Genomic DNA, 144131 nt, shown 5'->3' with positions numbered 1-144131 from the left:
ATAGTTGTAGAAATATTTTTCTAAGCGTGGGATGGTCTAAAAGTAAAAGTGGAAATCGTACTGACTGTTTGTCCATTTTCGAAAATCCTGCTGATATCGTCTGTACGATTTCCCACCGTCAACTGGATTTAAGTTCAATTCAGTTCATTTAAGTTCATTCGTTCATGTCTCCGATACTGTACTGCAGCCATGAATTTCAGTTGCACGATTAACTCAACAGTCAACATATGATAGACTTCTCTCGGTGCGATTAGTCATCCCTTTCGGCTTACTGTGAGCACGTTTCCCCCTTCAATGCTACAATTCAGTATGATTAATACCACTTGTGCCTTCATTTTGAGAAATTTGTTTCAAATGTGTGCTGTATTGTAAAAATCGAGGTTTATTAAATCATCGTTTAACTCTAAGCCTAAAATACAATTGTAATTCTATTTCGGTAAAGTATGTTCTGTCTCGATGAGAGGGCCTTTCACTCTTTGAATCGCCGATTTCGCGATACAACCAACCTTAAACGCGGGTCCGATCTGGAGGGCAGATAAGAAGTAGATACAATTTGTCACCTATTACAGTAAGGCTCGCCAGCTTCCCTCCTACCAATTGTCATTTGTAACGATCACATTAAAACCTTGTAGCGAATTGAATTGTTGACGTGACATTTGCGTTGTAGTAGTCTCACGTGGCTGGATTGTTTGTTGACATAGACCTGTTCTCTCTTTGACTGAACGCCCTGGACGGGCTCGCTCGTCAAAGTGACATATTGGTACGAGTCGTTCTTGCCAGCTGCTTCAACTGTCATGACAAAATCGGTCTGGAGTGGGGAAAAGCGGCTCAGGATAAGCAGCGTTCTCAGCAAGTAAAATATAGTTTCGAGGCGTACGCTTCAAATCACTGACCCTTGAATACGGTGCTCCTTTTACCGTTCAATATGGTGCTTCATGTGTTAAAGTTCCGTCTGTTAAACGTTTTCCCAGGAATCTCCTGGCCACCAAAATTACAGGCATTCTCACCGCGGGATGTATTGTTCCGTCAAATTGTCAAGTTTTTAAGAGCTTGCCTGCCCACCAAAGACTCGAATGGTGTGAGCCCTGATCCGTGTTTCCTTTTTGATTACAAGTAGCTGTCATTATGCAGTTTCGCCCTCGGTTCCTAAGCATGTCTTGAATCACGTAGGGCTGTTAAGGTGGCCGGAGTTCGTGCTGATCGTTGTATCTGTATGCGGATATTGACGGGTAATCGCGGACTTTACTGCCTCTTGTGATTTTTACCACGTGGGCAGAGTGGCGCGTTTTGCTCGTGTCCCGAACTTCCCCGATACCCTCACTCGACACCTACATCCTAAACCGGGCTTTGTTTATTTTAACGCTCCCTGTGGTTGATTTTTCTTGGTTTCGTTAGTTTTCCGGCGAAAAAAGGGACAGAAACCCGGGTGGGCTTTGAAGAGAGAAAAGCATTTCACACGTCGTAACACTGATGAATTTCACCCAGAGCCGCGAAAATAGCATAGATGCTACTTCTTCCATTCCAAGCGTCTATATTTATTTTGCACCCTGCCACCCTAAGATTTAGTTTGGGATAAAGTCAAGCTTGAAACCGTTTGATTTTTCGCTCTCTTGACTCTTGTTTAAATCACTTAGAATTTAGGTGAATTTTGTCATGGCTTTCAAATCTTAAATGGGAATCATCAACAGTTTGGAACTCCCCTCTGCAATCCAGACCAATCTTTTTTTATTTACTAAGGCCTAGCCCATGGGCCATAGACCTTCCAGCCGGTTTTGGGCGGTGAATTTGGCCCTCCCGTCCGCCTGAATCGTCACACTGTCACAATTTTGGCTTTCAGGGCAATTTTCCTGACTGTCTTGTCAGATGTTACTTTGCCTAAAGGTCCGCCATAATCTAAAGTAATTGTTAATTAGAGGCTGTTAATCGTCTTTGCCAAATTAGCTCATCATATTCAATAATTTAATCAAAGTTCAGGCTGGCAAGGTACTTTGATACTTATTCCTCCACAGTCTGAAACAAAGTGTGAGGGGTTGCTTTGAGCCGTACCGGGAGACTGTACCCACCCAATCACCAGCCTTGCCCCTGTCACGTGGGATGTAACGCTGGATGCGCGTTGCGTCCCCTCTAATTCTAACCTCCCAACTAGCTAAACATTTCTCCTGGCCTTACTCTCTACTTCGCCCCCGCTCTTTCTGATTTCTGAACAGTCCTCCCGAGCTTCTCCTTTTGTGAACAATTCTCCTGGCAACGCTTCACCATCTTAAGCATTTTTTAACTATCCAGCAGTCGGCACGTCGCATGGTTCATTTTATAGTACCATATACTAAATATACTTATAGCTGTTAATGTTAAAATCCAATATTACTTCCTAAACCACCATCTTGAAACAACCCGTCTTTGATTGTTGATGATCTTTCCCGCTTTTTTAAACTCCATCAACACCCCTCTTCATAATTCGCTTAACTCGTGATGTAAAAAGAAGCTTCTGCTATTTTTTGGGTGACGTTGGGGATCGTTATTTCGATTCATCAAATACTTTTTATTAAATGTTTGTGTATTTGTACTAACACAGTAATTATTCTAGCTATCCGGCTAACCCCAACTGCTTTACGAACTACTGCTACCCTCTGAAATCAATTTATTCTCATCATGGCAAAGGTAAGCTATTGTGTGATTTAGATACTTGGTGTTAGATCTTACGTCTCGAATTTTACTATGCATATATTGCTACTTTGAATAATCAAAATTGAATACCATCTTGAACGTTCGAGGGTGTACGTAGTACTATTAATTGATTTGCTTGACAACCATTAAATATTTGATTCTCGAACGATTATTCTTTGATTTTATCATGTCGTACGGGTAGCTGATCATTAATCAATAATTTATAATTTTAGCTAGAAGATTTCTAGTTTCATTTTAGCTGAAAACTCAATCGGCGAAAAGATTTATAATAATCATTATTTTGCTGAAATCTTGCTGCTAACACATCCAAATCTCATATAACCAGCACTGAATGATCAAGAGTGCTCTTCCACCCTTAAAATCTCTTCTAAATTTCAGCATCCCCAGGTGTTCCAACCTAAGATAATCGTTCACCAATCGGGAATGAGTGCAGGTCTCTACACCCCTTCTTCGCCCTACAGCGCCTTCTCGCCAACCAAGGCCAAATCGTCCTATTCATCCTCACCCCGTTCAACATGTACGTTCAGACACGTGACCTTGTTTCTGTGTCACGTGACCCACTCAGCTCACACTCTCTTGGTTATATAGTGTGGTTGAGCGGGAATTCAAGTAACCGTGACCTGTGTGTTGCTGCTGCTGACCACCGGCCCCGCGCTGTCGTGTTTAGTTGTAGACATGTGATGTTTCTTGCACACTCTTGTAACATTCCATCTCTCTGCAACTGTTTACCTCAGCGGTGTCGTGTTCATGTTTATTGTGATCTGGTGCTGTAGTATGTGTGTGTGTGTGTCACTGCTAACTTCTTTTGTTCTTTGACTTTTCATGCTGATCACTCAACTTGTTTCGTGATCTTAAAATCGTAAGCACTTGGTATTTAGCTGACAGCTTGGTAAATTCCATCACAAGCTACAACAACATATTTTACAAGCATCATGTAATTTTCTCGAGCATAGATTACATAGTGCCTTGTGGTTTTACATAATTACTGTGCAATTTATTCTAAAAATCTGGCTCTAAGGTCATCTTTTGAGAACACATCTAGGAACATTTTTATCCAAAAAAAGCAAAGTAAGGTAACCCCAACGTTTGCAGACTCGTCCCTGTGCCGCGGAACAACTGGAATCAGCAGTTACACCTCCTCCATATCCAACACTCAATCCAACGTCCAAGCTTCCAACACTCTACTCCACGAGTACTACTATCAGGTCAGTTCTTTTCTTTTATTTTGTGTATTGTCGGCGTGGTCAATTTAAACGGATTGGTTTTGAACCCTCAATAAATCAGCGTTCAGAAACCTCTTACATTAATGATGGCTGCAAGATTAAACGGGGTCATTCGCAATTTTGCGAGTTCGTTAAATTCTCGAATCGAAAATTTGCGATCTCTCTTTTGAACCATTAATTTCTACCCCCTTCGTCTCGTGACTCTAAGATGTCATGTTTTGTACTGTAGCGGTATTAGAAATCATTCAAGTAAGATACAAAATTGCGTCCTCAACGTCTAATCGAAATTATCTCAAAACAAGTATAACTACCAGAGATATAAGATCTGGTTAGAGATTATCTTTAATTTCTACTATCTAGTTAGGCCACCTTACTTGCAATAAACGTTGTCAAAGTTAAAAACCATGAAACGAACAAACTACTTTAAGATGACAGGTAGTACTAGTAGACCTTGGCAACCTCCTCGATTCTTTAATCTGGTGTTTCAAGTGGTAAGAGAGCGGCTCAATGTAGACGGAACAGCAGTGTTATCATATCGGCTTCTTTGGGGTATTAATTAATTAATAAATTGGACTTCATCACCATTACCTAGAAATCAGCGCATGCATTGCCTTAAATCGGCAAATTGATAAATACACAACGCTTGCCAATGCTTGATTGCAATTCTTCTAGTTGTCGACATGGTATAAAAGCCTAGGAATCAAGCAATCTCAGTACTCGTGCTACAAGGTCGACAAATAAATTTGTCACAGATTGGTGCATTTGTCATGTTAGATCACCGTGGAGAAGTTCCTGATTCTATAACGAGATTATTATTATGTGTGTCAAATCTCTTATTAGTTTAAGACGCGGCACCCTCCCCTCCACGAAATATGGGCACAGCAGCTGGCAGAATAAGGTCACCTCGGGATAAAAATTACTCTAACTAATTGTTCTAAGTGTCGATTAGATATTTCGTTTTTCAAAGCATACCGAAGATTTTATCAAGTTAGACCCGTACTGTGCAATCGCCCTTTTTTCGGCAACAGCTTAAGGCTTAATTAGCAGAGATACTAAGGTCAATTCATCGGACATCATCAGACATACTCAAACAGTCAACCCCTGAACGTAAATTGTTGCCCTCATAGCCCAAAATTTAGCACAGTTTATTGCTCAAAGGAAAATGGCGAACAGCGGACGCTTCTTTTAATGGCCGTCTTCATGCTTTTGCTCTTAACTGACTTATCAATCATGATTAAAAAGTATCGACATATTTCGTTCTTTTTAAGATTTTAGACAAACTGGGCTCTGATTGGTTGAGCGGAGGGTTCCCCTCAGATCTTATTGGTGGAGGGGCAGAGCTTGCTTCACGAGGCTAGGGAGTCTAATGATGATTAACGCGTCAGAGCCCCTAATCTCAGTCGATTGTGTCTGTGCGGGCGCCCTGTTACCCAAGATATCCGGGCTAAGTCACCTGCCCCTCTGCAATTCACGGATCAACGTGTGAAATACCGATCACGTGCTCCAATTGTAGGCAATTGTGATTGATTTTGAGAATGGGTTTGAAAAATGTGAGATTTCTGGGTGGGTCCAGTAAGCTGGGAATTTACCGGATAATTTGTTTCAGGCGTTCAGGACCGGATTCCCGTCTTTGTTGGACCAATGTCACCCATTTAGTGAGAGAAAGAGCAGCACTAAGAGATTCGTCTGCAACTATCACGGATGTGGAAAAATGTTCGGAAGAAATGAGGAAAAGGTAAGATCTACATATAATACTGTAGCTTTATCAATTACATTTTGTGGGGGGGTTACTAGGTATCATGTTATAGTTGGAGATTGAATTTTTCGACTTTCCCACCAGAAATTCATTGTTCAAAATTCTTAGTTCTTCTTAAATAGCTTCTGGTGTTTTGGCATAGAATTTGTGAAACTAAGTAACTTTTACTTCAGACTCGACATGAGAAGATACACAGTGGAGTTAAACCTTACGCCTGTGAACTCTGTAGTAAACGGTAAGAACTGACTTCAATTTGCCACCGCAGTTCTCTTTATGTTCCAAATATTTTATGAATCTTCTGTTTTTCTTCGAAACTTTCATTTTACCCTAAAGGTAATGATATAGAAGATATTGTTATGCTCTTTGCTGTAGCGAATATTCCTTTCTTAATATGTTCCCCGCCAGGTTTGGAAGGAAGGATCACCTGACCCAGCACATGAGGACCCACAACAGAGGTCGAAGGGAAGAAGGAAGACGGGACGAGAATGACAAGAACAGCAGAAACCAGCAGAACAACAAGAACAACAAGAACGCCCGGATCTGAAGAAACATAGCGCCGCTAAGACTGTGCCTGCTTTAGCTCCAACTCTAGTGTACTGATACGTGTGTGCAATATAACTCGCCCTTTCAGGGACGTATGTGTGCCAGACAACAGATTTATAACTGCAAGTGACTATTTATGCGTTAATACCGATATGCATCTGTGTGTAATAGCAATAAGTACCGCATTTGTGTGCGATTAAGCATTTGTGTCGCACAATATGGCGTGTGCTGCTCACATCTGAGCGATAAGACTGAAATGAGATCGCTTAGAATATAGGATTGCGAGTAATTTATGATTAAAGTTAACTTAAAGTGCGTAAGGACACTGTTTTAATTATTTAAATGTATCTTATTAATATTAATAGCTAAATATTTAACGATTAATAGTAAATAGGTATACAGATTTTCAAAATTTAGCTTCGAGTTTAAAAATTTTCGCTCATTTTCGCTGTAAAATAAATTTAGAGCTAGTAAAATATATTTAGAGCTAGAGTAGGAGCAAATGTTACGCCCTTTCTCAAACTTATAGTTTTCTATCTTAATTTTTTATCTTTCCTTTCAAAAGATGAAGAGTCTAACAGGATTTGAGTTTCTATTTTATCGAGTTCTTTACGGCTTAATATTAGTGGTCCAGCGTACAACTCCTTTTTTTAATATGGAGAGGTTAATTGTTAAAAGTTGATTGAGTGGTGATTGGCAGTAAGAATTATAGTTCAACCTTAGTTTAATGCTTAACAACACTATAATCTTCATCATGCTTTGTTCATGTCGACCTATAAAGTATCTCGTTTGATTTTGTAAAATCACATTCCTCCTGATCAATGATGCATGTCAATTTTGAGGACTATGTCGGGCAAAGGTATTTCTCCAACGGCAAATACTGAGTAATTTTGACAAATTTCCATTGATACGGATAGTTGCAAATTCAAACTATAACTTCTCCCAACTGTCAAATCGTCACTTCCCCACTTGAGTTACTGTTAATTAAATAATGAATTGGTACACCTCCGTCAATTATGCGGAATTTTGAATAAAATCACGCGTAACTTTGACCAATTATTAATGCGACATAACAGTGGGAAATATGAGGGTGGTAGCAAGGTAATAGTTAGTTCCGGAAGTGTGTTTGAAAGGTTGGGGTTCTAGACAATGGACTGCTCTGGAAACATTGTCGCAGTCTCCCAACAAAGGAGCCAGGAGACGACTTGTCACAAGTTCCGGAGCAGCTAGACATTCCCCCTCCTCTAATTTCCCTGCTGTCCAATCAGCGAGGAGAGGAGGGTGCACGTGTTATCTGCTGCCCAATCAGGGAGGAGGGGAGGGAACACGTGACCTGGCTGTTAGTAGCGTTATTGCTACGTGATAGTTCCCGAGGTGCTAACTTGAGAATCCGTGACAATAGGAATACTTGCAAATTGGACCGTTGAGGAAGTAATAGTGAACTTTGTTACCAGCCCTTATCTGCCCTTATTTGTTTTTCAACTAGCTAACTAGCCACTCGATTGTTAAGAAAGTCTGCCACATTGTGAAAGTTTACGTAACCATGGTAATACTAATATAACAATCTACCTATTACTGAATTACTTGTAAACAGTAAAGTATGGTGTCATAAAAGTAGGACTTCTAGCTATTCCTTCATCAACCACTGTAATTATCTAGATCTAGATCCGCTGTTGTTAAACGGTTTGGACTATAATTAATACTAAAAGTATGGGTTTACAAGTTCCAATAACATCATATGCATTATACATGTTATAGATATGTTAATTATGAGTTGTTCATTGTTCATGTTTGAAATTTCTTGAATGAGGTACAAAATGGTGTCAAAGTAATTCAAATTGTACGCGAACGTGGCACTTCATTATCAATTATTAATATTATTTAAAAGCCATTTTGAAATTTACCCAGATGCATTCTCGCCTGGTTTTTAAATTGGTCGTGAGTCGCGGTAGTAAAAAAAAGCTGATGCACTGATGCAGTTAGCAAAAGCAATTGTATTTGTTTGTTCGTTCAGATTTAAACACAACGCAATTTTAAAGTTAATTCGACTGAACTTTTTAATGAAAATTACGTATGAATCCGGTTAACAGTTAAACCGATTTGCAATCAATTGCAAACGAGTGAATTCAAGTTTGAAGTAAAATCCACTACACAATTTTCACAATTTTCAATGTTCAAGGAATCTAGAATTCTCAAATTCAATTCGTGAGTATATCCCAAATATAAATTTACCAGTCCCAGGCTCAAATCATGAATCCACTATTAGTAGTACTAGTAGTACGACTACTAGTAGTAACTTAGTACTACTACTAGTAGTAGTACTACTACTTGTCCTTGGCTAGCCGTGTATGATAACATGCACTTCGGATACTCCTTGTTCTTTATACATCAAAGGCCTTATATTATGTTACATTATGTTATCGACCATATTACCCTTTTGTTTAACTTGATTTATTAAATGTGAAGCTGAAAACTATTACCTTATCGGACCTTATTTGAACGGACATTACTTGAACGCTGGAGGCCCTAGCGTTCACCTTAATGTCCGTTCAAATAAAGTCCGTTCAATTAATGTCCGTCCAAGTTAAAGTCCGTTGAATTTTTTTCAAACATTTTTCCATTTCGAACTTTTTGTCCAGAATATGACAACTTTTAATTTCAGTCAATTTCAATAGCTATCATTAAACTAAACTATATCGTTGAATCAATGAAAACAAGTTATTATCAAATTTTAACGATCTAAATTGTAAATATCACATTATGGCATGATCACTATCTTGATCTATTTTTTTTGCCCATGCAGTTGATCTACGAGGGAAAAACAAAGCAATCACTTTTTATTCCTAAATAATAATATACATTTCCGAAAGACTTTGAGTTTATTTTTAACGACAAACATTGGGTAAATGAATCTACAACAATAAGTTTTATCGATAACATCATAGTGTCGTATGTTAACGACGAAAAGGTTCTCCTTGGTCTGCCGGAGGCACAGATAACATTTCTAGTGTATATTATGATGTTTTCAAGGGTCACTTGACGGAAAAAGTCAACGAAATTATGGCTCTCAACAAAATAGTTCATGAGCTAGTCCACGCCAACATGACATACTTGTTTCACATTTCATCCACTAGAAATTACGGTAAATCGTGTTACCAAGGACATTGTCCGACGTTGTTATAGCTCATATTACTCAGGGGAGGTAATTAAACAGATAAGTGCTGGGAAAGCTCCACGTGATGTTAAGGTTAACCTAAAGTAAAACCACTTCACGCCGAATGGGTGGTAAAAGTTTACACTGAAATGCAGGACCGAGGTAGTTTGATAAAAAAAGGTTTCCAAAATGCGGGTATTACTGATGCTTTAAGCATGGAATATTTATTGCCCGAAAACCCATTTGATGAAGATGATATGTGATATTAGACAATAATCATGTACACATATTTTAACTATGTTTACTGATCAAAGACTGCTTTTCTTGCTTACTGTATGAAAAATGGATTTAAAAATGATTTGCTAAAATTTTAAAAACGTTTTAAAAAATTCGGATTTTTGATGGTTTTGATTGCCTTCTAGCGTTCATATTAATGTCCGTTCATAATTATGTCCGTTCAAGTAATGTCCGTCCAAATAAGGTCCGATAAGGTACTTTATAATTAAAGCACCAAGGGTACAATTAGCGCTCCTACTGAATCGCTCGCCCAAATTTTAAGAAAATTCTTGTGAAAAGGCCCTTTGGGCATGAAAGTGATCTAGATCGGTGTATTGTTGGACGCTGATTCCGAATCAGCCCCCCCCCCCCCCCCCCCCCCCCCCCCCCCCCCCATGACGTAGGGTTAAAATGTTTCCCTGGAGAGTTATGGGCAAAAAACCGTTTTGGTCACGTGACAGGCTAGTAAAATACGAATTCGATTGTTTAGGGCCCGGGTTAGGGTTAGGGTTGTGGTAAGGGTTATGGTTAGCTTCGGGGTTATGGTTAGGGCTAGGGTTGGGATTAGGGTTTATGTAAAACCGTTTTGTACGGCTGCAAAACCATAAAAAACCAAAGTCACGTGAAATTTTTGGGCGAGCGAATTTGTAAAAGCCTACAATTAGAGTTGGTACAAATTTTTCTCTCCGTCCGATTTTAATTTGTTTTTTGTCTCACGTCGCGATATTTGATTTTTGTGGCTATTTACCACAGCAGGGGGGCAACTTTGGTACCAAACTGCAAACGTTGTTAAAAAATGTGAATAAAATAATTTCAGCGTAAAACCTGATTATACTTAGTATAGAGATCATGGCAGGGATTAATTAACGGAAATTGAAACTCTAACAGTGAACAGTAACTACTATTTTGTTTTTAACAGATCAGGAAACTGCAAAATCCACGCATACAAATTAGATAAAGCAATTTTAGATAAAGCAAATTAGATAAAGCAATTTTAGATAAAGCAATTTAGATAAAGCAATTTTTTATTTCAGCCATACCAGCCCTTAAATACAGAATCACGGACAACATCCAGATTCCAGATCACCACAGTTGACAGTTTTGGATCGGAAATAGCTCCCTAGCTTACTTACAATACAAGGCAAAGTCAAACAACTTCACATTTTGTGAACACTGTCCAGAAGAGGAAGAAATCTCAAAGCACTAATTTATCATTTATGTGCCACTGTGCCACTGTGCCACTGTGTATGGTGTAGGATACATGACCCTTAGATTAAGAATCTTCGATAACATATTTCTAACCTGGGAAGGCGGGAAGCGGAAAACATAATCTCAGCAAGAATCAGTACGGTTAATGGTTATTAATTATATCGAGGCAACTAACCGCCTACTAAAAGAGGACCTGTTTAACGATCCCGTTAACCAGATGCAGCAGTAACACTCAACATTATATACTCATACAAGTTGCGCCAGTGACCAGGGGCACCACCCGGCGGGATGGTGATATGTGATAACATGACAAAGCTTCAAGACTACAGGACACAGGAGTATGTTTTGGAGGACTTCGCCGCTTCGACGTGCCGCGCAAACTAGCATTCTTGCTTCGCATCTGGCACGATCTGGAACATGGAAGGGTTGACATCTTCAATCAAGAGTATGTTATTATTATGATTGTGATATTTATTATTAATATGAATGTAGCATATAACTTGAGAGTCTCTCTCCAGCAGCAGAAGTTGGAACGCGTTTATGTGAATTAAATACTAGAAAGCCTTGAATAGAATTAGCCACAGCGTACAACTACAGTGAGGCTTACATGTTACATTTACAGTGAACAGTCGTCTCCAGTCTCCGACCAATCATGTCTGATGTCAGATTGTCAGAAGAAGAAAAAGAAGAAACACTTGATTCAGATTGACGATTATATCAGCATAAAGTTCCCAGTAAGGTTGATGCGTGCGATTTTTCGCCAAAAATGTTTCTAATTTTTGGCCCGTAACTAAAACTTCAAACTTGTAGGTTTATACTTTTATAACCTAGCAAGACGTGCGCCAAGTTGAACTCGTCGACGGTCTAATATTTGGAACAAATATCACCCGTTAACTTTAAACTTTAAAATTGCAATTGCATTGTTAATTATTTTAAAATAACTTTTATGGGGCCGGGGTTATTATTATATGTGGTTATTATCAATTATGGCATGGGGTTATTATTAAATGTTGCTATCATGCATGTATGAGAAACAAAACTTTAGTTTTTTGTATTAATATTGCAAACTTTTTTAAATTTTACAATTATAAAATATTGCTCTAACCAGAGCCCTCTCGCTTGCAATAGCGGCTTCGCGCGCGAAAAGTGGCATGCAACGTATCTCAAGCGTAGACAATGTAAAATAAAATACGCAGTATTTTTATTAAATTGTTTGTCCCAAGTTAACAAGTGACAATCGTGCAATATTTGTTAATGGAAATATTAAATATTAAGCTATCGTTGATGAATTACTTTATAGCACTTGCCTTTTTCTCAACGCTGTCAGCTGTGGCCCCTATCGCACACAAGCACAAGCATGTAAAATGTAAAAGTGCGTGCGCGGCCATTTTGCGACAAATACAAAATAGCCACGATTCGATCACGATTAAACTTGACCATTGTTAATGGTCTGGCCCGGCGCGCGCTACTTCGTAGCACGTGCCATCGAGAAGAAAGCGGCGCGCGCTACTTCGAAGAAATTTAGACAAGTAACAAGATTAAACAAAACATACAAATTTATAAAACTCTCACGTTGCAACACGATGCGTACATTTAAATATTTTTGTTTAATATTGTAGCTAGTATTTGCTACGAATTTTACCTGGTCTAGGGATCCTTAATTGACAATTTCACATAGCCATGTGTATACCATATACGTGTACAGCGTGACGCGCTTGTTTGTCGCGCGCTACTGCAAGCGAGAGGGCTCTGGTTAGAGCAAATTGACAATGTCAAATGTCAATCCTTCGCATGGCTCGGCGTGGCCCATACCTTACTCATACTCTATCCAGAGCCCTTGCGCTTGCAGTGGCGCGCATTACTCGTAAAACAAGCGCGCCCGCAGTGGCGCGAAAGCACATGGTTAGGTGAAGCCCATACCAGTGGTGCATTGCACCAATTATTAAAATCTTCAAATATCCATGAGTCTACGCGTACTGCGTGATGCGCTTGTTTCACAAATAAGATGCTGCGCTACTGCAGGCAAAAGGGCCGGCTCTGGTTAGAGCAAATTAAAATCATTTAAAAAATTCTGTGCCAACTCATGTCGCCGCGCGGCGCGCTTATTACACTGACTATGTTGTTTCCTCCCTGCTTCTTCATATCGGTCGCGCTAAATCACTCTACAGTCGATTCTCTTATTTTCATCACTTTAGTTTCGCATTGGATAGAGCACATGTTATACGCGCGCGTTACGTGTCATCATATTGTATCCTGATTTCCCAATTACGTTTCTACTACATGCAGCTTACTTTGGATTTCAAACTTCGAGTTTTCGTCAACAGTCAATAATTATCCATGATTCATCTGCATCAGTGCCACTTGTGTTATACCTTATATGTAGTTATAATCCTATAAGTTTAATGAATAGCTGTTAAAAATATTTATCCTCATTTGCTGCATTTTTGCTCGCAGGTGTACTGACATATGCTAGGTACAGATAGAATTGTTTGCTGGATCAAAATGCTGAGATTTTAATATAAAGCATCATTAGTTTAGGTTAAGCCTGATTGCTTGAGTCCTATTTAAACATATGTTAATGGACACGATATCGTGTCCATTTGATATCGTGTCCATTTGTCAATGATCGATCAGATGTTATATGTTATAACATTACGAACTTATAATATCCAGTATCCACGTTTGCGCTTATTGTAATGGTGTTTCTTTTATATACGAAGAGCATCTATTGTTGTTCCTTAAGCCAGCTGACCCAGCTATTGTAAACGTTTACGGTCTAAAATGCTGCTCACTTTAGAATCACTGAGCTTCGTATTTAAATCATTAATTTCTGACATTATAATTCCTAAATCTAGGCTGCAAAAACATATAGGTTTTCGGATTGTGACCTGAGCAGCCGAAACTGACATTATTGTTATCTTTATAATATACTATTACCGTGTAGTTTATAGAGTATAAATTTATTGTCTAACTTGATTTTATTTCTATAGAAGTGTTTCGACCAGTTAATTTAGTAAACTAACAAAATGTACGTCTGCAGTTCCGACTGCAATTCGAAATATTCTGTAGGAATCCATATATTTGTTGATCAATATATTAATATGATGTTTGGTTCATTTGAACTTTGCCTTCTAGAATCTAGTGTGAATATTATATTATAGATATTTACAGCAAATATTTTAATTAACAGGTTCAGCAGCATTATGTAAAATATGGGAAAAGTTGATCAACCGCCGAATATTAGGTACGCGTACTACATGTGTTCAGCTGTGATTCAATAAAATAATTAAACAACAAGTTAACTTAAGAGTTGCAATTTGATTGATATACAATATCATGCGATAGATTATTACAAAACTTCGAAGGCTTTTAACTTGAATAACAATATCATTTTTAAAGCAAGGTTTTTAATTGAAGGCAAGCATATCGGTTTTTACTGATGTAAGAGGATTTTTGTTCTTAGTTTCTATGATATTGTACTGTACATATTTTTACCTCCTTCACCCTCCTAGCTGCATCAAGACTGATTCTTCATCCTCACACTTACACACCCTCAATTATTGTCACCACCTGGCACTTTATCATATATAATCACGTCTTCGCCCCATCATCCCCAATTAAAGACGATTACATATACATATTGTATAGATGTGGATACTGGCGGGGAGGTGATCATTGTTTGTTTACATTAATAGTGAGCACATTAAAAACACTTTCCAATTACAAAACTTAACCACAAAACCAGCTCTGACCACTATTTCTAGGTTCTGAAACGTCTAAATGATGCGAATTATAAATCCTCAGAGCTGATCCCACTCTACATTAAAAACACTTTCCAACTACAAAACTTAACCACAAAACCGACTCTGAGCATTATTTCTAGGTTCTGAAACGACTAAATGATGCGAATTATAAATCCTCAGAGCTGATCCCACTCTACATTAAAAACACTTTCCAACTACAAAACTTAACCACAAAACCGACTCTGAGCATTATTTCTAGGTTCTGAAACGACTAAATGATGCGAATTATAAATCCTCAGAGCTGATCCCACTCTACATTAAAAACACTTTCCAACTACAAAACTTAACCACAAAACCAGCTCTGACCACTATTTCTAGGTTCTGAAACGACTAAATGATGCGAATTATAAATCCTCAGAGCTGATCCCACTCTACATTAAAAACACTTTCCAACTACAAAACTTAACCACAAAACCAGCTCTGACCACTATTTCTAGGTTCTGAAACGACTAAATGATGCGAATTATAAATCCTCAGAGCTGATCCCACTCTACATTAAAAACACTTTCCAACTACAAAACTTAACCACAAAACCGACTCTGAGCACTATTTCTAGGTTCTGAAACGTCTAAATGATGCGAATTATAAATCCTCAGAGCTGATCCCACTCTACATTAAACACACTTTCCAACTATAAAACTTAACCACAAAACCGACTCTGAGCATTATTTCTAGGTTCTGAAACGACTAAATGATGCGAATTATAAATCCTCAGAGCTGATCCCACTCTACATTAAAAACACTTTCCAACTACAAAACTTAACCACAAAACCGACTCTGAGCATTATTTCTAGGTTCTGAAACGACTAAATGATGCGAATTATAAATCCTCAGAGCTGATCCCACTCTACATTAAAAACACTTTCCAACTACAAAACTTAACCACAAAACCGACTCTGAGCACTATTTCTAGGTTCTGAAACGTCTAAATGATGCGAATTATAAATCCTCAGAGCTGATCCCACTCTACATTAAACACACTTTCCAACTATAAAACTTAACCACAAAACCGACTCTGAGCACTATTTCTAGGTTCTCAAACGACTAAATGATGCGAATTATAAATCCTCAGAGCTGATCCCACTCTACATTAAAAACACTTTCCAACTACAAAACTTAACCACAAAACCGACTCTGACCACTATTTCTAGGTTCTGAAACGTCTAAATGATGCGAATTATAAATCCTCAGAGCTGATCCCACTCTACATTAAAAACACTTTCCAACTACAAAACTTAACCACAAAACCGACTCTGAGCACTATTTCTAAGTTCTGAAACGACTAAATGATGCGAATTATAAATCCTCAGAGCTGATCCCACTCTACATTAAAAACACTTTCCAACTACAAAACTTAACCACAAAACCAGCTCTGAACATTATTTCTAGGTTCTGAAACGTCTAAATGATGCGAATTATAAATCCTCAGAGCTGATCCCACTCTACATTAAAAACACTTTCCAACTACAAAACTTAACCACAAAACCGACTCTGACCACTATTTCTAGGTTCTGAAACGTCTAAATGATGCGAATTATAAATCCTCAGAGCTGATCCCACTCTACATTAAAAACACTTTCCAACTACAAAACTTAACCACAAAACCGACTCTGAGCACTATTTCTAGGTTCTGAAACGACTAAATGATGCGAATTATAAATCCTCAGAGCTGATCCCACTCTACATTAAAAACACTTTCCAACTACAAAACTTAACCACAAAACCAGCTCTGAGCATTATTTCTAGGTTCTGAAACGTCTAAATGATGCGAATTATAAATCCTCAGAGCTGATCCCACTCTACATTAAAAACACTTTCCAACTACAAAACTTAACCACAAAACCAGCTCTGACTACTATTTCTAGGTTCTGAAACGACTAAATGATGCAAATTATAAATCCTCAGAGCTGATCCCACTCTACATTAAAAACACTTTCCAACTACAAAACTTAACCACAAAACCAGCTCTGACCACTATTTCTAGGTTCTGAAACGACTCGGAGCAGTTCTTCAAGCCCTGCATTCATCCGTCGCAACACTATTATCTGATAGAGTTTTGATGCCGTGGAGCGTAGGGTAATGCCCCTGTTGTTCGAGCAGTATGATGTATCACCCTTTTTCGGGACAATAACAATGATACCCTTAACCCAATCCTCTGGCACATTCTCTGTCTCCCATACACGTGCAAACAGTTTCTCAAGCCTGTCTAAAAGACCAGAAGCCCCATACTTCAGCTGTTCGTTGGAAATTTCATCAATTCCAGGGCTCTTGTGATTCTTCAGACTCTTTAAAGCCTCAGAGATCTATGCTAGGGGGTATATCACTATCACTCAGATACGGAAAATATGGTGCGACCTCTAGACTGTCCAGGTCTGAAAGGTCCACGTCTCCTATCTGCGGATTTAGTAGTTCAAGTGCTCACCCCATCGTTTTCGTTGAGCAGCGGGGTCAGAAATCAACTTCTCGGTTTTATCTCTGACAGCAGTTGACTTCCGACTCTTCTTGCCTGACAAGGACTTGATCATCTGCCAGACCTCCCTCTGCTGACCGTGTGAAGAAGCTGTTTCCAGATCGGCTGCAACCTGTAAAGCCCAGTTCTCATCGTCCTTCTTGCAGCTCTTCTTAACACGCTTATTAGCGAGAGAATACTCAGATCTATTGAATCCATCACTTGGGCATTTCTGCTTGACCTTACTCCGCTCCGTGATGAGATCCTTTGTCTCTTGTGACAAGTGCTGCTTCTTCCTCCGGCGCGGGCGTTGACCCAAAACCTCCAAAGAAACTTCCCTGATGCCCTCCTTGACCAACTCCCACTCTCCATCCAGACTCTCTTCCACCGGCAGACCACTGAATCGGTTATGCAGTGCGATGCAATACTCCTGCACCTTAGATTGGTCACGCAGATGCTCGATAGCTGGTGCTTTTCTATGTGACCCTTGTATCTTTTTGATTCCCATCAGTTTAATCCTCATAGGACTCTTGACCAAGTAGTGATCAGAGCCTATGTCTGCACCTCTATAAGTTCGAACATCAAGAAGAGAGTGACTCCACTTGGTAGAGATATAAACATGATCTATCTGATTGACAGTACGGCTATAATTGGGAGACCTCCAGGTGCCTTTATGGATGTCCTTGTGTTGAAACAATGTTCCCCCAACTGTCAACTGATACATGGCACAGAAATCCAACAGCCGAAGTCCGTTATCACTTGACGTCTCATGTAAGGACTCTCCTCCAATTACCCCAGACCAAGATGAAATCAAAAGTGCAAATTTCAATGTTGTCACATTGAAACGTTAAATAATTCCTTTCCTCCTTATTTTATTTTTCATAAATATCTTATCAGCTAGCAAAGAAAAACAGTCCTGGCTGTCCAAGAACCCTAACACGAGGGCCGGAACACACAAGCAGTGGTAGCAGGAAATACAACAAGCAGTGGCGTAACAACAATACGAACTAGAGGGACTATAAAAACAGGTTACCACTTCCTGTAAAGAAGAAGAATAAAAAACATTCCCCCATCTCACGTGCGTCGTGCAAGCAGATTAAAAATCTTACTGTTATCTATATTTTGAGACCTCATGTGGCGTGTTTTTCTGCTTTTTATACTTATAGCACTAAAGATTCTGCAGTCTTAACTCTTATACTTTTCAAGTACAAATAATTGACTTCGGTAAAATTGTAATATGCCGACTCGCTTTAAAGGTTTAAAACATGATTGATTGTTGGTTGTAAAGTGCTAAGTATTTTTCCTTCTTAAATGGCTATATAAAAATGCTTGTTATATTAGCCGGAGTTTAGCAGCTCTGAAACAACCTTATGATAGAGCGCACAAATATAGAGCAGCTGTTATGAACAGTCAACTAACAGCCATTTTAACGGCCGTGATCATGTCGTTACGATAATACATAATAGCCGTCTCAGCATTTTTAGCCGGTTAATTAGTTTACCGGCTATAAAAAATCTTACGCAGTGGGAGCTCTGAGGATTTATAATTCGCATCATTTACTCGTTTGAGAACCTAGAAATAGTGGTCAGAGCTGGTTTTGTGGTTAAGTTTTGTAGTTGGAAAGTGTTTTTAATGTAGAGTGGGATCAGCTCTGAGGATTTATAATTTGCATCATTTAGTCGTTTCAGAACCTAGAAATAATGCTCAGAGCTGGTTTTGTGGTTAAGTTTTGTAGTTGGAAAGTGTTTTTAATGTAGAGTGGGATCAGCTCTGAGGATTTATAATTCGCATCATTTAGTCGTTTCAGAACCTAGAAATAATGGTCAGAGCTGGTTTTGTGGTTAAGTTTTGTAGTTTGAAAGTGTTTTTAATGTAGAGTGGGATCAGCTCTGAGGATTTATATTTTATAATTCGCATCATTTAGTCGTTTGAGAACCTAGAAATAGTGGTCAGAGCTGGTTTTGTGGTTAAGTTTTGTAGTTGGAAAGTGTTTTTAATGTAGAGTGGGATCAGCTCTGAGGATTTATAATTTGCATCATTTAGTCGTTTCAGAACCTAGAAATAATGCTCAGAGCTGGTTTTGTGGTTAAGTTTTGTAGTTGGAAAGTGTTTTTAATGTAGAGTGGGATCAGCTCTGAGGATTTATAATTCGCATCATTTAGTCGTTTCAGAACTTAGAAATAATGGTCAGAGCTGGTTTTGTGGTTAAGTTTTGTAGTTTGAAAGTGTTTTTAATGTAGAGTGGGATCAGCTCTGAGGATTTATAATTTGCATCATTTAGTCGTTTCAGAACCTAGAAATAGTGGTCAGAGCTGGTTTTGTGGTTAAGTTTTGTAGTTGGAAAGTGTTTTTAATGTAGAGTGGGATCAGCTCTGAGGATTTATAATTTATAATTCGCATCATTTAGTCGTTTGAGAACCTAGAAATAGTGGTCAGAGCTGGTTTTGTGGTTAAGTTTTGTAGTTGGAAAGTGTTTTTAATGTAGAGTGGGATCAGCTCTGAGGATTTATAATTTGCATCATTTAGTCGTTTCAGAACCTAGAAATAATGCTCAGAGCTGGTTTTGTGGTTAAGTTTTGTAGTTGGAAAGTGTTTTTAATGTAGAGTGGGATCAGCTCTGAGGATTTATAATTCGCATCATTTAGTCGTTTCAGAACTTAGAAATAATGGTCAGAGCTGGTTTTGTGGTTAAGTTTTGTAGTTTGAAAGTGTTTTTAATGTAGAGTGGGATCAGCTCTGAGGATTTATAATTTGCATCATTTAGTCGTTTCAGAACCTAGAAATAGTGGTCAGAGCTGGTTTTGTGGTTAAGTTTTGTAGTTGGAAAGTGTTTTTAATGTAGAGTGGGATCAGCTCTGAGGATTTATAATTCGCATCATTTAGTCGTTTCAGAACCTAGAAATAATGCTCAGAGTCGGTTTTGTGGTTAAGTTTTGTAGTTGGAAAGTGTTTTTAATGTAGAGTGGGATCAGCTCTGAGGATTTATAATTTGCATCATTTAGTCGTTTCAGAACCTAGAAATAGTGCTCAGAGTCGGTTTTGTGGTTAAGTTTTGTAATTGGAAAGTGTTTTTAATGTAGAGTGGGATCAGCTCTGAGGATTTATAATTCGCATCATTTAGTCGTTTCAGAACCTAGAAATAGTGGTCAGAGTCGGTTTTGTGGTTAAGTTTTGTAGTTGGAAAGTGTTTTTAATGTAGAGTGGGATCAGCTCTGAGGATTTATAATTTGCATCATTTAGTCGTTTCAGAACCTAGAAATAGTGCTCAGAGTCGGTTTTGTGGTTAAGTTTTGAAAGTTGTTCATGAATTCATACACTGTAGACTGTATAAGTGCCGTACATTTGATTAGCAATTTACTGGGCATGTGACTTAATTGTGCCATGATGTTGATTGTTGCCAAATTTCGGTAACAAATTAGGACTTAATTTGAGTTTACTGCACGCGCGATGAATAATTTGTGTTTATAGAGATCTGCGGCGCGTTATTAGGTTAACCAATGAAATCACGGCGTTTTTGTCACGTGACAGTCGACTGTAGAGTGATTAATTATCATCCTCTTCATATACGTAAATTTGAGGTTTAATTTCGTTTATACTTTATATCAACCTACCAGGACGCGCGCCGAGTTGGACTCGTCGACTAATATTTGAAACAAATATTTTACGAGTTATATCACCCGTTAAATACGTAAATAAACAAATAAAGTTTAAAATACCACTACGACATGGACACAGTCTATTTAATTAAAGGAACTCATTACAGCTAGGATTGACGGTTTTTATTATTTCGGCAAGGCCTCTCGTGTCTCGGCTTTCTTTATTTAACTTTCAATAATGAATCACCGTTTCCGTTTTGTGATTGATCATCATTATTCTGAGGCCGTGGCACCATTCACCTAACCATGTGCTTTCGCGCCACTGCGGGCGCGCTTGTTTCACAAGTGAGGCGGGCGCGCGCTATATACTGCAAGCGCAAGGGCTCTAGATAGAGCAAGTGGCACCATTTCACCGTTGCATAAACCAACGAAAAAACATACAATCTTCCGATTACAAATAAACCAGCTGACGCTGGGCCACCGATTCCACGAACAAAACACTGACTAGATTCGAACTCGTGACCCCTGCTGTACGAGAGCAGTGCTCTAACCACTGAGCTACAGTGGCTAACTTCCAACATCGATCCATGGGGTGTCGTTTTTAAGCTTTCGTCTCAATGAGCAGTGATAATAGATTTTTTTCTCCGATACTACTTCATCCTGGCCTTAGACCAGGAAAAGTTTTTTTAGTTCAGGGAAGACTCTGTGATAACTCGTTTGTATTTTTTCTGAAATCAGTAAAACCTCTTCGTACCAGGCTTCTTGGAGACTACAAAAACTGTGCAGTTCATAAAAAACATTTTACAGAGAGTTTCACATGATCCCGAACTCCAGTAGTGATTAAATTTTCAAGCTTCTGATATATTAGAGCTTTTCATTATAAATCAAAACAAAGTTATTTTGCATGACATTCTGAATTAAATTATTGTTGGTACGCAGCGCTGAACTGATCAAGTAAGTTGTTCATTTTCACCATGTATATATCCCACTAGGCATTAATTTATGGAATTGAATTGGAAGATATAATTTAGTGGCGGTCGGCTGATTCCAGTATGGAATTAGCTGAGCAGCGCTCGACCTGTCAATCCACCATATCTGCATGCTTATGAACACTAATGCCTGGGGTCACCAGGTTATATGGAATATGATAAAATAGTGTAACCGTGCCTACGGCCGGGACCTCACTATCGCAGCTGAAATCCAAAAGTATAAACCTGCCTATTATATTCAAAAACATGCATTACATTTTCGTAGTTAAACTGGTGCGAAAGTATGAAATCACTCAGTCCAAACAGACCGCAATTTAATTCGGAATGCCCCTCATATATCTTATAGTAATACTTGATAGCCAATCTTGAGGTACACTGCCAAATTACATAATTGTATATTGCAAATCTGTTATGGGGAGAGAGAGCAAGAGTGGTAGAGAGGGACAGTATGTGAGACACTTTAGTATCACATTTGGGTCACACAAAATGATCAATTAAACCACTTACCACTGGCCGATTTAAAAAACCTTATCATTTGGCTTAGTCAGAGTTTTGTCGGCACTATACCAACAAAAACCAGCCCGTAACTCTTATCGTTTTCTTGATTAAGCCGTTTGGAAATTACACGTGAACAGACAAACAAACATCTTGAGATCATTAGTATAGATACACCATCACTGATCGGGAAATTGAGCAGCCATCCACAAAAGAAAAGCGGCAGTATTTCTTGTTGAACAGACAAAGATGACATTATATATTATATATATATATTTCATGGCTGGACTTCTACACAATAAAAGAAAGCGGTTGTGATTAGATCTTCGAAAATCTTTGCATCGTTTATTTACATCAATTCTGAGAAATTATATCATTAAAGTAACTACAACAAATACGAATCATATACAATTGAGAATAAATACAAACTAAAAGCAGTGGGAAAATCTGATGAACTGAAATTTAAAAAAGAAACTGAAAGCCGTTAAAAATGTACTCTTATCTTATCTCTTATCTAAATACTGATAACTGATTCTCGGAAAATCACTTAAAATCACAACAAAAACCTGTAAAATTTATACTTAAGTAAAAAATGTTATATGCACGTCTCTGGAATAATGGTATAACTAAATAAAATCTACAAAATATACTAAAACTAAAACTAAGCTCCGGCAGATTTAAAAAGTAGATGGTTACTATCAAGGGTGTTCATACCCCCAAACCGTTCAAGGGTTTTCAATTGGGTCTGGTAGAACCCCTCTCTAGCTTCCATAGCCTTTTCTTTGTCTGCTTTACTAATATTAGGCTCATATATATATATATATATATAACTCTAAAACTCTGGTCACAAGAGCAACTGCCTAAACGTGCAGAAGTGAAAACAAATACATAAAATACTAGCAATCCTTTAAATATCCTTGTCCTTATATGACATTATAGTAAATTGATTCTCTGCATGCAAATTTTGCAGCTGCCCATTAAATGTTGGATACCATTCTTACCACTTGGGTTGTCTAGGTAACTTTCACATTTTTCCAGAATTAAGCAATTGCTTTTCATGTTGCTTTCTACATAGCTGGTTAATATTCATAATCCACAACAGTTCTTATTCTGAATTTGACCACGACTCATTGGATTAAAAAACTTATAATTAGTGAACCTCCTTTTGCTTACAATCATAGAAGAAGAAATTACATGGTATCTGTCCCTAATTGAATATATCTTCTGTACATTACAAAATTGGTCTTCTCTGAGATTTCCTTAACACTAGGGGTGCAATACCTCTCCATTAGAGTTTTCTCTATGCTAGACTGTAAGATTTTTTCATGTAAGTCCAAGCATTTCTGGCTAAGCAGAAAATGCAGATATAAAGCTTCAATGCTTGAGCGAGCACTTCAGCATCTTCAGCTACTCATCCGACTTCTTCTTTATTGTTTATCTCGAATTATATATTACATAGTAGTGTTCAAAGGATTGGTGCTTCATTTATTAAGATTGATCATTATATATGAATATTTAATACATCAAACATGACAAACAAATACGACTATTAGGATCATACCAGTTACTAAATTACTTATCGATAACTGATTCAAATGACCACCAGGTGTTATCGCAGCTATCAGAGATGACTTCAGATGACAAATACCATTATTTGATAACTAATGAACCATCACAAAATGTCAATTAAGCTCCCAATTACCCAGCTTTGGTGTACACAACAGGTGGGTGGCTCTGTATCTTCTCATCCTGTTAGACAGTAGGTGTCAAGTCAAGGATACAAGTCACAATACATGCTAACAAGCCTCACTAAACAGACGGACGTCTGTTACAGTTGCTCCTCTTAGTTTCACTTTAGAGTATCCTTTTAGATCCTCATCTCCTTAAGCTTACATGAGCTTGCAGGCTAGTTTGTTTTTATCAATTGAATATTGATCAAAAATTGCGTTATCTTTTGCAAATTTCGTAAGATGAAAGCGGGAACAACAGGTGAAAAGCTAGGATACCTACCGAGATCTCCAGATCACATCAGATACCTCATGGGAGCTTGGACACTTGTTGCGATCCTACTTGATGTGATTGGAAACATACTTGTGCTGATGATATGTAGAAGTGGTAGAATAAAACTTGACAAAACTTCAGTCATTATAATCAGGAACCTATCAGTGGCAGATATTGGGTATTCAATCTACATGATGTCAGTTTTGGGCAGCATTATGGCGGTAAACGAATCGTTTAATGAACGATGGTGTGTTGTTTTGTTGTACACTGGATACTGCTTTATTTCCGCTGATGTCTATCTGCTGTGTTTTCTAAATATCAACAAGTTGGTGACACTGAAATCACCTCTCAGAGCTAAATTTAGATCTGCCAGGTATGGTCACGTGATTGTTGCCACTATTTGGTTTGTATCCATCTCCCTCAGCTTCACAAAAACAGCTTTTCTGCTTGGCACGAGCAATCTAGACATGACATACCAGCATCTGACTTATGAATGTATGCCGGTATACACAGACAATATAGTCAGATGGATCATGGTTGTCACGACAACAGTTATAGTGATCCTTATCCCCCTCTTCGTCATAGTGGTAACCACTATCCTCCTGTTTTGCCACATACACCGGGTCAGAGGTGTCCAGAAACAGACAATCAGAACCCTACTTCTTGTTTCAACTGTGTTTACAGTATCCTACCTCCCTTATGCTGTTACTGCGGTTACCCAAACTGTTTTGGTTGACGAGACCAAGTTTCCTGGCTGGTTTCATCTGCTTTATCAGATCTCACACAACTTGCTTTATCTTAATTACGCTGCTAATCCACTCATTTACATCTTTACGATCACAAGTTTTCGGGAGATTATTTGTGAAACTGCTCGGAAGTTTTGGAACTATTTTAAGGGACAAAGGTCGAGAGTAGGCGTGAAAGTGATCTTCTTGACGGTTCAACCGTTATGACTCACAGTTACAAGCTTAAAATGTATCTTTGGCATCCAGAATCGAAATTTGTAAAATTGCTAGCTGGTATCTATTTTATTGGATAAATTTACTCAAAGTTTATTTACACAAATAATTCAGTTCTTTGAACAAATTAACCCAGGGAATCCATCTGGTTTGAAAGTTGATACTGCGATCGAATTCCTGATTAATGAGTTTTACTTTTACTGAAGATTTACTCGAACTCGAGAACAGATATATCATTACAAAGCAGTAATATAAAGCTAATAATATAAAGATTATTATACTAATATGAAACAGGGAACACCCCTTCAATCATTTTGAAGACGAATAGTATTGTGGGCGAAAAATCATGTGTTCATACTTCATGATATATCACGATAACTACTAAAATATAGTCTTCGCCGTGAAATCGATTAAAATATCAAACACCTCAAATCTTCATAAAAAATCGTGTAAAATACCTTTGAAGTAAGAGTAATGACTCTTCAAAGCAGTGGGTGAGAATGAGCGAGGAATCCCACATGAATAACAAATTATTGTATTGTAACGAACTCCAGAATCCTCAAAATAATTTGTATTATTATTACTTTTAAAAAAATCCAAAATCATAAAAACTATTGCAAAACAGATTTGACTTCGTTTAAGTTGATAAATCTAAGTTTGTGGTAATCGGGATGAAATGTAAGGGAGCAGTAGAATATCACTAAAAATAGTGGGGATTGTCACTAGTCACTACCCCTCTCCGGTGATATTCTAAAGTCTATTTTTAAAGTCTGTCGCATACAGACTTGTTTTAATTCTAAATGGAAAGCTCGAACACTGTGGTAATTGTTACATATATTATGAAGACTGCGACAGAATAAAACTGACTAATTAATGCACTGGTTTCTGCGGGTTGTAGTACGAGTTCTTAATAAAATGTATAATTATTTGGTTTGTTGATAAAGTACAAGCCTCCAACATAGTGTTTGAAGTAAACATAAACTATTGGAACCTAGACCCAAGTAGCTCCGTCAGCCATGAAATTTGCATATCAAAACATGCACATTGCCGTCTTAAAATCTACTTGCAATAAATCTAAAGTCACATGACACCCTATCATGTGACTTGTTTTACATGATAACAGTTGTGCAGTCGCCATGACAATGCTGTATATTGCATGTCAGCTTTCTGCTCAAGCTGATCGCGAAATATATTGCTTAGTTTTTTATTAGACTTTTTGCTTACGTGTTGAATATAGTGACTTCTGAACGTTTGTCATTACACCAGGACTTACTCTTGACAAGTGGTCATTATAAAGTTAAGTTGTAGGATCAGTTGTATTGCTGTCTAATCAGACTATGTTGTCATAGGATTTTGCCGATTAGAGTTCCCAGTTGATGGCTAGGAAAATGATTTAGACCCCCTCTACGCTATCATTAGTTACCGATTGCACGACTAAAACAGTGTCCCATGGGGGCCGCTTGGGTTGGGCTTTGATCTGTTACAATCAAACTGTCAATCATACCGTATTCTCTAAACGTTATATTATTGTGTTAGGATTGCATGTTCGAAAAGCAAGAGAGCAGAATCCTCAAACAAAGACATCGGAACTACTGAGCCATGTCCGACTCGCAACGTAGCAGCGGACGTAAGTACTCTTCTTCCTTTATAAATTGATTTAATAAGTTTTAATTCTCTCTTGACTCAGTTTGACAACAGTTCCCAACATCATGACCGGTACTTATTCGATTAATGCTGCATTTCAAATGACCACAGTTCACATCCAATCTTGACAGGGCCAGGGTTGCCGACTACAGGTCGAAGATACCAGAGACGAACAATCGGTAACAGAGCCGCTAATGTTCAAAAGGGTGCAACCACCACTGTAAGTAACTTTTGTTTCTTTAATCAATTACAAAGATTAGTTATCTCGATAACATCTGCGTACTTGCACACGATAATTCGATGTTCTGGTTAATATGAGTTCAATTTTCATCCCTTCAAGAACTCTATTATTGCCCATTCCAGGGCTCATTATGCGACTTTGTCCTTTAATCAGACATTGAGTAGGTTAAATAGAATAACCAGGATTTGTCTAATAAAGTCCTTTGATTTATTGAATCAGGCCGCCCGACTAATAACCCAATAAACGTTGGTAAACTTACAAATGGGGGATATACTTATTTATCATTCCGCTGTAACCAGGGCAACTGTTATTTGACACCACCCTACACAATTGGTAAACTAAATATTGCAAGGCCAGCCAGACAATCGATTTGTTTTGTGCAAGTTCAGCTTTCAGAATATATTCCCTTATACCTAGTATGATAAGTCGTCTAATTGGATTAAATAAAAGGCAGTTTGGTCACCAGGACACCACGAAGAATTAGACTCTGGGCCAGGGCACATCCTTAGTAACACAGCCGGAGTTTCGCTGCTTTTATAGTCCAGTTTACTCCCCCATTATTCGTTACCGTTCCTTATTCTTTGTTTCATCTTTGGTTTCCCGTCCCGTAACAGTCTCTGAATTTTGTAACCGCCAATTGTCACTGATAAGTGAGGTCTCGTGTTGTTACCTGGCAGTTCTGGTGAAGCTTCACTGTACTCTAGTAATACACTTAAAACGCTTATATAAAGGACCTGCAGGTTTTTAAATCAGTTAACATAGCTCCAGATAGTGAAATAGTAAACATATCATTCGTGTTAGGGGAACAGGAGCACGTTGCCATGGTAACAAATTTGTGTAAAGTAATAAAGTGATGGTACTCAGAATATTTTGTACGTAGGTATTCCACTTTTAAATAATCAGCATTTCGAAATGTCTGTTTGTTTGTTCGTGTAGTTGTTGTATATGTCTGCTCTTGAACCAGAGCTTGTCAAGCTCCCAAAACTTGTTGAGCCTGTCAAGCCGGTCCCAGAGCCTGTCCCAGAGCTTCTCAAGCTTCCAGAGCTTGTCCCAGAGCCTGTCCCAGCGCTCATCGAGCTGGTTCCAGAGCCTGTCAAGTCTGTCAAGTCCGTCACTAAATCAGGGGTGAGTATTTTACTATCAAGTTACATTCCTCAACTTCTACACCCGTAAATCTGGCGACCAAACCTAACCTCTACACAATGAACTGATGTAACAGTTACATGTCGAGCGCTTTAACTGCCAATAAATGCCGTTTAAACGGGTTCTAAATGTCTTAACATTGTTCCACTTAAGCTTTTTGAACTCCCCGTTCTCTTGAATATTCTCTCGATGTTTACTTCTGCTTTTGGGCTTTCATTCGCCGCCTCGTCGTCTTATTTGGAACACGGCCATTAGTGTTATAATTATAATTTGTATAACGGCCCCTAACTTCATGAAGGACGCCAAGACAGGGTGTTATTTGTGTGTAATGGTAGTGGGTGGTACAGTAAATATAACTATAGTTTTGCGACTCTTAATACGGCTAATGCAAGTTAGGGCAATTACTATTTTATTCTCTCTAGGCTACTAACTTTCTTAATCTAATGCCACTAATCAGCTGTCCAATACAATTTCGATATTACATCTCGTTACTTCGTTAGACTGCTGATAATTGTTCCTCTATTAACTACGTCCTCTCTAGAGATCAGTGCTTTATAACCTACATCACAGTTAAGAACTTTAATCACCAATTAACATCCACAGTATTCCGCCTAAATACTAGTAACGAGAGTTATACCTTCTGAAACAGTAATTTCTTCACTTGTAAAGTGTTTGTTGGTTTATTGACAGTACAGTGCACGGACACTATAATATCTTGAAGCTGGGACAATCACTACATAATCATTATTTACCAGCTTGTTATGTGTATTTACCGTGTTACCATGGCAACCTGTATCCAGACCAAGCAACGACATACAGCTTGATACTGTGTTCCCGTCACAAATTACATAACCAGATCAGCTGTAACAACGTGACGTAACTTGTATTTTGTAACGGAGATTTAAGTACAAGTAGATGAGAGGTTCAGTGATATCCACATTCTGGAGAATCGGAATTATAGTATCAGTAATATGTGTGGTGAATTATATTGGGGGATATATTGTTCAATGTTGATTAAAGATAAATGCCTGACGCCTGTTTGGGGCGCTATGGCAACTAAATGCCACTAAATAGTTGATTGATAACGGAGTAACGGAACGGGAGCCGCGATCAACTTGACGGTTCCTTGATTTTATTGTATATGGTGGAGCTTTATAATCCCACCATCATTATAATCACTATTCCTTGTACTCACTTTGTCTCCTGCTGACCCTTTCATTTCCATCATTACATTAGGCTTGTCATTTGTCAATCCTTTTTTCGGTGACCTCTGTCGTAGAGTTGGTAGGTTTCGTTTGACGTATTCATTCTATCGCTCAGCCAAGTTTCTATAAGTTATGTGTTTCTCAACTTTACTTCTTATCAAGTCCTACAAATGAATAGTTGGGTGCACGACTCTTGAATCTGAGCCACATGTCAGCGAAGTCGGAAAAGAAGATGTCGACGTCAGCGAAGAAAGATAGGAAGGCGTCAATATCAGAGAACAAAGAGAAGAAGGAGAAGAAAGTGTCAATCTCCGAAAATAAAGAGAAGAAAGAGCCGAAGAAGGTGTCGATAATGGAGCCACCTCCCCGCGTTAAGCCTCCAGTGGACACTATATCCCCCCTCCCTGTATCATCTCGTATCTCCGTTATAGCTCCTCCTAAATTTGTAAGTTCCTCATTATCACGCCTGGTTTTTTGAAAACCTGCTGTTTTTCTACTGGCTCAGTGTAGTATTTCCGTAACATTCTATGTTACACATGAACGACTGTATAATACAGATTGCTTAATGTATAGTTCCAGTTGGATACCACCGGTAAATCAATTAGAAATATAACTCCTGTTACTTCAACTACTACTGGTACTTGATACCAGTTGTTGTTACCATCCACAAGGTCCACTTCACTCTTACAAACTGGGCGATAGGGGACGTGAATCTCACCCTAGAACTTGGGTATTGGTAATCTTGTTGCTATGGTTACCATAATTTGTTTGGTGATTAGGTATGCGATTGCCGGACGTTCTAGAATATCCCAATAAACTGTTGCTAGGCATAACACCGAACAACCAGGGCCAACTTGACTGCATAATATTCATTATCCATTATCCATCACTGAAATGAATAACAGATCAGTTGAAGTACGGTGTGAACACAGGTTTGCAGCGACTAAGAACGCAGTTCATTACCAGTATTAGTGGTAGTATGTACAACTAACGTGGTTCATTTCAGCAACGAAAGTCTGTGATCACCGGAGATGTCGTCAAGGACTTAATGAAGGCTACTAAAGCTAGCCGGGATATTAAGCGACAACAGGTATTATATATATTCCTTTTATGTAAGTTCCCACAAATTTGAGACGTGGGTTGCTTATTATCGCGATAGCCAGTGCTTCAATATATCATTTTAATTTAATCGACAAGACTTATTTGAGCTGTGATTGACCGATATAGCAACTATTGATTGATATTTATGCCCACCTTGAACCATATCTCCTACTGATTAATTAATATCTTAGTGATGGTCTATAGCTGATACACCTTCTCCCAAACTCTTATCAGTTCAACTCAAATCAAGCCCTTTACCCGCGTTGTACGATTTAAAACGTCTCTCTTGTTGCTATTGTAGTTGCAACTAGTGCTCTAGTGTAGTTGATTTTATGAGATTATGACCCAACAGATTGACGCTCGACATGGATGGTTATTTGATAAGATAGCTGATTACTGTGACTTACCTCAAGATGTTGTTGAAGACCAAATCTTAGATTCAGATGTAAGTTTCTTGTCTATTTCTAAGGATTTTGTTTCAGTTTTTTTATTCGATTTTAGGTGTTTTTAGTTATAAACTTTTGATTTTATATGTGCGCAAAATACAATGCTTAGTCAATTCTGTAAATTGAAGACTAAAATAGGTTACGCAATACGCATTATCAGGGATTGAGTAAAGTAAGTCTATTCATATACAGATTGCCTTGCTTTTTGGCAAAATTTTAACAAACGTATTTGTTAAAATATATTGAGTAATAGTAATAGTAATAGTAATAGTAATAGTAATAGTAATAGTAATAGTAATAGTAATAGTAATAGTAATAGTAATAGTAATAGTAATAGTAATAGTAATAGTAATAGTAATAGTAATAGTAATAGTAATAGTAATAGTAATAGTAATAGTAATAGTAATAGTAATAGTAATAGTAATAGTAATAGTAATAGTAATAGTAATAGTAATAGTAATAGTACTATGTTTACAGTATGCACTAAAGGGGTATCCTAGGAAGTTTCTTGAACTTATAACAGGTACCCTTACAGGTATAGCTCGGCATAGATTTAAGATTACAGAGAGTTTGCGGCTTATGCTTTACTACTCATAATATAACTTACGTACGTTTTGGTACGTTTTGGTGAGTTTGGCAGGGCGTGCTCAGGACAACTGCATCGAGTGCGTCCTCCTCCAGCTCAGCATTGAGTTATCGTTTGTCGGAGTGTATCCCGGAACCGGTGGTGTGTCTGGGTACTGTTCCATAAATCTGCCTAGACCAACTTTGAAACTGTCTAGCAATGTGATACTCCGGAGCTCCGATGGGAGCACGTTGAAGAGCTGAGCTGCTCTAACTCTAAAGCTGTTGTCGTAATCTGTTCTTACCGACAACTGTGCGTTTTTGTTCATGGCTGGGATCTCTGCCTTAATACCATGCCTTTGATGAGACTTGAACTCGAAGCCCGTATCGTTCGGAGCATGTTCATTAAGAATTTTCCATACATGAATAATAGAATAACGCTCTCTCCGCCTCTGAAGGGACATCAACTTAAGCTTCTTCAGCCTGTCCCAGTACTGGAGATCACGGCAGCCAGATATCTTTCTAGTAAAGGATCTCTGTACAGTCTCCAGCTTTTGTATCTCTGTGACTTTTGTAGGGTTCCAGACTGGACAGCAGTACTCTAGCTTGGAGCGAACCATGCTTTTGTATAAAGTCAGCATGACTACTTGTGACCGGTCTCTAAAGGCACTCAATGTCCAAGCCGCCATTTTTCTAGCTCCTTGAACTGTCTTCTCAATGTGAGGACCCCATGACCTACTGCTGCTAACATACACTCCAAGGTCTCTGACAGTTTCCTGTGGTGATATTGTGTGTCCTTTTGGTGTAGTATACTCAACAGTCTCTGGGTAGAACGGGAGCTCTCTTAGAGCTTTTGATCCATTCAGGGGGTAGTTTACAACCTCAAACTTCTGTTCGTGTAGCTCCATGTTGTTAACACGTGACCACTCGATGACTATGTTGAGATCATCTTGCAGTAACTCCACACTACTCATTCCTCGGATAGCCCCAATCAGCGTTGTGTCGTCTGCAAAGCTGAATCCGTTACTATAGCTAATGCTGTTCAACAGATCGTTGATGTACAGGATAAATAGGATCGGTCCTAGGACTGTCCCTTGTGGCACCCCACTTGCCACTGGCTGGAAGGATGATTTGCGACCTTCAACAACGACTGTTTGTTTTCTGTTTAGCAAAAACTCTTTGATCCACCTTAAAGCCTGACCACCAATTCCGTATCGACCAAGCTTGGCTAGCAGCACTGCATGGTCGACCTTGTCAAAAGCTTTGGCAAAGTCGAGGTAAATCACATCAACTTCTTCATCATTGTTGAGTGATTTGTAGATCTGTTCGATGTGACTGAGAAGCTGCGTCATGCAACTCCTCTTTTTTCTGAACCCATGCTGGTTCGTATTGATCATCATGTTCTCTTCCAAATGACGAACCAGGTTTTTTCTGATTACACGCTCAAATGTCTTTATGATGTGCGAGGTTAAAGACACTGGTCTATAGTTTGCTGGGTCCGTTCTGTCCCCCTTCTTATAGATAGGGGTGATATATTGGGTCTTTAATTCCGCTGGTATATACCCACTGCTGAACGATTCCTGCCAGAGGAGTGTTAGCGGGTCTGCAAGTTGTTCTTTGCAGGCTGTGAGTATCCTAGCAGGAATCTCTCCGTCAGGTGCGGCTGAATAGGGATCCAGTTCTCCTAATGCTTCAATGATATCTTTTCTTGTGAAGCTTAGCTCGTTGAATCCGGAATCCAGTCCCTGAGGTAATCCTTGGCTCTTCATACATTCATCAATATCGGCAACTTAACCATTTTTTGTTCAATTTTAATGAAAATCGATATGCGACAGTTTTGAGCATTCTTAGAGGATCCACCAATATTGAACCTAGAATAGATGTGGCCAGTTATAGATTCATAAAATAATCAAAGTTTCAATTTAGTGCATTCTTCTACTTTCCGTAAAGAAAGTACTAAATTATCAGTCAGCTGCGACATTTAAAAGCTATCACCCTCTAAATTAATATTTCGGTATGTAAATATAATGAACTAATTATTAAGCTTATCTAATCGAAAGGTGAGACAAACTCACAAACTAGTTCCACTCTGCGGATTCATCTATCCGCGCGCGAAAAATCTTACGCAATTGTGAGTAAAAAGTTTTATTGCAAGCATTTACCATGACATGAATTTCTAGCTAGCTAGCTAAGCTAATTTAAGCTAGCTAAGCTTCGGTTCTAATTTAACTGGTCGCCTTTCAGTTCACACTATTCGAGAACTTCTTCAAAGAGAACGGATCACGAGTTTTGTTGGTGTTCCAAACGCACGACAGGGACGCTGATGGGAAGGAGAAAAAGGGCTCCCAGAAGCTGTTGGTTACTAGCGGAGAAGATGTCAAACTTGTTGGAACTTGTACTTACTTCTTCAGAATTACCAATGATAAGGAGGTTATCGACAAATTCATGGACCGAGTAAGTTGTTCAATACGTTCTACATTTCGTCTTTCCCGTGGGAAGGGATTAACTGTGATTTCACGATGATATATTTTAAAACCATTATCTTAAGCTTGTAAAATTCTTATCTCACGATTAACGGTACCTGACCGAACACACATTTCACGGTAAATTCCCCCACCAGGACGTGTTCTTCGGAACAGTAGAGTCCCCCGACGGAGATCTTCTGACAGCAGTCAGGACCATGTTGGACAGTTTAGTTATCCCACTCTTGCTAAAAAATAAAGACTGGGGTAAGCTCTCTAATAACGGGAGCGGTGCTATTGTCGGAAACTTTATTACCGGGTTGGAAGATTTCTCTAAACTTCTAGAATCTGCCAAAGCCAATCTGTCAGAAACGTGAGTTCAATGTTTATGATCGCGACTTTTGAAATGTTACATAATCGTTTAAGTTTGATTGAAATTTGGGCTATTAATCTATGGATTAATGAAATTTATCTACGGAATTTATCTATGTATTTGTTTTCTGTGTGTATATTCCGACGATTCTAACGCTGAAACCCTAGTTTCATTTCTAGTGTTAAACTGAAGATGCCAGATGATCTCCCTATCCAGGGATTAACAACTCCTCAACAATACCAGAATACAGGTTAGCATCAGTAGTCATTGAAATTTGAATAGGGAAGTATTGTTATTAAAACAGTCAATGAAATCGCATGAACTTTTTTCCCGTTAAATGATCAGATTGTAGCCTCCTCGAATGGAGACCCATCTGACACACGATTCTACAAATAATAACACTGAATATTCCACAGCTGGTAACTTTGACCTGGTGACCCAACTTGAGGGAATAGTAGCCAGTTGGTGCAAGCAGATAGAGCAGGTCCTAGCTCAGTCCGAACAAATGAGAAAAGAAGCTGATGATACTGGACCCAACTCAGAGCTTGTCTACTGGAAGGAAAGGATGGCCAGTTTCAATGCGTGAGTTTAAAACGGGTCGTTCAACTTTGCCAACTAATGATTATCTGCTGCTGGCATTGATACTCGTGCCTATCATTTAAGAATTATAATAAACTTATCAGGTTATTTCGAACTTTTGTGACTTAAACTGATATTCCGCAGATTGCTCGACCAAATCAAGTCACAACCGTGCAAAACTACAATTGGAATCCTGTTTGCTGCCAAGAGTAAGATAATCAAACACTGGAAGACACTGGATGCCCGGATAACGGACGCAGCAAACGAGGCTAAGGACAACGTCAAGTACCTGTACACGCTGATGAAATTCTGTAAACCTTTGAAGAGGTGTAGCCCTGTGGAGATGCTGGACTGTATTCCCGGTCTGATCAACGCTATCAGGATGATCAACTCCATATCTCGCTACTACAACACCTCCGAGAGAATGACTAGTCTTTTCGTCAAAGTCACAAATCAGGTCGGTTTATATATTTTTTGTTTTTGCAATTCATTATGTACCTTCTAATAGACTTCTGCATCTGAGTTATGAAGTTTTGACCCTATTAACATGGATTGCCTCACCGCAAGTGCTGAAGTGTAACTCAATAATTTCCCCCAGATGGTGTCTGCGTGTAAGAACTACATCCTGAAAGATGTGAGCAAGGTATGGGAACTTCCCAGAGACCAAGCCCTGCAGCGTATAGGAGACTGCCTCAATCTCAACTTGGAGTACCAGGCATGTTTCAGAAGAACCAAAGAAAAGCTGAAGGAGAGTCCAAGTGACAAACAGTTTGATTTCAGTGAAAAGTACATTTTCGGAAAGTTTGAGATCTTTGCTCGCCGCATGGAGAAGGTGCAAGACATGCTTCTTACGATGGATAGATTCAGCATCCTTGCTGTCTCTAAGATCGAAGGAATGGAATCTCATAATAAGCAATGGACTTCGGTCGTTGGAATGGCCAAGAAGAAGAACTATGATATATTGGATCACAGAAGACAAGAATTTGAGACTGATTACGATGACTTCCTGCGAGCTGTAGAATTGATACAGACCAAACTTCAAAAGCACATGGAGAAGTGTGTCGAGGGACAAACAAGTGTAAGTTTGGAGGGGGATATTTAAAACATATAAGTGATACGAAAGTGTTAGTTTGTTTGGATATTTTATTGTGCCTTACTGTTCTATCTATGTAATATCGCTAATTTTCTGAACGCGACTGGACTATAGGGTAGAATATTTTGCGGGGTTGCTAACCTAAATTCCGTCATCCAAATCGAGATAAGTAACTAATCTGCTATACATTTTCAGACTTGGAAGTCATTGCTGATGTTAAAGAAGTTTGAAGATATGCCTCAACTTCAATTGGACCTTGAGGAGAAATGGTTCAAGTGCCTCATCTCCTATGGAAAGTAAGTTATTTTCATGTTTTATGAGACGCAGCTTATAGTCAATTTCATTATAAAAAGCTCTAAAGTTGTAAATAGATATTAAAGTAAAGTAAATTCAGAAAAATAACAGATTCATTCACCAGGGATCTAGAGAATATCAGAAAGCAGTACCAGAAGGTGAAAGATAACCCTCCAATCCCCCGAAACATGCCTCCTATTTCCGGTAGAATAGCGTGGGCTAGACAGCTCTATGAAGTTATTGACAAACCCATGCAGCTTCTCGGTACTCAACGAGGAATAGTTAACACCGCTGAGGGAAGGAAGATTGTCAAGAACTTCAACAGAATGGCGGCTGTGCTTGTTGAGTTTGAGGTGCGGTATTCTTGATAAATCTTTAGATTCGGTCATTCCAATGAAAATGAAATTATTGACTTGAACATCATCTTTAACCAGATCACCTGGTTATATATAATTGATCAAAACTCTTTGATAATTACTATTAAACTTGCACTAACACACAATCTAACAATAAACATTCCGTCTACAGGTCCTATACCACCAAGGTTGGACCCAGGCTGTGGAGAAGGCAATTACAGGACTCAAATCATCTCTGTTGGTTGAACATCCTGAGACACAGAAACTGTACGTCAATATGGACCCCCACGTGTGGGAACTACTCAGAGAAACTAGGATTATGATCCTCATGGAACTTGATGTAAGAAATTGTAGGAAATATTGTTGAAACTTGAAACTCATATAATAGCTTCCTTGTTGCTGCGTGATTATTTTTAACCTAAGTACATCTTATTGTATTATCGTAAACTGGTACAAAATAAGTACTGAACATTTATTTTTTCCTATTTCAGGTTCCTGCTGCTGCCAAGTCTCTACGAGTCAACATCTACACCATGAAACACAACTGGACACGACTTGAGTCCATCTTGGCAGACTACGACTCACTCATCAAATGTATTCCCAAGATCTTCCTGAGAGCGATGGGACCGATTATATCCAGAGTGGACGAGGCCATCAAACCTGGCAAATCTATCATGTCGTGGACCTCCATGAATCTTGACAGCTACACAAAGAACATTTATGTTGAGCTGAACAACCTGGAGAAAGTGATGAGAAGAGTACGTGATATGCACGATGTTCAGCTGGAAAACGTCCTGGCATCTATCTCTGCATCTCCTCTGGTGGAAATTCCTCAAGATGATGTGTACGCTGTGGACGAGTTCCTTGATATGTTTGAGAGGGAAACAAAATCTAAGTGCACCAAACTTGCAAGACAGATGGAGCTTATCGAAATTTCGCTCCACGATATCATACGTTACTTGAAGCAGAATTACAATGAATATGAGCTGGTCGGTTTGGAAGACCAATACAAGTGTCTCCGCCCAGAGGGTAAGAATCAGACCAGATGTACAGAGTGCCTGCCCTGCTGTGTCTTCAACGTGTATCAGTACTTCCACAGTCGCTCAACTGAAGCTCTCGTCAAATGTACCCGGAATTCTCTGGATGCCATCAGGAGAAGGTTTATCATCTCAACTGCTAATCAGTTCATGAAGTCATCCCGTGACCAAGTCCAAGAGCCGAAACCACCTCTGTTCAAAGCTGACATTTGTCTCGCTATCCCACAAACTGTCATGAAGCCCAGTCTTGACGACGTTCAAGGGTGCCTCAATAAGGCCGTCCAAATGCTCCTACAAGCATGCCAGACGATCAAGGACTGGGGCAAGCCAGATCCTGAAGATGGTAGACATAAAATTTTCTGGAAAGCAATCAGCGAACACAAAGACATACAGAAGGTCGTAATAATACTGAACACGATTGTGAACAGTACTATTGTGGAAGTTAACGCAGCTCTCTCTAGTTTCTCTAACTACAACTACCTCTGGCAAGACAACAAGGACAAGGAACTGGAAGCGTTCCTGAAGATCGATCCAACTTTGTCAGAATTTGAAGCAAAGATCAGTTACTACGAGAAGGAAGGCGCTGAGATCGTAGGAATGAGTTCTGACAAGCAAGTCGGTGCCATACTTATGAGAAGTGAACCTCTAAGAGTAGCACTCAAAGCTGAGTGTGACAACTGGAAGAACGTTTACGCAGTATGCCTCAACCAAAGGGTTAAGACAGACATGAACGATCTCATTGAGTTCATCAGTGAGATGTCTAAGAAGCTTGGTCGTAATATCACTGATTTAGACGATGTCCGAAATGCCATGTCAGCCTTGTCCAAAATGCGTGAGGCTGAAATCAAGGTAGATATGACTATTGGACCAGTTGAGGAAGCGTATGCTATGTTGTCACGTCATGACTGTCATGTCATGAGGGAGGAGGTTGAGAATGTTGACACCTTGCAATATCGTTGGACTAAGGTTCTTTCTCAGTCACATAAAGTGCAAAACCATCTTCTTACAATCCAACCCAACTTCCGTAAGGATCTCGTCACCAATATCACTGTTTACAGAGATACTGTGGATGACTTTATTGGGGATTACGATCAGAAAGGACCGATGGAACTTGGTATTAGTCCACAGGAAGCATCTGAGAGGGTCAGCATCTTCCAAGTTAAGTTTGACGACATGTGGCAGAAGTATGAGACATATTCTGGAGGTGAAGAGCTGTTCGGCTTGGCTGTCACAGAATATCCAGAGCTGCACAAAACCAAACGAGAACTTACTCTGCTTCAGAAACTCTACGGCCTCTACAACGATGTCATCAACACAGTTAACGGTTATTACGACATCCTCTGGCATGAGGTTGACATTGAGCAAATCATGAGTGAGCTTGTAGACTTCCAAAATAAATGCAGGAAGTTGCCAAAGGGTCTTAAAGACTGGGAAGCATTCTTGGATCTGAAGAAAAAGATCGACGACTTCAATGAATGTTGTCCTCTGTTGGAGATGATGGCTAACAAGGCTATGGAGAAGCGCCATTGGACTCGAATCGAAGACCTCACCAAATATAAGTTTGATATCGAATCCGAGACCTTCCAGTTGAGAGACATCATGAAGGCTCCACTGCTTGAATTCAAAGAAGACATTGAAGACATCTGTGTAGCTGCAGTCAAGGAGAGAGATATCGAGGGCAAACTCAAACAGGTCATTGCTGATTGGAGTACTCAAGAGTTCTCGTTCGGTATGTTCAAGACTCGCGGCGAACTTCTACTGAAGGGTAATGAAACCGCTGAGATCGTCTCGCTGATGGAAGATTCTCTTATGGTCCTAGGATCGTTACTTAGTAATCGATACAATGCTCCATTTAAACCTAACATCCAAAAGTGGGTAGCTAATCTGACAGGAACAACAGAGATTATCGAGCAGTGGCTCCTTGTACAGAATCTATGGATCTACCTAGAGGCTGTGTTTGTTGGCGGTGATATTGCCAAGCAGTTGCCCCAAGAGGCAAAACGTTTCGCTAACATTGACAAAAGTTGGGCTAAGATCATGGCCTATGCTCACGAGAATCCTAATGTAGTACAGTGCTGCGTTGGTGACGAGATGTTGGCTCAACTACTCCCCCATCTTCTGGAACAGCTTGAGATCTGTCAGAAGTCTCTTACTGGTTATCTTGAGAAGAAACGACTGTTGTTCCCCAGGTTCTTCTTCGTTTCCGATCCTGCACTACTTGAGATCCTTGGTCAAGCAAGTGATTCCCACACCATCCAGAACCATCTGCTATCTGTGTTTGATAACGTTAGGTATGTCACATTCGACGAGAAGGTTTATGATAAGATCCTGGAGATCATATCACAAGAGGGTGAGAGGGTGGACCTTGTCTCCTCTGTCATGGCTTCAGGTAATGTTGAAAACTGGCTTGGAGCTCTCTTGAAATCAGCCCAGGAGTGTGTTCATTTTGTCATCAGAACTGCTAGTATGGCTCTTCAGGACCCTAACTTCAAACTTGTAGAATTCTTGTTCAACTATCAAGCTCAAGTAGGTCTGCTTGGTCTCCAAATGCTGTGGACCAAAGAAGCTGAAATTGCGATGAGTCAAGCTCGAAGCGACAAAAAGATCATGGCTGCTACTGATCAGAAGTTTTTGGACATGCTAAACCTGCTCATTGAGGTCACTACACGTGAGCTAACAAAAATGGAGAGAACAAAATTCGAAACCCATATCACCATTCACGTGCATCAGCGTGATATCTTCCATGATCTCGTTGCAATGCACGTCAAATCTGTCAGCGATTTCGAATGGACCAAACAGAGTAGGTTCTACTTTGACGACGACAATGACGTGTGCCAGATCTCAATCACCAATGTCGATTTCTCCTACCAGAACGAGTTCCTGGGTTGTACTGATCGTCTTTGTATCACCCCACTCACTGACAGGTGCTACATTTCTATCGCTCAAGCTCTGCACATGAGTTTGGGAGCCGCCCCTGCTGGTCCAGCTGGAACAGGTAAAACTGAATCCGTCAAAGACATGGGAAGGTGTCTGGGTAAGTTTGTGGTTGTGTTCAACTGTTCCGATCAGATGGATTTCCGTGGTCTTGGTCGTATCTACAAGGGTCTCGCCCAATCTGGATGCTGGGGTTGCTTTGACGAGTTCAATCGTGTCGAGCTTCCTGTACTTTCTGTGGCTGCTCAGCAGATTGCTGTTGTCCTCAGTTGTAAGAAAGAACGTAAGAAGGAGTTCATCTTCACTGATGGTGATGTGGTCAGTCTAGATCCAGAGTTTGGTCTCTTCTTGACGATGAACCCCGGTTACGCCGGACGACAGGAGTTGCCAGAAAATCTGAAGATTAACTTCAGGACAGTGGCTATGATGGTGCCAGATCGTGAGATCATCATGAGAGTAAAACTTGCGTCAGTAGGTTTCATGACTAACGTGGTGCTGTCTGGTAAGTTCTTCACTCTCTACAAGCTCTGTGAGGAGCAGCTGTCAAAACAAGTCCATTATGATTTCGGTCTAAGAAATATCTTGTCTGTGCTGAGGACTATGGGAGCCTTCATGAGAAGCAACAAAGAGATGTCTGAAGACAGCATCATGATGAAAGTTATGAGAGACATGAACTTGTCCAAACTGGTGGATGAAGATGAACCCTTGTTCTTGTCACTGATTGACGATCTGTTCCCATCGCTTGTTCTGCCAACTGTCGGTTACCCGGAGCTGGAAGCATGTATTTCGGAAAGGGTCAGCGAGATGGGACTCGTAAATCATCCTCCATGGATGCTCAAAGTTATTCAGTTGTATGAGACTCAGCGAGTACGGCATGGTATGATGACACTAGGACCCTCTGGTGCAGGAAAGACCAGCTGTATCTATGCTCTCATGAGATCCATGACTCAGATGGGACAACCTCATCGAGAAATGAGAATGAATCCAAAAGCCATCACTGCACCTCAGATGTTCGGTAGATTAGATGTATCGACCAACGATTGGACAGATGGAATTTTCTCTACTCTTTGGAGAAAGACCTTAAAGATGAAGAAATCCGAGTATGTTTGGCTCATTCTTGATGGTCCAGTAGATGCTATCTGGATTGAAAATCTGAACTCTGTATTGGACGACAACAAGACACTGACACTTGCCAACGGTGATCGAATTCCCATGTCACCAAACGCCAAAATTATCTTTGAAGTGCATAACATCGACAATGCTTCTCCAGCGACTGTGTCCAGGAACGGTATGGTGTTCATGTCTGCCTCCGTATTGAACTTTGCGCCGCTCACAGGAGCTTGGCTTAGTAGTCTTACTCCTATGCAGTCTGACGTATTCAAAAATCTGATAGATCATTGCTTTGAAGAGACATACCAATTCTATGAGATCGCACTAAAACCGAAGATGGACATCTTAGAGAGTATTTTAGTCGCACAATTCATCAGCATCATCAATGGATTACTGCCTCCACAGGATGCAGCGAAACAGCCGTCCAATGCAAACATGGAACGTCTTTATGTGTTTGCTCTTATGTGGAGTATGGGTGCTATCCTTGAATTGGAAGACAGGGTTAAATTCCAAAACTTCCTCGAAGAGAAGGGTGGCCTGAGCTTGCCCAAATGCGATGCAGCTACCGGCACCACAATATTTGAATACTACGTTACAGATGATGGAGAATGGGCTCATTGGGATGCCAAGGTCGAAGAGTACATGTATCCTCAAGATAGTATCCCAAGATACGACTCTATTCTTGTGCCTAATGTTGATAACACATGCACTGAGTTCTTACTTGCAACCATCGCCAAACAAAACAAAGGAGTGTTGCTGATCGGTGAAAGTGGTACTGCCAAGACTGTCATCATCAAGGCATACTGCGGTAAGTACGATCCCGACGAACATCTGTACAAAGCCATGAACTTCTCATCAGCCACAACTCCTGGTCTTTTCCAGAGTGCTGTAGAGAGCTACGTCGACAAGAGGATGGGAAGCACATACGGACCTCCAGCAGGAAAGAAGATGACAGTGTTCATTGATGATGTGAACATGCCTGTCATCAACGAGTGGGGTGATCAGATCACCAACGAGATCGTCAGGCAGCTGATGGAGAACAAAGGTTTTTACAATCTGGAGAAGCCGGGTGACTACACGAGTATTGCTGATGTTCAGATCATGGCTGCTATGAGTCACCCAGGTGGTGGTAGAAATGACATTCCTGAACGGCTCAAGCGACAGTTCTGTGTATTTAATTGTACACTTCCTTCTGAAAACAGTATGGATCTCATTTTCAATACTATTGCTGCTGGCTACTTCTCTGAAGCGAGGAACTTCGTTCCCGAAGTTGGAGCTATGACTAAAAATCTTGTCCCCATCACCAGGATTTTATGGCAAAGCGTAAAGAAGAAGCTGCTTCCAACCCCAGCCAAGTTCCATTACATCTTCAACTTGCGTGATCTTAGTAGGATCTGGAAAGGAATTCTCAAAGTCACTGCTGAGGTTATCGACACACAAGACAAAGTCTTGGCCTTGTGGTACGGTGAAGTGAACAGAGTAATTGGTGACCGGTTTACCAACCAGAAAGATTGTGATTGGCTTCACAGCGCTTTGGTCGGAATAGTTAACGAAGAACTCGGTACTGAAATGGGTGAAAAACTCCATAAGGACATCTTCTTTGCAGATTTCATGAGAGAGCCACCAGAGCCAACTGGTGAAGAACCGGACGATGCTGAATTTGAGGCTCCAAAGATTTACGAACAAGTTAATGTCAAGACCGAACTACCAACCAAGCTAAAATCGTACCAAGAAATGTACAATGAGACTGTGAGAGGTGCTGGTATGGATCTTGTGTTCTTCAAGGATGCCGCCGTACATCTTGCTCGTATCTCCAGAATTCTGTCCATGCCCATTGGACATGCTATGTTGGTGGGTGTAGGTGGTTCCGGTAAACAGTCTCTGACTAGACTGGCTTCTTTCATCGCTGGATATGAAATCTTCCAGATTACTTTGTCCAGAACTTACAACGCTCAGAATCTTCTAGATGATCTGAAAATCTTGTACCGATCAGCTGGTGTAAAGGGTAAGGGCGTCACCTTTATCTTTACTGACAATGAGATTAAGGACGAAAACTTCCTTGAGTCGATGAACAATCTTATCGCTTCCGGTGAGATTTCAGGCATGTTCCAGCGTGACGAAATCGATGAAATTCTTGGTGAACTCGGACCAGTTATGAAGAAAGAGATGCCGAGACATCCGCCTACAAATGAAAACCTCTACGAATACTTTATAAACCGAGTCAAACAAAACCTTCACGTGGTACTATGTTTCTCTCCAGTGGGCGAAAAGTTCAGAACCAGGTCACTCAAGTTCCCCGGTCTCTTCTCAGGTTGCACAATGGATTGGTTCATGAGATGGCCTAAAGAGGCTCTCGTGGAAGTCTCTAACCACTTCTTGAGCACATACAAAATGGATACCCCAGATGATGTGAAACTAAGTATCATCCAGAGTATGGGTGTAATTCAGGATGGGGTTGCTGAGACATGTATTGAATACTTCAATAGGTTCAGGAGACAGACTCATGTCACTCCAAAATCTTACCTTTCTTTCTTGGCCGGTTTTAAGATTATCTACACTGAGAAATATAGTGAAATTAAAATCTTGGCTTCAAGGATGGAAACCGGTTTGGCAAAGTTGCTAGAAGCGAGTCAGAGTGTTGCAGAGCTTAGTGAAATGTTGGTAGTGAAAGAAAAGGATTTAGCAGTCGCCAGTAAAGAGGCTGACGTTGTGTTGCGAGAGGTGACGGTCTCCGCAACAGCTGCTGAAAAAGTAAAGGCTTCCGTTCAGAAAGTAAAGGACAAAGCTCAAGCTATCGTCGACGAGATTTCAAAGGACAAATTGGTTGCTACAACGAAGTTAGCTGCTGCAGCGCCCGCCCTTAAAGAAGCAGAAAAAGCTCTTAGTACCATCAAGGCGGGAGACATCGCTACTGTCCGTAAACTCGGTAAACCACCTCATTTGATCATGCGTATTATGGATTCCGTGTTGCTTCTTTTCCAGAAGTCTATAGCGAAGACCCAGATGGATCCAGAGAAGCCTGGATTTATCATGACAAGTTGGGGTGATGCCTTGAAGTTAATGGGAGATACTAAATTCTTGAATAACCTTCTAACATTCCCAAAAGACACGATCAATGATGAGGTGGTTGAGTTGCTTGAACCATATTTGGCCGCGGATGATTTCAACCTTGAAAGAGCTAAGGCTGTGTCTGGCAATGTTGCTGGTCTTCTCAGTTGGTGTCGAGCTATGTCCTTCTTCTTCAGTATCAACAAGGAGGTGTTGCCCTTGAAGGCTAACTTGGCTGTCCAAGAAGGTAGATTGCTGATCGCTAATACTGATTTAGCTGAAGCGCAAGGTCAGTTGGATGAGAAGCAAAAGGAATTGGACGTGGTACAAGCGAAGTTCGATGCTGCTGTGAATCACAAGCAGATGTTGATGGACGACGCTGAGGCTACAAGACGAAAAATGACCAATGCCACTGCTCTTATTGAGGGTCTGGCCGGTGAGAAAACTCGATGGACTGAAGCTGGTTTACGTTTTAGTGACCAAATCAAGCGACTTGTTGGAGATGCTCTTCTGTGTACAGGTTTCTTGTCATACTCTGGTCCATTCAACCAAGAGTTCCGAGACATCCTGGTTAAGAACTGGAAGACTATGTGCATGAGAAACAAGATCCCCTTCTCAGAAGATCTCGATCTGACAAAGATGTTGGTCGATAATGCAACGGCAGGCGAGTGGGTCCTGCAAGGCCTTCCAACTGATAACCTCTCCGTTGAAAATGGTATTATTGTAACGAAAGCGACTCGATACCCACTTCTTATTGATCCTCAAGGTCAAGCTACGATCTGGATTAAAAAGAAGGAGGCTGAAAATGAACTTACTGTCTCACAGATGAACAACAAATACTTCAGAACGCATCTTGAAGACGCTCTTTCACTAGGTCGACCCTTCTTGCTGGAAGACGTCGGGGAGGAACTTGACCCTGCGCTGGATAACGTTCTCGAAAAAAACTTCATCAAACAGGGTTCAACCTTCAAGGTGAAAGTGGGTGACAAAGAATGTGACGTGATGAGCGGTTTCCGTATGTACATCACCACAAAGCTCCCCAATCCCGTGTACACGCCTGAGATCTCTGCCAGAACCAGTATCATTGACTTCACAGTCACACAAAAGGGTCTAGAAGATCAGCTGTTGGGTCGTGTCATCCTTACTGAAAAAGCTGAGCTGGAGAGCGAGAGAAACAAACTTATGGAGGAAGTCAATGCAAACAAAAAGCGAATGCAGGATCTCGAGGATAACTTACTGAAGCGTCTTACCGAGACCCAGGGCTCACTGGTAGAGGACGAAGACTTGATTGTTGTACTCCAAGTTACCAAGAAAACTGCCCAAGATGTTAGTGAAAAGTTGAGCACTGCTGCCGAAACTGAGATAAAGATCAACACTGCAAGAGAGGAATACCGTCCAGTGGCTACTCGGGGAAGTATTCTATATTTCCTGATTGTCAGTATGTCCATGGTAAACAACATGTACCAGACATCGCTCCGTCAGTTCCTCATAGAGTTTGATATCAGTTTGGCAAGATCCGACAAATCTCCGATCACTGCTAAACGTATCAAGTTTATCATCCAATACTTGACATTTGCTATCTTCAAGTACACCATGAGAGGTCTCTACGAAGAGGATAGGTTCCTGTTCACCATGCTGCTTTCCCTGAACATCGATCTCAACAGTGGCCGACTCCGAGGAGAAGAGTTCCAAACCTTCTTCAAGGGTGGTGCCGCTCTTGATCTGAACTCTGTAGAACCCAAACCCAAGAAGTGGATCATGGATATGACTTGGCTGAACTTGGTGCAATTGAGCAAGCTCACGAGGTTTTCTCAAATCCTCGGACAAGTCACCAGGAACGATAAAGCATGGAAGGCTTGGTTCGATACTGATGCTCCCGAAGAAAATGACATCCCAGACTACAAGTTCAATGTTGATGAGTCATTCAGTAAACTATTGCTGATCAGATCGTGGTGTCCAGATCGTATCATCCCTCAGGCAAGACACTACGTCAACGCTAGTGTGGGTAAGAAGTTCACTGAAGCAGTTATTCTCAACTATCCTCTCTTGTATGACGAGACTCACGCAAAATGCCCACTGATCTGTTTCCTGAGCATGGGATCAGATCCCACTGAAAGCATCAAGAACTTTGCCAAGAAGAAGAAGACTGAGTGCAGAGATATTTCTATGGGACAAGGTCAGGAGGTACCGTCTAGAAGAATTCTAGCTCAGAGTTTCGCGGATGGTTGCTGGGTCTTACTTCAGAACTGCCATCTGGGTCTAGGGTTCATGGACGAGGTACTGGCAACTGTCCTAACCGCCGAATCCATCAATCCTAACTTCAGACTATGGATGACAACAGAGCCTCATCCTGAGTTCCCTATAAACTTCTTACAGCACAGTATCAAGTTTACCAATGAGCCGCCTCAGGGTATTAAAGCAGGTCTCTCCAGAACCTACAACAACATGACTCAGGAGCAACTTGACATTTCCAGTACATTCCAATGGAAGCCAATGTTGTACGACCTTGCTTTCCTGCACACAACAGTCCAAGAAAGGAGAAAGTTCGGACCGCTAGGTTGGAACATTCCATACGAGTTTAACCAGTCTGATCTGACCGCGAGTCTTCAGGTTGTCCAGACTCATCTGGACGATATGGATCCTAAGAGAGGTGTCTCGTGGGTTTGTATTCGTTACATGATAGCAGAGGTTCAGTATGGTGGTCGTGTCACTGATGACTTCGACAAACACCTACTGAATACTTACACCAGGACATGGATGGGCGAGAACATCTTCAACAACAACTTCTGCTTCTACAAGGGCTACAAAATCCCTAACTTTGCTAAAGTAGACGAGTATCTCAACTACATCAACGAAGAACTGCCCGAGGTGGACACACCAGAAGCCTTCGGTCTGCATCCTAACGCGGACATCACATACCAGAGTAATACAGCCAACACTGTCATCGAGAAGATCATCAACATCCAGCCCAAAGACGCAGGAACTGGAGGAGGTGAAACAAGGGAGGAGTTAGTCTACCGATTATCTGCAGAGATGTTGGAGAAGGTTCCAGAGAACTTTGTCAGTCACGAAGTCAAGGCCAGACTCATGAAATACGGAGTATTCCAGCCCATGAACATTTTCCTTAGACAAGAAATCGATCGTATCCAGAAAGTCATTACAGTTGTGAAACAAACTTTGATAGATTTGCAACTTGCTATCGACGGTACAATCATTATGAGCGATTCTCTCAAAGACGCTTTGGACAACATATTCGATGCTCGAGTCCCCAAGACCTGGTCCAAGATATCCTGGGACAGTTCTACTCTAGGTTTCTGGTTCACCGAATTGCTGGACAGAGATATGCAGTTCAAGTCATGGATATTCGAGTCCAGACCTAACGTGTTCTGGCTCACTGGATTTTTCAATCCTCAGGTAATTTACTCACAGTTGTTTACATTTTAATTAATAATTAATCATTACATAATATTAACTTATTACATTATTGCATAATCATTCCCGCTGATTAGATATTGAAGACAATAATGCCTCATCAGCTCTAATAATAATTGTGTGCAGGGTTTCCTGACTGCGATGAGACAGGAGATTACTCGTGCTCACAAGGGCTGGGCGCTGGATGTGGTGCAGCTCTTCAACGAGATGACAAAGATGAACAAAGAGGACGTCTCCAGGTATGCGTCCTTCAACTTCACATCCTTCCAATAATCATTAGACTTTAATTTTGTCTTGATGAGCAAGTCATTTATGCCTATGGTAAATTTTCATTTCAGTCGAATAACGGTTCTTGTATTTCAGTTCACCCCAAGATGGAGTGTACATATACGGGCTGTCACTGGATGGTGCTGGTTGGGATAAGAGGGGAATGCGGCTTATTGAACCTTCACCCAAAGTACTCTTCACACCACTCCCTGTGGTCCACATGTTCGCTCTCAATGAAATGACCAAGGAACAGAAGGCTCAACGAGTGAGTTTTAGATTTATTTAGATAAGTTGACTGATGTTATTGTTAACATGATTTGTTTGATAGTTGAATACAAAGATGGTGTCTTGTTGGAATTCTAATTGCAATGCAGGTATTGTGTTAATGTGTGACCAGTAAACATGATTTGCTGACTCTGACACTTTCCCAGGTGTACGAATGTCCAGTCTACAAGAAGCCTCAGCGTACTGACCTGACCTACATCACCAACATGAGGTTGAAGACGAGCCAGAACCCCGAGTACTGGACCTTGAGGGGCGCTGCTCTGCTCTGTGACATCAAATAGATCAGTCGTCACTCGATCTGCAGCATTTGAGCGACTATACTCAGAGTTTTTTGTTTACTCGAATGATTTATCAGAACTAGGTAAAGATTGTACCATTATCATTTAGTTCTTTTTGTTAGTGTTGGAATTTGTGTTTGTGGAAATGAACAAAAAGTACATATTTTGCTCAAGATAAAAGAAATTTAACGTTTAAACGTTTCTTCCTTTTAACAAGATTTATATGGTTTGGGTGTGGTTGAACCTAACTTTTAAATGTTGTCAACATGGAAAAATTCTCTGCAACAGGCCCAAATCGAAAAGAATGACAATTCGAAAAATATGCTTTTAGCAGAGTATTATCCAGATGTATTTACTTTTAAAACGGTGTATATATACACCACACAGTATTTCACTTCCAGAACTTACTTTTTTTAAAGATCTCTGGTTTTTCCTCGTGATTATTGATTATATTAATTAAATGTCCTTTAATTGTTGCATCCTGATTATCCTTAATTGCCCGTACTGAAAAAAGGATGGTTCGGGCATTTCTTTTGATGTAAATATTATCATGCTTGTTTAGATTTTTGCCATAAATATTTTGCGTTTCATTTTTCGATCAGTTGACTGAATTCATTTTGAGGTTGCAGTTGACAAGTTGTGTCGATCTCAACTGAAAAAAATCGTCGTACTTGTAATCAACGGCACGCTATATTTGACAGTTGAAAATTGAAAGTTGAAAACTTACGACGGCAAGCGGTGCAGTACACAGAGGAATCAATGATCAATATAATTATAATTATATTTATATAATTATATTTATATAATTATTCGTATTCATTATTTGATCATTGATCAAGTATTCCTCTGTGCACTAGGTACTGCTTGCCGTCGTAAGTTTCAATTTTCAAGTGTCAAGAATAACGTACCGTTGATTACAATATAAGAATATACATAAGTAATGCAATATTAAATATGATATATATATATATTTATATATCTTACTATATATAAAGCGAGACGATATATATATATATATATATATCCATGCCATTTTACTGACACCACGGCATCAACTTTAACGCAACTTTCCGCAAAAACCGTAAAAGATATAAAACTGAAACTTTTTTGACTGGGTCAAATGCTTTAATGGCCTTCAAATCAGCATGAAAAAATAAAAAATTGGCCAAGGAATAATAATTTTAGTGCCCAAAATTTGGACTCCCGAGTGGTGTCAAAAGTAGTAGTAGTAAATCTTTCAAAGTACGAAATATCTCTTTAAAAGAGCATCCTAGGCACCATATAGATATCAAAACGCATAAAAAAGAAAACAAAAACATCAACCATCTTCTAACTTCTTCCACTCCTCCCTATCTAAAGCTAAAAATCTAAGGTCTTCGAAATCAGTCAAATTCTTAAGTCTAATATCAAGATTTCTACTAGTCAAGTCTTTTCTAATAACATCTAATAAGTTTAAACATGGTCTACCCCGTCTCCCTTCCATAAAAATATCAGAATTTATAGCAAATAACATAGAGGTGTATGCTGGTGAGTCTTCCTGTCCTCTTAAGATATGTCCTAACATTCTCCATCGAAACTTAGAGACTCTCACAGACAAGGGAGTGACATAACAACGAGCATAGAGTGCCTCATTAGAAATAACCCCAGTAGGCCATCTGATGTTGAGGATTCTTCGGAGGTGTTTGCGATGAGCAATATCAAGTTCATTCAACGAAGCTAGTGGTGCAGCCCAGGAGTTGCAGTTGTAGAGTAGAATAGAGACTACTTGTGAGTTGTGCCTCGTAGATTTTGATCTTCCTTCGGACTGAAATCTTGCTCTTCATCCAAACTTTCTGAAATTTACTAAAGGCAACATTACCAAGTTCATTCAACGAAGCTAGTGGTGCAGCCCAGGAGTTGCAGTTGTAGAGTAGAATAGAGACTACTTGTGCCTCGTAGATTTTGATCTTCCTTCGGACTGAAATCTTGCTCTTCATCCAAACTTTCTGAAATTTACTAAAGGCAACATTACCAAAAACGCGAATTAAATAGGTAATAATTATTTTAGTCTCTCGAGTCTTGACACCACTTTAGTGTTAGACGGGTTCCTGCTAGTTTTTATAATAGTATCGAATCGCAAAAAATTAATATTATCCATCACCTGAGTTCTGCCGCTCCAACAAATCGATGTATTTTTGGACGCTGATTACGAATCACCCCCATGACGTAGGGTAAAATGCTCAGGGCCTTTTCACAAGATTTTTTTTAATTTAGGCGAGCGATTTATATTAGTCATTTAGTGGGAGCGAGTAAGGTTTGCTGGGTTATCCAGATCGATGAAATAGTGAAACGGTAATTAACAGGTAGATGACTAATTTGATGGAGTCTAGAGAGTGAAGATTGAAGAGTCAAGGTTTGAAGAATCAAAAGTTGAAGGTCAATGCCCAGGAAACCTTACTACTCCTAGCTGGGGCCTATCTTCGAAAGTAAAAGAGATAGAGACTTCCGGTTTTTTGCAAAATATTCGCCTCGTAAAAATAACGTTCCGGTAAGGTTTTCTGGGTTCACAAGTTTTAATCCAACAAGGGGCCATCTACTTTAACTTAGGACGTCCACCAAAATCGCAGATTTTCAGAACACCCCCCATCTCCCTGTCCGGGTGTGTCAAAATTTTCAAAACCAACCCCCCCCCCCCCCCCCCCCCCCCCCGCCCCCTCCCCCGGACGACCGGATTTCCAGCTACTTTTAAGTGTTAAGAGTACAAATAAAATCAACTCGAATTCATTGTCAAAGAGTTGAAATGACACTTTTTCGTTAATTCTGCCAAAATTTCCGGACGGATTTGAAGAAACCACCCCCCTCCCCCTGTCCGGATTAGTCCGGAATTCCAAAACCACCCCCTCCCTATTTGCTGGACGTCCTAAGTAGATGGCCCCTAATTCAGTGCTACTTCAGCTAGTGAGTTATGTCCAATTTAAGGATAAGACTGGATCTGGAAGAGCTGAGTCATTTTAGGGGCTACCAAATAATTTCCACCGGTATTTTGACGAGTTGAATATCCTGCACCCTTTGAACATCCTCGATTTGCTTGAATCTCAAAAATGGCGAGTTGGAGGTTAGATTCACAAGTTTTAATCCGACAATTCAGTGCTACTTCAGCTAGTGAGTTATGTTCAATTTAAGGATTACTTATTGAAAGCAGCATAACCTAGAGTAGACTAATCCTACGCTGAATGTCTGCTTTACTACAAAGCATGGAGCCCAGTGTGATGCTTCTCCACTGATCTCACTACCAGCTCTACTCATTTTGCATTCGATTTATAATCCTTTGCACACCTTCTTCTTCGAAGGCCGAAGGAGGCTGTGGTCATTATTACTATCTAGGATAGATCATGACCACTGTAAGATAGAGCATTGGAGCCCTGTGCTTACCCCGGTAAAATATTTATTAATGGAAAAAGTTAAACTTTGTTTTCTCCACATTTAGTGAATCGTTTTGTTGCTTGTATGAAGCCGATGATCCTTGGTAGTGAGAACTTGTCCACTATGTCTGTCACATTAAGATAGACGGAGTCAAAGTATCCTCTTCGTTTGAAAGACCACTTCGGGCACTGACCAATAAAGTGGTTCATTATCTCCTCTTCCATGAGACAGTGTGGACAAGTTTTACTTTTAGCGACCGTTGTCGGCTTGACCTTATTAATATGGTAGTTTAGTTCACAATGTCCAGTAATATAAGGAATTGTATCGCTGTTCTTGTGCTCTCTTTGCCAAGTTATGGGATTGATCTGGCGAACTTGTGTCTCCATACTCGTACAAAATGAGTGTTGGACAACGTTCTACATCTTTCCCTCATTTTCCGATGACTTATACTCCGCAGTGCTCCCTTCCATATAGTATAATAATACTTTTGGTAGTGGTAGTAGCACTTGGGCGGAGTCCAAGTTATCAGAGCCTTGTTTGGCAAGAGAGTCTGCCTTTTCGTTACCATCATAGCCTTTGTGGGCTGGTATCCATCGTAGTAGGATTTGATTGTCCATTGCTAGTTGGTTAAGCGCACTTTCAACGCGGAGTAGAACTACAAGAGATTGTTACGACTCTCTTAATTCACTCGGATCCAACAACACGCTAGAGATACGATGGATTGCAGCACACAAAAAGCAGATGAGCTGGCCAAGCTTGGTACAGTCAGTGAATCCACTTTGAAGTGTCCAATTCCACAATCCTACATCAAGCGTCAAATCGACAACAAAGTCAACAGACTGAATCAGGAAACTTGGTTAACTGACGGTCCCAGACACACCAAACTGACACTCGGCCACAAGCACGCCAAAATCATCAAAAACCTCAACACTACACTCAGCAACAACAGACAAGATTACAGAACTGCAGTTCACCTCATCACGGGTCACTGCGGCCTAAATAAACACCTTCACACCAATTGCAAATCAAACACCAGTGCTTGTCCCATGTGCGGCGACGGAGAGGAAACTGTCTCACACTTCCTCGGACAGTGTCCGGCTATTGCCCAAATTAGAGGTCAATATTTCCAGGACTACTACCTCTCTGTCAATGACATATTCGACAACCAACACATCACCACAATTGTCAATTTCGCAAACCGCACCAAACGCTTAATTGTGCCGGAAGAGCTGGATCAGACCGGGGTGACTTAAAGTATTATCTTATATGCTATTTCGTCTCGTTTTACTTTTCCAAACCCAGCTGGCACTTAAGCGTATCATTTTGACTCATATCACTTATTACACCATCTTCCACCGTTCACTCTGATTTCACCGGAAACCTTCCCCAGGGTTGCCACACCCCAGAGGTAGGCAGAGCATCTCAATGCTATCCTCTCGTGGGCTATCTTGGCCCAGCCTCTCTTTAAAAAATTTAAAAAAAACGTATTGCTGTGCTGGTGCTTTTAGATTTGACTTTGGTATTACTCATTGCCATTATTGTCGCCTGGCTATCACAGTTTATGATGATTTTTCTAGTTATGGTTCCAGATTCCCGTGATATTTTTGCCGCTGCACCTACGGCAAAGGTCTTAGCCTGGAAGACGGTTGAGTTAGTTCCTAGGTGGTAGGACTCCTCACGTGGAGGGGTGTGGTTATTCACAATGTGCACTCCTGCTCCAACTTGTTCATTCATTTTGGAGCCGTCTGTGTAGCATTGTATGTTGTTGGTATCGTTCTCGATTTCCTCATACTCTGAGAGTCGAGGAATTTCTGTGTCAACATTCAGTGATGTAGTCTGTTGAGTGTTGATCTTGCCCTTCAGAATTGAGATTGATAGCCTTTAATTAATAACTGTTCGTTTAGTTCTGAGTGGGTGGGTACTGGTTAGGTTGCCCTTCTTGTTAACCATCGGCTCATATATCTAGTGGTTGTTTGATTTGAGTCTAAGAGCTCCTTTTGCTGCTTCATCTTCTATCACCAGGTTAATGAGGATAATTCCGGTGATGATGTCTAGAGCTGCTCCAGGAGTTGATGGTAACCACTAACCCTCCTGTGGACCTGTTATGAGAAAATTCCCTACCCGCTGCGCTGTACGCTGCTTAGGATTGTTAAGTTATGTTTTTTGGACACACCATTGAGCCAGATTGTCGCAGCGTATGTCAAGGAAGGTCTGACAACAGCTGTATATATCCATTTCATGGTCTTGGGGGTGAACCCCCATGTTGGTCCAATGGCTCTCCTGCATTGCATGAGTATGCCTTTGGCTTTTTGGCGGGATGCAGTGTCCCGCCATTTTTAATCTCCTGCTTCGTAACTTGTTTGACAGCCTTGGGAGGCTACCATACAAAGTTATATTGCTGACCTTGTCCTTCCATGAGATACCCAGCACCATACGCAACATCTTTGTGTATGTTCCATCCAAACTTTTCTCTTGAGCCTTTGTCAGTGTCCAGGTTTCTGATCCGTAGAGCAGTACTGATTCACAAGCCGCTATGAACAGCCTCTAATCTTGAGGCTCTTTGCGAGTTTGGATTTCCAGATATCCTTCAGTCTATGTAGGGCACCCCACGCTTTTCCTTTTCTAACCCTTATCTCCCTATCTGTGCTCTCAATCCAGGAGCCTAAGTAGATGAAATCATCTACATTTTCTATGGCTTCTCCGGATCGACTTTGTAGGTCGCTAGATCGATCCTCCATATTCAGTGTCATGACCTTGGTCTTGCCTTCGTTTATGTGTAGTCCCACGTTTGCTGCCGCCGATTCTACTCTGAGCAGGAACTCGTTAGCCTTGTCTATGTCCTCAGATATAAGTGCTATATCATCTGCATCGGTGATGATCTTGGGCACTACTCTTCTGCTTTTTCTACGTTCGAGAGTGAGTCCAAGTCGCTCCGCATCATCGCCTATGGCTTGCCTCATACAGTAGTCGATGACTATTGCAAAGAGGTAAGGTGCTAAGGTATCACCCTGTAACACACCTGCAAGTATCTCGAACAATTCAGTTTCTCCGTCAGGAGTTATGAGTTGACCATTGTTAATGATTTGGCCCGGTGCGAGCTATTTCGTAGCTCGTGCCATCGAGAAGAAAGCGGCGCGCGCTACTTCGAAGAAATTTAGACGAGTAACATCCGTCAAAGTTATGAGCTAAAACACCATATAACCATATTTGGGCATACGCACCAAATTTGATCGATTTTGGCCAATAAAATTAAATTAGTCAAATATCAATATTTTTGAATGAAACCAACTTTATATTGAAGGTAAGCCTATACTACACATTTTTTATGATTACTGTGGATTCTGTATGAAAATAATCGCAAAAAATGAAAGGGTTCAAATGCACCAGGCTTTGTATCACGTCGTGACCCCCATTTTTGTTTCACTAAGTCAAAGTGGGTATTCACTAGTACCGTGGCCACGATACAGCCGCGCACTCGTGTGCAGCAGGTCTACATGCTACAACGTACGACAAGCCAGGCTATTTTTATAAACATAATAGCCTGGGGTCCCCAGTACAGGTAATACTGTTCTTGTATGCAGGCTACACAATGATCACACTAAAAAACGATCATTGATTCACGATGTCAATCCTTCGCAGCTCAGCGCGTATGGTATATAGTGCATTGCGCTTGTATCACGTTGCGACCCCCACGGTCGTTTCACTATGGTTTATCGTCCTGACGATAAACCATAGTGAAACCATAGTGAAACCGCGCACTTCGTGCGCGGCAGGTCATACAACGTATGACAACATTGCGCTACAAGACAAGCACTTCTTATCGAAAGTTACAACAGCTGATAACATTGTCATACGTTGTATGACCCGCCGCGCACGAAGTGCGCGGCTCCCCCTGTAGCAGGGGTAGCGTCTTCTTCACCACTATAGTGAAGCGACCGTGGGGGTCACCGCGTGATACAATGATAACATACAACAAAGCTAGCAAATTATCATCGAGCTTGACGGATGTCATTGGTCATGTTACTCGTTTTAATTTCTTCGAAGTAGCGCGCGCCACTTTCTTCTCGAAATATTAGACGGGGGAAACGAAAGCCCGATGCAAGTGCTACAAAGTAACGCACGCTTGTCATACGTTGTTGGTTGTATGACCCGCCGCGCACTAGTGCGCGGCTCCCCCTGTTGCCTGTATCGTCGAAACTCCACTATAGTGAAGCAACAGTGGGGGTCACCACGTGATACAAACGCGCGCCGGGTAAGTCTATTAACAATGGACAATCATCGAGCGCAATTTCGTAAGAAATTCTACTGGCTAGGATTTATTTCGTAAGGTAATAGAATTACAAATTTCCGGGTTTTTTGCAAAATTTTCGCGTTCGTCTCGTAATTTTTAAAGTTACAATTTAGCTTGATTAGTGATCTTGTTTTTGTTTTTATGGTTTGTTGGTGGGTGTGTCTTTATTTATAAGTGCTTTTTGCAATAATATATCAATAAACCTTCTTGTAGCGCGATGCACTACTGGGTCGCGCGCGCATCAAATAATGCTTCTTGCAACCGTATGCAGATCGGCGAGATGCGAAGGATTGACATCGTGAATCAATAAACCTTCCTATGATTCCTATATGATACTTATAAAGTGTTTTCTAGTGGTTTATTGTTAATCCTAGTGTGGTATATATTTGACGGATGTTACTCGTCTATGGTCTAAATTTCTTCGAAGTAGCGCGCGCTGCTTTCTTCTAGAAATGGCACGTGCTACGAAATGGCAAGTGCTACGAAGTAGCGCGCGCCGGGCCAGACCATTAACAATGGTCAAGTATATATCAATCTATCTTTTTATGATTAATCGGGCCAAAAATACAGTATAGTAAGGCGATGACATTTATCAGGAAAAGAATAAGATTTGACTTATTGAGAACAAAAATTATTGCTCTTAGAGGAGAAAAAGGGATGAAAGTGGTAGTGATGTTAAATAGCGGATTAAGATATAAATTTAGAGCCAGTACATTGAATTGGCTTGACATGACATACGTTGCATGCCACTTTTCACAGCACGAAGCACGCGCCGCCGCACTGCGCACGCCGAAGGCGTTTGACAAAATAGCTAATGAGGTCTGATAAGGTAATTTGAAACGGGGCGCTGCGAGCAGCTTGCTGCATGCTGGCTGACACGACCCCAAAACATAGTGTTTTCGGTTTTGGTACGATAGAAAGGTTGAGAATGAAGCTGGTTTGATGATAGCTGCCGAGTGGCAGTTAAAATCGCCGATATTAAAAGACAGAGATGGACCAGATTTTAGGAACAGATAGAGGTGGTTTTCGTGATTTTTAGAGTTTTTTGTTTTCATTAGAGCCCTCCATGGTGGAAGGCTTACCAAAAGAGTGATCCAGGACTCGAAAGAGAACCTGTTACACATTGGAACTTAATCTTACCTCAATAAATGTAATAGATTTGTAGTGTTGTAATTAGTTTAAAACTGAGGTTGGAGTCAGATTGAGGGACCTTATAGTATGGAGCAAGATCTTTCCTTGCGTTTGACAAAATAGCTAATGAGGTCTGATAAGGTAATTTGAAACGGGGCGCTGCGAGCAGCTTGTTGGCTGACACGACCCTTGTAGCGCGATGCACTACTGGGTCGCGCGCGCGCATCCAATAATGCTTCTCGCAACCACATCTTATGGCTATGCAGATCGGCGAGATGCGAAGGATTGACATCGTTAATCAAACACGACCCCAAAACATAGTGTTTTTGGTTATGATATTGTGGATACGTAACATGTATCAAGAATTGGCTATTTTTTCCCTGCTCTTGCCGAAGGCAAAAAGATCGCTCCTACTAAATCGCTCGCCCAAATTTTAAGAAAATTCTTGTGAAAAGGCCCTTTGGGTGTGAAATTGATCTAATTCGATGTATTTTTGGACGCTGATTCCGAATCACCCCACATGACGTAGGGTAAAATGCTTCCACGGAGAGTTATGGGCAAAAAACCGTTTTGGTCACGTGACAGGCTAGTAAACCATGAATTCGATTGTTTAGGGCTAGCTCGGGTTAGGGTTAGGGTTGTGGTAAGGGTTATGGTTAGCTTAATTCGGGGTTATGGTTAGGGTTAGGGTTGGGATTAGGGTTTATGTAAAACCGTTTTGTACGGCTGCAAAACCATAAAAACCAAAGTCACGTGAAATTTTTGGGCGAGCGAATTAGTAAGAGCCCAAAAAAATCATAAGGAATAAGTAATCGGGTTTGGATATATGAGGTTGCCCGATGGACCTGCGTTGATACATGTTTCGTATCCCTTCGGCGGCGCGCGCTTCGCGCGCGAAAAGTGGCATGCAACGTATGTCAAGACCTGCGATGATGACAATGGACAAAAGTCTGCATCTGCTCCTTCGCAATAAAGACCATTCCACCATAATTAAGTGTATAGGAAGCGTCTGTTATGCTGCGCGCGACCCTTACCATGTGTTAATTAATTACAGTGAAATTCCTTCTTCGCAAAGTTATTTTCTGAAATTACTGGATTCATTTATTGTTGATACGCGGCGCTGCAATGGTCAAATAAATCGTCAATTTTTTCCATACATTAATTGACGATGTCAATTCATTTCAGCTCGGCGCGGCACAGTAGCGCATCTTGCTGTGAGAAGCCTCATTGAGTGCGCGGCGCGGCACAGTAACGCATCGCGCTACAATTCCATACACTAATCCTACTCATTCATAAAAAACATAGTATGTAAATAATAAATATGTTGCACTTTTATTTTTCCAGTCACACTTTTCACTCAAAAGAATTGAAGAAAAAATGGTACATCGTAGGGAAAATTAATCGTGCGTGGTTTAACCGCGGCGAAATTTTTGTTAATACTTAAGACAGAGGGGCGAGAAAGAACATTGTCAATATAGACAATTTAGATTTGAACTTGGAGCCGCAAGGCCAAGGGTGATTTTCAAAATATTGAGTTTTTGAAGGGTTATTTTTATATAGGGTCATTGTGACATTATGTGTATACTGTTTGAAACATTTTATTACTATTTATAACCGCTCTGACATCGTTAGTACCTGACACTTGTGTTGCTATTCCATTTCATTTCAAAGGAACACAATTTAATTTGGGAAAACTTAGATTTTAAGTTATCCAGAAAAGTGTGATTTTAGGCCGAATAAAAGTTCGCAACTTTAACTTTGCAGATTCGCCTGTCCTCTGATTGGCTGATTTGCGTCACGTGCTGCTTAAAGATTGGAATGTTTTGCAATCACTGCACTTTTTGTCTTTTAATGGTATAGAAAAAGTGCATTTTATCAGCCTTTTAATCCTGAATTAATTCCTGTTAGTAAACTCGCTATATATACATTTGACACATTGCTGCAGTTTATCTCTTTTGCCGATACGTTGATGCACGGTGTACGTGTCGTGCTATAGGGTTCTGGATTCATTTGTCTCCTCTCGTTTATCCTCTCGTTTTCTCAATAACTAATGTACAATTAAAAAAGCTTAAGATCCACTTACCCTTTAGTTCCAAGTAAGTATCCACTATTCAGAGACCTAATCCGGATGAGTAATTTTTGTGGCCACACATTCGCATTGAAAAAGTTATGCTTGCAATTTATATCGAGCTCAGACTGCAGATAATAAAGGATAGAATGTGATCAAGTTTTTAATAGCTGAACACAATGGACACCTTATAAAGATTGTATCGGTTTATTCATTTTTCGAGGGTGTCTATCCTTATAGCTAGACAATTACCATTGCTGAAATTATCTGTATACTGTTCGAAGCAATTTTAAATATATATATGCACCTAAATAAATTATTTGGAATATTTTTGAAAGAGAATAAAAAGCCCAATTTTTGAAAGTCTCATTTTATATACGGTCATTGTGGTATTATATGTATATTGTTAGAATACTTTTTATTTTTACTATTTTTACTGACGACACCAGAAAGATGTTTGAAGCTTCAAGATATTTAGCTGGTATAAAAAAGTCGGGTAACATAGTGGTCAATGATACCAACAACAATCCTATTGGTACCGATTTAGGGAAAGCAAACACAGCGAAATCTTTCTTCGAAAAACAACTAACAGAAGGAGTTGAAGCTGGCCTGCAACCTTTTACCTGCGATCCAAAACCACTTGATAACCCCATTACACCAGTTGAAGTTGAACTTGCTGCAAGTAAACTCAAATCAAACCGTGCCAGTGGTCCAGATAATCTCCAGAATGAGTTGATAAAGTACGCCCATCCAATCACTTTTGAGAAGTATGCTGAGGCAATTAACGAGTCATTTAGTGGGAACAAATACATTAGTTCGATAGGACAAGGTATTGTGACTCCTCTGCAGAAGCCCGGTAAACCTAAAGGTCCCCTCACAAGCCTTAGACCACTTACACTGTTAAACGGATCGAGGAAGATGCTCACTCAAATTGCCTTAAAACGGGTTGAGAGTAGAATTGACAACTACACCATGCCATGGCAGAGTGCTTACAAGAGAGGTAGGAGCTGCTCTGACATTGTGTGGGCTCAGAGAATGCTCATATCTGTTGTGATGAGGAAGAAATGGACATTTAGCAAAATGGGTATTGATATGAGTAGAGCTTTTGATACCGTGAAAAGGGATACTATCATAAATGTTTTGAAAGATGCTGGTTGTTCGGAGGACGACATTCGCTTAGTTCAATACCTTCTATCGAATACTCTCCTTAGAGTTCGTGTTAACTCCTCACTGTCGGAAGAGTTTGAAAGTTTACTCGGAGCCTTTCAAGGTGACAGTTTATCTGGAAAGCTATTCACACTTATTCTTGCAGCAGCCTTACACCACCTCAGAGCTGTATCTGGGAGACCAAACCCACCAGTATCAGAACTAGGTTTTCCAACTGAGTGGGAATATTCAGACGATTGTGACTTTGCTGACGAGGACATCGAGAAACTGAGAATTTTCCTTCCTGCAGTGAAAGAGATTCTCAAAGACTGGAACCTCCAAGTAAATGAAAGTAAAACTGAATTCAGTACCTTCTACCTGGCGAAAAAATCTGATAAAGACACTAACACTTATTTCACTTGCATTAGGCTTAGAAATTTATTCTCTGGTCAACAGATTTCAAATGTTTAATTAATTTGTAGTATGACAGTAAGGTATATAAGAAGTTATTTAATTTTGCTTGGGCTATTATATTGACTAGGTATTGAGGTTTAATGATGATATGGAATTTGAATTCTATATAAATTTACACTATGTGGTTGGGGCATTTTGCATAGTAAATATGGTTACTACTCATATATATCATATTATTTGATTGGTATTCGATTTCTGATTATTTCTCTAGGAATATGATTATTATATCTCAATTTGGCTTTAGGTAGGGTGCCCCGCTAAAAGAACTGGATTCTTCCAGGAAGCATCCCGTGCACAGAGCTTGGTCTACATATATATTAAATTATTAACCATTCATTCTGTATGTGCACGAAAATTTATTTCAATCAAAAACTAACGGTCAGCCATTAGCTAATAATGAACCATGGCGAAGTAATAAGTCACTAGGTTCCTTACTGTGTACTGAGAAGGACATTCAAAGAAGGAGAATCCTAGCTGAAATTGCTTTTAAGAACTTCGAAAAAGTTTGGTTGTCCGGTAAGAAAATTTCCCTTGAAAGAAAGCTGAGGTTATATGACGCTCAAGTTGTATCTGTATTAATTTACAACTCAAATAGTTGGAGTCCTAAAAAAGCAACCATGGAGAAAATGGACACACTTCATCGTAGACACCTCAGGTCCATTTTAAACATCAAATGGCCTAAAGGTATGATAAGCAACAAAGCATTGTATGAAAGGTGCAAAGTTGAAAAGTTATCAAAGCGTATCGAACACCAGCGGTGGAAGATGTTTGGACACATTCTCAGGAGTATGGAGAACACCCCAGCCCAAACGGCTCTCTCTTTTGCTATTGAATCAGATAATTTATTTATTGGAAGATTGGGGAGACCTAGAATGAACTTGTTATCGGTTTTAAGAAGTGATTTAAGTAGTAGAAATTTGCAAATGGACAACTCTCATGAATTGAATGAAATTAGAGATATAGCTGCATGCAACAGATGTTGGGAAAATCTTTTTCAAGGGTACAGTTTACCGCATTAAGGTATTTTTAAGAATCATTTTTGTCGGTAAGATCCTGTTTTATAATAATAATAATATGCTATAAAGAATGTCTCCCAGTCTAGGGAGTAAAAACAATTAAGTTGAGATTTTATGCTTTGAAGAACTAAAGGATTACACAAGTCAGAAGTAGTTAACTCTAAATTCTTAAATGTATTATATGGCCCAATTTCAATCGTAAAACATGTATGTGTAGGTTGGCAACACTTAAAAAGCCTAGGTTCAGAAATATAGCTCAGTGTCCATTACTTGTTCACTCATCTGAACTCACTCTCAGCTTGCAACTCCCACCCATTTGGGGATTTTAGCAGCCTGATTCCTTGAAACAATTAATGTTTCGTTTGTGTTTTGAATGAGATATTCAAAAAAAATGTAAATCAGCCTAGTAATAGCTCTTTTATTTAATAATACTTTTAATGGGTATATTATTTATTATGGACTGCCTTCATGGAGAGTTTCTATGCACAGTTTCTAGAGTTGGGATATCCCTTAAGTATACAAATTATTCAGTTAACTGTAGATAATTTCTAAGGAATTCCTTATCCTCAGATAGCTATGTTTTGGAGCGTTCTCTTTGGATTCATCGCGATATGGTATGATGTTATCTTAGCTAGTGAATCAGCTTATGACATCAGAGGTCAGATAGCAATCAGCAATGATCCAGGATGGCAAACAAGAACTCTGATTTCTGCTAACTTTGGTGAATACCATGGATACGCTCAGCAGAATGGTTCTTTTGTTATTCCAAATGTCAAACCAGGTACTTTCTTTCTTACTTTTTAATTCTTGTTTGCATCAGCACATGTGTTGGGACTATCCATTTTGTGACACACACAATTTGTCCATTTGTTTTGTATGTCACATTGTGTCTGGTCTTGTATCATGAAAATTGTATTTAGAGATCAGATGGCAATGCACTTTTCCTTTGCCATTATCTTCATGAACTGTTGTGTTATAGTGCAGTGGTCAAGTTGGGGTCTATTTGATGGGTTGTCATGGGAACAGATCTGACTTAGATTGCCTTCTCCATCTCTGTGGCCATCAATACTCGGCAAACTGCCTTTTATACTGAAAACAATTGTGTTTTACTTATTTTACCGCATCCATACTAAAATAATCAAAAATGTTACTGTATAGACTTAAATTGAAGATGTTATACTTATAGGCTAAGTCATATGAGAAAATAATTGTATACCGCTCATGCTTACTGCTGCTTGTTAAGATCTATGTGTCACCTAAATGTTGTAAAATTTCTGATGATGTAAGATAAATGATGTTTAATTATATTGTTTGCAAATAATTCTTTTAGAGTATCACATTGAGATTGGCTAAATAAACCTATTTCCTATTAACTTTCACTTGACATGTTGTCTAGCACACATCTTAGAACTGTTTATATCGTGATGCATGACACTTTTTGCTGAACCCTGTAATAAATCTTAATATATGTGATATTTCGTAGCAAAGGCTCTGAGATCATGTGATGTAGATGACCTACTCACTTGGTACCGTTTGGTTAGACCTCGACCACATGACCAGTCACATTGTGTGTCATGAAATATCAAGACTTTGAATGGAATCTCACCGTTTCTAGAATTAAAGATTAAGACGTTATTATACAACGATTTATTAATTTAAAGCCAGACTGATAATACAACTTTTCAGGGAGTTACATCGTGGAAGTATTAAACCCAAACTACATAATTGCTCCAGTCAGAGTTGAAATCAGTAGCAAAGCTAGTGGAAGAATAAGAGCTCGTAAAGTGGACTATGTACAACCGAATGAGGTCATGTTAGTTAAATATCCTCTTACTTTCCGAGTTGCTGATAGGACTAATTTCTTTGAAAAACGTGAAACGTGGCACATAACTGACGTTTTCTCGAGCCCAATGGTGCCCATGCTGTTGCTACCTGTATTCTTCATGCTTGTACTCCCCAAAATTAAAGACATGCAAGATCCTGAAACTAAGAAAGAATTGGAGGATGCTTCTAAGATGATGTCAAATCCTCAGATGCCAGATATGAGTGACATGTTGACCTCTCTATTGGGGGGTACCAAAAAACCTAAGAAGATCGCCAGTTCAAAAATAAGGCGCTAGACCTTACAGTGATATTATGAAATGTAATGTGAATTTGTTGATATGTAATACCTTTCAACCACTGGGCTGAAAGGCGTGGGCGAAATATATTTCTGTAATTTTGGAGTACTCTATATCATTTATACATGCAAATTATTGATTTATGGGATATTTTTGTGGTTGTGTCTTCAAATTTTCCTTTTATAGGATCGAACCCCCGCCCTGTCTAAGGCATGGCAAATTTCATTAATGAGAAGATTTCAAAATATTGTCTGTCCTAATGAAAGATCCTTTTGATCTCTGTGTTTTTCATCAGCTCTTGTGTCTACTGACTTTCTACGTGGTATATTTTTGGCACTGTGCCAGCTGTGTTGACTCTCACGTGGTCTCATACTGTTTATTTAAAGGATAGCTACGTTTAAAATAGTAATTTAATTAAGTGGTATTTAATCTTTCATTATTTGATCAGAAATCTATTGGCAATTCGCTACTTTCGACAGTATAGTGTAAATATGTTATATTCGTCTGTTCTATTGTAAATGATGGGTCGAAGATTACAGCAATGTATTTATTTTGGAGGTTTAATTCACTGCTAGTCAAATTATGCTGATCTTTTACAAATCCAGTTTTACTCTCGGTTATTATCTCTGCCTTATTCGATCCTCGAGAATAATCATTTTCAAACTATCTGAACATTTTTCACGAGTAAAACTTACAAAATTCTGGACCCTTTAAGGCAGAGACAGTTTTAAGCGTCGGTACAAGCACTACTTGGTACCTACCTTACCTGTCAATATAATACATTTGTTTTTAAACAACTTTTGTTAAATCATGCACTGCTGTTTTACTGCTGACTAATTTTAAATCCAGACTTCTAATTAATTAATTAACAGCAGAATTTGTACAAATACTAACTTCTTTAAATTTAATCACATTTGTTATTCAGATCTTTGTCATGTATCAACGTGATAATATTATATACTAATAATGTCAATATCCCAGGCTGATGAAATGTCCGGGTCCGGTGAGCTGCGGCCCAGTCAGCAATGCCTACAACCTCTCGAGTTTGAAGATTGTTTGACTGACAGCCCAGCGTTTAGAGAAAATTTGAAAAGTCATGAGAAAGAAATCGAAAGTTGTTCTGGCGTCTTAAAGCAACTTCAAAATGAAATGAAAAAGCTGTTGCAGATTGAGGAGGAACTTTCCAAATGCCACAAACAGTTTTCGAATACTATAAGCAACATTTCTTTTAAACCAATCGGTTCTCAAACGGAAGATGACATAGAAACAGAGAATGCTTTCCGAAAGTTTGGGGAAGTTATGGACGAAATAGAAGACCAAAGGGATAGGTTCATAAGTATAAAGAACAACTGTGCAATGAAACGCCTGGATCGATTTAGGAAAAACGATATTGGGAGGTGTAAAGAGGCCAAACGAAAGTTTCATAGCCAGACTGAAAAATCTTGTGCCAGTTTAGAGAAGTCGCTGGGTGCAAAGAAAAACACTAAAGGAATTGATGATCTTGATATCAATTGCAAAGAAGAAAGAGAGAATTTGTTTAAGAACTCTTTATACTATGTTGATTCATTGCATGAAGTTCAAGAACTGAAGAGAATAGAAGTTTGTGAGGCACTACTGCAGATCATGTTTGCATGGAAAACCTTCTATCACACTGGTTACGAGGCTTTTAACGAGTTTGAATCTTATTCACAAGACCTCTCCCTGCGGCTGCAGAATCTAAGGGATACCTTCGACCATGAGAAAGAAGAAGCTGACAAGTTAAAAGAAAGAGTATCTAAAAAGCTGACTACTGGAAGCACTTCGTCATCTCCTGACACAAGACAGGGTTACTTGTACTCTAAAGAGAAACTTGCTGTTGGTTTTGGTCACTCTTGGCTCAAGTACTTCTGTGAGTATTCACGGAAGCACAAGACTTTGACCTTGAGAACGTATAATCAACCACAAGGACGAGTGGGGAACACAGACCAGATCAATGTTACTAATGTTGTGAAGAAACGTACCGATGATATTCCAAGAAGATTCTGCTTTGAAGTGACTTCAGCTGATGGAAAAGTTTGGGTACTTCAGTCTCTATCGGAAGAGGATTTGAAGAATTGGATGGAAATAATGGAGGGCAAAGAAGCAACGTTCGCTGAGCCAATGCAAGCTGCCAAGTTAAGAGTTCCTCACGAAGTTGGAATGGACTTTGTCATCAAGTGTATTGATAGGCTGACAGCTCTGGGGCTCAACGAGCAGGGTATATATCGTGTAAGCGGGGCTCAAACAAAGATGACAAAACTTATCGCAAACACTTTTGAGGACAAGAATGTAGATGCTGTGTTGGAAACGGACGACGTTAAAGTCATTGCATCTGCTCTGAAATATTACTTCCGTGAAATCCTTCCCGAACCTCTGTTGACCTTCAGCCTCCACGCAGACTTTCTTGAGGCAATGAAAACAGAAAATCGAGAACAAAAAATCACAAACCTCTCGAATGTTGTGACTCGGCTCCCCAAGATGAACTATGAGTGTCTGAAACTACTAATCAAACATCTCTACGACGTAGCTGCTTTTAAAGACGAAAATCTGATGCAAGAAAGTAATTTGGGAGTCGTGTTCGGGCCCACTTTGATGAGACCTAAGGAAGAAACTGTTGCTAGTATTTTTAATATAAAGCATCAGAACATTCTCATAGAAAACTTGATAATCGAGTATGATGCCATCTTTGAAGGTGGAAAGATGAACGAGAAGTACCAAACACTTGTTAATTCCCGTAACTCTAGCAGGTTGCATCGCCGCCCCAAAAAGGATAAGATCGCACCTCGACCTCCCAGTCAGTTGTCCACAGTGGAAACAGACCGTACTCAAAATCCATTCGGCTCGTCTGATGAAGAGTCTCCTAGTCCAGAGTTTAACAGATACAAAAACATCAGTAGCCACTCCTCTCCGCACCTGTATGCTAATAGTCCCAGAAATTCTATATACGGCAATACAACGTCCTCACAGCGAATGGCTAATCCATCTCCAGTGCTCAACAGATGGCCTCCTGACAAATCTTACCAGCCTTCAACTCCTCCCCAAAAACCTGCCAAGACTCTGACAAGAAGCAATTTGGGGCTGGGTCGGACTGCAGAAGCTTTGTACGACTGTGATGCTGAAAATTCAGACGAGCTTTCCTTCGCAGCTGGTGATATTGTAACCAATCTGGAGGATGCAGAAGAAGATGGTTGGTGTACGGGCTCCTGTCGGGGACACCGAGGCCTTGTTCCGATGAACTTTTTAAAGGAACGCAATGTATCGAACATTTGATATTATATTGCAAATATTAATTGAGGGTAAAACTTTATACTTAGATCCAATTTGGGTGTCCCAGATTGACTTAATGTTAGATAGTTATGATTACTGCTGGGTTTCATTTTCTAAGGTATAACTTGTTCCCCCGAAAGTTTCTCGCTTGACTAGTTGTTGATACTATGTAATTCCGCCATAAATACAATAATATACCTTAATATATGATTTTGAGAGGATGACTAAGTGCGATGAATCACAAATTTTTGGATATATTTTATATAATGAGGAATCGCTTAGCATAAAAGTTTCCTTGCATAATTTACTGGTGTAGCACGTGATATTGCAATTGCTTCAAATTTCCATAATCATTGTTATGTTGTTACATAATTCAGAAATTATAAGCCAGCTCACCTTTTGCAGTTAAGTGTAGTTGAGGTTGTTTAGCCGTAAAGTACAGAATTCTGTGTTCATATCGTGTCACTAGAGAAACAAAAATGTTAAGTGTGTAGATAAGTCTCAGTAGAAATAGGGCTGTTTTAGTGTCAGCCACGTAGCTTAGGAGTAAACTGCTTGTTTTGTGCACAATAGCAATTAGTACTAATTACTAATTAGTACTATAATTAGTACTAATAACTAATTAGTACTAATTACTAATTAGTACTATAATTAGTATTAGGTTTATTTGGAAGTACATGAATGCTACGTTTTGATAGTCATACAGGTACTCTCACAAAGCCGTGTCTTTGCCCACAATTTTTAGCTATGTTTGTAAGATTTTTATCAATTTGTTTTCTTTAGTGAAGTATATTAATAATATATTATGCATTGTTTACTATTTTCAATTTGTTAATGTTTTTAGTGAATATTATTTTATGTGAAACTGAACAGGCTCTGAAGACGACCATGTTTAATCTGTCCTAATTATATATTATAATTATTTCCTGTGTCAAACATTCCAATTTTTGAATATTGATTCCTGTGCACACGTGATAATAATATGACCCCTGTCTGGCAATTGATTTTCAAATTGGCATTATCAATTTTGTGATGGAATTTAGATTGGAGAACGCTGAGAATAAGACTCTTGTGGTTTTCATATGATGATAACGTATATTTGTAGAAATAATCAAATGAATGATTTTTTTGTTGAAAATGTTTCTTACTTCATCTTAAACACACGTGTAATCTAAATTATTACTTTAAATCACTTACTATTGCTTACTCGACTCGCGTAGTAACATTGGTTATAATAACAGTTTGCTGTTTAAGTAAGTTAATCACGTTTATAGGGGTGACTAAATCCGTTTTTTTCATAATTCAAGGCTGCTAAGCTGCTGGGGAAATGTGTAATTCCGAGTAATTTTGGGTAATTTTCTCGGTTTTACCTCAGCTTCAGTGATTTAACATTTTGAGAAGCTTTCTAATAGATGAGACAAAGCCTACCACAAAGATTTCAACACGTCTATATAATGATGTAGTTTTAGAGGGAAGTTAGAAAATGTCCGGAGAAAGTTTGTTTACGTTAGAGAATCAAAGTTTGAAGGCTGTTGTACGGGTTGTTTAAAAGTGAGTCAAAGGTTATTGTGAGTGGCCCAGTTGATGTGAATAGTGATAATATGATGATATTATGTATATTACTGACAATTGAAATGCACTTTTATAAATTCGTCGTATTATTGGATTCCGTGTCTACATGAACCGAATCTGGTGTCCTTCTTGACTTTAAATTTTTCATAAAAATTACTGATGTGTTTTGAATTAATTCTGTTAATGATGACAATACTATACCTATGATTAAATCACTGCCAGCCGCTGCCATTGTTTTGTCACCACTTGCTAGTTGCTGTGATGTTTATGTTCGCACTATTCCACTTCCTAGACTGTAAAATACACACGCACAATGTTCACATTACAATATGTTACCAGTGATGACAATGTCAATGTGTAATATTCATTATTCATATTGCATTATACTAGCTGTACTATGAAAGAATTTAACGGTAGTAGCTGTGAACATTCCATTTGCTGATGTAAATATGTACATTCTAAACATAAACCTATTTTGGGAGGTAGTCGACAATCGGACTCAGCAGTATTAGTATAATACACCCGATCTAGTGAAGTTATTTGAGGATATTGATTATCTAATCTTCTATTCTCATCATAAGACTATGATCCCTTCAGAATACACGTTACACAAACTCACTTAAGGGGCAGGGGGGGTCTTTATGAAATTTCTCTCGAAATTGATTTTATAGTTGTTTCTGATAGAGGGGAGTGATATCTATCTGCTGCTTTTGGTCCCATGGAAAAATATTGTTCCTAGCCGAATTTATTGCCGGTCAAAGGTCAGCGTTCATGTGTAATTGTATTGCGCGAGCGATTTTCAATCGCGCGCCCTGAAAATCGAGTCTAAAATACTATCTTCTCCTACATTTTTTGAGCAATCACCTTGAAACTTTCAGGATATGTTCTAAGGACCATTTAGAAGATTCCATTCGATCAGAATTTTAAGATAGGCCTTAGAAAATTTTTTATTCGATTTTGAAAATCTTGGACCTCGTTTTTTGACGATTTTTCCAGGCCCAAGATTTTCAAAATCGAATAAAAAATTTTCTAAGGCCTATCTTAAAATTCTGATTGAATGGAATCTTCTAAATGGTCCTTAGAACATATCCTGAAAGTTTCAAGGTGATTGCTCAAAAAATGTAGGAGAAGATAGAATTTTAGACTCGATTTTCAGGGCGCGCGATTGAAAATCGCTCGCGCAATACAATTACACATGAACGCTGACCTTTGACCGGCAATAAATTCGGCTAGGAACAATATTTTTCCATGGGACCAAAAGCAGCGGATAGATATCACTCCCCTCTATCAGAAACAACTATAAAATCAATTTCGAGAGAAATTTCATAAAGACCCCCCCTGCCCCCTTAACCACGTGACCATACCACTGAGATGTTATCTTTTAGGTGGCTGTAATTCCTCCAGTCACATTACAGTAAAGAATTGTCAAGAGAGGCAAGTCAGGCAGCAATACAATTTGCGGTAAAAATAGAGAAATTAACGACTTTAAGGCCACAGGGGGGGGTCGAGGCCTCAAAAAATGCAAAAAAACATTATGCTTTGAATCAATATATATTTTTGTGGTGGATACTTTGCCACCACTCATTTGTCTGTAGCTATTTTACTTTTTTTTATAAATGAGGTTAACCAATTCTCATTTAACCTCATTTTTTTGATAAATCGATAATGGAGGGCAGAAATATTGATGCCATTACAACTGAAAACTACGATAAGCTTTGTTTTTATTGTTTTTGTGTTATTTCAGCAGTTAAACTTTGAAAAATATACAAATAAAGGCAAAATTCTCAAAAATCACATAACATAAAAAACAGTTTTTTGCCTCTCCTGAAAACCTCGAATTTTTGACTTCAAAATCTATCTTCTCCTAGAGTTTTTATCCATTTCACCTCAAATTTGGAACTTATGTTCCTGACATAAATTTAAAAGTTTGTTATGTAACGATTGTTGTAATTTTGCTCCTAACTCTTTTTATGAGGTTAACCATTTTAAATTTTGTAACCCGCACTCATGGTTAACCTCATATCTCAGCTTTGGAGCAAGATATCATAAATCGTTACATAACAAAAACTCAAAATACCTTGAAGAACATTGTTGCCAAGTTACAAGGTTCTAAGTCATAAACTGAAAAAGAAGATAGATTTTGAACACGATTTCATTTAAAATTTTCATTTACAATAGAATTACAGGTAAACCTCAAAATTCAACGCGCGATATCTTCAAATAGGAAACTTTGTTTTCGGTAAGGACAAAAGCATTTGAAAATTTAGATCGAGCTCTACAACATATCTCAAAATCTCAAAATCGACCTCGGACCCCCCCCTGTGGCCTTAAGCAGTACGTGTCTACCTAAACCTAATTAAATAGCTTGCACGTGCACTACACTACACACTACTACACCACACCTTCCAGGCTTAGTTAACGAACAAATAATAAGTTTTGGGGGCCATAATAAGTTTGTTTGAAGTGGTACCTGAGTTGAATTCGGAAAATAAGCATGGGCATAAACATGAACTTAGTATGACGCTCCATCTTCCTCATCATTAATTCTATTTTGGATGTTAGATTTAGGCAGAACTTGCTCGGCTCTCATAGAATGTCTGGTATGATAACTATATAAATGACTGAAACCCTCCTCGACAATAACTACACTCTTATCAGTGTGGTTCTCCCTTGTTCATTACGCCCCTCTCTCTCTACATGTACTTTATAATACACAGCTGTAACATACTATGACAACGGTTTCTCTGTTTAACTCTCTCTCTTTTGTGGCATGGTTGTCATCGTCTAGTAGTGTGTGTGTAGTGTTTACTATCTTTTATTTCCGTTGGAATATAACCAGTATTTTGTCACATCACACCATCGTTTTGATTAATAGCTTTTTTAAATGTGGACCACTTTATATGTAGGTATCGTATTTAATACAGGATATGAAACATATTATGAGTATAAACACTGCATATTATTACTCACCTCCCTGGCGGGCGCTGTGTTCTATAATTAAACTAGCTGCTTGGAGCACTGTAAATTTGAGGGCACACTCACAACCACACTCACAACCACACTCCCCACCACACTCACAACCACACTCCCCACCACACTCACAACCACACTCCCCACCACACTCACAACCACACTCCCCACCACACTCACAACCACACTCCCCACCACACTCACAACCACACTCCCACCACACTCACAACCACACTCCCCACCACACTCACAACCACACTCCCCACCACACTCACAACCACACTCCCCACCACACTCACAACCACACTCCCCACAACACTCCCCACCACACTCACAACCACACTCCCCACACAGCTCGTACAAACGCCCAGTGCCCACCACGTACTCTCCGGACCATATATTCTACGTTTGTCGACAAGTTGTACCATCACATATTAGTTCTGCTCACATCACGTGTATAAACTGTAAGATATGTGGCGTGTATTGGTCTATATAATTTAGTTAGCTCATGTACTGCGTAGTACCATGAACTTATAATTCAATCAGCTCCAACCGGGGAATAGCATCTGAACCTGTCTATTAGATATCCTAGTTGCAAGTTAGCACAACATTAGTTCTCCTTTTGTAAATCTATCTTAGCCTGCTCTCTCTGATATATCTGTCACAATGTGTTGAGCTGAATTGTTACCATATTTGGGCATGAAATATACCCAGGGCATGTTGGCAGCCCATAGCGTTTGATAGGTAGCAAATAGTGCCCATATATTGCCAGGTTAAGTCATGCCCAAGAAGAAGACCGGTGCACGCAAGAAAGCTGATAAAATGAGGGAACGACAGCGGGCCATCCAGTCGGGAGGGATCGAGGGACGGAGTTTGATCGACTTTCCGTGCAACGCACTCATGACATGCGACAAGTGCCAGAGACTGCAGAAAAACAGGGCGTTTTGTTACTTCTGTGATTCATCACAGAAGCTGCCTATGTGCGGCCATTGCGGGAAAACTAAATGTCAACAGAAATCGGGTGACTGTATCGTCAAACACCCAAATAAGTTTACAGTTGGCATGGAGATGGTGGGGGCAATATGTGATCACTGTGAGGCGTGGATATGTCATGGTAAGAAGTGTTTAGAGTCACATGGGTGTGCCTGTCCCTGTATTGATAGCCAGTGTTATGAGTGTAAACGGACGCTGTGGGAACATGGTGGCAGGTTGTTTATTTGCAGTTATTGTCGGTATCATATCTGCGAGGACGATCAGATGGAACACCAGGCATCGTGCCAGGTTCTTGATAGCGAGAATTACAAGTGTGGCAGCTGCAATAAAGTCGGACAGTTCTCTTGTCTTAGGTGCAAAATCTGCTTTTGTGACGATCATGTCAGACGGAAAGGTGCTAAGGCCGAGAGGAACGTTGCTACGAAATGTCCAAAATGTCAGTTTGAATTACGGGAGACGAAAGACCTGAGTATGTCTGCACGGAAGTACGAGTTTGGACGTCAGGGTCAGGTGTATGATACTGAGGATGACGGCGGTGGTTTTTATCAGAACCACGACTTTGGTGGTGGTGGTGGGTTTAGTTTTGGAGGGGTTAAGGCAGAGAGATGTGAGACGAGTGAGAGTGAGGAATATGTGAGCAGTGGGGAGGAGGAGGAGCTGGAGACTGGGGTGGAGAAACTCAGTGTCAGCTAACTTTTGTGGTTTAGTTTTAGATTTTGATAATTTATTATGGGGGAACGTCAATTTTCAGATAAATCCTGGTTATATTTTGTTAAATAAGTGTTTAAATTTGACTTAAGCTTTAATTAGGTATTGTGCCTTTATTCTTACATCCGAGTAAACTGACGAATTTTAAATATTCTATTGGATGTTTGCACTCCTTGTTATGAAATGACCATCTGTAATAGATTGATCAAATTTGTGTTTAATTTCCGCCGTATATTTGAATTTTACACAAATAATATGTGGTCACTCTTTGCCTCGTCATAAATCCACTCCTTTTACGGTAAAGCCTAAGAGTCTGGTGTATTCTAGAAATTTAATCCCGAGGAAGAGCTATGCTTCTATCGCTTTCGGACTACCGATCTACTCAATGACAAGTTTAGCCAGTGCGCCACGTTTTGTACTAATATGGACATATCTCAGGTTGTCAATGGAACAGAAGCATGTAAGTGAAGCACTTAAAGAAAAGAAACTCGCTGAAGGAGCTCTCAAAACATCTTTTTTCGGAAACTGGAAAGCAGACAACGACACAGCCGCTCACCACTACGAAAAGGCGGGCCAGTTTTTCAAGCTTGGTAAATCTTGGGCTGAAAGTAGATCATGTTACATTGAAGCAGCAACATATTACGATAGAGCGCGGGTGCTGTTTAGTGCTGGCAAGTGCCACGAAGCAGCTGGTAGTTGTTCGAAGGAGTTAGGTCGTTTTGATGAAGCACACCAGCACATTGAGCGTGCAGGCGACTTCTATACCCAGAACGGGACTGCTTCCACGGCAATAACTTGCTATGTTAAGGGTGCTGAGGCACTTGATCTCAAACTTCCTGAGCAAGCAGCTGCACTTTATCTCAGGGCTGGAGAGTTAGAAAAAGATAACGATCACACCCGGGAGGCTATCAAATGTTACTCGGGTGCTAAGAAAATATTCGCTCGCACCAAAATGTACAAGGAATGTATCAGTGCTGTGCAATACACTCGCGAGCTGTACGAGCAGCTAGAATCGTACGAGCACATAGAGAAATGTAACATGAGTCTTGTTATATTACATTTAGCGAGGGGGGATTCAGTGGCTGCTAAACAGTCTATATCCGGGGATGTATCCCTCGTGGCTGATCAGCTTATTGATGCAGTTGAAAATGGGGACGATGAGACGATAAATAAACTGAAGTCTCACGGAGACATTGTATATTTAGACACTGAAATAGCTAAAATAGCCAAGTTTTTAACTCAGGATGGAGCTGTCAATGTGCCTTCTTCTCAGCGATCTAAACCTTCAAACACAACCACCACATCTTCTATCTTCCAATCAGCTGGAAAGAAATCAAATTCTCAGAAAGAGGAACTGTTTGCTCGACCAAACAGAACAAACAGAGACGAGCTGTTTGCCAGGACTAAACCGTCAGGAGATAGCGAGAAGAGCGAGTTGTTTAGTCGTCCAGCACCAGTCACTCAACCAGCAACACCTGTGTACCAGTCAGCTCCTGTCGCCAGCAATTTAGGGGACAATTCTAATCCATTCGGAGAAGACGGCGCTAACCCTTCTGGAGATAATCAGGGTGAATCACCGGACCAAACATCGGACTCTAATCCAATCGTAGAGGCTGATAACAATAACCCATTTGAGGAGGATGATGAAGAGGACTTGTGTTGAATATCACATCATGTCACGTGTTCGTCTTTATTTGGACTTTTCTAGCTGGTCTAGAACAGTCGTCAATGTGTTACACTTCATTTGATGGTAATTTATGTCTCATGTGTACAGATCAAATAAATTTTTCTATATTATATGTGTTGGGGGTTGGGTGATGTAACGCTAATTACCTTTTCCGTGTGTTAAATTATAATTTGTGAGGCAGCTTTTTAGAGCTGAAGCGGTTTCTCTTATAAATTTAAAATTTAATTTATGCTTGTTTGTAATATTGAACAATTGATATTGAAATCATGTTTAGCAAGAGTTAAACCGTTTCAGAATTTGTGTATCACTTGACGGTTGAAAGTATTAAAAACAAATTTCTACATGCTGAAATTTTCACAAATTCATATCGAAATTTATTGCAACAACACTACTTTGAAAGTACTGAATTTTAATGAGTACTAAGACTATTCTAAACATCCTTCTTTAATTTTCACTGTTTAGTGTTTGCACGACTTGTCTGACCCTTTACTCAATCTCAGAATGTCCCAGTAGTCAGCTCAACATGTCTGGTCTCGAGGAAATCTCTGAGGATGAGCGTGTAAGGATCGCCTCTGATTTCGTCAAGTCCGCACCCCCTGGCGAGTTTAAAGAGGTGGTGAATGACGTGCGTGTGCTGCTGGCTAACGACAAACTGCTGACTCGAGCATCCAGTGTGTTCTACGAGTACGCCACTGATCAGTTCACCACCGTCAAGGTTGATGGAGAGGACACTCTGATAACTAAAGATGGTTCTTTGGACGGCTCTAAACGATTCTACGATCCTAATTCTAGCAAGTCGTTCACTTACAACTACTTAAAGAACGAAGCTAGTGATATACAAGAAGAAGACAGAGATGCTGATGCTGAGAAGTGGAGAGAAGCTATCCAGGTTGCGCTCAAACCATACCTTGATGAGTTTTTTCCAGCACACGTGACCGCTATTTACGGCAAAGTTGAGGATGACCAGGTCTCAATAACCGTTTGCATTGAAGACCATAAATACAACCCCAACAACTTCTGGAACGGCAAATGGAAGAGCAAGTGGGACGTGAAGTTCCCAACTGCAGGAGGATACGCTAAGGTTGAGGGGACGATGAGCGCTCAGGTCCACTATTACGAGGACGGAAATGTCCAGCTTCTGTCGAACAAGAATGTGGAGGAATCAATACAGCTCTCCTCACCCAACGAGGGAGCCACGAACTTGGTGGAGTACATCAAGAAATCGGAGACAGAGTATCAGCTGGCAATCAACGAGAATTACAACTCCATGTCCAACAATACCTTCAAAGCGCTGCGCAGGAACCTGCCCATCACCCAATCCCTAATTGACTGGCATAAGCTCCATGGCTTCCAAGTAGGCAAGGACATAATGAACAAAAGTTAACAACTTCGTGGTGGCTTAAATTTGTATGATTTTGTCGATATATTAATAATTGTACTTTGTATTAAAATAGTAATGTGTTTTTTACAGTCGAATTATTGCGATGAGTGAAAGCCACAGGCTGCTAAGCATGACTTGCATCAATTTAGTTCCTTTACTATTTGTAGTTCATCGCTGTACGGGCTACTCTTTTAATCGTAAAAACGGCTGAATTTCATTACTTTCTTTCCGACAATCTAGAGAGTCGACGAAACTGGTGATGGCACACTATTTTCACATTCCAAGGATTTTTGTTTTAAATTGAACGTCACAATTCCGTCTCAATTATAAGAATTATTTTGTATGGTGTTGAAAACGATTTTAATAACCTGTGCTATGCGAGCATTGTAGGAGTATATATATTTTAAGTTTACGTGTAACCAATTTACGTGTATGTAACTCATTTTTATTTTCTTATGTTATTCAACACATTTTTAGTTGAACCAATTGGTCAGGAATTTCCCGATGATTTTATCATAAAAGCCTCGTCGTAGGATATTGACTTTATTTGCGACATTACTCATGATATTCATTAGTTCCCTATTGAAAATATGCGAGTAGTTTACGGAAGCCAAATTCATTTACTCAGTGATTAAAGCTCCCAAAGCAAGGTTACCAGTAAATGAGACAATTTTTGGTTAATTTTGTGATTTGGGATGTTAATTAATGACAAAACAATGGAGTTTATATTTCGTCAAATTTAATTTAGGAACATGTAAGTTACCAGAAGCGGGTCTTAAACGCATTTCACGCTCTACGACTAGCAGATCGTTTCCATCACTGGCGTGCAAAGTACAAAGCTGTTGCATCACAATCGCGCGTCTTTTTACGCGCGTTGGTCTAAGCTAGGATGCCAATTAATAATATAAGTGGATCGGCCGGACACCCTGGATCGATTTATCGAGCCCCATGGCATGTGAAAAATTATATGTTAGCATGTTTTGTAGCCGCATTGCTAACTGGAACTATCTCTGCATAATCTGCAAGATTTAAGTACATGTGGGTCGTTTAACTGTTAACATTTATGTGATGGAAGTATTATAGATAGTAAAAAAGATGAAAATATTCTTTTTTTAGGCGAAAACAAAAAATACAGCGACAACTTACAACATTTTTGACATACTCAACCCCGGCGGAGGCCATTCGCACATAATAGAGCACCGTTTGGGAATCCAATAATCCCGATTAGGACATTTCAACATGTATGCTTGATATTGTTATTCAGCCCCATTATAATAATACTACAGTTCACGTTGTATGTTTATAAGATTAAGGGGTCATCTTATTAAGACGTCCGCCAAAATCGCAGATTTTCAGACCTCCCCCTGTCCGGGTGAATCCGAATTTTCAAAACCACGGTACAGTCTTGTCTAATGTAATTTAAATCAAATAATATAATAAAATACAAACAGTATAGTTATACACGTGTAGCGCGATGCGTTACTAGATCGGCGAGATGCGCTACTGTGCCGCGCCGAGCTGCCATGAATTGACATCGTCAATTAAGTTATACACATAATGTCACAATGACCCTATATAAAAGGAAAAAACTAAACCCTTCAACAACTCAAAGCTTTGAAAATCACCCTTGGCCTTGCGGCTCCAAGTTCAAATCTAAACTGTCTATATTGACAAAGAAATCACTGTTGTTCTTAAGATTTCAAACCGAAGGCGCTTCCTTGTTCCTAATATAATTGATAATATAATATTTGGAACAAATATTTTACGAGTATCAGCCTGTCATTCCGCCAAATCTCTATATATATAATGTTCATGAACATGATAGCCTGAGGTCCATACAGGTTAAAGTGCGCGGTGGAAATAAAAAGCAAAAAAAAAAACCACCTTTAAAGTTATAAAACGGGTGATACTCTTAAAATATTTGTTCCAAATATATTAGACAAGACGGATGATAATTAATCACTCTACACTCGACTGTCACGTGACTTTTTCAACCCGTTCTCTAGCTGGTCCTGAACGACTATTCGAACCCTAACCCTCTTATCTGATCCCAACCCTAACCCTAACCCAATCTTTAACAAAAGCATATGCTGAAACCCTAACCCTAACGAGAAATTAGGCTAACTTCCTTATACGGTCATATCACGTGATCGAGACAGTTTTTCGCCTATATATCGTCAGGGGAGCATTTTAACCCTATGTCATGGGGGGTGATTCGGAATCAGCGTCCGAAAATACATCGATTGAAGTTGATTTCAACTGTCGGGGGCCCTTTTAGAACTATCTCGAAGATCGACTGTAGAGTGATTTAGTACGCTCGAGACAAGACCATAGACAAGTCCAACTCGGCGCGTGTCTTGATACTTGGTACTGGTTATAAACCTACAATACGTACCCACCGGGTAAATTATCAACTTCGACCAATGTATTAGCTACTATATACATGCTAATGTTAACGGGTGATACTCGTAAAATATTTGTTTCAAATAAGACGAGTCCAACTCGGCGCGCGTCTCGGTAGGTTAAAAACCTACACGTTTTCGTCCTTTTTACACTCTTGAAACGCATAGCACAGGAGGCATTGTAGGTTTACAACCTACCAGGACACGCGCCGAGTTGGACTCGTCGACGGTCCAATATATAGAACAGATATTTTACGAGTATCACCCGTTAAAGGAGGCACACATACACAATACAGCTCGACGGTATCGTGCTACACGGTGAATTGGCATCATTCACACTCAGAGGCAGCTTTTGGTACCAAAATCAGAGACAAAACATTCTGTGCCAACTCATGGCGCTTATTACATAGACTAATCAATAATTATCGCTTCCGGATCAATTCCTCATCCCTTAGTATTATCAGTTTTACACATAGCTATTGTGTTTCAATTATACCATAATATAATACTAGCGTGATCATTTAGAACCCTCCTTTCAGTGATTACGTACTATGTGAACGACCCCTAACCTTTTTCATGAACGTGTCACCAAAGTTCACAGCCGATGCAGTAAAATATCCCTTTGGCCTTTTTACTATCGGGTGCCACATATTTCAATAGAAAAGGTGATCGGGTTTGTGGCACTTTCAGGTTCCAACTTCCAGTCCTAAAGTATTTGCCACTATCAGGATTTTAATAACTTCAGTTGAGCTTAATTTACCGGGACCACAGTCAATAAAACATTCATTCTTTTCTCTACACTCTAATTCGGTTTGGATAAATGATATTTTGAATTCAAGTCTAAACAAGCAGCAGTTAAACACAAGTATGGGAGAAATTGACAACACAAAATTAGAAGTTTAAGCAAACATTATTTACAATTACAGTTAACGGTACACAATCTTTACTCGTTTTCAGGAGGGCATTCTGTTTAGTTAACAGTTTCAATATTTTATTAATCGTAATATACTAAAAGATAACTTAAGTGATTCTTCAAGCGTTTGGAACCTTGCCATGCAAATTCCCAGGGATGCTTTTAAAATTTGCCCAAATTAGCTTAAAAATAGCCGCCACATTTCACATTTCAAACAAATACAATGTTCTCATAAATCAAGTGAGGATGGCAATCCAAATTCCAATGGGATGACATTCTCGATCAAATCATAGAAAAGGTCCTCTGATTGTTTCCATAACAAAATTATCACGACAATAGATTGAGTTCGCCATAAAAGCTACGTTGTGTGAATTCTCCTGTAAAAATAAATATGCTCGAGCGTCCAAATACCCTAACATTTCATTTTAATGTCTGAAACAAAATAGATTTCCAGTAAAACAAGCTCTATTCATTATGATTTAATGTGCATATTTCGCTTCCCATGGTCCCATTCTTAAATTTTGATTAAAAATAAATCATCATTATCATCAAAAATGGACTAGCATTGAAAATTGTCCAAAACGACAATCGGCTCCGAAACATCAAGTGGCTCTCTGGCCAAAACTAGCAAGGGTTATAAGAGAATGTCTCTTCAAATGCCTCGATGTTCCTAAAGGAGGTCTGGGTTAATTAACCAATTTTCTATCCTGTGGTGCGTAAGTCAGAACATAACTCCATCATTTGGCTGGTGACCGACTCCCTTTGCTTTCTGCATATGTCTGAAATAATGAGATTGAAGGTATATTGAAGATGAGGATTTAAAACAAAACCGAATAATATTGCTCTTAGGAGCTAAAAATAAACGGTGAAAGTTACCAGGGCCTGGTGTACCGCTCGCGAAATATCAACTTACGTCCAAATTCCCTTGAGAGCATCTTTGATAGTCATCTTTGAGTTCCATCCTCTTGGTAAAACTGTCTTTAGGTCCACCTGAAGTGTTGGCACAGTTATGGATATGTTGAATATTCAGTTACACACATAATTTAGCTTACATTTCACACTAATACCAGAGTTTAATGTGAACAATTCGTGGTGTATCTACACTCTAAAGAGGTGCTAAGTACTGCATTGGGGACAACAAGGGAAGAGGGTAGGCCGATGCAGAAAATAAATAAGACAAAGTTATTGTTTTAGAAGTACTTTTGGTCAATAAGCTAAGCTATGGTAGATGTGCAGAGCTACAAAAGGCCTGCAAAATTAAAATAGGAGCTGACTTCTGGATGGGGAAGGTGAGGAATGGACGAAGCATTAGATTGTTAAATCTTGGAAAGGAAAGGTTCTAGTCAATGTTTTGGAATGAAAGCTGCCCTTCTAATTTTGAAAAAACATTAATGAGGGATGAATTTTGGTTAGATTTTCGGGCCGCATGTACTTCTCCAATTTCAGGAGGAGCCACTTGGCTTCCTTCATCGGTACAAGTGTACAGGACTACAGTACGCTATCTTCAGGACAACAGCTCATTTATACGTGATTATGTCTGAAGTACGAACGTGCGTACATTAACGCGCATCAACCACAGCGATGCATAATGTGCGTTTTGTAACAAGACACATAGTTCGCGTGCTACGTCCAGTGTGGCGGTAGACCGTTCTAAATTATTTATATTTTATGTGACTGAATTGGTATCCAAGCTGGGACAAATTTAAACTTGAAACTCAATTAATAATAAACGTAGAATTACGTTTTCAGCTAGCGAGATCTGTTACATGTGTTGTTGGCATAAAGATGACTGAACCAGAGTTCTTCTATTTTATCCGGACAAATATAATAAGAGTACAACAAGTACAGCAGCGATATAAGTTACAGCACCAATCAATAACTGAGGACTAACGGGGGTATAGTGCCAACTACAGCGTTTGATGAGGGCTTTATTGAGCCCCTTATCTCCGAGAACATGTAGTTAAGCTGTTTTTGATCTATAAACTTTCAAAATGTTACACAAATACATCATTTTATTTTTAAGAAAATTCGCCAAATGACCAGTACATGCCTTGACAAGTGACCGAGTGTAAACAAAATTAGGGACACTATAACACCAGTTGACCAGTAAACTGGTCTTACATTCAAACTTATCGAAGCTCGGCCAAATGAAGTCCAATTATCGGGTAACATTTTTAAATGTACCAAATTTGGTGCATATGTCCATAATTTTTTTTGATACTTGGTTAGTTGGTTAATGGTTATTTATGAAAATTGTGTTTTTATATACTTTTTACATCTCTTCCTTTCATTCCCATAATTAATTTGACTGTCCATTTTATTCTAGAAAGAAGAGGCGTTTCTAATTAAAATTTAAAATTTGTATCAACGAAAGACAAAAATTACTCAAAGTACTCAATCTCGCCATAAGTAACCTTGATCGCGGCTACAGTCACTCCCTTGTAGACTCCTGAGATCGTAGCGTAACCGACAGTTCCGTCAAAGTAAATCTTCTTAACACTGGCTGTGTAAGGAATGTCGGCTTTGTACTGAGTACCAGTGATAACAGCAGTTAGCCTGGACTTTGGCGGGACAATCACATTGGCTTGGATGGTATCCGTGTGTGTCTTGGTGGTTGTGTCTCCACTGGTGAATGTGGAGGTGGTAGAGGCACTGATCGTTGTTTTCTGTGCTATCCCAATTAGAGGTGATCCAGCTGTAATTTCCATTGCGATCCCCAGTTGGATAGCTTGGCTGAATGTAAAGGAGCTCGACTCAGCGATGGAGTAGGATAAGGTCCTGGCAACAATCTGTTCGTTGTCTGAGTCGTTCTCCACGATGGTAGAACTCACCTTATCTGGGGCTGTCTGCTGTTTCTCCGCATCAAGATCATATTGCACGTTGGACATGATCATCTTCTCAACAGGCTTCTCAGCCCAGTAAGTAAGGGACTCCTTCTTCAGGAAGTAAGGAGAGGTGGATAAGGAGCTGTAGCTAGCTTTGGCTCCAAACCCTCTCACTGACTGCAGGCTGCTAGAAGAAGCTCGAGCTTCAAAGATGGATACATCAGAATTTGCCCCACTTCCATGGTCCCTCCAGACGTACCCCCAGTTGCTGGATGATCCATAAGTAGTGTAACTGCTTTTCACACAGTACACGTCTCCAAGGGCAGGTTCACTGCCGGAAGTTGCAACATTTCCCAGAGCCACGTATCCACCGGGGCAGATTACTTTCCACAGTTGTACATCTTTGTCAGCTCCTGAACCACCGTCGTTCCAGATCCTGGAGTATGAGACCGGGGCCACGACTGAGTTGTCGTTAGCGTCTGTGGGTCTCAACAGGAACCCTATTTTGGGCTTGCTGTGTGAGGCAACAACAATATCTCCAAGAGGATAGTATCCGTCTTTAGATTCAGTCCTCCAGATCGAACAGTCAGCATCAGCTCCAGATCCAGCGTCGTTCCAGATCATCTTCAGCTGTCCCATTTCGTACAAGTTCAGTGGTTTGTCCTCACCAGTAGGTAGACTCCACACATCCCTAACTTTGCTTCCGTCAGCTTTGAGGAGGTTAGCAGCAGAGGACGATGGCTTGGAGTATCCTGAGACACCGACAAACGTTCCGGCATCAAGTCCATAAGCGTCTCCGCCAGCCCTGATGATAGTCCACAAACTAAGATCAGAATTAGCACCTGAGCCCCGGTCGTTCCATGTGTGTACTGTGTCTGCCCGTACAACATATTCGTTCTTTACACAGCAGTACTTACTGGAGTCAGGCTTGGTAGAGTGGCTGTTCACTGCAACTCCTCCAAGACAGGTGTATCCAGACGGAGCGTTCATCTTGTAGAAAGCAACATCAGAATGGGCACCACTTCCAGCATCGTTCCACACCAGAGAGAAACTGGAAGGGTTGACTAGAGCATCTGATTTCCTCTTTGAGACTAAGACTGCTTTAGAATTGGGTGAGCCATGGTGTCCAGTAACGACATCCCCAAGAGAGCAGAATTCGGACTGGTAGTTCTGAGCTCTCCACGCAGCTCCGTCCATGTCAGCTTCAGAGCCTGAATCTCTCCAGATGAGTTGGTAGGCATCAGTGTACTTGTAGACTATATCCGGGTTAACTTGGTTCTGAGCTGCGGTGACAGCTATCAGAGCTACTGCAAACAGGATCATCTTTGTTCTTCTGTAGTTTTGTTCTTGGAGTTGTGGCTTTGTCGAATGTGGTCCAAGCTTTGATCAGACTCTTTTATACCCACAAATAGGGGCGTTATCCTGGCAAAAGTGTCCATCTTTTGACAAGGTGTGAAACAGATGGTAGAGGTTATATCGGTAATTTCTATTGTTTGATAAATAAAATCCCCCGACGGTTGTTCTAGACAAGAGAAAGGTGTTGTCGAATCTCCCATTCTCCCACCTACGTGTTGTTTCAAGTATTTGCTAAAAAATTCCCCTTTATCGGCTAGAATGACTACAAAAGTAGCAGCGGTTTACAAATATCTAACGCTCGTCAAGTAAAGATAACACCTTTCCTTAGACGTCAAACTATTGTGATTCTATTAAAAGAAGTCATTGAAAAGACATAGACAAAGCTTTAAAAACTGTCGACTGCGAAACAAGAGCTGAGCCTTTGATTAACATCATATCTCGGAACCGGTAACAAGTAGTTAAGTTTCCCCTCTAAATAACTTTTACAGAGAGGAGGGCAGATGGCTCAAAGTTCTTTAGAGCATTGGTTCTTTGAACACCTATAAGAGAATAGTATTCAATAAATTGTCCCCTTTCTTCAAATTAACTGGGACTTCACAAGTCCAGAATACGTTGGTACGTAAGTTAATACTATACTAAGTATTTTGGTTGGAGTCGCGATTGAACTCAATGCTAATGGTTATGATTTTTGCAGAGGAAGCAGCACATGAAGATCAAATTTAAATTTTTAGAAACAATTCGACAGAAAAAGGGACCCGACAGGATTAAAGTAAACCCATTAAAACCACAAATTAGCTGACCTGGCCGGAAGAGGTCACGAAGTTTACAATTATCCGGGTCCTGAATCTGATCTTTGGAGCGGTACTGGGGTAGTCTGGTCCAGCCTCAATGTGCAGCTGGTATATTCTGTTCTCAAACGGACACTGAAAAATGGTTGGACGTTATAGAACATGTGCATGATGAATGTGGAACTTGTAGCGCCGAATCGAATTAAACATGACGTGGCAACGTTACAACATGACAGTAACACAGATTTGACTATGAGAATGTGGCGGCGCTACCACAAGATAATTACGTCATATTATACACTCACAAAAGATGCAGTAACACTAGTATACTATCTACTATGCAGTCTATACTATATACTATATAATACATACTATCTACTATGCAGTCTATACTATATACTATATAATACATACTATCTACTATGCAGTCTATACTATATACTATATAATACATACTATCTACTATGCAGTCTATACTATCTACTATATAATACATACTATCTACTATGCAGTCTATACTATATACTATATAATACATACTATCTACTATGCAGTCTATACTATATACTATATAATACATACTATCTACTATGCAGTCTATACTATATACTATATAACTATATAATAAATACTATCTACTATGCAGTCTATACTAATCTACTATATAACCTACATACTAGCTATTCTATGCAGTCTATACTATATACTATATAATACATACTAGTCTACGATGCAGTCTTACTATATACTATATAATACATACTATCTACTATGCAGTCTATACTTATATACTATATAATACATACTATCCGCTATCCGTTATATATCTAGTACGACAATATGAGAGTGTAGAGTACATGGTAAATGTAGAAAGCTTGACATTCGACATCAATACGAGTGTAACTATTCTGCTCCTCGAACAATAGAGGTGGCAATATTTAAACCATACAATAAAAATTATTTCATGTTGATTGAGTGAATTCTGGTAAAGTTAGATTATTTCTAAAATCACCCTAGGAGGTCCAATGATGGTGGCGTTCCAGTGTGTAAGTGACATGTCGTCATCCTTCTCAAGTCCCCAGGAGAGAGACCCGTCACCTACACCCTTCTCACCATCTTCCAGCTCCTGCAGCAGCTTGAAGTTCCGGGGAACTGAATAATCAAAAACCCTTGTTAGATTATCAATTGTCATAATCCGACTATTGGGACTATTCTGGTTTCAGCTTCGACAGAAACGGTATTGTAAGATTGAGGTACGTTAAACGGATAGTAAATCTTTCGATGATATTCGTGTACTCTGTTAAACTTTTAAAAAGTTAGAATAACAACTAGTTTGAGAGCCCTTGATTAAAAAATAAAGTTCAAAATAAGAGCTGTATCGGAGGTTGGTTAATGTGGCAAGATTATTCAGTACTCACTTTCTGTCATTCTATGTCGGTACGATCTAGTTCTTTTAGCTATAAAAAGCAACATATTGAAATAATGACAGTTAACTTTGAAAATGATAATATGGATCAAGTTTGAAACGTTCTCAGGAGGTTAGAACTAAGCTTAAATACACCGGAATTACCCACTTTCCATGCCTAGATTTGATATATATCAATATCTAGATTTGCCTTGGCCATAACTCCATAAGATAAAGACTAGACCTTAAATTTCAATTATACCACGCGGAAATCTCAGCAACAAATGTATACATACTGGACACAGTTGGTATGAACCGAAATACATAAGCAAAATGTACAATTTAAAATTAAATACTTCTTACATCTGATTCCCATAAAAGAACACAATTTTAATATAAACATAACCACTCGAAAAGTGATATTAAAAGACAATTTTATCCAAACATCAAAATCTTAAACGTGACAAATAATTCCAAAATTAAACGAACTAAAGACCAAGTCTTGTAAGATCAGCTGTGACTTGTTCTAAGGTATTATCAGGTCCTGTAACTGTCCTTCCTTGCACTCTAGAATCAATGAATATCTCATAGTCATTGCCACTTTCATAAGTTTTGTCACCATAAAAATATATGTCATCAAATTCTTTTTCGATGTACTGAAGGCAGTAAGTTTTGTCCCAGCCTATAGGAAAACAATCGAAACTGATTTGACCTCCAATACTGTACTTCATTTCTAGATCAGGAAACTGGTTTTTTAAAGCTGTAACAAATTGTTCTCTCAGCTTGTGGACATGGTCGTATTCGAAGAATTCTTTGCGTTCTTCCACTGAGCAGGCTCTGCCAACAGGGCAAATATTTATCATACCATTCCTGAACTCGATGAAGGTACCACGTTTGCAAGGAAGTTTCAATTTTGACATGTAGGACAGGCAAAAGTTTATAAAATCTTGGAGTTTATCATTGCCTATCTTATCTATTATACTTGTTTTTCCAATCAATTTTTCGCCCTTTTTTGCCACAAGCCCATTTTCCGAAAAGAGATAAGTTGCAAGCTCAATGTGTCCATCAAGTTGCTCAACTATTTTAGCCTCATCGGATCCCCCGACAATACCAACAGTAGTTCTCTTACTCAGATCTGTCATGAAATCCAGCATCTTGTTCGTGATGACAGCTCTGGGAGCTGTGAGAGTACCGTCAACATCGAACAAGAACAAGACCCTCCGTGACATGATGTGTACGATAGCTTTAAGAAGTTTATGTTAGGTGAAAAATATAGAAAACATAGCAGACAGCAGTACTGTTAAACTTAAAGTTGTATTTGAACGAGTACAAGATGTCGCCACATTAGTTTAAGAATATGAGCATCTACAGAATCTCTGGATCATTTCGGCTAGAAGACTCAAGATAAATACGAAATAAAACAAGTTTGATTTACGATATACTAAAAATTTAGTGTATTATAATAAATTACACATCCTGCATTTCCCTCAATCTTCTGATGGCTGATCTTACTGTAGCAGCAGCTGTAGTACTGACAGCATAGGCACCTCCAGCAACAGTTTTTCTGCATGCTTTACAGGACCAGATTCCGACACACGTTCTCTTCATTGCGTCTTTACCGCAGAACATACAAGTGTACTTAGAGTGCTGGGAGATCTCAATCTTCTTTATCATTTTACGAAGAGAAGCACCATATCTTGTACCGTACTTTCCGGTGATTCCAACCTTCTTGGTCCTCTTTGCCATCTTGAGGAGCTACAAAGAAACATGGTTACATAAACGAGGTTGATTTTAAAGAATTTTAAATACATGTATGTCCTCTATAATCTATATTTGCCACATCTAACTTGAAGAAAATCCTTGACTAGTGTGAAACAATTGTAGGCAAATCTTCCCAATCTTACATTAAAGCAGTCAATCAGATATGTGCTACTGTTCTAGTGCTTTAATAAGAATTTTCACACTAGCACAAATAAAAGCTCTACCTTAGTTCTGATGATTGAACTAATTCTGTTTCCAAATTAAATTTAAGAATATGGGCATTTGTGGGGAGAACTTTCGGATTATTCGTACAAGAGCACAGTGGGCCACCAGGCTATATTAGGTCCAAAAATGAGTTTGTCAGTTTAGGATGTATTTTAAATAATCTGATAGGAAAATTGTTTCCCTATAGAATGCAAAAAACCGAAATTAAAAATTCCATATGGTTTAACTGCTACGCGGCCGCGAAATTTGCGATTTTTCAAAAATGATTTTGTTTCTTTTTGGCAGTGAAAAATAGCTCTTACTCTGTTTCTTAAATAAGATTATATAAAGTAAATTGACTCCTTTTATGTCTCCAAACAACTCTCAAACCTTAATTTATTGGAAAAAACCTTAATAGGCTATCTAATTTAGCTGATTTTTGACATGAGCCTGAATTTTTGCCCCATTTTTAGGCAAATCTTTGGCCTTCCAGCCCAAAAATAGTTAAATTACCGGCCTTTGCTGGCTGCCGCCCTATTCCTTGGTACCATTTGAAAGCTTAGAGGATTCCCTACAACATACAAAAAAATTGTCTTGGTCATTTGTGGGCATTTTTTTAAAATGCCGATTTTTTACCAATTTATTGGCTAAAACTATGTTATTTGGGGCTTGTGCCCAAATATGGGCATACATATTTTTGTTATAACTCGGCCATCTTTTGTTCAACCTTGATGAAATTTTAAATACAAGTCCTGGAAACGTTCAGCTACAAGTAAAGCATCTCAAAACTGGTTTTGTGGCTTATGTAAGAAATTTTGAATTTTTGGGCTAAAAATTCAAGGAGCATAATTCAAAATTCCCCAATTTTCTCAGTTTTTGTGTTAAGTAGGGTCTTGAAATTGGTTTAGATCGTTTTTTTGGGCCAAAGCAGTCTATAGAACACCTTTCAGACATATTTGGATGGTACTAACATGTCTAATATAGCTTGCCCCCCTATTCTGGTCCACTGTGAAGAGGCAATACGGTTATAGAATAAAACACACTTGAATAAAGATGTACTAAAAATTTAGTGTATTATAATAAATTACACATCCTGCATTTCCCTCAATCTTCTGATGGCTGATCTTACTGTAGCAGCAGCTGTAGTACTGACAGCATAGGCACCTCCAGCAACAGTTTTTCTGCATGCTTTACAGGACCAGATTCCGACACACGTTCTCTTCATTGCGTCTTTACCGCAGAACATACAAGTGTACTTAGAGTGCTGGGAGATCTCAATCTTCTTTATCATTTTACGAAGAGAAGCACCATATCTTGTACCGTACTTTCCAGTGATTCCAACCTTCTTGGTCCTCTTTGCCATCTTGAGGAGCTAAAAAGGATAGTTCTCGTTATTTGAAAATAGTTTGGAAATTATTTGATGTAAATTGTACAGTCATACAATGTATGTAAAATGATAAGGAATATATAATAATAAATCTTATCTTATCTTATCGCATTTATTTGATAGTTTGGAGAGTCGTATCTGTGAACTTTATATTCTCCTATTATATTTTATATGTTTGTATCTATATTAGAATGTGAGTTAACTCCTTATATTTCAGGAGTATGTTATATATATATGATGTCTCTGTTAGCCGTGGGGTCTTTGTATATCTATTGACTTATCTCCTTTCAACTATCAACGTGTGTCATTGATTCATTGAACTAACAGTATCAAGCCAAATTTTATTGAATTGTGTTTGACCATTCCAATTACATTTGTCCTGAAAAAAACGAGAGTTGATTGTAGCTTCTCAGATGACCGAGATATGAGGCATGACCAGTTTATTCATTACATGTGATTGGCTTACTTTATCACGTGATAAGGTGACCCCGTTAACCAACCCGTTAAACATTATGGGAATTGTTAAGGCTGCCCAATTAAGGTGTTGTGTCATGGTGTCTCATAATTACCCAATCAAATTTGTTAACGAGATACACAAAATGCTTGATAATTTCGTCATTTCTCATCAGTTTTGTCTCATTTTTCCAGATCTGATGCAACATTTAATAATCTACTGTCTCTATAAAAATTAGGCGTTCAGCATGTTCAAAGAGATCAATATAGATGTTTTAATATTGAATGGGCGACAGCGTGGTCTAAAATAGTCGAATTTTCAAATTTTGGCGATGGAATCCTCCGATAGTATGATACAGTATGCCATCTGCAAGGCAACAACTCCCAACTTTAAAACACAGCGATAGTATAAGACCCCTTGTACATTCAATCAAATCATGTGATGCAATTGGCAGAGCACAGTACACTGATAACGATCCATTGGCGATTGCTACCAAAAATTAGTTTAAATCTCTATACTATCATCTATGTCCCAAAACAAATATCAAGGTTCTGCCCAGAATATCTTTAAGCAATGTGGGTGTGGCACCAAGAATAATGTCAACTAGCATGAGATTGTAATTGTGAGCACATGTTCTTTATACAAACCCACAATGAGTGCTGATTCCAACAATATATACACATAGATTCAAAAATAGTTTCTGTCCAAATATTTAAGTTAAAACAAACACCCTCAAAAATAAGAGTCGATAAAGAAATCAATAAATTTATAAGGTCATGAAAAATCAGAGTAACAATCTGTATAAAAAACCCAATGCTCACATTATGCAAAAAAAACAACACCTTGAAGTAACTACCAGCCTTGCTTGAACCACATCAATACATAAGAGTGGTACCTAATACTAATACTAATGATAATTAAAAGCAGTACTGAGAAGTTATGTGTGGTTGAGCGACTGTATATTTTCTCTCTATTACGTCTTCAACTGTACTTGGAAGTAAATCAAATCAAATCAAATCAAAATATAATGACACAAACATCATCACACATCATCAAAAATATATCTACTAAAGTTTAAAAATTATCTTAAATCTGTTGGCCTAAACAACCAAGTTAATATGTTAAAATGAATCTAATTTACATACTTTCCACTACTACGAGCCGTCAAAACAAAAATGTCACGGTTTATAGGTATTATGTTCAAAATAAAACGCAAATTACCAATCAAAGCACGCTTACAGATCTTCCAAAGTTTTGTACAATCTCACTTAAATTTCTGTTCACTAGTTTGGGGCTTTGCTGCAAAATCCCATATTGAATCACTGTTCACTAAACAAAAGCAGGGAATACGAGCAGTTATGCCGGGCTACGTGAATTACTATTACAAGGACGGTAAGCTTCCGGATCATACTAAAACTACGTATAAAGAGTACGAAATATTATCTGTACACGGGGTCATCATAAAAAATGCTCTGACTCTGATGCACAAGATAACTTACATGCCTGGCCTTCTGCCGTCGTCGATAAAAGACTTATTTCCTCCCGATATACCAAAGTATGGCACGTCTTATGACGACAATATCGACTGGCTAACAACGTACTCTCAACCAGATCTACGCGCTAGTGTTCTGTATAAAGGTCCTATATTAGCTATTACCGAGCACAACATTAGTCGCATAACTTGCCCATCTAGCATTTTCTCAATAAGCATATATAAGAAATCAGCGAAGCGTGTAATGATAGAACTACAAAGCTCAGGAAACGATGAAGAATGGCCACCTTTTCTGTTACATAATTTACCCGGGCTACGTAAATCGACAAGATCAGGCACACAACAAATCAACTACCGAGAATAAACTAAGGAATAAATAAAACCAGACGGTTAGCACACTAGTCACTATCAACCATATGCCACTTTTTTCACTGCCCATTCACTGTCATATTAATAGCATCATATAGATAGCGCTAGCAGGTGCTGATAAGACATGGGCTCAGTCATTCTTTTTTGTTTTAACCCCATACATACATGTTACATGGCGAGATCTCCATCCAAAAGGATTAGTCTGCGTCATCTGCGTCATTACTTTGTATTATACAACTTCGGCGGGTAATATTTCTCCATCCTTTTCGATCTGCAGCCAATCTTCTCATACAATCAATCGTGAGTCCATTACGATCCAATCTCTGCTCAGCATCTTCAATAAATACATCATTTAAGCTCTTCCTAGGCCTGCCTCTTGATCGTTTCCCATGCTTGGGTTTCCATTCAAGTAGATAGTTAGGTAACCGATCTTCAGGCATTCTACTGACATGTCCAAACCAACGTAGCCGTTTTGTTGCTATTATGTCAGTAAGAGCAGTTATTGAAGCCCTTCTTAAAACATCTTCATTTCTTACTCGATGGAACCACCTCACTCTCAGGATTCTCTCAGGATTAACCCCAAGTAGCTTATAAAACAGTGCGTGTGATCATCTGTCGTATCAAATCAAATTATTTGTCACTATATGTTAATAAATCATGATATACAAGTTTTAATTTTTAAAGTTTCTGTTTTTGTTTTTAATGAATAGACGTAATCAACATTTTCAATTTTCATATTCACGCATATTAAATAAAATTATATTGTTATGTATTATATTTTTTTGTAAACATTGGCCGGGTACCAAAAACCGGTCCCCAAACAACAAACAATGACCCTATATAAAATCAACCCTTAAAGAATTCAAAAAATTCCCTTAACAATCAAAACTACTATATAAGTTGATAAAGCGGTTTTTAGCAACATGAGGATTACACACAAGATATCCATTGTGCTTCTCTTTATTAGTAGCATAATTTAATCCCTCGATCTTTCCTAATACTTCGTCCGAAACATACCAAAAATAACTATCATTTACAGATCCGTTTAATATAGTCTCTTTTTTGAAAGCCTCTAATCTTATTTTAAAACTTAACACAGTCCCGCAATTCTTGACATCCGAGGGGAGTTTGTTCCAATATGGTCTCACCCTCTCCGGAAGAAAAGAACTGTGGACTTTCTTCATTTTACTGCTACTTTTACTGCATCTACTGTTTGATACCACATTAAGACCAGATCTGCTCATACTGAACAAACCAGCTCCGTACTTTTATCTATTAACTTATTACATATTTGTGCTCTGCTTTAGCATCACTTGACTATTAAAGTTCAGGCCATAACCTTATAGTCAGCCAATTGGCCATTGCTATATTATGTGTATATTGTTTGAATACTTTTCCAAGGAAAAGAATATTCAAACAATATACACATAATATAGCAATGGCCAATTGGCTGACTATAAGGTCATGGCCTGAACTTTAATAAGTTTAATAGTCAAGTGATGCTAAAGCAGAGCACAAATATGTAATAAGTTAATAGATAAAAATACTGATTCAATGATTAAAATTATAGCTGTGAGTGTCAATAAATTACTGTGTCATAAAAAAAAAGGAACGATGTACACGTGATCTGAGATACCAATATCTCAATATCAAAAGGATAGTGTCTAGAAACATTCATAGTCCATGGTGGCAGGTATCAAGTTAAACGAAGTTACACTGACTGGCAATGTATACGATTGCCGTCTCCCTCTCTCACCCCTGACCGCTATCAGGGTGCTCCTGAGGATTGAGAATCTAATCCTGGTGCGCATGTAACACATAATAGCCGCATAGTCTTCTCCTCTCTTCTGGGATAGTTTTTCAGCGAGTCTCTTGTGGTATCTTGTGGCTTGTGGACCCCATCCGCCATTTGTTGAGTATATAAGTGGGGTAAAGGTGCCTTTTTCCACCTGGATGATTCTGTTGTTGTACTTTTTCATTTTCCTCATTTCATGAGCTTTATAGATCTGTTCCATATCTTTTTTGTCATATGTGGGTGAGTTGGGGTGGGTAACACAGACATCAAAGAATGTTCGTTCAAATGTGCTCCAGAGACCTCGTGAGGATACATCAGGTGCAGCTCTATCAGCATTGGTACCAACAATTTCTTCATTATCAAGGGGTATCAATGCTGGCTCAGTCACTACATCTCTGCATACTTCACGCTGCAGCTCTGCATTTAGATCGCGGATGTTGTTGTGTCTCATAGAAACATAGCCACCTTTCTTGCATATAAGTGTGTGATTCACATTATTTCTCTCTCCACAAGCACAGTGAAATGGGGTGTTAGGGATCTCCCAACCATAACGCAAGTACAGAGCATCACGGAACTCAATCTTGTTCAGGGAGTAGCCAAATCTCTTCAATGGAAGTGCAGTAAGCCAACATCCTGAACCTTTCTCTTTGATGAACTGGAGAGATCTCTTTAGGTTGGGATCTCTTACACTGTCCTCTATTGATTTGCTAACCGTAAATAAGTGTTTCTCCTTGATTGCCTTGAGACTTTTTATAATGTCATTTTGAATTGACATGTTGTAATGTTCAAGGGTGTTTTGCTGGTTGATAATCAGGTCTGTGAGGTCTTTTGTGATGGTGACTGAGGCTGTGAATTCTCTATTGCAGTTTTTGTCATATATCCTTTTCTCTAGATTTCCTATATTAGGATATATCTTTATGTAACCCCATGTTTTCCTTAAGCATGGTAGAGAGGGTGTTGTCTTTCCCAGAAAAAAACTTGAGTTAACCTTCTTATTGGACAGTTGGGCTTGTTTAAGGTGCCCGATGATCTGAAGTGAGTCATCTGGTGTGTATGATGGCTGAAGTGTCTCGCTCTTCTCTCCTGCTGTAAGTTTTCTTTGTGTATGCTTCTGGTGGATGATTCTCTCTACTCTTCTACTCTGCTATCTTCAAAACTGAATTGGCCATGGACAATTTGTATTGTATTGTAAAAGACATTTATTGTAAGAGATGCTGTGTTTTAATCGGCATTGGTGACTACTTGAGATTTATTTATTATATTTGATGAACTTATAATTTGCGGGGTTTTTATTCTACTTATTTGATAATATTATGAGAGTGTACTTTTAATAATGCTTTTATATTTGTTAGAGTTTATAGTGAGAGATATTGAGTATCTCATTTTAATATTTTAATCAAGCAAGAATGCTTTGTCTTTCCTCTGGGTGATTTAATCGTTTCTAGTTTTCTAACTTTGTTAGGCGGGATATTGTTAGGCGGGATATTGTCATATATCCTTTTCTCTAGATTTCCTATATTAGGATATATCTTTATGTAACCCCATGTTTTCCTTAAGCATGGTTGTTTTATATGACAGACTCTAGAGACCTACTAGAGCTTACGATCCTTGACGGAGCTTTCTTGGTGAGTTACTTTCTCTCCGTCAAGTGTTTATGGGTTTATCCCTTTTACTCTTTATAGAAGTATTGTGAGTTATTCAGATTGACTAAAGGTATTATTTACTATACATTGATATAGATCATTTCAGCTTGGTTATACGATTACTGGGTTTCATTGCTTATTACCTACAAACAGTTTTCAACTGGGTTGGAGATACCTAGGCCACCATGTCTGACTGGCAATGCAAATATGGAGCGGTCCAAGTCTGATACGTTCTTACCCAAGATTGCTGGAATAAAATCTGTTCTGATGCAATCCTCCAATGGTCGAAACAAGTGACTTATACCCGGGATGGTCCTCTGAATGAACGTCCACCGGTGACAAATTCCCTTAGTATATGCAGTCAAAGCAGCTTGGGGCTCCTCAACAGCAATTGATGACAACAGCTTGATGTCCTGACACCATTTATGGACTTTATCTGAGACATATTTGTTCTTAAAAGCTTCGCTGCCAATTGCTGCACCCAAATGGCGTTCTCCTTCAGACTCAATTTTAATACCAGTGCCTGAGAATACTTTCTGCGCAAGATCTAGGTCCTCGCTATTCTTCACAATCAGGACGGTCTTACTGGCTTTTGGGTAATATCCATACTTTGGTCCTTGCTCCAACAGCGTATCCCACCATATCTTAATACCTTCAATCTTTCCACCAGCACTACTGTCGTCTGCATACCAAGACTGTTTGCAAACACTGGGCTTGGAGGCTGTGGCTAGGTCATCTACTAGAGGCTTGATCCCTAACGCATAGAATGCCATTGCTGCTACATCTCCCTGAGTTGAACCTTCCTCAGACTTAAGTTGGTAGTGGTCCTCGGTAGTATTAATGATCAGGTCTGCTGGCTTTTGGTAGTGGTTCTTTAGATACTGATAGAGCGGAGGACAGATCTCATGAACATTGTGAAGGGCTGCTTCTCTATTAAGACGATTGAACGCATTCAGAATAAAACAAATATTCAGAATAAAACAAATATTATATTCAAATCTCTTTATTCAACAATATTAAATCATTATAGAACCTAATTTGTGGCTTGATCGTTATGTTAGGGCTATTCTGTTAGCTGATGCTGACAGGCACTGCATGGGGCAGAGACTTAGGACCATTACGCTGGAGGCTTACAATGACCCTTTTTGAACCCCATGGCAGTGCTAGTTTTATTATGGTACAAATTGTAAATCGAAGTTATGAAAACGATCAAGTCACTCCTGTTTTACACTATCAACAGCTACTTAAAACAACCTAGATTGTACAACTCACTTTGAAGATTAAACTGTTAAGTGATGAGTGATTGGGCTCATTAAACATTTTAGTAGCGGAGACATGCGGATCAGCTTCTTGAGGTTCTAATAGTTCATTCAGACAAGAAGTTTTATTTTTCCAAATTTAGTCGTTCAAGCTGCCTGAGTTCAGAAAGTTTGCCAAAGGGGCCCAGGTATTCTTGTCACCTTTACCCTGAGACGAGAGAATGACTTTTTTTACCTTTGATTTGAATACACCATGAGTGATTTCAAGGTCGTTCAGTGCCAACATCTGACGGAATGAATTCCAAAGGCAACTAGATTTGTAAACGAAACTGTTTGAGGGCATGGTTGTTATAAGAAGAGTTTCTTTGCCGGGTCTTTTAGACAAACAGAAAAGTTCAAATAGTGCAATTGGTGTTCGATATTTAAAGACTTTAAAAAGTTCATTGCAGCAGTGATACGCGTATAAATTATGCAATGTCATGAGTGATTGACGGGCAAAAATTGGCTTGGTGTGCTCTCTCTCAAAGAATTTGCTAGTAAGTTTCTGTTCACTGATAGGTCTAGTCCTAGCACATGTCATAAATTTATCAAGGTATGCTTTTTTGTCACCAAACATGATACGAACACACTTTTTCTGGGCTACAAATAGTGGTTGAAGTTTATTATTACTTGCACCTCCCCAAACGGTAATGCCATAAGATAGGTGACTTTCAAAAAGTGTGTGGTACAGGTCCTTATGGATAGATGATGGAATTTTATCCTTAATCGTGTATAGCCTCCCAGAACAGGACGAGAGTTTTCTAACTAGTTTGTCTCTATAGGGATTGAAAGTTAGGCCTTCGTCGACAATTACTCCCAGGAATTTCGTTTCCTGCACCTTTGAGAGAGGTAGGCCGTTGAGGTAAAGTCTATTTTCAATTAATAAAGATTGATCATCAAGTTTTCTTTTAGCTGTATTGAATTCTATGTAGCAACTTTTCTTGGTGTTAACATGTAATTTATTAGCCAATGTGTACTCGTGGACTGATCGTAGGACCCTATTTGCATTATTGTAGGCCTCTGCTCTAGTTTTGGCAACTACAAATATGTTTGTATCATCAGCAAATAGGACATAGCTAGTGTTATCGAGTTGAGAGTTTGTTAAGTCATTTATGTATATTAAAAACAGGAGAGGCCCAAGGCAGCTCCCCTGTGGAACGCCATAGAGAACAGGAAGTCTGTCTGATACTTCGCCCAGGACGGACACACACTGCTCTCTGTCCGACAAGTAACTTTCCAGTAACTTAAGTGGCACTCCTCTAATCCCATATATTTCAAGTTTCTCAAGCAAAATTGTGTGGTCTATTGTGTCAAAGGCCTTGCTTAGATCAATAAAAATTCCTAGAACATGAAGACCTTGCTTTAGGGCCTTTTGGATGTGAAAAACTGAGTAGTTAAGTGCATGTGATGTTGAGTGACTCTTTCGGAATCCGAATTGACTGTCGTGAAGGATTCCTTGACTAACCAAGAAGCTGTAAAGACGTTTGTATATTATCTTTTCAAAAATTTTACCAAAAATTGGAAGTGTGGAAACAGGCCTGTATTGACCATTATCAGCGTCAACCTGTAGTATTGCTTCAGTGTCACTGTCTTCCCAGATCTGTCTCATTGCATGAATGGAAGCCTCTATTCCTGATTTGAGCCCTGCACAGGTCTGCAGTGGGCCAGCAGCATATTGTATATCAGTTTTGAAAGACATTATAACTGCTTTTCCAATGATTCTGCGCAATATCTCCCCGATTCCAATTGGTCTTACACCAGGTTTCCCGTTCTTATCCTGGCCTTTATCAAGAGGGATTAATCTGCATACTTTTCCAAGGTGTGAACCAGCTCCGTAATTGGCCAAACCACTTATCATTTTAAAAGATTCAATGAGGTCCCCACGTATTCGCCGCTCTGCCAGCGTTGTTAAATTGAGGATTTCCAGTCGACGACTGTATGGAAGAGTACCCACCTTGTCAATCAGACTGGTAAACCGCCTCTGGACGCTCTCCAGCTCCAAGATGATCCCCCAACTTCCATGAACCGCAACTGGACTCCACAATTGAACACAATACTCTAAATGGGGTCTTATTAAAGCTTTGGAAGTATAAATATATTTTGTACATTAAGGATGCATTAATAATCACATCATAATCGAATCAGTACAACAGCTGTAACAAGCAGATCCCAAAGAAAAAATACCAAACCAAGAGAAATAAAACTACAGCAGTGTGATATTCTACATCTAAAGACAATGGTCTACATTGCAGTGCTAAAGTCTGCCCTGGCGTCTATTCACAGGGTCCAAAGCAACGGTGGGGACTACCAGAATTGCTGAATAAAAGTTATAACTCTTAAATATCTCAAATACCTATTATAAATTGTTTAATTTGGGTGGGTGGTGTGGTGGGATTGACGTGGAAGACAGAAGAGCTGAGTAGATTTAGAGTTTGTCTGAAGGTTTCAGTTTCACTTTTCTTACGATAACATAGTCGGACCACTAGGCCAGGAGAAACTTTCCGAGTTACAGCACTGTATAATCCCTGATACCGTATTGGACCGTTTCAGGTATCCTGGCCTTAACAAATTGTTTCACAAAGCCAGGCCATGTCTATATATACGCGTACTGCGTGACGCGCTCGTTTCACAAGTAAAAAATTTGCCGCTCCTTTGCCGCCTTCGGCGGTCGCGCGCAACTGCAAGCGAAAGGGCTCTGGTTAGAGCAAAGAGATTGTTGTTGTAAAATATTTGTTAAAATGTCAGAGAATGTCGACGAGTCCACCTCGGCCGGCGCGCGTCCTAATGGGTTATTACTTATTAAAATTAGTTTTTAAAGTTTGGACCATTTATTATATATAATTTACTTAATTTGTAATATTGACGACACCATTGTTATTTAAACGTTGAAATAGTTCATTGTGTATATTGTTTTTATTATTTATAATCGACATTTCGTTCCACACTTTTGTCATGGACACAGGGGGAGCTGAAACCAGGTTTTTGATCAAACATTGCCATTTGTAGTCAAACGTCGCCAACTGTTGCTCTCGTCCAATGAAATCGCTGCATTATGAAAGCCAAGCTTCGCATACGAATATATTCACCTAACCATGTGCTTTTGCACCATTGCGGGCGCGCTTGTTTCACTGCGGGCTTGTAGCGCGATGCACTACTGGGTCGCGCGCGCGCATCCAATAATGCTTCTCGCAACCACTTCGGTAGATCGGCAAAATGCACCACTGTGCCTCACCGTATTTAAGCGATATCTTATCACGATATAGCGATATCTTATCACCTGATTAAGATATCGTTATGTGACAAAGTTAGCCTAGAGGTTGCTCTAACCAGAGCCCTCTCGCTTGCAGTAGCGCGCAACCGCCGGAGGCGTCACGCAGTACGCGTAGGCACATGGCTATGTGAAGCCTAGAGGATGAAACGATTATCCTAACCATCAAGGGTTTGTGTAATTTCATAGTGTGACAAATTCAACTAAATTGTGCCTTTTAATAGGGTCACTTATATTTACCAATATCCTCAAACTCAAATGAACGTGTCCATATATACATTCAATTAAATCAGGTGAATCAATTGGCAGAGCACAATATAAAGGCAACGGAAATGGTCCATTGTTACCAATATTTTTGAAAAACATAATTTACTCCTGCTCCATCCACGTAGAGCAATAAGTCTTGTTCTTGATTTTGATTTGATTTGAAACTTTTACAAAATAGCAAATATACAAATGTACAGCAAATCGAACAAACATATGAAATGGGCCGAAATGTATAAATGCTATAAAGCGTGGGTCAGTGAAACAATTGTAGCGCGATGCACTACTGGGTCGCGCGCGCGCATCCAATAATGCTTCTCGCAACCACACGTATGCAGATCGGCGAGATGCGAAGGATTGACATCGTGAATCAAGTGAAACAAGTACAGAGGACAACTTTCAAAATACGAGTTTAATGGCCGCCCAAAGTCTCAATAACGTCACCTCCATGTCCACCTAGTAATAAAATTATGTAATATGAAGTGCGAAACAATCAAGAAATAGAGTATATAAATTATAAAATTGTCTCTCAAATACAGTAAAACAAATTTTAGTAAAACAAATTTTATTTTATACCCACAATCAAATCATATTTAGTTCAAATATTTAAAGTCAAAATAACCATTTCACATAAGTGGTTTTGTTATAATAAAAATAATTTGTGATAAATTAATAAATTAATTTACACTCAAAAATGTACAAAATATACACAATTTTTACCTAGTGCAACACTGGTTCGGCGCGCGGCTGATTGAAAAAGTTTAGTACTACTAACTACAGTGTACAGCGTACATGAAAAGATAACTTACTGAATCTTTTAATACTAAATACATATTAATTCAGATGAAAGTTCTATAGAAATTTATTTATATATGGATTATAAACATTTTTGTTTGTGTGTTTTGTGCTATGCATCTTTATACCTATTTTAGAAGATATTTTTATAGAATATTAGAAGTGCAGTAGTATAGGGTCAGTTTCAGACGAATTAAGCATAAATGACATCAATGAAACAAGAAATTTTTCAATGAAACAAGAAATTTAATTTTTAGCACATTCTACAGAGTAAAGAGATGTAAAACAATTTATAAAAATATAATGCTCGTTTGGTGTATGACTTTTTGTCCTTGACTGTTAGTTTGATTTTGAAGGGACAGGCAACTAACGGGGCAGGGAATGTGCGTGCCTGAAAGCTTTTGCACACACCAAAACGCTAGTTCAATTGAGTTTTTAGAGAGGATCAGAAGAAAATTGTTTGCAGACGTTAGGGGTTCTATTTGTGTTTGTTACTATGGGTTACAGTCTTGTTGTGACAGAAAGTCTACACTATAAATATGCCTAAGTTTAAATTGTGTAGTTTGAGGATATAAGATGCAACTTTAAGATGGATATTGGAGAGCTGTTGAAAAATTATGGTCGTTGTATCTATGGTTATAATAAGCTAATATAAATATCTTAAACTATACAATGCTAATTAAAAATTTCTTTATACTGCATTATCAAATTAAATGTTAAAAATTCAAAAATATACATTCATTTTATTTTATTAAAGACTTTCTCACACATACTTTACTCACAGAACAAGACTTGGAAAACACTAGACTAGGGGAATTTCGCTGACATGTGTGTGACCAGCAAGTAGTGATCTTTCGAAGACAATATTGTTGCAGTCAAAATCTTTGATTGTCCAATCAAGCGTGTTGTGGCTGTGTTGATTATTTAATAGTGCACGTTTAAGCTTACCCCGCAAACACATCACACTCATGGTAAAGTCATCCATTCTAATTTTTGGAGTAATCATGTTAAAAATTTTGGTTGATCTTGTATTATGCTTATCAGGTGGGTCAGCCTGACAAATAAGTAGGGTCGGCTTCCTTGTCGAGCATCATTGCCATGTCTGAAGTGGTTTGTAATGGGCCATTGTTAGCCCCAAGCGTTTTGGTCCCTCATTCCTGCCACTCAGCATTGCCTACTGTAAAGTAGAAATTTTTCTAAGACAATAGAGAAACTGACCCTGTCTCACTAAATTCCCCTAAATTCAACCACTTACCATAATAGAAATACTAACAACCAAATAAAGTTTTTTAAATAAAGAATATTTCCTCAAGTTTACGTCTAGCTAACTAATTCGTGGTTTAAGCTCTTATTTTATTTATGATTAAAGGAATGTAAAATAAAACTTTTTGTTTCATTGAAAACTTTTCGTTTCATTGTTCAATGAGTTAGCCACAAAAATGTTCAAATTATGCAGGAGGGTAAAGGACACAATTGCTAGTTAAATGCTTCTTTGTACCCGTTGACTACAATGAACATTTTGCGGAGTTTCTCCAGACGGCTTTTATCGGAGTGCGTGTTATTTACTAGGTTATGCACAAGCCAGGCCAACATTTTGTTTTTGTGTCAGCTGCGCTACCAGGTTGCAGAGTATGATTAACACTAAGAAATTATACACTAAGAAATTATACACTATACAAATTTGCTAATACATAATATCAGAGTCCAATCTAGCTGCAAACGTCAGACACCACAGTTCAGCAGTCAAGTACCGTTTAAGTGAACACCGAAACATGAGGATTAGGTGTCATTTTGTAAATCACTTTATGGAAGGATGATTCAGTAATTGTTGTAGAAAATTACAGTCACTGCCACCTATAGCGTTATGTCATGGGAGATTGGGTCACCTTACGATCATCCTCCATAGTGTACTTGTATAGGAATTTACAAGTACACACGCAAAGGCTAACTGCACGGTAGCAGCAAACTGAACTTATCGCAAGTTACAAAAGATAAGAGAGCTCGATAATTGCAACGTAAGCTACACTGACTACACACACTTAGCATTGCAGATATTATCCTCGTTCTTACATGCCTTACAACATCACTAGATACTTCTCCTTCAAAGGCTATGAAATGTTGACAGCTCTGATAATAGTTCTTTCATTCAAATTTCTGATTGTTTCTGAATAGACTCTGTGAGGACAGATTGTAATGGAAATAAATAGCTGAATTATGTATCGACATTTCTAAGTCATACTCATATTCTGAAATAGTATTAATTACGATCAATATTCACATTAAAAATTTGACGACGAAATTTATTTCAAACAAAATATATAACTGTAAAATAGTTATCTACTGTAAAATAGTTTTTAACGAAATCAGAGCAAATATGAACATAAAACTGACAAAATTTATCAAATAGGGCTCATCTGAAAATTAAGGAATAGCGTGACATGTACAGGAGATAACAAGATTAAAAGAGATAAAAGATATTAATGGGCAGCAAAGGAGTGAAATTTAAACAAAAATATTACTATTTATACGTCACTCAACTAAAAACTGTGTTAGATTGTTCAACTCTGTTTTATCGTTGAGTGTTGGTTTCTTTTCAACTAAAAATCGGGCTTCTTTAATCTTCCTGTTGATGAGTGATGTTCCTCTATCCACGATTTGAAGTTTAAGCTTTGGGGGGCCCAGGTGTGCTGAGGATAACTTTCCCTGTAGTGCTTTGCTAGTAGCTTATCTTCGTACGATTTTGCTGTTGGATTTGCCGCACCACGGTAATGTTCGACGAACCTGCACTTGATTGATCTGTATGTTTCCCCACCATATGCATAGTTCTCGGTGCAATTGTCTACTTCACAAGTGATGTGGTAGACAGTGTTAGTTGTGGTGCATTCTCCATCGGTTAAAGCTGCGCATGTTCTGCAGTTTGATGTTGTGCAGGATTTCTTGTTAAGGGGTCTGGAGTCTGTAAGGAGATCCTTCAGTTTCCCTCCAGGTTTCCCTCCAATTTTGATGGGGAATCCGCTATGTCTGACGGCATCTCTGTATTTGCTACTATTAGCTTCGTTGACATAAGGTAGTTTGAGAATCGCTCCATCTTGGTCTTTGTTCTGCATGTACGTTCTGAATACTGTAATATGTAGGAAGAAGAAAGAATGTCTGATGATGTTCAGGTCATTATTCTTGATTTGATTTGAAATTGATTTGATTTGTAGATATAATTATATTTGTGAGGCTGTCTATCCTTTTAGCTAGACAACTACTATCGCTGAATTTATCTGTGTATATTGTTAGAATGAATTTGTATAATGAAAACATAGATAAAGTATATACTGTACATACAACTAAATCAAGTGATGCAATTGGCAGAGCACAATCAATTCAAGTGTTGCAATTAGCAAATCACAATACATAGTAACGAAAAGAAAAGATAAAGAAAACTTAGATAAAGCTTGTATGTTATAGACTGTATGATACAAAGAAGTTTATCTTTAATGCCTATACTAATCGAGATCTTCTAGATATGAGGCAAGAAACAGACACACTGTTAAATGCTTTTCCAGAATCGATCAGTGATAAAAGTGACTTTTCTCCATTTAACTTCATTCTTTATTAAGGTGAACTAATGCAATGAAACGATAGTGAAACAAGTTTTAATGAAACAAGTTTTAAATTCTATCCTTTATTTACAATAAAATTATATTATGATCCTTGGTATTGGGTCCTCGGGTCCTTGGTATTGTCTTCGGTATATTGTCCATTACCTGCGTTCTGCTTTTATAGTTTCAACATTAGTGAGTTCTAAATAAACAGCTTTAAACCGACTATGTATGAATAAATGAAATACCTGACAATCCGCACTCCAACAACTCCAGCACATGAGTAATTTGTGATAGTATGATGTATGATTCTTAAAAACTTTAAATTAAATTTGGCGTTCACAGGTCCTCGAGATCATGTGATCGCCGTGTGAGGTTTTGTTAATGCGTGTCGCACCTTCAAGCTTAAATTATTCACCTTACTGAGGCAGCGAACCAACGCGGGGCTTTACTTCTATGATATGATATGTTTTGATTGTTATTAATAAATACCAAAATTTAAAACTTGTTTTCCTAATCAAAATCATCATAATGTTATTATTCTTGATTTGATTTGATTTGATTTGATGGTTTAAAAAAATTTAATTTTTGTAGTTATATTACAGCACACGGGACCTAAGCCAAGTGTTTAGAAAATAATTGCATGAAACACAAATGCGTATGTGCACAAACGTACTTATAGATTAAGGATTTTTGATTAACTGTAAGCCGTGTGTCCTCCTTCTGCAATGCATCACAGAGTAAAAAGTAATGCAATATACTTTTTTTATTAGCTGAAAGAATTACCACACTGATGTATTATTTACTAACCAGTTCCAAACAGGATGAACTTGACATGAAATGATGGGTTTCATACTATGACACAGCCCTGGGAAAGTAAGTTTAACTTAATAGACATCAATACATGCACAATGCACATGAAAAGATGCTACAAATTAACTATTTACAGTATACTTGGTGTAGTATTGGTATATATATTTTTACCTATTGTTACCTTTTACCTTCCTTGCTAGTTAATTAGGATTTTGGATACTGGTCCATTCTGATTGCCCTGCTCTGGGCCGTACTTGTGGCTCAAGCAGGTCTGTATATGACTTATTACAGTCAAATGCAAACCTCTCTATACCGTGCCTCTCTACACTTGCACTGGGTACCTTGATATACCGTGCCTCTCTACAGTGGGTACCTTGATATACCGGTCCCCTTCTTTCCCCCAGACTCTTAGTTAATTAGCCCGTTTTGCGCAAGAGTGTGATGTATCATAGCTTTTATCGCATTTGGTGGTGAGTTTGAGTACATATTCCTTCACAATACGACACAATACATGAATATTAGGATCTAATTGGACATAATATAAGATTCTTGACAGGTTATTGAGAGGCTACAGATACTGGGGCCGGGGTTGGGATCATGTGAATTTCTCTAGTCCCTATACCGTACATTTTCCGTTTCCCCCGAGAGGTCCGGTATAAAGAGGTTTCACTGTATTATATCTTTTCCAATCTTCTCCAAATTTATGTTACTGTAACTTTATTACCATCCAGGTGGTATGAATGCTTGTGGATTAGCTTTATCGCAAATAACATATCTCATAGCATCACTAACAAAGAAAAACAACAAATCTTCCATCGTGGAGCTCAATCAGGTAATTGTGATAAACGGAATTAATATAGTTTTTAACTAAAGGAGATTTTACCAACGCCTGAGGAGATTGGTCCTGCCCATAAATGAATTTAAAAATCGCACTTACTGTTTTTGTGTGGAATCTATATAATATAATATCAGACTGGTATTCAACCATGTACATCCCATTGTGGTTCAAATGAATATTCTCACTGTATAATGTATAATGTATATTGTATAATGTATAATGTTCTCAGTTGGTAGAACGGCATGGGGAGGAGGCGGAGAAGCACATTCTTCATACCCTCTTTAGCCAAGTAGAGTTCAGCAGTGATGGCAAGAGCACTGGCAAGGATTTTCATCAGGTTTGTTACTAAATTAAAATTTTAATTTATTGCAGAGTGGACTAGATGTAGAATTATTCTTATCATGAAAATTCAGAGTTTTGCAAACTGAAGATCGCTATTTTTTAGACCCAGATCCTCATACAAGAGGCAAAGAACTTGATGTTGAAGCCCAACTTTATCGGGCTACTATGTTACGCAACGCAAGGTACACTACGCCCTTCCCCCTCTCTCTTTCCTTCACTGGTTAAAGTTTTACGGCTGTCACCTCTAAACGAAGTGAGTATTATTTCTGTTACAAGTTATAATTTATTGTCGGATGTACTGAAGGCAGTCTCTAGCTAAAAGTGACCATATTTTGAACACAGGACAAAGGAAGAGAAGTAATTCAACTAATGATATTAATTTTCTATACATGGATTGACTCTTTATATCCCTCATAATTCTCTCTAATAATCTCTCATACATACATTTAAAGAATAAAAAGCTTTAATATAAAATGATAACATTTACTATCAGATTGTGTTCGCACTCGCCCTCAGTCAATCTCCCGATCAAGAAATCCAGAAGCAAGGTATGTATTTTGATTGACTTTTTTTCCCTCTAACCTATTAATTTAAAAAATAGTATCAGTGTCAAATACTTTGAATGTATCCCACATCCGTCCTCTTTGGTTACCACTGTTATTATAACGGTTGCTATAAGTTTTTATAGTCGCCCGATGAGACTTGAGAGGTACACTGTAGTAGAATAGAAGACGGCAAGTCATTACTTTATAACGGAATATTTGATGAGCTGCAACAGTCTACCTTTCTTACGAACAGTTCCCGATTTAAAACCACGATATTATATTTAAACTTACTCTGACAGTCCTATGTCCGTTTGTGCGATTTGGTGGTTTTTGTTCTGAAAGTATAGAAGTAACTAGCATAATGTTCACTCCTCATACAGTCTTATATGTAACATGTTAGCTGATGGTCACTGGTCAGTATTAACTGCAAGTATGTTATTACATTTAACCTAGACTACCTAGTACTAGTACTTAGCAGAGACTACTTCTGTAGTCTGTATGTGGGCTCCTGGTTTAGATGGTTATATAATGTAATGTCCAGACTTACACACATGACCATTAAATTATATACAATATTACATAATATATAATAGGCCGACCAAGACAAAGCTACTTGTCTATGTTACTGAAGGAAGTTGGGACGAACTCCAAAGAGGAACTGCGAACCCTGTTGCGGGACAGGGATATATGGAGGGGGTTATCTGGCGTAGATTGAACTTTGTTCCGACATAGTAGTAGTAATAGTAGTATACAATATATACAGTACATGGTATATTATATTATCGTATGCCCGAACAAGAGCAGCATGTCCTGCTTCTCATAATGATTTTAATTCTACAAGCTAACTTTAGTTTAGTATAATAGTAGCTAACTTATAGTTTAGTATAATAGCAGTTAATGGTCGTTAGTAAATGTTTCACTGTGTTTACACACCGATACCACACATACATAAACCCTTACACAATACAATACCTATAAAGTAGTAACCGAGGTTCTACTCAGTTTTCAGTTCCGATAGATCATGTGATCATGTGATCAGGTGCTTCACCCTATTGTTGAGATTTGGACAGTATCCAAGGAGCCCGACCAAGTCCGCTGGGTTCACACAGGTTGCGGTAATGTGAACCCTGCTTGGGCTGATCATAGTAGTCCGTGGACTAAGGACTTGTCCGCGGACTGGGTCGGGCTTCTTGGATATTCCTGAGATGTTCACTGTGCGTATGTGTGCAGAGAATGAAAGTAAAAATACTAATAGCACTCATACACCTTAATACACTTGTGAGTTGCTTCTCTCTCCTGAACCACCGAGCAGGTAGTGAGTATTACACTAAAAATAAACACCGCCACGCTACGAGCTTGTTCGAGATCAGTTAGCTGGAATCTGGATTACTATGGCTCTCTGTGGAACCCAACAAAGATATAAGACATTTATAGACCATTATAACCACAAAATCAGCTGATGATCTGAATTACTGGTAGATCTGCAGATGATCAAGTGGAAAAACTCGAACTACTCTCATTTCAAAGAGACGAATAAGTTAAATGGGGGGGGGGGGGGGGGGGGGGGGGCCGGGGGGGGGGGGGGGGGGGGGGCGGGCGGGGGGGGGGGGGGGGGGGGGGGGGGGTGACACGTCCGTCACAAATAAACAATAATACTCATCCCTTGACATTAATGGTAGACTGGGGTTAAAGGGCTTCCATACCATTACATCGTACCTTTACAGTTTACATCGTACAACCACAAAGCTCTACGGTTTATTTTAACATTTCTTCGCATGATGACTCATTGAGTTACCCGGAAATATTCAGTCGAGAAGTGTCGAGCACCACTTCTCGCCTAGAGACTAGAGTACCCCCGGATGAAATAGAGTTTGGATACTGCTTTACCTGACACTAATTTAGCTGTGATCCCTGCCAAATGCACCAAAAAGTATTATGAAATTAAAAGTATCATAACAAGAATAGCAGCTGCAAGTTTTGTTCGGTGCACCATTACTTCGGTCATAAAAACACGTAGCTACTTAGTACAAAGTAAAACAGTGATTCCAAGTTCCAAAGTAACCAAGTCAAAACATCCTGAATGATAACAGTTAATAACATCACATTATAACATCCCCCTATTTAAAATATGAACTCGTCAAACATTGAAATTCAATAAATAATAAATAAACATACGTGCTCAATGCGCGGCATGGCACGCTTAAAATCTATGCATACTGCAGCGCGAAAAACTTTCTATAAAATTAACTTTCATTTTGCTAGTAGAAAAAGATACGTTACAGTAATTTGTCCCACACATGGCGCAAAGTGCCTCACTTGACTCCAAAATTCGAGTCGAACCATAAATTATCGGAAAATTCCAATTTGTCAACGTTCTAAAATCTTAGTACTACTGATACAAATAAATAAATCTGAAATGTAATAATAAAACATCCTCAAAAAACACGTTTCCTTTGTTCAATTCGATTTGGTAGTAAAAATTTATTCACGGTATAAATTAAATAACATACGGTAAATCAGTTTTCAGTCCTGTCTCTTACAACATTAATTCAATAGTTAAAATCGGCAATACATTACAAGTAAAAATATGATGTGAGTCCTGTCTCTTACAACGTTCAGTCTTAAAATTTATAGTGATTCTGTGACATTACAATATAACCTTAAAGGTTATTTCCCTCCTAACTTATCATAACTTAGCCGGTCAGGTGCAGTAACGTGGCGTCTGGGACGTGGTTCATGCTCTACTGCAATACCGTCAGGTTTAGTTTGCTCTTGTTCAACTACTTCAGTACTAGTCTGTCCCAGACTGTGGTCTACACTATCAGGCTTGCCATTATGTAATGCCATTTCTAAACTGTCAGGTTTACCATTATTTAATGCAACTATAGGAGGCTGTACGGGTTTACTCTAACTTTCTACCCGCTTTACCACATGGTCGAGATGCTTTCGGACTAAAGACCCCTGTCCTTCTGCTTCAATAATCACAATCTTTGATCCTTCAAGTGACTGAACGACACCTTCATTCCACTTATTGTGGCGAACATCCCAATAATACACTTTATCTCCGACGTCAAAAGATCTTAAGGGTTGACTCCGGAGTTTCTCTCGCTGTTCAGCAACTTTTTCCTCATATTTAGAATCGTTTGTGCACGGATTCAACAAACTTAACGCAGTTCTAGGTCGACGTCCAAACATAAGAACGGCAGGCTCTATCCTGGTGGTGCTGTGCGGAGTGTTTCGGTACTGAAACAACCATTGTGAGAGTTTGGTTGTGATATCCCCCGGATGATCAGCTGTCATTTTCTTAATAGCACGTTTAAATTGAAGTACCTGATTCTCAGCTTGGCCATTACTACTGGGATGGTAACTGGGAATAGGGACGCACTTGATTCCGTTCTTCGACAGAAACGTTACAAACTCCGTAGAGCGAGATAACTGCGGACCATTATCCATTACACAAACCTTTGGGAGTCCAAAACAGGCAAATAACTCCCTCAATTTCTTAATCAGATTTGCAGCCGTCGTATTTTGCTTCATGTCTTTCACTTCCAACCACTTGGAATACGCACACACGACAATTAACCACATAGAACCCTGGAAGGGACCAGCAAAATCCAAATGCAGTCGTTGCCATGGTTGATCTGGAACGTCCCACGGGCGTGGAAGAGCTTTCTTCGGCAGTGGCTGTACACTTTGGCAACTCTTACACGTCTTAGACACTTTCTCTATCTCAGCATCCATCAGCGGCCACCACATGTACCTCCTGGCCATGTTCTTCATAGCTGATGAACCCATGTGGGTGCTGTGTAATAGCTCCAGAACGTCCGGTCTCATTTTAGTTGGAATGATAACCCGTCCACCCCACATCAAGCATCCTTTATCCACAGAGAGTTCCGTCTGTTTCTCATAATACGGTTTAAAAGCAGCCTCAAAAGAATCTCCTGAAATTGTCTTGTTCTTAACAACTTTCGGTCTTTTAGTCCATCCCTCCAGAGTAAACATTATAACTTTAGCAAGTAACGAATCTGTTCTCGACATCTTAGAGATCAGTGCAGAGTTCAACAACGGATTATCCTCTCCAACAAAGACAGTGTAAATTTCATCTTTACACGTTTCACACTCATTTACACCGTCACAAACTAGACTGTCCGGGTGTGTACTAGCAGGTGTGTCTTTGATTTTCAATGGGAAACGAGAGCATACATCAGCATTTGCATGCTTTCCAGTCGGACGGTATGATATGGTGTAATCATAATTAGCTAGAATCAAAGCCCATCTTTGTAATCGGCTAATCACCATCTCTGGAATACCCTTGTTTTGATGCAGAATATATTGGAGAGGTTTATTGTCCGTCACCAACTGGAAGTGGACCGCGTAAACATACTTGTGGAACTTCTTTAGGGACCAAATAATCGCTAACGCCTCTCTGTCCAATTGAGAATACCTCCTCTCCGCATCAGTCAATGTCCTACTCACAAATTCAATCGGTTTTTCTGTACCATCAGAATACTTATGCGATATCACCCCACCAAGACCAAGTGAACTTGCATCACAATCTACTTTTAGAGGAACAGAAGGATCGTAAAACGCAAGTACTCTCTCAGACGTTAGCATTTCCTTCAATTTGTTGAACGCTTCTTTCTGTTCTTTCCCAAATACCCACTTTGTCTGTGCCGATCTGAGCTGGTTGAGAGGTTCAATGACAGTCGACATGTTACCTGGCGTAGTGCACGGCTCCGAGGAACGAAACCAGCTGTTCTCTCGTTTCGGGAAATGGAGCTTTCACCAGAGTCTCCACTTTTGAGCTGACAGGCTTTATCCCTTGGGCAGACACCACGTGACCCAAGTAAATCACCGAAGGTTGCATGAATTCAGATTTGTCTAATCGGCAGCGAAATCCAGCGTCCTCCAGTCTCTTTATCACCTGTCTGACATTTGACATGTGTTCCTCGTCATTAAATCCCGTTATCAGAATGTCATCCACCCGGCAACAGGTTTGACGAATCCCTGTCAGTACTTCATCGATTGTAGCTTGAAATTGAGCTCCAGCTGAGTTGATGCCAAAAGGAAGGCGTGTCCACATTAGTAAACCAAGCTGAGTATTCAGAGTCGTCAGAGCTTGATCACATTTCCTTAAGAGTAAGCTGTTGTAGGCACTCTTAATATCAATCTTCGAGAACAGTTTTCCTCCAACCATGCCAGCAAAGCATTCATCAACTGTCGGAAGAGGGTAAGTCTTGGTATCTAGTGCAGGATTGAGTGTGGACTTGTAGTCTCCACACACTCTGATCGTTTTATCTGGCTTGGCCACCGGCACAATGGGAGAAGCCCACTCTGAATTGTCAACAGGAACCAGCAGGCCCTCTGCTATCATCTGTTTCAATGTATCTTCTGTTTTCCCCCTAATCGAGAAAGCTGTCACTCTAGCTTTGCAGAACTTCGGCCTAGCTCCTTCTTTCAGGTTTAAACGGGCCTCGTACCCTTTCACAACTCCTACTCCAGGCATGAAAATGGGACTTTTCTTCATCTCTTCTGCAAATTTCTCATGACATTCACTAGTAGATACAGTTGCCGCATTAACCAGCCTACCGAACCACTCTGGCCCGAAAAGTCTCTCGATCCAGTCCCGACCCAGCAAGGTAGGAAAGCAAGAGTCCACCACATGCAAATTCATCTCTCCATGATATGTTCCATTAAATTTGACGGATGTTTTGGCAATCATGCAAACGTTAACTGTTTGACCATTGGCTACACAAAGAGTTTTAACACTATCTATCAACTTGCAATCATTCAAATTTAGCTGTGAAAACTTAGGTTTAGAAATACATGTTAAAGCAGCACCAGTGTCTAATTCAAACTCGACTGGTTTCCCATTTAGTAATAACAAAATCATGGGTTTTCTACTTCGAAAATGACAAACCATATCACGGGATTCACAAACAGAAATTTGATTTTCAGAACAAACTCTACTCGACACAGTCGACATACATTCTACTGTACAATCATAACTTACAGCAGATTCAGCTTCACTCAAACTCGAACTCCCCATGGAGTTGGATGAGTCATTCTCGTCATGAGAATGTTGGAAATCAGGAGCAGAGTTCCCCTTGAGGGGATAGTTGACTGGATCAACAGGTAGATAGATGCAAGGTTCAGGTGACAGATCAGGATTACATATAACTGGAGAATCCTCCGATAAAACATCCACTTTCATCATATACTCATGTTCCTGATCCCCGTAAACATCATCATCATCTGCTTCACCCACATTGTTCTGTTTTGGGCGTTTCCCCTTCAAACAGTTTGCTCTGATATGACCGGTCTGGTGACAGTTTCTACATTTCACTTTGCAATCCGGAGCCTTATGGCCCTTCAATGTACATTTTGAGCAAACCAGTCCTTTATCACCAGGGCGATAACCTTTCATCTGACCTTGTTCCGATTGTCCCCCATAATGGTGTTTTTTATGGACAAAATGAGCAGATGGTGCTGACCCGTAACCTGACATGGCTGAATTAGCTGTCATCGCGTTTTCTTTTGCTATAGCTGCTGTTAGGACTTTTGCAGATGTGTCCAAGTTTGCTTTAGTTAGCAAATAAGATCTGATATTCGAATCTCTCAATCCATACAGAAAACGGTCCTTGACCATACGGTCGTAAAAAGTTCCGAAGTTGCACACATTTGCCTTTTCCTTGACTCGCGACATGTAAAGGCTTAGCCCCTCTCCAGATTCCTGCTTCATCAGGTTAAAACGATACCCTTCTGATACCGCATCTAACGCTGGAGCCAGATTTTCGGTCAGCAGTTTTACAAGATCATTGTATGTTTTCTTGGCAGGTTTGTCCGGTGCACAATATGATTTCAACACCTTGTACCCCATTTGTCCAATGTTCGACAACAACAACGATACTGAGTAACTGTTTTTGGCCTCTTCTTCTGTCAGTTTTTCTTGGACTATGCAACATGAAATTGCTTGGTCCAACCGCTCAAGCCAATCCTCTACGTTGTCCAGTTGCATGGGTTCTATAATCCTCGTCGCCATTTAGTACAAAGTAAAACAGTGATTCCAAGTTCCAAAGTAACCAAGTCAAAACATCCTGAATGATAACAGTTAATAACATCACATTATAACTAAAACCACGTTCATGTTACGTCCACTTTCTATCCAATCTACACTCTACAATAAATCACTAGTAAAGTTACAGAGTACACGGTTTAATAGGCGCTCTTGTTCACACTTGTTATACTTAGCCAACTACTTAGTGTTACACTATGTGTGATTTGGTGTGATTGATCTGGGTAGTAAGTCCTTAGTCACACTTTACACCGCCTCCCTTACACCACCGCTTATATATACACTAGTTAACTACACATCTGGCAACAAATCCCTACCCGGAAACACATACGTCCCACATCTCCCGCTCTGAAAGTTCTGGAACGGTGACAAGTAAAGTGTGCATTTCAAAGAAACGGACATAAGTTAGCTAGTACATTACGGATATTATAAGGTACACTGTTGTAAGGGTGATATATTATATGTTATATCACAAGTTCTGCTGTATGCTAAGGTACATTGTATCACGTACTCGTGTAATACTGTCACACTGGACACACGCAGTTAATTATATAGTGACAGAAGTGAGACGTTATGTCACATAACTGATTATTACTAACAATCTCACGCGTTTCCTCCTCCGCAAACATGACGTCACCTCATACGTCACTCATTTTACATTTACCTTCACTTGATTATGTCTAAATATGTTTTAATCCAGTCAGAAGTTGTAACGTAATACCACATTTTCCAGTAAACACTTTGAGTGATGTTATTTGTTAGCTCGATAACTGATAAGGCGGCTCATTACAGATTAATTATCCCATTACAGATCAATTATCTCCATGATTTATAAATTCAGCTTGTTCAAAGAACTTGTATAAGTAAAAGAATGGTCAGGTATTCGAAGCAGTCCAAATCACCCAAATTATGTTAGCTATCAAAGTCTAATAAAATACATAATGACAGTATTTAACGGGCATAGCGTTAGAATAGTCAAAATTTACACGTAGTATTTACACGTCACTCCACCAAAAGCTGTTCAGTCAGTAAGTATTGTTTGTTATAAACCATAAAAAAGGTTTTATAAACAACCTTATAAACAGGCCTTAAAAAGCAGAGTATTTAATACAATTCATTGCAGCGATCACAGTCCTGGACACTAAGATCTGCAACGTACTGCGACAGTATCTGAAGGACGGAGACACGACCATCAGAGAGCTGCCCGTACACGTAGTTTACTATGCCATCAGTCACGTCCTCAAAGAAAATAACATTCCCGCTGCTGATAAGGATCTGCTTATCGATCATCTGCGTCAAGTCTTCCCCATTGATAACTGTCCCATAATCCTGGTTCCCTTGCTGCATAACTCAACTATCTATAGAAACAGGTGAGTTCTTTGCGAGGTTAAAAGTTTCAGTCATGCTCTCGCTATCTTTATGTTTTATGGTTTCTTCCATAGAATTTGTTATACCGGTGTCTGAGTCTAAAACAAAATGTACATACAGTGCAACTTACCTTTCTTAGATAGTTGTTATACCGCAAGTGACAAGGTTCTTATGATCCAGCTGGCTTACCAAACAAAACAAGAACTCTAACTGTATAATTATCTGCAGTTTGCACTCCACTCCGGCTAACAACAGCCTGGAAACGGACCCCCACAACCTGCCCGAACTCATTAAAGAGTGTGGATATTCTTGCTGTGACAGGTAAATCAATGAGAAATGAGGATTAAATAGATGACATGTTAAATTCTGTCCAAGTTCCAGGTTCCTTAGAATCTTCGATCCTTCAAACTGGGGCAGAGTCGTAAGTAGAGCCACAGTACTAGTTTACAATGAACATTTTTCTGTCGAGAGAGTAGTTGCGGCGCGACGCAGCCACGCGCGGTTTTTCATCACGTGATTAATTACGTTAGAACTTTTCTTTGTGTGATGTACAACTGATAACGTGATCGATGAGATCACAGGTTACTCTCAACGGAAAAATTTCTAGACGCCCTGCTTGTGGGTGAAATGGAAGTGACAGATCTGTCTACTGAGCAGTTGATTAAACTTTCTGAAGTATATTTATGTGAAAATCGTCATTATTCCAACGGGTGTATAGCTCAGTGGTAGAGCAATCGACTGCAGATCGATAGGTCCATGGTTCAACTCCGTGTGCGCCCTTAGCTTTTTGTCAAAGTTTTAATAATCCTGGTTTTAATATAATATTATAACTAGCTTGTCTTCAGTGTTGACGAGTTACAAGGCCTATTTAATGTTATCAAATCAGAGATAACTGCTAGGACTGTTGCCAAAACTCTGGGCATGATGGTTCAAACACCGAAGAATGGCAACGATACCGTGGTACGTGAAAATGTTAACTTAAAAGTGTGTAACAATCAACAAGCTAAATAGTTGATTAAGTTTTTAGTTGTTTTAACAAATAATTTTTTTCAGATAAGTCTACAGAACATTAACTCCTCCCTATCATGGACAGATAAACCAGAACCTCCAGCAAATTCGACCTCTTGGAACATCAAGAATCTAATTTTCGTGCTATCTCAGAAGGTAAAGATTTTTCTGTGTCAATAAAATACTATGAACTTGTTGTTTGTTTGGTGCCGGTAGTTCTAATGACCAATTTACAAAAGAATTTATGTACAAATACTATTTTAATTAATAATATTATTAATTACTCATGAATCCTAGTAGTGTAAGAGTAATTATATTATCAAGAATGGGATGATTTTCGAAGTGAACCTTTAAAAAAAATGCAGGTACCACATTTGGATTGGAGAGAGGTGATTATAGAACTTGATTATCCTGAGTTCTTCGTTCCCGATGTCCAGGGCTTAAACTTCATCCTCGAAGCCTACAATCTTGCGACCACTGAGCCATTCCCAACCACTGCAATCTACCGGTAAGTCTATTTTAAAGTTTAGGGTACTTGCACACTATATATAAATTATAATATCTACATGATATGTTTTAACGGTAATATTGTAATAACTTTGACCATCCCTTCTTTTCGTTCAGAATGTGGGCCAACGTGAAGGGTCAGTTGTCATGGATAAAGCACAGCTTGTCGTCAGAATCCGAATTTTCCTTCATAAAGAATCTCGGAAAACAAGTCGAATTGGAAATTCTGAAGAGTCCTCCAGAGGAAGGCATGCCGGAAGTTCAGATTCGAGAGGTTAGATAAATTGGTTTATTTATTCATTTATTTTAGCTAACTAAAGAGAAAAAACGTATATTTTCATTATAGCATAAAATCATGATATTATAGCAACTCACAAATATGTTTGTATTTGTAAATTATTATTTCACCGTTTCCTTCTAAAACGAGCACACTGATCTGATCTGAGCCAAGGATGATGAATAAGATCGGAAAGGAGGATCCTAGTTTTGCAATCTCCGTTCAAGCAGTCCCTCAGGAAGTTAAGTCTCAATGTTCTGTCTACGGAGGCTGGTTCCCAACAGTCCAAGTGAAGGAACATCATCACATCATCGCGAGTCTGAAAAGGGATGTCACCGTAAAGGAGGGCGTAAGCGATACAGCCAATAGCCCAGACAGAAGCATGGAAAGGATAGTAGTACCCAGCATCCCAGTATTCAGGCGGAATGAAGGTATCAGTACCACGGAACATGCGGTAGGGTTCAGGGGTGAGTGCTGCTGAGGAACCAAAGTCAATCAGTTTGATCTGCTGTGTGGTAGGATTGTAAAGAATGTTCTCGTCCTTGAGGTCTCGATGGTCGACGTTCTGAAGAGTGAGGTAGTAAACAGCGTTGACCAGTTGTCGGATAATGTTAGCCGCTTCTCTGTCATCTATGATCTCCCCATATTGAATGTGTGAGAAGAGGTCTAAAAATCCAGGGTGGTACTCCATCACCAGATACCAGAGGGAGACTTCGTCGCTGAAGTAGACTGAAACTAAAGAGAGGATGTTAGGATGGTTGAGGTTCTTCCACAAGACTATCTCGTTGGGAAGGTAATCTTCTTTCTTGTCACACCAGGTCCTGTTCCGGATCTTATCGTCACATACTGTTTTCACAGCTCTCAGTTTCATGGTAGAAAGTTCACGACAAAGCCAGACTGTTCCATATCCTCCTTCTCCCAGTGGTTTGATAGCTTCGAAGTTCTCCCTCCAATCAGCTTCAGTTCCAATCCGCTTCGCCATATCTGCAGTTGATGTTCTGTTGTAGAAGTTGTTGTTCTGAGGATAGTTGTGTAGCTCGTTGAAAGATATGACTAAATGATAAGTGAACGTAGGGGGAACAAGTACTTATACTGGCTGCTTTGAACAAGACTAAGGACTTATTGCTTGTTGGGATCTGTCTCGCTACGAATATCACGCATATAATCAAAACGTCTCTGGTAGAGTGTCGGATTACTCATCATTCTTATCACGACGTGAATCGTAACATGTGATCCCAACGAGCGGCCGAAAGATTCCAACCTCGTCATTAACCAGGACATGTGATCTTGTGATCAACACTGCAAAGTTTACGGAACCAAGAATATTCTGCAGAGATCGTGACGAGTCAACTAACTGGTCTCAATTCTTGAGAACCCAACATTTACTAGTTAAACAGATTAAATTACTCGACCGTGAGATCATTATAATACTGAGTGGCTCAGTTTAACGTTACAATCACAGCATACCCCCAGTGACAACCGCCATTGACATGTCGAGATAAATTTAATTCTGGGCCACTTCAAAGTATCTAGAAATATACTGTCAGGCGACAGGCACTTATATTCATGAACCTTAAATCCAGTTTTCGGCATAATTTCGAAGTAAACTTCTTGCCCACTAATACCCTATCCCCAGGTTTGGAACTCACTGGATCTGATTGAGACCCTGTTGAATATTGGAGAATGTGGAGAACGAGCGGAAGTAGTGAACATCCTGACTACCCCTGCCAAACTCTGCCCGGATATTCTCATGCTGGGTCTCCTTCAGAGCAAGTGTAACTGGCACACTCTTCAGGTTTGTACGGCTTTCTCATTGCCCTAAATTCAACTTTTCCCCCTCGTCTCACAACAGTTTCTTAGATATGTTCTGTTTTTCACGGCTATGGTAGTGGTACTGTCTTCAAATATATCCCGTAAATAAACAATTTGATTTTCAGGACGACATGATAAGATCCCTGCTACAAACCTTCCTTGGAAACCACCCGAACTCAGCCATCATCCTACATTATTGCTGGTCCGGACCCGGAAACAGACAAGCCACCCTCCAGAAGATCATGTTGGGTGCCATGTCCGACTACTATCTCCATGATCAGACTCACAGCGGACAAGTTGACCAGACGCGACTATCCAGAATCCTGGACGTGGCTCAGGATCTCAAGACCCTGTCCCAGTTGCTCCATTCCCCAAACTTCTTGTTTGTTATCGAGTTAGCGGTACTGGCCTCGAGAAGGGAATATCTCAAACTTGACAAGTGGCTTACTGATAAGCTCATCACTCATCAGGAACCCTTTGTTAGGGTATGTCAACCGAACTGAAGCCAACAAGCGATCGAAATTACGAATTATATAATTAAAATTTGCGATAAGATTTTAGAATCTACGAAAGTTTGCTCATGCACTAGCGGAGAGGAAACAGCCCACACTTCGCGTTTCGTAAGCCTAGCCGCCTGGGGTTTGGCAGGCGGCATATTTTTTGAATAAACTTTTAAAATTATAAAGAAGCTTTATTTCACTTTATAATGTGCGGTACCTCCACAGGCGACTATCACATACCTAACCCGGAAGCTTGATAGCGAGAATCCCAAAAACCCTCACCTCCCTCAAGAAGTGATGCTGAGTGTCCTGCACTGTCTACAGCGAGTCCTGCAGCAGTCCACCGTACCTGACGGCTTTCCCATCTCTCAGGAAGTGAAGGACCACATTCACCACCTGGTTACCACCCACCTCCCTGCTGCCTCCATGATGCCTCCCAATAACTCCATCATGACGAACAGTACTCCCATGATGTCCAACAACTCCTCCATGATGGGTACCACCACCTCCATACTATCAAGCAGTCTGGCTAACACCAACACCCTGCTGCCCAACACCACCGCCAACCAGCTCATTGCCTCCAGCACTGCCAGCAACCCCATGCTACCAAACACCAACTCCATGTCTAGCAACATCCTGGGCACCACCAACATGGGTGCTCTGGGGGGCATGTCTAGTCTTCAGAACAAACTACCACAGCTGATGAGTCAAAACAACACCCCTAACCCGGTAAGTAAGGCTTCTCTCCCTCCCTTTACACACCGGGCAAATTACACGGGGAATTATCAGCTCATTTTTCTAGGACACTGTTTAAATTATCGGTCCTCTCTCTCTCTCTCTGTGCTGTAAAGTAATATGTAGTATTTTGTTTTGTATTATTATATTTGACGGATGGTACCACCCCAGTCTGCCCCGCTGGGCGCCATGACGAACGGTCTGAGCAGTGTGCTCGGAGGAAGCATTTCACAGCTCCAGCAGGTGAACACGACTACCAACTCTGCTGCTGCCAACAACACCACAGTCAACAACAATAACACCAGCAGTAAACACATCCTACAGGTAGGGATTGTTTTGTACTTGACGTTGCTATGGGCCGCCGATCAAGGCATTCATAAGTGATTAAATCACACTGTAATTTGTACGGCAGGAGTTGCTCTTTTCTATCTGTACTTCTATTGCTCTATTGGAGTTACATGTTATTATGAAATGGGATCCATTATTGTTGTACATGAGATACAGGCTCTCCCTTCAGTTGCTGTAATGTTATTTGCCCAACTGTCTGATTGCTCACATTTCAAAGCGTCTCACCACACGTTTTTACCGCTGACTAATCTCTATAGATAAACCATAAATCAGGAATTTCTCAACGTAGCCATTTGGGAATGAATAATTTTTACAGCGCTTTATTGTCTCAGTCCGCAAATTTATCGCCGTCGCGATGCTTGTCTGCAATCTCGAATTGCATTAACCTTGCTCAATATATCAAGTCATGAATATTGAGTTGGAAGTTAGGACCAGGCCAAGGTTTCATGCTCGGTATTTTACTGAACCTTATAAAACTCAGAATATATTCCTCTTATTGCCGATCATCGCTTGTTTACTCCTTACACTTTACAGTAGCCTGACCTTACCTAATAGGCTGACCTCTGACTGCTTAAAAAGATTTTGCTGAAGCCATTAATCTGATTTTGAGCCTGACTGTTTTCTGCTTAATTCTGACTGAGCATTGTCCTGGAGGTGGTATTAATGACGTCATAGTAAAGTGTGTGGCATTACACGTAACCAGTAACCACGCACCTTGTTTAAGTGGAGTGTGAGCCTCGTGTTAATGCCATGTCCTGTCGTTCTATTTGTATTATTGTCTTTTTAAATGCCATATCGGGTATCCTAGTTTGCTCTGTTGCTGTGTTGTAATGTGTGAAGGGAATTGGGAACAATCTAATGTGTAACCAAGTGGCTCGGTAAACAATATCTTACACAATTGTAATAGAATTACCATTTTACTACTGAATTAACATTTCATCTCTGCATGAGAAAAATGGTAATCCTGCAAAACTGTAATTCTGCACTGAACTTACACTCTATGAGATAGTATATGATTTAAAAGATAGTACAGTTTTATGTCCTGATAAGAACATAATCTCAATCCGTATTATGATTGTACTGCAACAAGACATACGGTTATTGTTTTTTTACTTTTCTATTCCGTACAAGTTAGATTTTGATGATTTCATAAATATCGTCTTTTCTGTAGAAATCAAGATCGCATTTTTTTGTAAAATTTAATGTGTGGTTTGAGACGTTACATATTTTGATACCTTAATGTAAAGCATTGGCTGCTCAATTGTTACTTTTATCTTAGACAGCGTTATTGCGTCATCCTTTGAATGTAACTACTCATAAGTTTTTTATCACTTCAACTGTTTCTCACAGATCTGTGACAATGCCTTTATTTCAGCACTATGATCTGTGACAATGCCTTTATTTCAGCACTATGGTCAGCAGTCGTCCAGTCCCCCGATCCCCCCAGACAGCTCCTTCTCAGCCGTAGTGGCTCAGCAACAGAGGAGGACTTCTCTCAGTCAGCCCTCTAACAATATCCTGTCCTCTGGTAAGGAAGAAGGTTATACACAATTTCTTTTGTTTCGTAAACATGTTACTTTATAAAGACTGTTATTTTGTGTGTCCCAGTTTGTCCTTTGTCATGTCTCGTGCTTCTCCGATGCAGATTGCAGATCTTTGTTTACAATGTGTAGAATCAATCAATCATTGTACATTATGTACTGTTGTGTTCTCAGTAGTACCACTTGTGGTCCCTCATTGCACTTTCTGTGTGCTGTGTGTGACAAATTACACTTTATAAATAGGCACTCAGTCTACTGAGATGTTAACCAGATTGCTCAACTCCGTGTTACAATTAAGTACTCGCTACTTCTCGCTCTTAATCCCTTGTTACATGTAGGGTGACGTGGTTATACTATAATATGTCGTATGACATGTGATGACATCACATGACCTACGACACATGGTGATGTACGTGGTGAGGAGAGGCACACATGCGCTGGTTACTAAGTAACGGTTACTAAGGTCCTGGCTTCTAAGTTAGACGCCGTTATATATACGTGTTACGATCCTGTGAGGTGAAACACAACTCAATGTACTCTTTTGTACTGTTGATAAGTCGTGTGGGAGTTTACTTAATTTGAGGATTTTGGTTTTGTTTTATATAATCGTTAGTCAGTGAAGCGAGACGGTCAGAAAAATCTGGAAGACATGGTAATGTTCTCGTTATCGTTACTCCAGAGTTGTTAATATATATTCTTGTCACCAGCTTTTCAATGACTCCGAGAGTTAGGAAGTTGCTCCTAAACGGTTTAAATTACTGAGGCGTTGCCTAAGTTAAAGTTAAAATTTCGCCTCGTCGTGACCCTGTGGGAAATGGCTTGTTCGCTAACACCACGTTTTGTCAACAATTTGTCAACAATTTGTCAACATGAACAGTTTGTCAACCTTTTCTCAACATGAACAGTTTGTCAACCTTTTCTCAACATGAACAGTTTGTCAACCTTTTCTCAACATGAACAGTTTGTCAACCTTTTCTCAACATGAACAATTTGTCAACCTTTTCTCAACAGTTTATTATCTCCACTCACGTCGCTGTAACACTAGTTATCATTACAATATTACATATTGTTAAATACATTCTCAAGAATAAGAAACATATAAAGTATATTCGCGACCACAAATCATGAGCTCAGTACTCAATATATTTCATCAGCTTTTCTCTCTTGATTCGAGCTCACTCACGCCAGCACATTAAAGTTGGGACAACGACCCCTCTCTCTTTCTTTCTCTGAGATCACATTTCTCTCTCTCTCTCTCTCTCTCTCTCTCTCTCTCTCTCTCTCTCTCTCTCTCTCTCTCTCTCTCTCTCTCTCTCTCTCTCTCTCTCTCTCTCTCTCTCTCTCTCTCTCTCTCTCTCTCTCTCTCTCTCTCTCTCTCTCTCTCTCTCTCTCTCTCTCTCTCACTCCTGCTAATCCTGACCTTTCTCTCTAGCTGGGCTCTTTTGTTATGCGGGAAGTTCTACGGAACGTTACACAAACCTGCCCTTCCGTCTTTCCTGTGCTCGGTTACGTGCGTGGTGGCGGTAGTCTGCTTTCGTATTAGTATTACATATTTTGTTACGCAACACGCGGCAGTGGTGTGTATAATTTGTAAAATATTACATAATATGCACATTATATTTTGAGCGGATTGTTATCGTGCTCTTTATTTAAAGGAGCGAGATTACCAGCTGAATACTTGTACAGCTCATACAATCTGGGCAGGACGGTGTAATTGATATTTAACTAGATAATTACAAGGGTCCGTATCCTCCCTATCTCGCGTGTACATGTAAATGTTATACATGGGACCCTTGTTGTCGTTCACCACCAGCAGGGGACAGGATAATTTGAAATATGATCTGTGCTCGCTTTACTCTGTGCTACATGTAGTTCTGCCGTGCCGTGATCTGTGATCGTTTTGCTCTGTGCAATGTTTAGTTTCGTGGTTCTTTCTGACCACCAACCTCTCTCTTTCTGCCCCGCATTAGATATATAATTGTTTGCCGTGTCTATTAGCTCGCCTTACATATTGCTAGTTAGTAATGCAGGAGAGTTAGTGTGTATATTACTACGGCTACTGTAATGTGCATATTACAACGCTACAGTAATGTTCATATTACTACGCTACTGTAATGTGCATATTACTACGCTACTTTAATGTTCATATTACTACGCTACTGTAATGTTCATATTACTACGCTACTGTAATGTGCATATTACTACGCTACCGTAATGTTCATATTACAACGCTACAGTAATGTTCATATTACAACGCTACTGTAATGTTCATATTACTACGCTACTTTAATGTTCATATTACTACGCTACTGTAATGTGCATTATATTACTACGCTACTGTAATGTTCATATTACTACGCTACTGTAATGTGCATATTACTACGCTACCGTAATGTGCATATTACTACGCTACCGTCATGTGTATATTACTACGCTACTGTAATGTGTATATTACTACTGTACACGCTAACAGTTACTCGCTCTCCTGAATTAGTACATGTGAGAGGAGTGAACTCTCTTCTCTCTCTCTTCTCTTCTCTCTTTTTTCCTGCATAATATTAAATATATACACTTCCACTAGCTGGAAGAGCTCACTGTACATTATTGGATATATACACACGAATATATTTGTTGGCTGCTCATTGACACGGCAGTAATGTGCCCTCTCTCTCTCTCTCTCTCTCTGGCTCTCTTTCTCTCTTGGCCTAGTTCCCTGTGTGCTGTCCCCATCTGTTGCCGCTTGGTCAGGAGAGCTATCTCTCTCTCTCTCTCTCTCTCTCTCTCTCTCTCTCTCTCTCTCTCTCTCTCTCTCTCTCTCTCTCTCTCTCTCTCTCTCTCTCTCTCTCTCTCTCTCTCTCTCTCTCTCTCTCTCTCTCTCTCTCTCTCTCTCTCTCTCTCTCTCTCTCTCTCTCTCTCTCTCTCTCTCTCTCGCTCTCTCTTTCTCTGGCTGCTGGCAGTGGCTGCTCTGACTATTATCATTACACCCCATATGGGCACAGTACTCGCTTGACAACGCGCTATAATATTCTCCTGTGAGTATATTCTTTGTAGTTGTCTGCAACTCTCACTCTCACATCTCTCTCTCTCTATCTTTCTAACTCGGCCGTTTAGTAGCATGATTGTAGATCGGGTGTGTAGTTTCGTGTTTCTTTACTCTTCTCCGTTACGAGCTGTGTGACGACTTACAGATTCCGTGTACATGTTTCCTGATCTGCACGACTTGAAGTACTCGTAGTTGGTGGGTCCTTTTTAACTGTGTGTGTACGTATGTAGGTGATGTACGTGTGTACGTGGTGTAAGTAGTGTATGTGGTGTATGTGTGTACGTGTGTACGTGTGTACGTGTGTACGTGGCATGTGTACATGACACGTGGTGTTGGTATGTGCGCACGTTGCCACCTGTTATGACACTTCTTTCTGTATTGTGTTTCCTGCCCTCCTATGTAGTACGTGTTCCTACATTTGTGAAGTTCCGTATACGTTTTAACATCACTGATACTTTGTGTTGCAACTTGTCTCTCGTAATGTATTTGTCAAGTGGTTGTTTGTCGCGGCCGCCGTAGAATGATTATCAACTTTAAACTTTTAAGCTTCTAAGAGCAAAACGCACCGGCTCGTGTAATAAAGTTATTCTCATTTCAGGAATAGGGCCCGGCACGCTAGGCCAACAGAACACGATGTCTACAGGGCTGGGTCAGAGCCTGCAGGGTGGTGTAGGACAGTCACTTATCTCTCAGGGGAACCTGCAGAGCAGTCTACAATCTCACCTCAACCTCGGTGGCACCTCCTCCCCTCAATCCACTCTGGGAGCTGGATCTCAGAACCTCTTCCAGCACAACAAGATGAACATGGGCCACTCTGGATTCGGGAGTAACACTCTCGGGAACTTGGGTCAGAGCAGTTTGTCGTCCCACCTCAACAGCTTGGGTCAAAACAATATGTCCCAGAGTTTGGGGCAGGGTGGGTTTAACAGTCTGGGTCAGCAAGGTATCGGACAACAGGTGTTAGGTCAACAGGTCCTAGGACAACAGGGACTAGGCCAACACAGCATGAACACTTCAAACCCCAACTTTATGGGCAACTTCGACCAAACGTTGTCTAACATCAATCAGAACCATTTCCCTAAAGATATTGAGGACGAGGCAAACTCCTACTTCCAGCAAATAATCATCACAAAATCAATCCCTATCAACACTGCTCTCGACATGTTGAAGAAGTTCGAGAGTTCCTCTGATAAACGAGAAAAGGACGTTTTTAACTGTATGCTTCATGCGCTATTTGAAGAATATAAATTCTTTAACCAATACCCGGAACAGGAACTGAAGATAACAGGAAAACTGTTCGGTGGGATCATTGAGCGTGGACTTGTCACTTACGTTTCTCTAGGCTACGCTCTGAGGATTATCCTTGACTCCCTTCAGTTTCCCCCGACACATAAAATGTACATGTTTGGTATAAACGCTATCGAAGAATTCAAACACAAGCTTAAAGATTACCCGCAGTATTGTCGGTATCTAAAAGAAAAGAATCCTCACTATAAAGACTTTCCGCCAAGACTTCTGGAATATATCGAGCACGGTGAAGAATCTCAGGAACCACCATCAGCCAAGTTCAATCAGCAGCAGCCTCAACAAGGCTTCGGGACGGGTGCTTTACAGCAATCGTCCTTCCAGACAATGTTTGGTAACCAAACGAACTACAATCAGAATAACCAGAATTTGGGGATGTTCGCACAGTCCAACTCTGGTGGGGCCAGTTTGTTCAACCCTGCTCCGCCCTCTTCCTCCCCCCATGCAACACCTCAGATGAATTCCTTTAATCTTCAGAGTATTCTCCACAACCCAGCCTCCAAGGGTACCATTGGTTCATCCCTTGGCAATATAGGATCATCTCTTGGGACAAATAGCTTCAACCTACCACCCTCCTCCTCCCCCAACATCCTGACCCACCAAGCAGTCCCAGTTCAACAGAACGCCGTCATTCCTCATGGCAGATCGACCCCTACTAGAACCGTAACTCCTCAAGGGGGCTGGACTCAGCCAGAACAGGACGACAAAAAGGTTATTTGCAAGACTCATTTATTGATTTCAATGATATACATCTCAAAGTCATTACTTTTGCCCTTGAGTAGATAGTAAACTTGGAGGTCTGGCTGTTCAATAAATGATTATAAGAGTTTGTATTACTTTCAGAGCGTAGAACAGTTGAAAGTAAAACACCAGCCACCGCCAGAAGGAGTTCAAGATAAGATTCTCTTTATCTTTAACAACATCTCCCAGGACAACATACATCAAAAGGTTTAACTTGTTTTACTTACTACTAGATGTTTGTTTTCCTGGTACTGTCAATGAGTCGGAGATAGTTTGTATTTTAATAACATCAACACTTATTTAAAATATTTAAGAATATCTTACTGAATTTAGATACTGTTCGCATAAATTAACAAATCATACAGGCTGAGGAATGGCTAGAAATAGTGGAACAACAGTTCTTCCCGTGGGCAGCTCAGTACCTGATTACAGAGAGAGTGAGTATCGAGCCCAACTTCCATCAGCTCTATCTACAGTTTGTCGAGACACTCAGCCAAAAGGAATACACAGCCCATGTGCTACACGAAACTTACAACAATATTAAGGTGATATATTTTTTGATAACTTCCGGTAAACATTTGATGATCTACCTAAGTTAGAAAGATTTCATAATGTGGTCACTTGAAAACAATTAGTCATGAAACTTCTCTGATGAATGATCGTTTGGATTGATTATTTAATATCCTTACATCCCCAGATTTTGTTAAAATCTCCTACGATGAGCTCAACCAATGCTAGTGAGAAGAGCTACCTGAAGAATTTGGGAGCTTTCTTGGGACTTTACACTTTGGGGAGAAACAAGCCCATCCTACAAATTGTGAGTCATTACAAAAATGCTCTAAAAAATAATAAAAAATAACACCTTGAAGATGATACAGTATTAAGAATAAATTTAAGAAAGGTAATCTCAATATAAAATGACTTGCTCTTTTAACAGGATCTAGATTTGAAAAGCCTGATCTTAGAGTCCATACACAAAGGGCAGCTAGCTGGAGTCCCCAAAGATCAAGAGTTCCTCTTGTTCGCTGTTCCCTTCGTCTGCAATGTGCTCCGTGCTGTAGCTGAAAGTAAGGTCTTCGCTCCACCTAATTCCTGGACAATGGGCCTCCTGGGCCTGCTAGTCGAGATACACAACATTCCCGATATCAAGGTATGTGAGTGTTACACTGTACTTTCATCTTGTCATACAATTTTACTATTTTCGTTCAAAGTTCTAATCACTATTGCTACAGTTTATATTTTCCCACAACGTATATCCCTAACTCAAATAATTTTCTATTCAGCTATCCCTGAAGTTCGAGACAGAGCTGCTTCTCAAGGATTTGAACACGGACATGTCCGCTGTCAAGGTCAAGAACATTCTTCAGTGTGAGAACCTGAAAGAAAAGTACAAAGTAGAGCAGGTGATTAAAAACACTATGATTTGGCAGTGGTCGGATGGATGAATTGTCATTAAATCATCATTTAGATCCGCAACTTTATAATTATTACTTAGCTGTTCATTCCCGTTTGATACAATTTTGCCTGTTATAACATGTTCTCGTTTCAGTTGGTGTCTCTGAGCATACCCAAGTCAGTGAACTCAATAATGGCGCCCCAGTCCTTCACTCCACAGCCACTACCTGCAGGAACTCCGCCCCAGCAACATCCCATCCCTCCCATGATACATCCTCCAATGCCTACAGAAATGGATTACACCAAGATCCGTATCAACAATCAGTTACCCCTATTCCAAAAGAGACCAGAGCTGACACATTGTGTTCAAACTGCTATAGACTCTGCTATCACCAAGATGGGTAGGATCGTGGTTGAGAAGTCTATCAATATGACCCTCACCACTGCTGAAAACATTATAAAGAAGGACTTTGCCTTGGACCCCGAGGAGAGCAAGATGAGAATGGCTGCTCAGTTTATGGTACGCAGTATCGCTGCTGCCGCCGTACTGATTTACGCACGTGACCAACTCAACACTCTTATCAAGGACAACTTGGTGAAGAGCTTCATGCCAAACATCCCCAAAACAATGCCAGGTCTTGACATGCAGCTGATGCAGGAGGTTAATGATGCCGCCAAGTTTGTTGCTGTCGACAATTTGGATTTGGCCTGCATGAGACTGCAAGCTGATGCAGTAAAACAAGCCTTCAAAGAGATTGATAAGCGACTCGAAAAGGTACAAAAATAAGTTTTTTCATCTTTTTACTGACCAGTTGTTTCAGAACGATTCTCTTGCTAAAAAATTTACGTTCCACGCGTATTTTACTATTCTTTTTCACTAGCTAACCTTTAAGTTTTTAACCATAGTTTACTTGTTGCAGGAGTACAGAAAGAGGTTTGAATGTAGACAAGAAGGACAGAGGTTCACTAACACTATTGTTGCATCAATACAAGAACAGCTACCCGAGCAGCTCCGGCTACAACCCGGGGGATGCACCCAACAGCAGTTTAAAGTCTACCAGCAATACGGCAAAAACATTCCTCGTAAGTTGGCAATTATTCGACCCAGCTGTAGCCACATACTCTTGTCTTTCTTATTTTATTTAACCCTCTGTAAATGACCTAATATAAAACTATCCTGTAATAATAATGCTGTATTCCTTAGAAGAACTATGAGAATTAATCGTGGAGATTAAACTTTAATTAAATATGTTTCAGTTAAACATATTTCAGCCTCCCTGCCAATGCCCTCTGTTCTGGCTCCCATATCCTCCATCAGTTCTCAGTACCCACTCCACCCTGGTAGTTTGAACCAGGGCCAGGACAAGTGGGGCGCTCTAGACCAGCCCCAACCTGGTCATGACCTGGCTGACATCGGGGCTACTGGGGACAGAAGCCATAACTTCGACATGAACAGGTTGGATACTTTTTCAGTTTCAGTAATTTTTCATTTTCTCACATTCACCGTGGTTTCTTTTTTGTCGTTCAGCGAGAATGTCAGGAGCGTTACGTTACGTTGCAGACTCTCTGACTGGGTACTTAATAATAGTGAGTTTTCATTGGGCGCAGAGTATGCAATACTCAGTATCATATCCAGATTTAAGTTTTAATTTAAGTTCCTCTAATTTATTTTGTTTCAACTTTTTTTCCCCAGCAGATCCAGTATGATGAACAACAGAATGCAGTCCTTCTTCCAGCAACCTAATGCGGGCGGCTTCGGTGCTTCTGATAGACCTATTGATGAGTTGTCGGTGAGTTAAACATGATGTTTAGAAATGAAAAGGCTGATTTGCCTATACGACTAATAACTATGTAATACATAGTGTGGAAGGGGAGAGGGGGTTGAAAAAGGCATTCACTTCGAGTAAAGTGCGATTTTCATCCGAGTATAGCCTAACCCATGACTACTTTGGTGAATGTAGCAATATTTAGGTTATTATTAAACGTCAATTAAATACTATATTAATATCTACAATTTCATCCTTTTTCAGAGGATGGTAATGTACAAGCAGCAGCAGCAGCAGCAACAACAGCAACAACAACAGCAACAACAACAGCAGCAGCAGCAACAGCAACAGGCTCAGCAGCAACAGGCTCAGCAGCAACAGCAGCAGCAACAACAGCAACAACAACAGCAACAACAACAACAGCAGCAGCAACAGCAACAGGCTCAGCAGCAACAGGCTCAGCAGCAACAGGCTCAGCAACAACAGGCTCAGCAACAACAGGCTCAGCAACAACAGGCTCAGCAACAACAGGCTCAACAACAACAGCAGGCTCAGCAACAGCAGGCTCAGCAACAACAGGCTCAGCAACAGCAGGCTCAGCAACAGCAGCAGCAACCTTTCACCATGCCTAGTGGCCAGCAGCCTGTATCATATCAGAATGATGAACTGCCTGGACTACTTGATGTTCTGTACGCCAAGATAGAAACCCTCATACCTCAGTTCCCCGTTACTTCATACCTTCGTCCAATTCTTGACAAGATCTTGAAGACGATCCAGTCCGCCAAGTACAACATTTCAGACAGTATCCGTCTCATTGGATACAGTGTTGAAGGTACAGTTTAAATTTTATTTAGTGACATGTGATGTGATGTTGAGTGACATTTGTTTAATTAGCCTACCTTCAGACAACTTGTAGCTGTATATAGTTGCTAAAATATAGTTGGTAAAATAAAATCTAATTTGACGGAATTGTACACTGCAGGTATTCTGGAGTGCCATAGACCGGATGTGATGGAAAAGGAGGCGGAAAAAGCAAAGATTCTGTGCGAGGCACAGCTCATTATACTGAAGTACTTAGCTCAATCTAATGTGTTCGGACCCCAAGTGCTACAAAAACATACAACCAAGTGAGTAAATTGTATTTTTAAACATGCAATCATAATATAACTACAATATGGAATATCATTTCGGCTGCCATTCGACGATAAATTAACTAAGATTAAATCCTTAAAGTATAATTTTTCTCATTTCACTGAAAAACTGTTGACACTAAAAGTTAAAATAAGTATTTTAAAATATCGTGCATTATTCACTGAGATAAAACTCAACAGTTCATTTGCAACATGTGACAATTCCAATGTCAGCAAACCAGTTTGGATGTTGTCCGCAATGGCCGTGACACCCTATGTAACTGCTGCCGAAATAAGCCTGCTTGATGTAGTTTGAGGCAGCTGAGTAAGTTGACAACGCCTTAATGTGTCCCTCAATTCTTGTGAATCCGACTGGGCAATCCCCGTTAGCCATGATGCAATAAGAACCAGCGGACCAGGTCTTTCCCACACTCTCAACTTTGGTTTCCAAGATCTGCATGTTCGAGCTTAGATCCGTTCCCGCGCTTTCCAGTTCAGCCACTTGCCCTCCAATCTTTTCTGTGGCTGTTTCCAAAGCCTCCACTTTCTGGGTCAGGTTCTGAAGATTCGAACTGAGATCCGTCCCCTTCCCATCCAACTCTTCTACTTTTCCTCCAATCATCTCCAGACTGGCTTGAATTTCTCCCTGTTCCTCATTCAGCATCTCAACCTCCTCCGCAAACTTTTCCTCTGAAGCAGCAAGTTTCTCCTTCATCTGCTGGATAGTCTTCTCAGCCAGTTCCAACGAGTTCATCACCTTCTCCATCTTATGGGTCTGCTGCTCCGCCAATGCTGTTAGGGAGATTGTATTCTTAATGGATTCCATCAGAAGATCTCTCAGTTCTTCTACCGATACTGCGGACCCTCCTTTCTTACCAGCCGCTAACGTCACCATGACTACCATCACCAACAGAGTTGTATATTTCAGAACGCCCATTTGCCTGAGCAAGTGTACAAATTATCACGTGCAAAAATTGATATTTTACATCTACAGTTTAGGAAACTATAATTAAATAAAACATAAATATCTGAAAATCCGTAAAAAAGGAAATTGCTCAAAGATGTTTTTGTTACTAGTTACTTGCAGAAAGGATTTACTAAGTTAAAAATTTACTAAGTTGCAAATGTGTCACATAGGTAAGTCACGGTGCACGGTTGCCTCACTTCAAAGACAAAGAGGTTTTAAGTTATCTTGCCCTCACCAAGACACGTCAGTCACGGAATTACTGAAAGTAATTATGCTGTTTCAAATTATGAAAGGTTCAATTATTATTTGTTCTATCGACAAAAGTTGTTGACTTTCGCCCTAGCTGCCCCATCGAGCTATGTCAGTAAATGCTGCTGGTGCCAGTTATTTAATGTGGAACCCACTCTACTCCGCTGAAACAGAAGCAACATTTAAGTGCAGCGGGTGCGGGATCGCACCCGTAGCCGTTGGCCACACATATTCACACTTTGTGCACATATTCACACACATATTCCGCACTTTTTTTGCACCGATCCGAACTTTTAGACTTATTTTGCACTGACATGTTGCCTCTGCTTTGAAAGGTTCGTCAGTCCCAGACTCTTAGGACGGCACCTTCTGGAACCTATCTAACTACATATAAGCCAGCTCCAGACTCTGGAGTCCAGAGCTATCATCAATAGGATTAGAACGAAAAACTTACTAATCCTACTCTACTCTCAAGGCGTACTCAAAACGTGAAAAAACAAATATAAGTTTAGTACTAAATTGTAAATGATATGGTTTATTAAGTATAGCTGTGGTCAGTTTACAGTTACTACCGCTCTCAATCCTCATCAGATGAACATTTCACTTGTGGTAGTGCAATTGTATCATATTCTAGCGAAAACTTTATAGCTCTCCTTCAAAGTTTTATCGGTGGTGTTGGGTTTTTACTGGTTTTGTACCGGTAAACTCTTTATAAATTGTACGTCTTTGCTCTTTGTGTTTCGGAGTCAGTAGAGACTTTCCCTCATCGCACCATGACCAATACCACTAAATACTATTATAGGGCTACTAGGGCGGAGTTTGTTGACGTACCACCACTATTGCGCAACAACTAATTGTATCCATTCCATTGGTCTCGTAGTGATGAGGAACAGTCTACACTAGCTTCAAAAGTTTGAGCTGTAAGATTAAACGATTGAGCATTTCGTCAAATTCAGCCCTCGGCGCAAATTCTTCAAAATTGGAGAGAAAGAATTCTGTGCCAACTCGTGTCGCTCATTAGACTAGCAAATAATCGCCACCCTCGAGCCGCATTATTTGCCAAATAAGCCGCACACTTGCCGCACATTTAGTAATTTTAGGCAAAAGTAGGGGAAAAAGCACGGTAACATCAAAAGTACCAGTAATACGAGCCGCTGAGAGAAATCCTTATATTAGCGAACAGTAATTCGTCTTAAGTATAACCCATATGATATAATGATGGTTCCAAGCAAAAGTTTTTTACTGTAATATGAAATCCCTGAAATTCCCAATATTGACAAGAGTTTGCAATATGACTTTACAGTTAAGTATACACTTCACAAATTAATTGAACAAAATTGAAATCATCCTGGTTTGACTTGATTGTAGAGTCTCATCAACTTCTTGCAATTGAGGTAATGCAGTACAAGTCCCTCCCTGTTGTACAGATTCCACGAAGCTTGCCATCCGTGATTTGTTTGAACGTTAAGCTTCGTCGGCTCTATTCCCAGCTTTTCTACCAGTGAGCCAACATAAATATCCTCAACCTGGGGTGCATATTATTATTATTATGTTATTATGATTCATATTGTACGGCCTGTGGAGAAACTCTTAAAGCTCACAAATATGTTTGTTGTTTTCGTCAAATGTTAAAATCTAAATGTTATAAAACCTGAGCCGGGGGTGGTTCACTGTGTAGAGATAATATCTGTTTCATTAGCGACCTGGTCAGGAAATATCCTCCGCCAGCACAGAAATGGTCCGGTACCTGCACCATATTTGTTAGAATGTCTTCGTTATTGTCGTGAAGTCAGTTTGTTGCTGTTTTGTCTCATAACAAAGCTGTATTATTTCCAAAAAATCTCTATAGAGATAAATGAAGCGAAACAAATTAGCAATTTCCCGAAAATGTCTGACCTGAAAGTCTTTACTGTAAAGGTGTTTGAATTGTTGTCTCTTCTTAACATTGGCTTTCTTCCCCGGAAACCTCTTCCCTCCTCCATAAAAATCATGGCCCAAATCTACTGACTGGAAAGTCTGCATTATATTTTCTACATTGACAAAGGAGTCGTCATCTGTCTTGAGAATGAGATTGAAGGAGAGGTTCCACACTTCGAGAATATATTGGAAACCCCACATGACTTTGGTGGATAGTTTGCCGTAAGAATCAGGCTCCGGATAACGCACAATGTCTCTGAAAAGTTGTTCTTCTTTTGTAATATTTCGTTCTAAAGTTTCGTTCACCGTCTGACCGATCAAAAAGAAATGTTTGTAGTCTCTCCTCCACGGTTCAATGGAGAGATAACTGGACCGGACACATTGCCGTCGTATCTCGTGCTTCTCGTCAGGCCCAGATAATATCATGATAAGAAGTTTAGGTATGGCTAACGTTCCATTAGCTGCATTCTGCGTGATACGACTTGATCCTTGAGGTTTCAAATTTGAAATGTCGGTGAAATTTATAAGTTTCTTGCTATCTTGTTCTTCCAAAAAACCATTGTCAATGGAGTTACCAACTAATTTCTGATCTTTGCTGCTTTCTTGCACAATGTTTTCCGTGATTTTCTTGTCCGGTTTTGTTACGTAGAGTTCAAAGACGTTAAGGAAGTTGTTAATGTTATTGATGGTGTTGTTCTTGAGCACTGAGATGGTAATTATAACGATTAGGACAACTGTCAATAAAATGGACTTGTTTAGTGCTGTTAGTTTTATCCGATGGACTTTCATGACGGCAAATGATGAAAAATGAGGGAGATAACAACACAATAAGTACAATAGAAAATGCGGAACCGTGTAACAAGTCATCACACCTGAACCCAGAGTCTTAGTACTACCATCTGTCATAAAATAGGAAATCGGACCCCTTTTTCAATCGCCATGTGATTACTTTGCACTATCCAATGTGGGCACATCTTCTACTGCAATAAGTTTAAATAGGGATTGTAGCCCGAATATAGAATGATAAATGGGATAAACTTTACTAATCACTGTGTTCCAGGGCTGTTCAGGACGCTAAGGACGAGATAAAGTACAACGACCACGCCATAGATCTGCTGATAAAACACAACTTGATAATCATGAAGGAGTTTGCCACCCATCTGGCTCACATCCTGCACAAAGAGATAACATCACCCCACTATCCGCATCACATGCTCATCAACAACCCTCTCTTCAAGATCCAGATCAACCTCGGTGTCAACATCTGTGAGTCTTCCGTTACGCGATCACCGTTACATTTTTGTTCTAACAGTTACTAGTTTACAATAAATGCAGAAATTATCTATTATATACCGTAATCATGATAAAAACAATTTAAGATAGTTGATAAATCAGACTCTTCTCTACTTTTTGAAGGAATATAGAAGTAAAACTTAATTGTACTAGAGCGGTAGTATAGTACTAGAGCGGTAGTATAGTGCTCCTTCACATTGATATATAATTTTACTAAGTAGTAAATTCCATCGTACCAGGTAACAAAGTGAAAGCAGGAGACTCGATGGTAAGAGAAGAAGATGTGAAGCAGCTAAAAGACGTTCTCAGGTTCTTTGTACACCGCACTAATGAGGCCGGCAGAGAGGACGATCCCAAACACAGAGAAGAGGTATTGTAACATAGTTCAAACATATCGCCAGAACACTAAGGAATGATATGGAAACTTGTTTTAATTATATATTATAATTATTATACCTGTGCTTACTGCGTAGTGGTTCCGGCGATATAGACTCCATAATACGTAACACGGGGGTTTATCCATTTTAATAGTTATTATCATAATTACAGTGTTCGTTTGTTTGTTGTTTTGTTATTTTCTATGGATGACAACTACATTTGTGAAAGTGATTCCAGATTGCCCCTGCCTTGATCAAAAATCTAGAAAAGAAAAAACTATTTTGAACGATTCTATTTTATATCCATTTATTGTTTATTATTTTATTTATTATTCATTTTATCTCTAAACAAATATTTTGAACGATTCTATTTTATGTTCATTTATTGCTGTACTCTGTACAATTTGAAAAGTATTTAATACAAAAAATAAACTTTATCAAGGTCTCATTGGGTTCCAATTTACAAAATCCGCGTCTTATATTGGTTGATTTAATATACGGCGCCCTGAACTCTTAAAGCATAAGCCCTTTTTGTCGATTGAGGAGTTATCTTGTCGAGAACTGGAAGTTCGTTTATTTTCAAATAAAATCTTAGTGGTGGAGAAGAGCTGATATTGGTCGAGTCTGCCTACGATTGGTTAACAACAATTCTAGCTGACACGAACGATTAAAAGTCAAACAGAGCCGATGCAGTTTTAAGTACGAATTTAGAGTGATTGTCTAGACAGATTGGTGGGGACCTCTCTGTGCTGCCTGGATTCGCATGCAGCCTGTCACGAGACTGGTCACCCGGTTAGCTTTCATTGGCCATGTGACATTTGATTTCCACGTCAAATGTTTACTGGCAGAATCATTCCGCATGATCGGAAACTCGGGATTGAGGTTAAATGTAGGTGCACAGATAGCAAGGCTTCTGACGAAGCTCAGACCTCGTTACTTTCAAACACTCCCACTCATTTATTTGACACACTCACAGTACCAAATCATGTTTGTATAAAAACTGAATATATGTTTTAACCAATGTCGACCGAAAATGTATGAGTTTAGCTACGCCTACATGATGTATGAGTTTAGCTACACGGGCATCGTTATCATGTCAATGAGAGTGGACTTGTCCCGGTAGTCGGTACGGTCATGATACTAGATCTCTTGCCCGCGCCGTCACACCACTGGTTATTTATTGCTGTACTCTGTAAAAGATTTGAAAAGTATTTAGTTAAAAATATTTTACATTAATTAAAGTAAGCGTTGACCGGCAGACCCTGCTCTTCAGCTGCCCCCCCCCCCCCCCCCCCCCCCCCCCCAAAAGGTACATACTGTCATAACCGTCGCTTGTAAGAATCGTCGGCTTCCTGTAACATTTGGCCACTAACTTGGTAGCCATGGTAACCATGTGGCTTTTAGAAGTACCCAAGAAAAATAAATATGAAATTAAACAGTACAGCCAGTTACAACCAGTAATAGCCAGTAATTGAGCGTATTTTCAGATGACAGCGAGCGTGAAGATGATAATCCAGCAGTGGATAATGATCTGCCAGAAACCAGGAGAAAACCACGAACAGCAGGTGGTTCAGTTCTTCACCCATCTCCAGCAGCGCAGTGAGGAGACCATCACCCTGCTCTTCAAGATATACGCCGAGTACATTGCTGAGGTCAACTTTACCAACTACCTCCAGAACAAGGTATTTTTAAATCATCTGAGAATTCTGAGCGAGTTTTAATACACTCGAATAGATTTTGTACCCAATTAAACGTCATATTGTTACTTTAATGTATTCACTTTGCTATACTAGTTAAGCAGGGATAATGCAAATTATTTTTAATGATGGACCAAAAAGTTCGATATTATAGCTTGACCGCTTGATCTATGATATGAATCAATTATTAAACCCAATTTTCCTCCAGGGTTACGTATACAAAATGCGAGAGGAGATCTACAACTTCGTTGACATTTTCGTCAAGTTAGTCTACGTGATGATGAAGTTTGCTGTGGTCGAACAGAACCGCCTGAAGCTCCTGAAAACCGTTCTGATCACCGTCAAGGGAGTTCTACAGAAGGACCACGACAGAAGACAAGAACAGAAGACACAGTTCCTGGTCCTACCATACCACAGATTCTTTGCAATCCTGTTCCAGGAAGTGACTGCTGAACCGATGCCTTATGAAAAACTGCTTGCAATTCTGAAGATATTCTGGTAAGTCGATTTGAGGATTGGTTCATACACAGCTCATTTGGTCGTTTTTCTACTTTCCGCTGTCCTCATACTTTTTCGTTGTTCGCCATAAAAATTCGGGAAGTTGGAATCTAGCCTGTTTCTTAGAATAGTCAAGGTTTGTCCTGTAGTTGAGTACTGCTGTAGTGGCTTTCAGTTTTTAAATATCAGAGTTCTTCTGTCCAAGAAGCATATTCTGGAGTTCGGTTTTAGTATGCCAGAGATCAGATAATTTGATACATTTTTTGGCAACATTTCCTTTTCAGCTCAGTGTACCATCACCTTCAGCCGAGTTACCTGCCTGGTTTCACTTACGCCTGGTTAGAGCTCATCTCCCAGAGACAGTTCCTAAACAAAATGCTGACCACGGAGAACAAAGCCCAGCCTGGACAGGGCTGGCCCCTCTACCAGCAGCTTCTCATTGATCTCTTTAAGTTCCTCTACCCCTTCCTGCGAAACGCGGAACTGATCTTCAAACAAGAGACACTGTACAAAGGAACACTGAGGTGTTTGCTGGTGCTGCTGCACGACTTCCCAGAGTTCCTCTGTGATTATCACTTCCCCTTCTGTGACGTCATTCCCCCTGGCTGTGTGCAACTCAGAAACATCATCCTCAGCGCTTTCCCTAGCACCAAGAGTCTTCCTGATCCGTTCAGCAAGGATCTCAAGGTTGGTTTGCAACTTTTCCTTGTATTTAGGTGACATCATTAAGTTAAATCTGCTTATTTATAGTTTGAATGACGTTCCTTGACTCAAAGTTTCCAAGAACTTTTGCGCGGTTTCTTTTAAGGCTTGTGTGTTCATTTTGTACAATTATTTATTTCTAAGAATGTTGTTTCGTGGCAGGTGGATCAGCTGGAAAGCATCACAGAATCTCCGCGAATGAGTTACGATTACACGGCGGCTATACCAGCCACATTCAAGAAAGACCTGGACTCTTATCTGAACAGCCGGACTCCAGTTACCTTCCTGGTTGAACTCCGCAAGCATTTGAAGGCTCCTCATGAGGACCTTTCTAGAGTTGTCGGCCAGGGAGAACCGGTAAATCTAGTAAGAATCTTTTTCATTTTCATTTTGTTCTCAAATTCCATCCAATTAAATTCGCTCCTTCATGGAAACTGCCATGTTATTAGTATGATTTATGACGCAATTTAAATCATCATAAGATTTAAGCAACTGTTATGCGATACGTGGGCAGTAGGCACTGCTATTGCCTATTAGATCACGACATGACCTTGGTTTTCCCCTTAAGTCGTTAATTAGAATATGATCATTTGATCAATGACTAATGAGTAATGACCACGATCATCATTCATCACTGTCCGACCATTTTGATCATGGGCCATGGTCGAATCATAAGAAATTATAATTTAAAAACTGTACTAATCTCAAACCTCCCAGTAAACATAATGTTACTGCTAAGTGCTAAACCTTTAACTCGCGTATTACAGATGACAAAGTTGGAGACTGGAAGCAAATACAACATTCCCCTGATGAACAGTCTGGTGCTGTATGTGGGAGTTAAAGCTATCAACCTCATGCACTCCAACCGGCACACCCCGACTCAGACCACTATTGCTCAGGGTGCTCACATGGATATATTCCAGAACCTGGCTGTGGATCTGGATAATGAGGGTACTTGAATCATTGTTTATTAAATTGTTAGCGATTTCAATCTTCCTATCCTGCAACATCTCCTGTTAAGATGACCTTAATTCTGTTTACCAAACATCTCTCTTGTCCAGGTCGGTATCTGTTCCTGAACGCGATCTGTAACCAGCTCCGTTACCCCAACACTCACACCCACTACTTCTCCTGCACTCTCCTCTACCTGTTCGCCGAGGGAAACAGCGAGAAGCTTCGAGAACAAATCACCAGGTGCGTGTATATGTCGCAATCCTGCTTCTTTTCAAAGGTTTCATACAAGTGATCCAATAATACAGCTCACAGGTTGACGTAAACAGGATGGAACAGTGTTGGAACAGTGTTTACTGTTTACTAAATACAGTGTTTACTGTTTACTAAATACTAAATTGACGTCACTCAGGATTCTGTTGGAAAGGCTGTGTGCAAACCGTCCGCATCCTTGGGGTCTGCTGATCACCTTCATAGAGCTGATAAAGAACCACGACTACCACTTCTGGGATCACGACTTTGTCACGTGTGCTCCTGAGATAGAGAAGTTAGTTGACAATTTCGGAATTTTATAAACTGTGTAACAACTTGGATCGTTGTTAAACAGTAAGAAGTTCGTTTCATTTACATATAAAAGGAGTTGATCATTTATGGGGATTAAATTATAACCTTGCATTATTTTTCAGCTTGTTCAAGTCTGTGTTCAGCAACCTAGCCAGCAAAACCAACCCGAGTTTAAACAGCCGAGAGGAGGGAGAATAGAGTGTACATAAATTTGTGACGTCACGTTTCAAGGTGTGACGTCCGGGGTCAAGATGTGACGTCACATATTGAAGTTGTGACGTCACGTGGTCGAGATGTGACGTCACTTGGTCGAAGTATGACGTCACGTTGTCAAGAAGTGACGACAAGTGTTCATGTGTAACGTCGCGCGTTCATGTGTGGCATCATTTCACGTTTCAGTGAATCCATTGGAAATCATTGTTCCTTCTGTCGGTGTATCCTGAAAGATCGGACACCAACTACCAAAATCTCAGTTACTTAACTCACCCCTCCCCCCTCCCCCTCTCCCATCTCCCATTCCCCCAGATTTTGGGCTCTCTCCAGGGCCTGCCTGGCCCTGTGTGTTTGCCTCCTTCCCGCCTCTACCCTAGATTTACCATTTTTTACCTACGTTCCATTTCCCTTTTATTTACCAAATACCTTGTCTTTTCAGTCCAGTATTATGGGTTTGATATTTAATTTAGCGACGAAGAGTTGAGTATTGATAGTGATGTTGTATCTAGATGCGTGGAGCGTTAAGAGTGACCTTTGTATCCTGATAAATTTGACGAACTTTTTGTCAGGTCAACAAGCCTCGTTACAGCGCAGTGCTAGTGGCCTCTGTCACAATTCGTCACAATTTATTTTCCTGATTGTATTGACAAAGTATAGTTTGAGATTGTCTGAAAAAGTAGCACATTGCAATTCCATGCTCCGTTGATCAAACTATTTCGGTAACCATGATCGCTAATAATAATATGGGACAACAAAAGCGAACACTGCTTGCGCTTTCTAGGTCTTGGGTACTTTCTTAAGAATAAGTAAATTAGACATGAGGCCACTTTGAGCACTGTGATTATGTAACTTCATTTTGTGTCTTTTCACACCATTCAGAATGGAAGTTTTAATTTACTTTTTTTTTCATTTGTAGTGTACCGTAATTCTGGTAATTAAAACTCATTAAAAGCTCTCTTTTGCCAATAACCAATAATACTCGTGTCATATCTGGCTACGGTTCGTTACTATGGTGACCGCACGCTACTCACTGGAAATGTAATACTTTATAGCAAGTTTAGTCTCGCGTTGGTGATTCATGGTATAGGTTATTATTGTGAATCAAAAAATCCCAAATGCATGAAAATAAACCTACCTGGTGATATGTGAGTGGTCCACAGAGTAACTTTCCGTGCTGCAAGTAATCTGAATTACGGTACCTTACGGTGAAATGTTTACAATTTCTCTCTGAACATTGAGTTTCCGTATGTACTATTATCATCATGACTTTTCTCCTGTTTCAAGTCTGTTTTTAGTTTTCCGTTTAAAACCTTGTAGCAACTACAATAATTTTAAAGTTAATTACAGTAATTATAATTAATTAATTACAGTAATTTTAAAGTTAACTTTTTAGAGCAGGGACGTACACGCTTTTGTAAAATCATAAATGTTATTTCTTCTTATCAATTATATTGTAACAACTGAAGCCTTTAGACTATTAATTTTCATTTTTCACAGTTTGTATGATTACATTTCATGACTGGGTAATGCAAATAGGTAATCAAGTTAGATGGTATTTTCAATCGAATCATATCACGTTAATTTACCGTGATTAGACAATATTATTTATATCCATAAGTATGTTTTTGAGCAACCTACTTCAGTAACTTCATTCTCCTTTTTTTTAAAGATTAGTTAATTGGTTGCTTGGTTAATACATTTATTAAATGGTTGATTAAATGTAGGTAAATTCTGTTATCATACATTTTATTCGAGGCATTGGAGCAGTTCTTAAGGCCACAGGGGGGGGTCCGAGGTCAATTTTGAGATTTTGAGATATGTTGTAGAGCTCGATCTAAATTTTCAAATGCTTTTGTCCTTACCGAAAACAAAGTTTCCTATTTGAAGATATCGCGCGTTGAATTTTGAGGTTTACCTGTAATTCTATTGTAAATGAAAACTTTAAATGCAATTGTGTTCAAAATCTATCTTCTTTTTTAGTTTATGACTTAGAACCTTGTAACTTGCCAACAATGTTCTTAAAGGTATTTTGAGTTTTTGTTATGTAACGATTTATGATATCTTGCTCCAAAGCTGAGATATGAGGTTAACCATGAGTGAGAATTACAAAATTTACAAAATTTAAAATGGTTAACCTCATAAAAAGAGTTAGGAGCAAAATTACAACAATCGTTACATAACAAACTTTTAAATTTATGTCAGGAACATAAGTTCCAAATTTGAGGTGAAATGGATAAAAGCTCTAGGAGAAGATAGGTTTTTGAGGTGGTAAATAAATTGTTCAGGAGAGTCAAAAGACCATGATTCTGAGAAAATATGTTAACCTCAATT

General features: G+C 39.6%; 9 protein-coding genes and 1 non-coding gene across 25 annotated transcripts in view; 8 read left to right on the top strand and 2 right to left on the bottom strand.

The window, feature by feature from the left end:
- Positions 1–6984, top strand: part of LOC134815468 (early growth response factor homolog 1-like) — an 11685-nt gene extending 4701 nt beyond the window's left edge. Inside the window, exons 3-8 of one of the 4 annotated variants that reach the window (XM_063824026.1) lie at positions 2585–2658; positions 3073–3202; positions 3778–3890; positions 5515–5643; positions 5838–5899; positions 6070–6984. In XM_063824026.1, coding sequence (XP_063680096.1) covers positions 2650–2658; positions 3073–3202; positions 3778–3890; positions 5515–5643; positions 5838–5899; positions 6070–6208 — 582 coding nt within the window. In that variant the 5' untranslated portion in view covers positions 2585–2649 and the 3' untranslated portion in view covers positions 6209–6984. Of the gene's footprint in view, positions 1–2573; positions 2659–3063; positions 3203–3777; positions 3891–5514; positions 5644–5837; positions 5900–6069 lie in introns of those variants that run through there. The other 3 variants (XM_063824014.1, XM_063824020.1, XM_063824006.1) reach the window with 3 other exon arrangements.
- An 18716-nt stretch (positions 6985–25700) lies between these two features.
- Positions 25701–49606, top strand: LOC134826299 (dynein axonemal heavy chain 5-like). Of its 3 annotated transcripts, none has more exons than XM_063838647.1 (18): positions 25701–25710; positions 26673–26765; positions 26914–27002; positions 30378–30461; positions 30825–30917; positions 33727–33936; positions 34103–34317; positions 34497–34567; positions 34734–34899; positions 35041–35353; positions 35495–35974; positions 36185–36285; positions 36408–36636; positions 36812–36979; positions 37131–48182; positions 48327–48439; positions 48564–48732; positions 48899–49606. In XM_063838647.1, exons 2-18 carry the CDS (start codon positions 26738–26740, stop codon positions 49031–49033), a joined length of 13716 nt encoding a protein of 4571 aa, XP_063694717.1. In that variant the 5' UTR covers positions 25701–25710; positions 26673–26737; the 3' UTR covers positions 49034–49606. The 3 variants fall into 3 exon arrangements, with proteins under 3 accessions (XP_063694717.1, XP_063694709.1, XP_063694702.1); XM_063838639.1 differs by having other exon boundaries at positions 34485–34567; XM_063838632.1 differs by lacking the exons at positions 25701–25710; positions 26673–26765; positions 26914–27002 and adding an exon at positions 29532–29816 and having other exon boundaries at positions 34485–34567.
- Positions 49607–63119: 13513 nt separating this feature from the next.
- On the top strand, positions 63120–64778 carry LOC134811697 (ER membrane protein complex subunit 7 homolog). Its single transcript, XM_063818727.1, has 2 exons — positions 63120–63339; positions 64245–64778. Exons 1-2 carry the CDS (start codon positions 63135–63137, stop codon positions 64676–64678), a joined length of 639 nt encoding a protein of 212 aa, XP_063674797.1. The 5' UTR covers positions 63120–63134; the 3' UTR covers positions 64679–64778.
- Positions 64779–65568: 790 nt separating this feature from the next.
- On the top strand, positions 65569–75967 carry LOC134826124 (rho GTPase-activating protein 26-like). The gene is made up of 2 exons (XM_063838444.1): positions 65569–67963; positions 74553–75967. The coding sequence occupies exons 1-2, from the start codon at positions 65645–65647 to the stop codon at positions 75867–75869; spliced, it is 3636 nt and encodes a 1211-aa protein (XP_063694514.1). The 5' UTR covers positions 65569–65644; the 3' UTR covers positions 75870–75967.
- On the top strand, positions 73206–74257 carry LOC134811688 (zinc finger protein 330 homolog). The gene has a single exon (XM_063818715.1). It carries the CDS (start codon positions 73286–73288, stop codon positions 74189–74191), a length of 906 nt encoding a protein of 301 aa, XP_063674785.1. The 5' UTR covers positions 73206–73285; the 3' UTR covers positions 74192–74257.
- A 408-nt stretch (positions 75968–76375) lies between the features above and the next one.
- LOC134814805 (F-actin-capping protein subunit alpha-like) lies at positions 76376–77746 on the top strand. Its single transcript, XM_063823085.1, has one exon. The coding sequence runs from the start codon at positions 76417–76419 to the stop codon at positions 77275–77277; it is 861 nt and encodes a 286-aa protein (XP_063679155.1). The 5' UTR covers positions 76376–76416; the 3' UTR covers positions 77278–77746.
- Positions 77747–80544: 2798 nt separating this feature from the next.
- LOC134822790 (ubiquitin-conjugating enzyme E2 variant 1-like) lies at positions 80545–93267 on the bottom strand. 2 transcript variants are annotated; one of them, XM_063834049.1, is made up of 6 exons: positions 93257–93267; positions 86977–87017; positions 86571–86719; positions 85571–85693; positions 81503–81579; positions 80545–81368 (listed from the first exon to the last, which is right to left on the bottom strand). In XM_063834049.1, the coding sequence occupies exons 2-6, from the start codon at positions 86984–86986 to the stop codon at positions 81311–81313; spliced, it is 417 nt and encodes a 138-aa protein (XP_063690119.1). In that variant the 5' UTR covers positions 86987–87017; positions 93257–93267; the 3' UTR covers positions 80545–81310. The 2 variants fall into 2 exon arrangements, with proteins under 2 accessions (XP_063690119.1, XP_063690127.1); XM_063834057.1 differs by having other exon boundaries at positions 86571–86710.
- On the bottom strand, positions 87264–88236 carry LOC134822779 (uncharacterized). Its single transcript, XM_063834038.1, has one exon. It carries the CDS (start codon positions 88190–88192, stop codon positions 87452–87454), a length of 741 nt encoding a protein of 246 aa, XP_063690108.1. The 5' UTR covers positions 88193–88236; the 3' UTR covers positions 87264–87451.
- A 12837-nt stretch (positions 93268–106104) lies between the features above and the next one.
- LOC134822727 (CCR4-NOT transcription complex subunit 1-like) lies at positions 106105–142696 on the top strand. Of its 10 annotated transcripts, none has more exons than XM_063834025.1 (38): positions 106105–106159; positions 106828–106928; positions 107164–107271; positions 107380–107529; positions 107770–107824; positions 116020–116266; positions 116493–116585; positions 117110–117224; positions 117318–117428; positions 117638–117780; positions 117897–118053; positions 119693–119851; positions 119994–120353; positions 120594–121097; positions 121275–121427; positions 122859–122979; positions 126634–128051; positions 128184–128288; positions 128447–128626; positions 128779–128898; positions 129019–129231; positions 129365–129484; positions 129631–130251; positions 130397–130559; positions 130749–130932; positions 131173–131266; positions 131507–132074; positions 132225–132369; positions 136566–136771; positions 137038–137168; positions 138663–138857; positions 139081–139370; positions 139655–140057; positions 140235–140438; positions 140840–141023; positions 141134–141266; positions 141436–141570; positions 141710–142696. In XM_063834025.1, the coding sequence occupies exons 1-38, from the start codon at positions 106141–106143 to the stop codon at positions 141783–141785; spliced, it is 8484 nt and encodes a 2827-aa protein (XP_063690095.1). In that variant the 5' UTR covers positions 106105–106140; the 3' UTR covers positions 141786–142696. The 10 variants fall into 10 exon arrangements, with proteins under 10 accessions (XP_063690095.1, XP_063690087.1, XP_063690055.1 ...); XM_063834017.1 differs by having other exon boundaries at positions 131170–131266; XM_063833985.1 differs by having other exon boundaries at positions 130734–130932.
- On the top strand, positions 116973–117044 carry Trnac-gca (transfer RNA cysteine (anticodon GCA)). The gene has a single exon. It is a non-coding gene; the product is annotated as a tRNA-Cys (tRNA).
- Positions 142697–144131: the final 1435 nt, after the last annotated feature.

This window comes from Bolinopsis microptera, chromosome 1 (genome assembly GCF_026151205.1).
Source record: "Bolinopsis microptera isolate Bmic1 chromosome 1, MBARI_Bmic_1.0, whole genome shotgun sequence".
Classification (NCBI taxonomy): Eukaryota; Metazoa; Ctenophora; class Tentaculata; order Lobata; family Bolinopsidae; genus Bolinopsis; species Bolinopsis microptera.
Note: the sequence above shows the minus strand (reverse complement) of the source record. Positions and strands in the feature narration are given on the sequence as shown.

Coding starts and splice junctions, on each gene's coding strand:
- LOC134826299 (XM_063838632.1), top strand. CDS start 29,580: ATGTCAGCGAAGTCGGAAAAGAAGATGTCGACGTCAGCGAAGAAAGAT. Junction 33,937..34,102: donor TCGACAAATTCATGGACCGA/GTAAGTTGTTCA, acceptor TTCCCCCACCAG/GACGTGTTCTTCGGAACAGT. Junction 48,183..48,326: donor CTGGATTTTTCAATCCTCAG/GTAATTTACTCA, acceptor AATTGTGTGCAG/GGTTTCCTGACTGCGATGAG.
- LOC134811697 (XM_063818727.1), top strand. CDS start 63,135: ATGTTTTGGAGCGTTCTCTTTGGATTCATCGCGATATGGTATGATGTT. Junction 63,340..64,244: donor TATTCCAAATGTCAAACCAG/GTACTTTCTTTC, acceptor ACAACTTTTCAG/GGAGTTACATCGTGGAAGTA.
- LOC134826124 (XM_063838444.1), top strand. CDS start 65,645: ATGTCAATATCCCAGGCTGATGAAATGTCCGGGTCCGGTGAGCTGCGG. Junction 67,964..74,552: donor AACGCAATGTATCGAACATT/TGATATTATATT, acceptor ATCCCGAGGAAG/AGCTATGCTTCTATCGCTTT.
- LOC134811688 (XM_063818715.1), top strand. CDS start 73,286: ATGCCCAAGAAGAAGACCGGTGCACGCAAGAAAGCTGATAAAATGAGG.
- LOC134814805 (XM_063823085.1), top strand. CDS start 76,417: ATGTCTGGTCTCGAGGAAATCTCTGAGGATGAGCGTGTAAGGATCGCC.
- LOC134822790 (XM_063834049.1), bottom strand. Junction 85,694..86,570: donor CCATCATTGGACCTCCTAGG/GTGATTTTAGAA, acceptor ACCATTTTTCAG/TGTCCGTTTGAGAACAGAAT. Junction 81,369..81,502: donor GCTCTCAAGGGAATTTGGAC/GTAAGTTGATAT, acceptor TCATTATTTCAG/ACATATGCAGAAAGCAAAGG.
- LOC134822779 (XM_063834038.1), bottom strand. CDS start 88,192: ATGTCACGGAGGGTCTTGTTCTTGTTCGATGTTGACGGTACTCTCACA.
- LOC134822727 (XM_063833950.1), top strand. Junction 107,272..107,379: donor CTGGCAAGGATTTTCATCAG/GTTTGTTACTAA, acceptor GCTATTTTTTAG/ACCCAGATCCTCATACAAGA. Junction 128,627..128,778: donor AAACTTACAACAATATTAAG/GTGATATATTTT, acceptor TTACATCCCCAG/ATTTTGTTAAAATCTCCTAC.